At 30.3% G+C, this 116,111-nt stretch overlaps 3 protein-coding genes across 5 annotated transcripts; 2 read left to right on the forward strand and 1 right to left on the reverse strand.

Moving 5' to 3' along the window:
- Window positions 1-5,313: 5,313 nt before the first annotated feature.
- LOC136988703 (AP-3 complex subunit sigma-2-like) lies at window positions 5,314-45,738 on the forward strand. Of its 3 annotated transcripts, XM_067286643.1 has the most exons (7): window positions 5,314-5,514; window positions 13,963-14,054; window positions 15,828-15,939; window positions 23,520-23,591; window positions 27,206-27,313; window positions 39,892-40,020; window positions 45,596-45,728. In XM_067286643.1, the coding sequence occupies exons 1-6, from the start codon at window positions 5,446-5,448 to the stop codon at window positions 40,009-40,011; spliced, it is 573 nt and encodes a 190-aa protein (XP_067142744.1). In that variant the 5' UTR covers window positions 5,314-5,445; the 3' UTR covers window positions 40,012-40,020; window positions 45,596-45,728. The 3 variants fall into 3 exon arrangements, with proteins under 3 accessions (XP_067142744.1, XP_067142745.1, XP_067142742.1); XM_067286644.1 differs by lacking the exon at window positions 39,892-40,020 and having other exon boundaries at window positions 45,596-45,738; XM_067286641.1 differs by lacking the exon at window positions 45,596-45,728 and having other exon boundaries at window positions 39,892-40,205.
- A 15,325-nt stretch (window positions 45,739-61,063) lies between these two features.
- On the forward strand, window positions 61,064-86,904 carry LOC136988766 (cytochrome P450 3A41-like). Its single transcript, XM_067286730.1, has 14 exons — window positions 61,064-61,172; window positions 65,737-65,833; window positions 66,380-66,432; window positions 69,588-69,681; window positions 69,889-70,005; window positions 70,111-70,199; window positions 73,226-73,371; window positions 73,487-73,605; window positions 79,737-79,860; window positions 79,951-80,105; window positions 81,995-82,083; window positions 83,431-83,574; window positions 83,670-83,832; window positions 86,719-86,904. The coding sequence occupies exons 1-14, from the start codon at window positions 61,099-61,101 to the stop codon at window positions 86,800-86,802; spliced, it is 1,548 nt and encodes a 515-aa protein (XP_067142831.1). The 5' UTR covers window positions 61,064-61,098; the 3' UTR covers window positions 86,803-86,904.
- Window positions 86,905-89,715: 2,811 nt separating this feature from the next.
- LOC136988893 (cytochrome P450 3A8-like) lies at window positions 89,716-113,127 on the reverse strand. The gene is made up of 14 exons (XM_067286902.1): window positions 113,018-113,127; window positions 111,765-111,861; window positions 111,307-111,359; window positions 108,187-108,280; window positions 106,864-106,980; window positions 106,651-106,739; window positions 103,544-103,689; window positions 100,522-100,640; window positions 100,164-100,287; window positions 99,923-100,083; window positions 99,402-99,490; window positions 99,163-99,306; window positions 98,905-99,067; window positions 89,716-89,818 (listed from the first exon to the last, which is right to left on the reverse strand). The coding sequence occupies exons 1-14, from the start codon at window positions 113,089-113,091 to the stop codon at window positions 89,735-89,737; spliced, it is 1,554 nt and encodes a 517-aa protein (XP_067143003.1). The 5' UTR covers window positions 113,092-113,127; the 3' UTR covers window positions 89,716-89,734.
- Between the last annotated feature and the right edge of the window lie 2,984 nt (window positions 113,128-116,111).

Raw genomic sequence — 116,111 nt, forward strand, 5'->3', positions numbered from 1 at the left:
CGTGTATTTGTGTACATTTTCATAATAGAGAAATAGATCGAACGGCGTGTCAACCTGATTATTTATATATTCAAAATCAGAAATAATCTATCAACGTAATGTATAAACATTAAAATTAAAGTAATATGAATTTTTTATACATAAAAATTTGATCGACCTCACTGTCAACTGCTAATTCGCACATCCTTTTTCGTCAGTTGTGACGACCGTTAAGAAAACTTTCACATAGAATTATTTAATAATATTTAATATACATTTTTGAATTTTTGAAGTTTATTAAATATGCTTGTTAGATATATAAACTGAAATCACAATTTCACAAACTGAAAAAGTTTTTAATTGTTATCAGTAGACCTATTGCTAAACATAGTTCTTTGGAGAATATCTTTTATAGTTTGGATGTCTAGAAAATTTCGACCAAATGAAGAGAGGATTTACTTTGACTCATTATAAATGCTGGAGTTACAACGTGTTACGTATAACGCAATTTTCCTGTTTTAATAGTGTGTTGTTAATTTTTCACTATTTAGAACTACCTCAGAATAAAATTACCAGTACTATATAAACTGCATAAACATAAAGTAAAATTATTTTTAAATAATTTAATATTTATCAACTAAAACTAAGTATATTTATTTATTTTGCGTAAAAATAATTAAAGCTTAAATTTTTCAAAAATGGGGCTACTATGCACAAGTTTGTTTTTAAAAATTATCAAATGATATTTAAAAACTTTCATTATTCATTATTTTTTTTATCGGTGGATTATCAAGTTTGTTTATCAATTCAAATAAATTTTAAACATTTAAAAAAGTATTTTCTAAAATGCAAACACATACAATGATTATATAATCACATCACATATTCTCTCATTTACAGCTATATCTGGACTATGATAAAAGATAGTTGACTCTGCCAGCTAAATACTAATCTGTGTTTATTTTAATGTATTTATTGTCTGTGCTGGACTTAGATTTGTATGGCTAATTGCTTTCACCAAGTAATGATATATTTAAATATAAGAGAATCTGTTGTAGATTCTTAACGAGATTGTAGAAGAAGAATCTGTTGATATAAGAGAATCTGTTGTAGATTCTTAAGCTGTAGCTTATTGAGTTTATTTACAAATACGACTTCGTTTATTATCATAATACTTTTTGCTCATTGCTGAGTGAGTTCTTTATCATAATATACATATAGGCACCCTATGTTAGTAATCGTTCTTGAAAATCAGACGTTCTGCGTGAAAACGTTAAAGGGAAGCCTGTTTCTAGAGCGTCAGATGGGCATCAGGGTGTACACAGCACGCCAATATCTTTTGTCAAGGGGCGCTAAAGGATATTCCTAATTAAGTGCCTAATTTGAATTATAAAATGACAAAGATAGAACAAAGCATTACGTTGAAACAGCAAAATTGCGAGTTCCAACGGTCCAAGTGTAAAGTAATGTTATGGGTCCACTGGACCCATGTCACATTTTTGATTTCTTTTAATGCATCTTAATGGCACATATGCCTCAGTAGCTTCATCAAATCTAATGATAAACGCTATGATAGGCAGGCGTGTTTCGCATGTAAGTACAAGGTAGGTTCATGACACTCACATGGGTCCACTGAACTCACAACAGTGGTTACGTGACTTTTCGTCTGAACAAGATATCATGTTTTACTTTCTATTTTTAGATTTTTTTTTTCTTTTTTCAAAATGGACAATAAACATGGCAAGAGAGCTAACACAGTTCAATTTGTTCCAAGTTTAAGGTCCTTGAATTTCTCAAATAGTTCTTTATACTTTTTAATTTATGGAATTAACTTTGGCAGAAACCATAGTGACAGATATTATAAGAAATAATAGAAAAGCCATGAATATACCAGGTCAGCTGGATTCAAGCGCATAGTTTTCATTCAGAAATAGGTCCGCTAATTCTTTCTTTTTTGTCAATATCTTTCTTTAAATCAAAACCTGGATGCATACAGTAGCATTGGAATGATGGCAATAAATTATCTTATTGCCATTATAGGAAAAAAGTTTTTTTTTCTGGAAATACTTACTGGATTATTACTATTATTTGACACCAGAATCGAGGGAATGCATGAACATTGTATTCAGATCCTCCAACCGATACGTAAGCTACTATATTAAGGTAGCATAGAAAAAAAAAATCTATTTCATATCCTGCTCTCGGTAGAAGTTAAACTTTGGTCTTCACATAATTGACAATAATTTCGACATCGTTTTTCCACACATTTGTCCTGGAATGTTGTATGAGGTTTTCTAAATTTAGATTACTTTTATAGCTTGTTTTATGGAATTCTTCCAATCTTTCTCTTGATTGTGAAAGCTTTTTCTTTGTAGTTCTTCAGTAAGCAGCGGCTGTTTTAGCTTTTTCTGAGACGACTGAAGGTTCTACGAAACACAGAGGTTTCCAGAATATGCGATATGAAGACGAAGAAGAAGACGATATGGAAATATCTCCAAATGAGACATCAGCGCTCTTGCCCTTGTAACATTGCTTATTTAAAAGATTGATTTCAGTGAAATTCTCATTACTTCTGATGAGTGAGTAGTGAGTACCGATAACGCATAGCTTCTAAGTAGTCATGCTTCTACGAGTTCCAGGAGCCCTTAGTTGTTTTGGGCCTTGTACAGTTTCACAGGTTGTACAAATAGTCGTTACAACATTTCTTACCAATTAGCCCCTGTAAAATTTTTTTTTTACATTATTTGTAGCAGCATTTAGTTTATTCGCTTGTCCCAGTAAATATAGGTGGCGTATGAGTCGACCAAAATGGCTGCCACAAAGGGTATAACGTGCTTGACAACGTACGAGAGTTACTTGTGTGTTGTCTTTTTAATAACTTTTCTCTCTGTAGTCAAAACGTTTTATTTGCATTTGTATCCGACATTAATCCTAGTTGATTTCGTAGTTGTTTAAGTCACGATGATTATTACACTTTGTGACATTTTAGAATATGTGGCTGATCGATAAAGATGTCTTACAGAAGGAGAGGAAATACTAAAACTGATAACTTCACATCTATCCAGCTCTTTCTCAGCAAACAATTCACTTCAGTTTCACCACAGCTAATTTTGCTGAGCTTAAAATTCTTTTATACAAATGTTTTCACTATCTAATATAGGCCATCGTCAGGTTTAATATTATAAATGTTCCAAAATGGAACGTACCATTTTCGAATATTTTACATATTTAAAATTCAAAAAATAATTTAACTTTAAAATAAATTGAAAGAAGTGTGTATATTAAATAAATAAATAAATAAAACACAGAAAACAAAGCTAAGTAAAAAGAAATGATTTAAGGGTTTTTAAATGCCATTCTTTTTTCTATTATATATTTCCACGCTGTTGAAAGCGCATTAGCATCCATAGCATTTAGTTACTTTTATAAATTTCCACCTTTTCCATCTCCAACTCAATGGATGGAGAATGCACCGTTTAAATGACTTTAGCCTCTTCCCATTTTGCAATCGCTCCTTCAGTCTGTGCCATAATTGCTAATAGTGTTGTGTCCTTTGTCAAAATTGTATGTATGTTCTCGCAGACGTACCGCCAGGTTTCTTCTAGTCACACCACATAATCTTTTTCGATTCCTAACTGTTGATTTTCAAATGGAATTTTATATACCCCAGCTTTACCTTCCTTTTTTACGCTGTCTTTATCGTTCCGTAGCAAGCTGCAGATATTAGGTGCTCTTTTATAGATCATTCTCGATTTTTATAAAAAAAACAGAGCATTTGATACAACGATGACAAACGACACAATACAATATTATCAATTATAGCACAGACTGAAGGAGCGATTGCAAAATGGGAAGAGGCTAAAGTCATTTAAACGGTGCATTCTCCATCCATTGAGTTGGAGATGGAAAAGGTGGAAATTTATAAAAGTAAAATGAAAACCGTTGCCAAATGCTATGGATGCTAATGCGCTTCCAACAGCGTGGAAATATATAATAGAAAAAAAAATGGCACTTAAAAACCCTTAAATCATTTCTTTCTACTTAGCTTTGTTTTCTATGTTTTATTTGTTTATTTATTTATTTAATATACACACTTCTTTCAATTTATTTTAAAGTTAAATTATTTTTTGAATTTTAAATATGTAAAATATTCGAAAACGGTACGTTCCATTTTGGAACATTTATAATATTAAACCTGACGATGGCCTATATTAGATAGGGTGAACACTTTCTATTCTAACAAACTATCAATACTTTATACCCATAGCAGCCGCCATTATGTAGTTCGCGCTAATACCGCTAGGTGTCAGATCTATCGTTGGCACAAGCGAATTCTATTTCGGTCAAATTTTTATTGTATTTATTCTATATAACATCATAGCAATTCATATAATATTGTTAATACAATTATATAAATATATTAATATCTGAAATCGTGCTTCGTTTTTTATTTTCTTTTCTAAATTATTTTTTTTTTTTACCACAGGGACCTTTCTTTATTTAATTCTTTTTTGTAGTTAATACATTAATGAAGACACGTATATCAGTGATAATGCATTATTTTCATTCATTCAAAACATTGCATAAATACATAATCTTTACTAGAAGACAGACGGATGGTCGAGCGGCTAAGATGGCAGCCTACGTTACACCGTTAATATCGCCTACGGAATCACATCCGGACAGGTCTAGCAATATTTCTGCGTGGTTCGTTCAGGTATGCCCCATCTCTCACCACCACCTCCCCATTGTAGGCTTGGCCGAACCGGTAATGAGCTTGCTGAAAGGAAGGCTTCTTTTTAGCAAGCGCATTATGGGTTTCCCCAGAACTACAATAAGGCAACCGGGTGGTGAGGGAGGGACCTGACATAGACGGCCGGATGGCCGAGCGGTAAAGGTGGCAGCCTACCGCTCTGGGGGACCCGGGATCGAATCCGAACGGGTCGAATAATCCCCAGGAATTTTTCGGGGGGTGGTCCGTTCGGATATGTCGGGCCCCGTCCCTCACCACCCGGTCGCCCCATTGTGGGCCTGGCCGAACCCATAATGGGCCTACTAAAAGAGGCCCTCTTAGTGCCCACAGGGCGGAAAGAGTTAAAAAAAAAAAAAAAAAAAAAGGGACCTGACATACTATAGAGATAATTAAAAAATTATAATTCAAACTTAAAAAAGTACACCGTTAAAACACTAATATAGTAAATTGCGAACTTATTTTTAATATAACAATAAAGTATATTTTTAAAAGCTTTTTCAATTTAGAAAAAAAAAAAAAACTTATAAATAAACTGACAATTTCAGGTGTCGCTGTTAATTCATTTTCCGGTTCAGTTTGAGGAACGTTTCCGGTTGATTCTGCAAAGAGCTTCGGTGTAGTTGGTCATGTGCTAGTTACGGAAAGATAAAGATAATGTTCGGTTGCATCAAACTAAATTTTATGTAATAATTAATTTTTATTAAACGTACATCATGATCAAGGCAATTCTAATATTCAACAACAGTGGAAAGCCTCGGCTCACTAAATTTTATCAACATTATGTGAGTATAAACAGTGATCAGCTGTTAAGTTATTTTCAATGTCGGAAAGATATTTATATATTAAAAATATATATAATATTATTGTTATAAAAACTGCAACCTAAAACCAATATTAATAGAGAGTTTGGAAATTTTTTTAGAGTCGATATTTTTTCATTTCTATAATTACTTGAAAATTTTTCCCAATATATTTAATGAACTTAAATATTTCTGGATTATATATAGTTTCTTGGAAATTTACAGCTGTTTGGAGTTAAATTAAATATATGTATATGCTGCATTGTTTTATATATTACTTTAGAAAAATGTTTCAAAAATATATGGAAACAACTGTCTGGTATTACCCCATGGGTTACTTACTCCATGTTATTATCTGTATTAAATGCTTAATTCAGGTAGCTAATTGTTCAAATTTTACCACAAAGGAATATGGTTTTTGTCTTGCTTTGAGAAAGCTTCAGCTTCCTCACAAATATAAGACCCTGTTCCAACCAAATATATATATACAGGAGGGTACAAAAGTAGGTATACGGTTGTTATTATGGGAAAAAAACATACAGGGAAAAAATAGGAGTATTTGTTAACATTTTTATATACAAATTAAATCACAAATAAGGAATATGAACCAATAAAAGATGATAAAAATAATAATAATGTACACCAATCATTTGTATTTCTCAGACTCTCAACTGTATACCTACTTTTTCACCCTCTTCCTGTATATATATACAGGGTGGACCAACGAAAACGAAACGACAGAGTGTTCGTGTTCGTCCAAGCAAATCGCTCGGACAGATCGATTTTATTCTTGAGGGGACATCTTATGCAATAAAGTTTTTGCGAATCTGAATATTTCTTGAGGGGACATCTTATGCAATAAAGTTATTGCGAATCTAATACAAAATAAATGAGATTTTAAAATTTTTTGTTGTCTGTTGTACTTAATAATATGTTGAGGAGCGATCATCTGACATGCACTAGTCAATCAGCACTTGCATCTGAGTTGTGCATATGAATTTGGCGGCAGTCATGACTGTTTGTGCACTCAACGGATTCCTCCCAGAGGGGAGCTGCCAGCTGGCCACCGATTGTTTAACGTCACTAGTTATTTATTTATGGTAGTTCTTGAACACACGTATCAATATCTAGTTAAATAATCGGCATCCAGTCTGCGGCTCCCCTCTGGAGGAATCCGTCAGGAGCACAAACAGTTGCAATCACCGCTTATAGGTAAAATTTTACCATTTAATTAATATAGTTAATAGTACTTAGTTTTAAAAGATTACATGTTCTTTTTAAAATACTTTGAAATAATTCACAAAAAATGAATATTTCTTAATGAAATAAGTGGAGTTTTTTAATCAAATTAAAATCTCACAGAATTTAAAATTTGGTACTAAACGCGATACACATGCACAACTCAAAGTGCCGATTGGCTAGATTATGTTGGATGATCACTCCTCAATGTATTATTATCACTTTGCCCGACTAGGTGATAGCAGTATTCATAATGACCGCTCAATTCGATAAATTAATCAATATTTATCACACAGCATGCCCTTTTTGGTCATTATTCATAATGACCAAATATGTTATGGACAAAGTGATTAATCGGGCATTATTCATAATGCCCGATTAATCACTTCGTCCATAACATATATATATACACTCATATATATGGAACATAACTAGTAAATATTTTTTTTATTAAAAATAATTTAAAAAAAAAATTTAATTTTCTTATTTCTTGATTTGTAAACCAAAAACTTTTGGTACAATATTCTGTTCCAAATTTCAATTGTCTGGACTCGCAGTAACTATATTAACTACGCAAGTATTTGTAACATTATTTATTCACACTGTAGTATGTATGCATTTCAAATCACTATATTTTAGTGATTATTAAGTAAGAGAATTGCTTATACTCTGAATCCCAGTAAAATGAAAAATATTTATTTTTCATATGTTTCATGAATTTATGTATGTTAATATTACTTAATTTCAAATAAGATGAAATTGACTTTATAGCAGAATAAAAAAAGGTAATTAAATTTAATTCATTATGTTAAAGAAAAATTATTACATCTCAGACTGCTAATTTTTCTTCTAGAGACAAAAGTATGAAAATGATATATTTATTAAAATGAATTTACAATAATTTCTTTGTATCTTTTGAATCATTTGATTTTTATTTTTAATAAGTCAACTAAAGCTATTTGTTAAATATCGAATATTTTACAATACATAACTGCACTACCCAGAATGAATATATAAAAAGGGAGCGACTCACAATAACCAATTAACCGTAGTGTAAAAGATCGATATTTGCTCTCCGGTTAATTGATTATTGTTAGTCACTCCTTTTTTATATATTTTAGAATAAAGGATATCAGCCATCCTGTATTTTATCAGAGATTCTAATATTTTAAAACTGACAGATTACGAAAATAATTATGTATTCAGATTGGATCAACACACGGTTTTTAGTAATTGGACATTCTTGTGGACTAGGACTTGTTACACTGAGGGAGGAACAAGTGGATAATTGCCCTGTGGGATGGTTGGTGCATTGGTAATTCATTTAATGAATAAAGGCTGTTTAAGTGAATGAAATTGCATTGTAATAAACAGGAAAACATTCAATAAATTTCATTGAAAGAATTTGAAAAATAGCAGTTTAAAAGTCTATTCCAGAAAGAAATATATGGGTATATTAAAGTAGAAAATTGTAATGTTTGCTGAAGAGGGGGGTTGGCATGAAATGCTGGGTTGTAGGGGCATATAGATTTATGTTACATTAATTATGTTTTAATCTGAAATTGTATGTTTTTCTTCCGTCAGTGTAACAAGTCCTAGTTCACAAGAATGTCCAAACTGACAAAGTATTATATAAGTAATTAAGGACGAGAAGCATGTATCAACAAGAGGGTTCTAACTATTGCTGCAAGTAGAACTATTGGATGAAGTTTTTCCTAATTGATGGATGGGGTAAGATGAACCAATTCAGTTTCCATCCTGCTCTCCTGACCTAAGCCTTTTGGATTTTTTATTGTGGAGTTATGTGAAAGATCTGATGTATTAAGAACATGTCACAGATACTGAAACATTAAAGGGTGGCCACCTAATAAACACAGTTGGAACTGTCACTATGTTACATAACACATTGAGAGAGATTGAATCTCTCTCCATATGTGTAAATCTCAATAAGTAATGCACCATAAGTGCATTACTTATTGAGATTTCTTAAGGATGAGAAATCTTTTTGCTTACCAATTAGGGAAAATTATGTGGTTGTATATATTTTCCTAAAATAAGAATGGGTTTCTCTCTCTGTCAGACAACCTGTAGTTTACTGACATCCAGTACTTGAAATTTTGATTCTAAAACTCAGAAATATTAAAGATATTCTCATATGAATATCTTTTTCACTTCAAGTAATGTTTTAAGCAATGGATTCAAATTTATGTGGAAATGTGTTCTGTCTCATTGAATTGAAATCTTAATTCATTTGGATCTTGAAACGTTACAATTTTGTAAATGTGATAAAAAATTAAAAGATTAACGTACTTTTTAACATATTAATTAAAAATATAACAACACATGGCTGATAGCTGACTGAAACAATTTATAATGGATTCCCAATTTTTGTTTTTTTTCTGGTTAATTTTTCTAAAATTAGATTTAATTTGCTGATTTTCTTTCTGTACTGATACAAAATAAGAATAAATCACAAATAGGATAAAATAAGTCAAAAGAAACTAATGTTTTTTTATTAAACAATCCAAAATTATGTTTTATTTTACTAAAATTTAAAGTTATTAATTATTATACATTATTAAAACCCATCTTAGGAAACGAAGCAATAACAAATATGTCAACTCTAATAACCTTAAATAGCTTCGCTGAGTATAGTTATCCACAAACGTTTTCGGCCCCTTAGGACCTTCTTCAGGTGGGATCTGAGTAGAGAGTGACCCTACGTTCTAAACTCCCGTTACGGATGCATTCCAACCCCCACTCCAGATGTGTATAGTAATCGGGGAGTTGGAATGCATCCGTAACGGGAGTTTAGAACGTAGGGTCACTCTCTACTCAGATCCCACCTGAAGAAGGTCCTAAGGGGCCGAAAACGTTTGTGGATAACTATACTCTGCAAAGCTATTTAAGGTTATTAGAGTTGACATATTTATTATACATTATTGTTTGTATTATATTTTTAAATGTAATAAAAATAAATTTGCCCATCAATTCCTTAACCTTTAGTAATTTATTAACTCTCAGATAACTGACTAATACTCTCAAACATTTCTACCAACAAAGTAAGGAATTCCTCTATTTGAATATTGGTATATTATTTCTTAAATATTGCATTTTCATGGCTGGATGACTGAGTCAGTTAAGGCATCAACTATCATTCAGGATCTGAGATCAAACCCAGCAACTCTAATTATTCCTGGATAGTCGTCACAACATGGTCATTTCCATTGTGGGCTTGGCTGATCCTGTGATGGGTATGGCGAAAAGGTGCTCTTAGTGTCCACAAGGCAAAAAGAATCAAATATAAAAATAAAATACATTTTGAATAAATTGTAAAATGAATTGAAAGATGAATTGTGAAGTTTTTCATTCAAGGCTCATAACAACAGTAAAGGGAAATGTCATAGTTGAGTTCATTGGCAGTATGCAAATTGAATTTATTTGTTTGCAGATTTATCTCTCATAATTTTAATATGTAAAGTAAATACAAATAAATAAATAAATATATATAACTCATTGCCATAAAAATTACACGCCAAGAAGTTGTCGTCATATCACTTCAAAACTTGGCACGCAGATAAGTCTCAAGCAGATATGGAAATGATTAGAGTTATAGCATGATGGCTCATTGCTTAATGTCAGAAGAGGGCATTAAAGTGTCTCTCTCTCTCTTGGCCTATAAAAAAAGCACATAAAAGCATCCTATCTGTAGTTTACCTGTTGCAGAGAGATGCTGTATCACTAGAGATGACCTTATGTCACAATTAAAGACCATATGAACAGCTAACAGAGTTTGAGAGGAGAAGGATCATCTGGCTGAGAATTGCTGAATAGCCCACCACCTAGGCTGTTCTGACAACACTGTGAGGAGGTGTAGGGACCTGTGGATGAGAGAGCTCATATATATGATGCTCAGGCTCAGGATGCCCTTGGCAGACCACTAGCTGAGAGGTCCATCTGGTCCTCCTACAAGCATACTCATGGCCAGCTGTATCATTGTCTGCTATCTGGACTTGGGTGGCACCATCATTACATGCCTCTGTGTCTGGCCATACCATTTTGAGGGACCCAGGTGAGAAACATTTGGTATTACAACTGCGATTACATGTGTTGTTATTGACAGCTACCTACCGTTGCCTCTGTTTGGAGTGGTGCTGTTCCTGATTGGATTGGATCACAATGGAATGGAAATGGCTTGTCTACAGCATTGAATCCAGATTCAGTTTGAGCACTGACGATGGCTGTGTTCATGTCTAGAGGCCTCATGGTGAACGCCTGAATCTTGCCTATGCTTTGGAGTGGCACAGCACCCCACAGATGGTATGATGGTCTGGGTGCCATCAATATAACAGCTGGTCACCTCTAGTAGTGATTCAATGGACCATAACAGCCCAGTGGTATGCTAGTGACATTTTGTAGCCACATGTGTTGCCTCTCATGGGAGGACTACCAAGAGTCATTTTCCAACAGGACAGTGCTCAACCATACACAGCAAGAGTGTCACAAGACAGCTTCTGTCACATTGCCACACTTCCCTGGCCTGCTTGGTTCCCTGATTTGTCACCAATAAAACATGTCTGGGATCATCTTGGATGCCAAGTTGGACAGCTTATGAGTTAGGCCAAACTAGAGGATCACTTGCAGCAACAATGGACTGACATTCTGAAGGATACCATATGGCACCTGTATGCCTCCATGCTCATTGTATTGCATAGAGTACACTATAAGTGGACCAACAGAGTACTAGAACCTCTTTTCATTTATAGTTTTTCTTGCAATAAATTATTCTTTTACTTTCATTTTGTAATCACTTACTTATATGAGCTGTTTTCTTTGAAAGTGGTGTAAGTCCATTTTTGACAAAAAGTTAGTTAATGATAACAATGAATGCAATCTGCTATGAGCTTTTTATCTACAAACAGTTCCCAAAAAAATCCTTCAAAATTTTCATCATTTTGTCAATATAAATTTACATAGTTAATGAAATTACAAATATAATTACTTTGAAAGCAGTGTAAGTCCACTTTCCGCAAAGTAGAAGGAAATGTATCAAAATAAGAGTTTATTTTATAAATACCTACCTGAATCACTGTCTGATTCTAAGGTGACATTATCCATTTCGAATATTATATAATATAAAATGCACACTTGTTATAAATTTAATAATTTATTAGTAATTTTAAAGGTAATTGTACTTATTTACTTCAAGTTAAGTGAACAAACAGAACACGCTACTAAGTTTAATACTCTACAAAAAATGCGGAAAGTACCAAAATTCCAGTGAATGAACAAAAATTTGAAAATATAATACTAGCACTTTTATAACATCATGCCAGGCCCATCACATTCGAAAAATTCAACGATATGTGATATAAGGTGCTAGTTTATTCTCTTAATAACGTTAATTCTCGTAAAAAGGCTGCCATGTAGTAGCTAATGTATCCAGCGTTATGGTTGATGCAACCAGTTCTCTTGTGAGCTTAATGTTAAGAGACATTGTTTTTTTTTAAATTTTATTATATTTTATTAAGTAACATTTTTGGCTTAATTTATGTTATTTTATTGACTACAGCTACATTTTTTGTTATTTATTTTTCATATTTACGTTCTATTTAGTGTTCTACTTTATGTTAACTGAAGAAGATCGTTAAAAAAACCAGTCAAAAATGTTTTTATATTATTAAAATAATTTATTTGCTGGATTGTTAAAGGTTCGTTTTATTCATATTATGGTTATCCAGTACGTACATTATATATAAGTATACTGATAGTTATGACAGTTTTAATAGAATGAATCATACAAATACTATTGAGTTAGTAACCTTTCTATTATTTAACAAGAAACATTAGTTTGAATATGCCAGTGCTTATATGAGAAGAAGAAACCATAAAATAATTTCAGCAACACTTTAGTTCTTTATACAAATATTTTCAGCTGTCTTTATAGACCTGCTTTAGTCTTGCATCTAACTAATCAATATATGCATATGGTTATATACTTTTTATAGTTGGTTGGGCATGTATATTGATCTCTGTTCCAGTTTATGAGAAGCATTTAAGTAATGCTAGTGCTTGTTAAATAATGACATATGTATAGTAAGACCCCGCTTAATGCAACGGATGCATTGCTAGATGACAAAGCGCTAAATGAAACAGCATTAAATGAGATCATTTTAATATAGAGTAAATAGGAAAAGAGGAACACACGACCAAAAATAAACAGATTGTACTTTAATTTTAAGTTATTTTTATATTAGTTTGCTTAAGAATATATGTTAAATAACACATAAACATATGCACACAGAAGTGTAAAGTTCATTATTTGTGATGAAAGTTTTGGCTAATCTGAAATTCTTGTTTTTTGGTGATAAAGTCGCGTAGTTTCATTTGTCACTTTTTTCCTTTTCTTAAGCAAATGTTGGTAGCAGAAGATAGCATCCAAAATGCCATGCCTCGTTTTGCTTTCACACTCCTTTCAAAATTTGGATCATTTGCTACAATTTGATCAACAATTTTGGTTATCATTACCAAACTTTTACTAAGGAAAACTGTAGAGAAATTCTTTGGGTTCTTTGTTTTCAGAATCACTCTTTTTCAGTTCTACATGAATTCCTTGTTCTTCCAGTTCTTGAAGGTCGTCATTGGTAAGGCTCTCACCAGAAACCTGCAGTAACTTCTCAATATCCTGCTTGTCTACATTTCATAGTCCTGCTGTATCAATTAGGTTGAGTTTGATCAACCTAACGATACAGCAATAAGCTCTTCTCGTTGAGAATTCTTGGATACTTTCAGTCATAACTTCTTCCACATTCCATTCATGCATTTATCAGTTAATTCTTGCCAAGCCAAGTCGATATTTCCTATAGCATCCATGATGTTAAATTTTTTCCAAAATTGCACCAAACAAACATAAATTTAGGGGAAGTACAGCACTACGATGAATTGTCACGTTTTGCTGATTGGTTCATGTTCGTAAATAATCATATTATATATGAATCAATGAAATGCGTGGTAATTTGAATCAGTGTAAATTTTGAGCCTGCCTTAAGGGTTCGAGCAGACCGCATTATATCAAATCAGCATGAATAGAGGCAGCGTTAAGCGGGGTCTTACTGTATATTGCAATAATAAAAGGAATATGATTACATGTAAAATTATTTAATTTAATTTTAAAATATTCATTTAATATAGCCAGAAGAAGCACAACAAAAAATTTTGATTGAAACATTCCAACTTGTATCACAGAGAGATGATGATGTTTGCAACTTTCTAGAAGGTGGAAGGTAAGAGATAAATATAAAGAATATAACTGTAGTTATCTGCATTGATTAAAAAATAAACTGTGGAAGTAAACAATATAATAATTTATGTTCTGTTGTTATAATTAAATTTTTTAAAATACTGTATTTGTTCAGAACAACTAAAAAAAAATTATAAATTTCTATTGCAGTATAAAAGAATGAAATTGTAATTATATTTTCTTTTTTGTTGCATTTTTAATTTTTGCATATAACATTTTATTATGTTAGACCATCTTGATTAACTAGTTTTAAAATTCTTCCATTATTAATTTTAATAAAAATATTTGAAAAATTTAATTTATAACTATACAATATATACACTATTGAAAATGTTGAGTAATTCAAACCTACTACTATTTTCATTAAAATTCACATTTAAATTGTTTAAAAAATAGCTAATTCAAACTTTTTTAATATAAATTTAGTTAAAGCTAGTATATATCATATTTCAAAAATAAAAGTCAGAAAATAATAATAATAATAGTAATAAAATATAATTACTTATGGAAAGCATGCTTTAGGGATTCTCCAAAATAAATATGTTCTGTAAAAATGCACAAGTTCTGTGGGCATTTGTCATTTGTTTTACATTTTTAGAGACTTTTGCTTCTAACTAATGGAGTTATTTAACTATGTTTTTATGATTAAGTGTGCATACATTAATGCATACAGATTTATTTTTTAGCTTAAAAAGTTGAAGTAATCTTTGACATAAATATAGAATTTTTTTTTTAATTTTTAGAAGAATAATGATTCCAACCAAATAAATTCTTCTATTTTCCAGTAATTTGGAAATAGTTTAATCACTTATGAATAATTTAACAAATATGAATATATGTAATGCCATCAGTAAAATTAGTTTCACATTTTTGTTTTTTCTTTTTTAATTAAAATACTGTAATATGCTAATTTTTAATTGAATTTTAAAAATGGAATAAGAATAAGGAGGAATAAGAATGTTTGCAATAACATTGTTATACCATACATTGTTGTACAGAAGTTAGAAAAATATTTACTAATAATAATATAATTCCACAATTCTAAGATACTATTGATTCTAAGATATACTGTACCATGAGTATAATAATGAATTTTAAGGTTTTTGATGAAAGTAAAAAAGTTTTAAAGAATAAATTTTATTAAATTTTGTTAGGTAACAAGTTAAAAAACAATATAAATGCTATTTGACAGTTTTATTTCCATGTTCTGATGCATGATGCACTCGCTACTCATTTTAATATCTTGAAGATTTTTTAACATTAAAATTTAAAATTAAAAAGTTTAAATTAAATACTTTTTACCAGCAAAGCTTATTTAAAGTGATTTAACCATAATTATACATATAAATATTATATCCAAAAACATCTATTATTGGTGTATAACACATCATGTGGTTCACTTGTGATTATTGTAAATGTAAGACTTTATGGATTCTAAGATGTACAGTACCTGTACATTGAAAATGTATAAAAAAAAAAAAGGTATAATTTAGTTAATTCAGTGTAAATTGGCTATTAATTAATATGTCTTAAACCAAAACTTATCATAACAACCACAAATGTCTTTGGATTATAAGTTTGGGTTTAAAGCATATTAATAGCCAATAGAAAATTAACATAGTCATCCAAGAAGCAAATTATGCTATAAAAAAGTGTGTCTTAGAATCAAGAAAATATGATATTTTTCTTAGCCAATTTGAAAAACAGAAAAATTTTATTTTTTTTATTTAAAACTTTGATAACTTTTAATTTTCAGTTTAATAGGAGGATCAGATTATAAGTTAATTTACAGACATTATGCCACTTTATACTTTGTATTTTGTGTTGATTCATCGGAAAGTGAATTGGGTATTCTAGATATTATTCAAGTAAGTATTTTATTATTAATAATTTTAATGTATAAAATTTATTTAAATTACATAAATTTACATAAATTAAATATTTTCTCTTTGTACTTAGTTATTAATAAAACATCATTTTTTTATTTTGTATGATGTTTTAAAAGTAAAAAGTTTAAATATAATAAGGAAATATTTTAATTTTAGTTCATTTTCAAACTATTAAATATTTTTGAAGTTGTGTGTTTTTTTATTTATTTATTTATTACGCATACTGGATTTTTATTCCTTGATGCGGGGAGCAAAACCATCTCCCAAAACAAAACACTTAAATACAATAAACATAATCAAACAAAATTGTACAATGATAAATAACAATTTAGTTGTAAAATAAATTATATAAAATTTACAAAATCAAATACAGTAATTAAATAAAGTTTAAAGTTCGGGAGCATCTGTCAATATAATACAAAATACCAAAAAAAAGAAACCAAAATGGCAAAATGCTTACCTATAAATAGAAAAAAATTAGTATCGAAGACACAGCACTGACAGATGCTCCCAAACAGCACCAGCAACAAGGCTAGATTTATAGTAGAGGAATCACGCCCCCTAAAACAAAATTTTAACAGATTTTCTTAGAAAACAAAATACATTAAATTTATAACAAGGTTTTGATAAAATTTTAAGAAAAAAAGACCTGGTAAGAACTTCGCAACCAAAAATTTCTTTACGTAACACTTTAAGATGCCCACATTTAGCCAGAATATGCCAGGCATCCACAATTTCTTTCTCAACACAAAAGTTACACAATTCTCTCGAGTAATTATTTAAAAAGTTTAACGAATTACACCTAGCCTGTATAAATAAACACAAAATATTAAGGGAAACATCTTGATTATATAAAGAATTATCAAAAAACGTAACATTCAAATTCTTATACCAACAATTATATACGCTTTTATTTATTTTTTCATTTATATTATATAAAAAATTATCAAAAATGTTTACAAGGAGAAGAGACCAGTCCATTAGATCCAAATCATCATTAATAAAATTAATACCATGATTATTGCATGTATCAATAAGATAACGTGTCCAATCTATAGACTTTTTGTTAAGAATAAATTTCAGACAAACCTTACTCAGACGATAATCATCGAGCTTAGAAATTCTATTAATCCAATTTCTTATCCTACTAAATATTATAAGTTTTATAGGGGTCAAAGCACATTCCATCATAATTAAATAACCTGGTGTACAACGAGGTAAATAAAATAAGTTTTTAATAAATTCAGTCTGTATACCATCACCATTAGTCAGATTAAAACCCCAAATCTCTGAAGCATATAACAAAGAGGGCAAAACCACAGTTTTCAATAAACGTAAATAATCTCTCAGATTACGTAATTTGGCAGATCTCCCCAACTGAATGATTTTATTCATCAATAATCTGGCATGAGTTCTCTTATTAGTGTAATGCGTATGGAATAAACCATTAGACGAAAATGTAACACCCAAATATTTGTAATTGGAGACAACTTGAATTGGAGAACCCTTAAACCACCATTTATCTGCCCTGGCACTCTTACCTCCTCTTCGAAAAACAACAATCTTGGACTTATTCAAATTCAATTTCAAACCATTTTCATCTAAATAAATTGCGAATTTATCAATCAATCTTTGAAGTCCAATCACAGAGTCAGATAAAATTACAATATCGTCTGCATAAGCTAGTATTTTAATTTGGAAACCATCTATTTCTATACCATCACCAGAAGAATTAATAAAACCAAAGAGATCGTTCAAAAAAATACCAAACAAGATTGGACTCAAAATACAGCCCTGCTTAACACCAGTCTTAGAAAACATTAATGGCGAACAGTTCCCTCCAACTCTTACCATAAACGAGGAATTTTCATACAAAGCAACAAGTAAAGATATAAATTTATAACTGAAACCATAACACAACATCTTAGACCACAGCAAGTTCCTACAAACTCTGTCAAACGCAGAAGATAAATCCACAAAAAAAGCATACACCTTTCTCCGTTTCCGTAAAAAAGTTTTCTGAATAACCGTGTACAAAACAAAAATATTATCCAATGTGGAATAACTAGCTCGGAATCCTGCCTGATTCTCATGCAATATATTATTAACTTCTAACCACCGAATCAGTCTTCTATACAAAATAATACAAAACAATTTCGAAACACAAGATGATAGCCATATACCTCTATAATTACCAGGAACAGTGTTTTTTTAAAACTTTATATTTAAAACTTACAAAAATTTTCTTTCTGTCTATGTATAATACAGTAGAACTTGAATAATTCAAACATTTTTAATTTGAATTTGTAGATAACTTGAATATTTTCTCTGGATCCTTGAATTTCTTATAACAGTAATGTAAAAAAAATTCCTTTTTAATTTGAATTTTTTTTGGTTAATTCAGTGTAAAATTGTAAGAAGAATAAAAAAAAAACCACCTGCAGTATTCAGATAAAATGTGTATTTAGACACTAATATTGGTAATGTTGATTAGGAAATTCCGGAGTACAGTATCCAGCACGTTTCTTAGCCTCAGCTTACTTAAAAGTTTGCCTTTTAGTTTTAAGGAGAAATAGATTGAGAATGATGGCAAACCATAGAACATAGGAAAACACAATATATCTGAAGTTTCTGATTATTTAATTAGTTTTTAATCTGAAATAGATGACTGGTAAGTACAGGTACAATGGTTTTAATGCTAATATCTTTATCATCAGGTAAACTTTCAGCATATTTGAATACTGTACTGTATATATGTTATGTATAAAAACATGATATAGTACTGTTCTTGGAGTGGTTAAATAAATTAGATAATTTTCACTAAAATTTTCTGCAATTTCAGTTCTTAAATAAAATACTAGCAACAATAATGGCATTTGTGATTATGGATGGATTTGTGAATTGGTTTTGTGTTAAACTGTGTTTGTGAGTGAATGATGTAATAATTTTCTACATATTCTTATGCCTAATATGTACAGTACATATACATACTGTATTTAATTCTATCCTATCATCATATCTCTGTCACAAATCTATTGTGAGATGTGGGCATGTGTTTTTTCATAAATTTTTAGCAAAAACCCAAGTTATAAGAAACTCATGTTGAAGGGGACCTTTGACACAACAAGTCCCTTCTCCCTCTCATCAACATGAGAAAGTTCGAAATAACGGTATAACAACTAATTTTTAATGTGTGAGAGGGATGACATTTAAACGAGTTCATGGGGAGAATTTACAAACAATTAAAGGGAAGAGTAAACTATTCACCTGAGGTAGACTAATTCTTACTACCCTAGCTGGCCCGGCAATGACACATTCAAAGTTTGCATCAATACAAACAAATGGTCACTTGATCAAATTTCCACACTTGATGGGGATATAACAGCTGAGCACCCGATCTTCAGTGCAATCAATACCTAAGGAGTAATTTTGACTAGTGCAAGTGACTACCAGACTGTCTTCCTGACTCCCCACGTATTCACCTCCTGAAGGGTCTCTCCCCTGATTATTGAAATTGAACCCTTATGTTGGAGTTCATTCTATAGTTTTCTGTGCTACTAAATAAGAGAATCTCAGTACAATTTGTCTTACAAATTTGTTGCCAATGTATTGGGCCATTCACATGAGTAGTTTTATCATTTCACATTAAGTTTTGAATAAATTATATTTCATAATGAACAAGGTGTTTTTCCCAAATACCTTAATACTGAACGAATTAGATATTAATTAATAATTTTATTTAGCAAATTTTGAGTTATACATTTTTAATGCCAGAATTTTCATTAATTGTACTCTTATTTATCTAGCCCATTTAAAGTTTATTTACACACTTCATTTAAAGTTAGTCAATTATCATTAGTTTAGACAAGTCCCAAAGTGATTTCTGATAAGTAGATTCAACTATACAAGTAAATTTATATACTAAAAATTGAACATATTTAAGTTAAAAAAATATAATGAGTACTTTAATATTCAGCTATTAAATGATTTTTTATTAGATAACTTATTACAAATTTATTACGTATAACTAACGTTTTCGGCCCACTTTATGGGCCATCCTCAGGTTACAGTTGTTCGACTCTAATACAAAATCGAACACGTTCAAAATTAAACTAAATTAGAACATACATTTTAAATTTAAACAAATAGAACAAGTATAACACCAAATAATAAATAAGAAAATCCAAATAAAACACAAATGTAAATGAAAATAAAATACGGTGACTGGCCGTAAACATTAAGGAAAAATTCTTTATCCTTTAACGCATATATCTATTGAGCCTCTGTATAAGCATTATTATGTGTGTTACTTTTTACCATGTACTTCCATGATGACGGTAACCCCGTCGCATCTTTATAATTTAAACATCTGCCAGACAAACCCGCTCTGTAAATTTCGCATTTCTCCGTTATGGATGACAACGTTGGCGAGTGTACTTTTGCAAGAATTTTGGCATCCTCCCATTGCACAACAGAACCATCGGCTTGCGCAATCCTGGATAACGCTGTTGAACACTTGTTTTTTGCGACATCATACTGGTGCTCTTTAATCCTCACTCTAAGATTTCTATTGGTGACCCCTACGTAGTCCTTATCAATTCCCAATTGCTCATTTTTGTATGGAATCGCATAAACTCCTGCCTGCTCTCTATCGCCAATTCTTTCTTTGTCATTTCTAATCAACCTATATACTGTGGGGGCCCTTTTACATAATATACTGGCGTTTTTGTGTCTCGATATTTGCTTCATAATAGGGAAGAGACATTTATTATAGGTAAACTTTGTGAAGTTACCCCCAGCTTCAGGTTTCTTCTTAGAGTTGCTCTTAGGCTTTACGTATGCTGTTATTAAACGCTCTATAGACCTTGTTTCAAACCCTAACTCCTTTGCCACCATTTTTATTCTACCCAGCTCATCCATCGTGTCCATTATATTCGAGCAATACAAAAATGCTCTTCTGATTAGGGCCCTAAATGCGGATAATTTATAAACGGTTGGGTCATTAGAATTTGCCGGAATATACATCGGATCATGTGTGGGTTTGATGTACACCTTCGTGTACAAAGTTCCATTCCTAAACTCAATGCCAACATCCAAGAAGTGTAGTTGCTTGCTACTAATTTGCTCAAGGTTAAGTTTTAAGCCATGCTGGTTAGAGTTCATTTGGTCTAAGAATCGTTGAATCATTGCATCATTATTCCAAATAATTAGAACGTCGTCTACATATCTTTTGTACATGATTATGTATTCATTATAGTTGAAAATCGTCATGCGTTCCATTCTTCTTACCACCAACTCACAGAGCAGGCCAGACATCGGGCTGCCCATAGGGACCCCTCTTAACTGCTTGTAAACTTTACCTTGGAAACTGAAAAATGACTGAAAGCATATCAGATCGACCATTGTCTCTAAATCTTTTTTGTGTTCGTATGCTTTTGGGTGCAACTCACATAACAGGTTCATTAACTCTTCAAAACATGAGGTAAGATTTATTGATGGAAACATACTCTCGAAATCCATAACAGTCCCAATTTCTTTGTCCATTAACGATATATCATGCAGGTTTTTAACTAAACTAAAAGCGTCTTTTGTGACGAATTGGTAGTCTTCAATTAATGGTGTTAAATGCCTATGCATACGTTTCTCCAGAATGTAGGTTGGTCCTTTACATTTCTCTACTACCGGTCTGACCTCTTTACCGCTTTTATGTATCTTTGCGAACCCAAACAACCTAGGTACGCCTGGGCAGGTGATGTGGGCCCCTTTTAGGAGTTCAAGAGTATGTTTCCATCAATAAATCTTACCTCATGTTTTGAAGAGTTAATGAACCTGTTATGTGAGTTGCACCCAAAAGCATACGAACACAAAAAAGATTTAGAGACAATGGTCGATCTGATATGCTTTCAGTCATTTTTCAGTTTCCAAGGTAAAGTTTACAAGCAGTTAAGAGGGGTCCCTATGGGCAGCCCGATGTCTGGCCTGCTCTGTGAGTTGGTGGTAAGAAGAATGGAACGCATGACGATTTTCAACTATAATGAATACATAATCATGTACAAAAGATATGTAGACGACGTTCTAATTATTTGGAATAATGATGCAATGATTCAACGATTCTTAGACCAAATGAACTCTAACCAGCATGGCTTAAAACTTAACCTTGAGCAAATTAGTAGCAAGCAACTACACTTCTTGGATGTTGGCATTGAGTTTAGGAATGGAACTTTGTACACGAAGGTGTACATCAAACCCACACATGATCCGATGTATATTCCGGCAAATTCTAATGACCCAACCGTTTATAAATTATCCGCATTTAGGGCCCTAATCAGAAGAGCATTTTTGTATTGCTCGAATATAATGGACACGATGGATGAGCTGGGTAGAATAAAAATGGTGGCAAAGGAGTTAGGGTTTGAAACAAGGTCTATAGAGCGTTTAATAACAGCATACGTAAAGCCTAAGAGCAACTCTAAGAAGAAACCTGAAGCTGGGGGTAACTTCACAAAGTTTACCTATAATAAATGTCTCTTCCCTATTATGAAGCAAATATCGAGACACAAAAACGCCAGTATATTATGTAAAAGGGCCCCCACAGTATATAGGTTGATTAGAAATGACAAAGAAAGAATTGGCGATAGAGAGCAGGCAGGAGTTTATGCGATTCCATACAAAAATGAGCAATTGGGAATTGATAAGGACTACGTAGGGGTCACCAATAGAAATCTTAGAGTGAGGATTAAAGAGCACCAGTATGATGTCGCAAAAAACAAGTGTTCAACAGCGTTATCCAGGATTGCGCAAGCCGATGGTTCTGTTGTGCAATGGGAGGATGCCAAAATTCTTGCAAAAGTACACTCGCCAACGTTGTCATCCATAACGGAGAAATGCGAAATTTACAGAGCGGGTTTGTCTGGCAGATGTTTAAATTATAAAGATGCGACGGGGTTACCGTCATCATGGAAGTACATGGTAAAAAGTAACACACATAATAATGCTTATACAGAGGCTCAATAGATATATGCGTTAAAGGATAAAGAATTTTTCCTTAATGTTTACGGCCAGTCACCGTATTTTATTTTCATTTACATTTGTGTTTTATTTGGATTTTCTTATTTATTATTTGGTGTTATACTTGTTCTATTTGTTTAAATTTAAAATGTATGTTCTAATTTAGTTTAATTTTGAACGTGTTCGATTTTGTATTAGAGTCGAACAACTGTAACCTGAGGATGGCCCATAAAGTGGGCCGAAAACGTTAGTTATACGTAATAAATGTATGTTCTCAGCAATACAAGTAAATTTATATACTAAAAATTGAACATATTTAAGTTAAAAAAATATAATGAGTACTTTAATATTCAGCTATTAAATGATTTTTTATTAAGATAACTTTATTAAAATTTATAACATATAAAAATAAAAACAATAAAATATTTACAGAAGTTACATTGTTCAATTAATTTAATTTTTTTTTAACTATTGTTTTTGATGTAATTAAATTATAAAATATCCTTATTTAATGTTGAATTTAAGATTTAATATAAAGTATAACTTTTTAGGTTTTTGTAGAAACCCTTGATAAGTGCTTTGAAAATGTTTGTGAATTGGATATTATATTCCATATAGATAAAGTAAGTAACTTTTTATAGATATTTACAATATTTTATAAGAAATAGGCTAAAGCATTTTAAACAATTTTACAATACACACTGAAATTTGGATCTTGCATTGTAATTTGACTTTTTCTGTGATCATTCTAGCTTTAATTCCATCTGCAAATATTGTTAATATTTGCAGTAAATATGTGAACAGTATTGTGAGTGACTTGTGATGACTAATTAGTGATAACATCCAGTGTTTTTTTTACAGGATTTCATGCATAAGACAATAATTTTCTGCAGAATTTTCATGCATAATCACACTGCATATAATTGTCATTCCCTAAATTCAATGATTCTAAAAAATTTTGTAATATATCTTCTCTGAATATGCCAAATTTCAACTTCATAGATGTTTAGTTTATGAGATTGTTCTGTACACAAAAGAATGTCCTTGACTGGGGTCCTGTAGGAAACTTTTCAACCTTTGCAATGGCACAGGCTAATGTAAAATAAGTTTACCTGGAAATAAATGATAGGAGGGTTGAGATGTTTCTCAGGAGGACCAGAAAGGATTTTTTTATATTTTTTGGGCCCAAAATAAAACCATAAAAGCATCTAAATTGTTGAAGGTCATATCAACCCAGGTTATCTTAGAGACAAGCATTTAAGTTCATAATGACTTGCAGACCACATGTCATGTGTAGCTGACAAACATTCATAACATCATGCTATCTCTTGTAGCAATCATGAGATTTCTATGACATCAGTTTTGATGAAATTAGTGTGGAAAATTGTCATATTAAGTATGTAATCGTATGACAATAAGGAAAAATTTTTTACAGTGATTTTTTTTTGAGAGACTGTGATAAATGGAAGAAATGTTTTTTCAACAAAAATTTTTATACACTCAGATGGATAACATGTTGTATGAAAATATCACGGAAGCACAGGTAAGTAACGAAATTTGGTGAAAAATGCACACAAACTAGTAGGTGTGGAAAATTGCTGCTACCAATGTAATCACAAGTTCTTAAGCACCATTGTGCATTATCTCCTTTCCATCTTTCCTAAAAACCTAATTATTCGCTTGCTCATTATAATCTTCCACACTGTAAATTTAAGAACTATGTGATTTTCCAAAAATCTCATGTGTTATTGAATCATTTAACTAAAATTCAGATGAAAAATTTTTCAAATAATTGAGCTGGCAAAAGTAGATGAATTCATTTCATTAACTTTTGCCACATATTCTTCATGAATATGTTGGGAACTTTGTGTGTTTTATATATATATATATATATATATATATATAAAACAGTGAAGCCAGTTTTTTCACTTTCTTCAGGTGAAGAAGCAGAACAGGTTACATATATATATATATATAGTCGAGTCCGCATAAGTCGACACTCGGATAACTCAACACCATCGGTTAAGTAGTCAGTTTTCTGTGGTCCCGGCCAACTTACATAGGCATTAATGTTAAAAAACTCCGGTTTACTCGACACTGTTTAACTCGTCACCACTGGATAAGTCGATATACTATTGCTGTCCCACACTCCGATAAGTAGTCACTTCCTCCTGAAAAAATGAATTCACTCCACACCTGTGGTGTGAACTCATTTTTTTTCAGGAGGGGACTCGATTTATTTATTAATATATAATTAATATATTTAATAATATAATAATATTATTAATATATATACATATTAATAAAAATGCCTTAACATTTTATGTATTTTTATGTATAAAATAATAACAGATAAACAAAAAGAAAATATACAATCTACATCAACGTCACACTAGAATCCAATTTTGCATTTTCTCATGCCAGAGGCATTAAGAATCCTTAGATGTTACTTGCCAACAATTGGCAATTGCGAAGATGATGTTTTAAAGGTGTTCATGATTGTTGAAAAAGAAAGTCGAGACAGTTAAGTGCTTAAAACAAACAACACTAAACGAATTTTTCAGTTTTTCATCTACAGAGTAATTGTAAATGGAGGACACAATGTATTGTAAGCCTATACTACTGTATTTTATTAATTGTAGTTTTGTGGTTTTTTTTCCAACTTTGCTTTAGTTGTCACATCGGATAACAACACATTTCCACTTCCCTTTGGGGTGTCGACTTATGCGGAGTTGACTGTACATATATATATATATATATATATATATACATATAACCTGTTCTGCTTCTTCACCTGGAAAAAGTGCCAAATTATCTGTCAAAGTAGTTATCAGGATGTAAACAGCTTACAAGCAATTATATTTTTCTTGCCACTTTTAAAATGTGAATTTTCTGATTACTTTTTATTATATTTTTAAGTATATATTATATCCTGTCTCTCTGTTGTTTAACACCTAAACACTTAACACCTTAAATTTGTTAGTATTGTTCCAGTTATTTGTGATATTTAATTATTACGCCTTTGTGTCCTTTTTATCTACATTTAAATTTAATTTGTATACTAGTACTTTTTATATATTAACAGGACTTATTATACTGGAAAATATGGATGCAGATCAACAGTCTTACAGATCAAAAATAATGTTTTTTATTTAGTTCACCTGAACTAAATGAAAAACATTATTTTTGATCTGTAAGACTAAATATCTGCATCCATATTTTCCAGTATAATAAGTCCTGTTAATATATAAAAAGTACTAGTATACAAATTAAATTTAAATTTGTGATATTTGTTTGTCTGACTTTCTGTTGTTGTATAGATGAAAACTTCCTGCTTTCTGTACTAATCTTATAAGTCTGAATTAATGCTGATTGACCCTCTTTGACAGCTTGAGCACAAGAACTAAATATTTTTAAAGTACTTAGTTCAAAAGAAAGTATTGAAGGACTAGATTCTAACAAAGTCAGAAAATTTTATCATTGTGTTTCTGTTAGCATATTATGTTTAACATGAAATTCGTTCATCTTCTTTGCCAAATTTATATCTTCTTCCATTAACTTTTGTATCTTATTTTCCAGGTGCAATACTGGATCAACTATTTTCAATATAACATCCTTTAACTCATTTATTTATGTAAATAAACAATCAAATTTACTTTCCTCTGTAAAATGTGCAAGCTGTATCTGATTCACTATTGTCATCTAGTTTTTGACAGGAAGAACATAAGTATCTTGAAATTTTCCCTTATATCTTCAATCAGCTCTTCAGTAATACTTAAACAACTTGCATGAAATCTTAATATACATTTTCCACTATGCTTTAAAATCTGCAGTTTTTCTTCAAATTCAAACAACAAATAGCACAAGCATTCATCAACTTCTTGAACTTGCAAATGAGCATTTTTGCTCATTTGCAAGATCATTGCCAATATGTTGCTCATATTTATATCTCTGTACAAATTTATAAAAGTCTTTAAAACTGAAATCCTTCACATTGCATTTAGCACAAAAAAACTGCTTTATATCCCTGGGGACAATGTATTCATCTCACTTTCCCTATAAATACATTATTATATTTTACACAGCATGATGTACTGGTTGGCATGGTATTATCTGCTAAGCATAATTACTTTAATGTGATATATATTTATTATTATTGATAAATAAAATATAATTGAATATATATTGTATAAATAGTTTTGTAAAATATACTTACCTGTAATTTTAATTAATTTAGGTTCATTACATACTTAATGAATTTGTAATGGGAGGCCTTGTGTTGGATACCAATATGAATGAAATAATAACTCATTATCAGGAACAAAAGAAATTGGAAGGGAAAGAAGTAAGAAATTTTATTATTGTCTTGTCATCACACATTAACAAAATGAAATTTTTAAAATAATAAAATATGCATTTATTTAATTTACATATTCCAAAAATTCTTTGAATAAACTTTAGAATCAATTTTGAGATTGAAAGCCTAACAATCCTAAATTGCAAAAGCTCTTGAAACTGAACTTAAAAAGCTTTATCTTTGAACACCTTTGGTTTGTTTTTAAGATTTAAAATGACTTTAAAAATTAGTCTTTAATACTGTTAAGTCTTTGAGAAAACATCAGTTTTCAAAGACTTAAATGGTATCAGATTTTCCCTCACAATAGAGAAAATCTGATACTGATTTATAAAACTTAAAGCAGCAAAATTTCCTATAACATTCCTTTGATTAAATTAGAAGCTGTACTCTCTTTCTAGGAACTTCATAAAAAACTTCAAAATTTCTTAAGTTAAGAGCTTGTTGATATTTAAAAGAAAATTTTAAAATTATTTATTTAATATCATTTAATAAATTATATTATTGTTTTAAAGAGCAGTGTAATTTAAAAATACACAATTATTAGATAGTGTAATTTTTAATATAAACTGGTTTGGCTCTTGCACAATCTTCTCAATACTTGAACAAGAGCTTAACAGGACCAGGAAGCTCAATGATTTTCAATTATAATTTATAAAAGTTAGTAAAAAAAGGCAAAAGCTTTATTTTTGGGATTAAGGCCAATTTTTAAAAATTGTAAATGCCAGTAATGAGTAAAAGTTTCAGTAAGTTTCTGACCCCACTTGAGATATAATTCTGCTAATTCTGCTCCTTTATCTCCCTGACTTATTATCTTCAAAATTTAATAGCAGCAATTCTCCTACATAGATGTATTCTTGCCAAATTTTAAAATTTTTGGTTCATGGGATCATGAGATATAAAATAAACTAGAGATGATTATATGTTGTAATGAAAATGGAACATTATAATGAAGTTTATGGAAGAGACAGTATGCCATAATATTGAGACAAAATGGGAAAACTATTTTAGAAAGACTAAGAGAAGAAAAAATGTAAAGAGAATGAGATTTTCATAAATCCAAGTGAAAACATTTGAATTTATGAAAATCAATGAAAAATATGCTCTGCAATAAAAAGATTGACACACTCAAACCTGTTTTTGTGCAATCTTTTTTTGTGCAATTTTATGTGAGGTATACCAATTTGATTGAAATTCATATACCGCACCAAAAAAAATCACACAAAACAAATCACACAAATAAAAAATCACACAAAAAAAGACCGCACAAAAACAGGCTTTAGTGTACTAAAAATCTTTATCATAAAAGCTATTTGAGCTAAGTTTGAGGAAATTTTGAGCTGTTATAATATTTTTCATATTAATTTATCAACATATTGTAATTATACATTGAGTTTCTATGACAGATATTTCCAAATCATTTGTTATGTATGTTTAGAATAAGAAGTTCTATAAGTCTTAAGTTTTTATGGTTTATTATTTCTTACGTTGCAATCAATTTGATATTGAAACTATCAAATAGAAATTGAATATCTTTAACTTAAAACTTCTTTCAAATATTATGATCTGGCTAATAAAATGTTCTATTTGGAAAACTTTCTTTGGATAATTAAAAAAACAATTCATTTCTTGGTAAATTTAAACTTTAAAATATTTTGTTTGTTATAAAGTTAGAAGTATTTTGAGGAATTGCAAAAAATTTGAGTAAATAATGTGAAAAATAATAAAATGCAATAGCTGACTACAGATTATTAATTTTGTTTCTTTGATAACTGATTAAGTATTTCAGACATTTGGTGTTATTTATTCCAGAATTATCAAAAGATGGGTATTTTAATAATGTTCTTTATTTATGTACAAGTATTCCTCATATAACACAGTAGTTATATTCTGAAAAAGTGCTATGTTATACAAATCCATGTTATACCAAACAAAGGACTAATGGGAAACATGGGTTAGGTTCCAAAAGTTAACAAAAATATGATATTATTATACTTGTGTTCACTCTGGACATTCCTGTGAACTAGGACTTGTTGTACTGACTTCTTAACCCTCAGTATAACAAGTCCTAGTTCACAGAACATGCAAAGTGGACACAAGTATAATATAAGTAATTAAGACAAGAAGCACATACCAAAAAGTATACTATTCTGTTAAGTATACTAAATACTTAGATTGGACATCATGCCAACAGTTGTATTAACACAATTAAAAACTTCAGATAAGGAGGCATTAAAGTAATTAAAAGAAATATTTTATTTGTGCAAACACTTTTGATGTAATTTATGCACATGGTCCTCAGGCAGTTTGAATAACAAAGAGAATAACAAACTCTGCTTCAATGGAAGAGTTTACCTGCAAAAGCAGGGGTGCCAATGGGTTCGCTGCTGTCAGCTGTATTAGCAGTACTTGTCATGAAACAGCTTGAACACAGTCTTTAAGTTCCCCCTCACCATGTCTTACCCCTTAATATATTTAAGGTACATGGATGACGTTTTTTTGGCATGGCAGGATACAGAGGACTCCTTCCAGATATTGGAACAATGCCTATTAAATGTGTATTCCTCCATAAACTTCACTTGGAAAAAGAAGTTGGGGGAAAAACTGCCTTTTTAGATCTGCACATCCACAAATTCCAGGAGGGTTTGGTGTTTTCCATCTACCACAAGTTTGACAATATACCCCCCATAGTACCAGCCACAGCAGTACGTTAACGCAGCCATAGCTCCCTTAATCAGACGCACATTCTTACTACCCTTGACACAACATTTTATCAACACCAAGCTAGAGGCCATCTGCACAGCGGTACATGCAGCAGGATATGGTCCTGCTAAGTACAACCATATCAAAAACAGCATTAAACAGTTCCTCTTCCCTGCTACCATCTTGCACAGACCAAGGGATTGGACGACACTTTGTCCCTCCCTCCCATACTGTGGCTGCCTCACAGCCCTGATTTGCCAGATTTTTTGGCAAAATGGCTTTTGCTTACCCATAGCCCCACACCCAAGCCTGAGATGACTCTTGTATAATGATAGGGGTGCTCTTTCCACCCTGGAAAAATCTGGTGTCTACTCCATTCTCCTGCAAAACCCAATATCAGGACTACACACCTATTATATAGGTGACTGCCAGAATGCTGGCCATTCGCATATCTGAACACCAACATTTGGTTGCACTAGGTAATTGCGATACTGAACTTTCCAAATTGGTGGTACACTTGATACAGCACATTGGAATCAGGTGACGATACTCAGATGTTGTGAGGAGGGGAGCTTGCTGTTTATTTGGGAGGCTCTCTTCACTAAGCTGCTCTCCCTGTGCAACTCCCCTACCCTCGAATTACTTGAAGTTTGGACTAATTTATACACGGTTAAAAAATCAACAATAATTCTACTTTCATTTCCCGCACCTTCAATGTAGATTAAGACGCATGCGCATTGATCTTTTAAGTGTATATATATATTACATGTATTTTACATGTGTTTTCAAATTATGTTACATGTTTTTATATTTATATTTCAACATAACATGCACTTATGGTGCTCTTTCAATTGGTTTTTACCTTTATGTACATTAAGGTGCATGCTCATCAGTTTTACATGTTTACAAAAATATTTACTTTAAAATTTATACTTGTTCTTAAAAGGTTTTGTTCCAAAATGGCTAATGTTGTTAATTTTTTTTAAATTTTAAATATTTTGTTCGAATTCTCTTTGTTATTCAAACTGCCTGAGGACGACATGCATAAATTACGTCGAAAGCGCTTGCACAAATAAAATACGTCTTTTAATTACTTTAATGCCTCCTTATCTGAAGTTTTTAATTGTGTTAGTATACTATTCTTTTTCATTAGTAAGAAAAATACACTAATCAATCGATAATTTATTTCCAGTCAATAATTAACTAAAAAGTCACCATTAAAAGTACTTTATTAGAGGTTAAGATTAATTTTAGTTAAATGAGAGCATTTTATTTTCACAAAGTATCATCATCTAAGAATTTTTGTTGATCTTGGTCTGAAATATCAGCAACGTCTCCATTTTTCTTATTTTTATCATAAAAAATTTTTATGAATGACAAAATAAAAATATGTTATTAAATGAAAATTTGTTCTAGGGCCTTCATTTGTTCAGTTGAGTACTGAGATACCACCTTATTTCATTCATCATTTTTATGAATGATTACTTACCTATATTTAAAAAAAGCTTATTCTTTGTATTCAGTAAAGTCTATTTAAACATTTTTAGATAAGTTTTGTTAATCTATAAAACCAAATCCAGTGAAAGTTTTAAATGCTAATGTGTGAAAACAACAACAACAATATTTGGTTAATAGGAAAGTTAGGACAAGGAAGAAAAAAATTTACTATCAGTTTTCAGTAAGCCTAATGAAAGGCACAAAATAAATTGAAAATCTTAATATCCTAAAATCCATGGGCAAATTCGAGATGACATGCATGCTTACTTGAATAAAAAAAATATCAAATAACAGAGTTTGCACTTAAAAATTGTGAAATTTGGTGTGAACAATTTCCTTACTTCTTGAACTGTGTTAGAGTAAAATCAGACCGTGTTGTATAGGGGATTTTCCCAATTTTCAAACCATATTGTAGAAGTATCGTGTTGTACAAGGGATACCTGTAATATATTTTTGCCTTTAGACTTTAAAACTTTCTTAAAGCTTTAAATTTTATTAACTTAAAATGTTTTCATTCATTTGAATAAATGAATATATCATGAGTAAATGAGTATATCATGTTGGTAGTTTTCATAAAAGTAAAATGTAACAAATGGAATATTTAGTGAAATATTCAAATGATACAGCCAGATTCTTATTGGGCTATAATATGGCTAATTAATTAATAGAATACTAAGTAATTTGGACTAGAGATAGGTGGCTTTTCATCTACTTTGAAGTTTTGCTAGTGCTGATGGTTTCTAGAGTCATCTGTATGTTAAATTTTTAGTAATATTTAAAGAATAATAATATTTTAAAATATATTAAATTACTGTTGAAATTTAAACTTTCTATTTTAGTATTTTATTTGTAGATTTTTTTTAATCTTGAAATATCTTTACTTACCATCATTCATTTTAACTTTTATTTGGTTGTTGGGCTGCAATTTGAAAAATATAAATTTTTCACTATCATCTATACATCTGTCTTTACTTAATCTTGAATACCGTAGTATCTTGCCCCTGTACATCATACTTTTCTGTTAACAATAGAGTCATGTCAGTCATCTATTTAACTTCTTTCACGGGAAAATTTTTGAATTGAAATAATGTGACTTCTAGTTTGCATCAGAAGTTCATGTTTAGTTAATCAAGCCTCTTACCCCTAAGCTTTCCATATCTGATCTGGAATTTCATATATCTAACACCATTCTTGAGATTAAGGTAAGACAGACAGACAGACAAATAATGGACAGAACAACAACAGTGGGAATTTATAGGTCTAGAATTTTTCAAATTGCAACCTAAAAATGAATATTGGCTAATTTTGTTATTGATATTTGATATTACTGGCATTGGGAATTAATATTAAAATTTACAAAGTTAATTAAGATAATTCAAGTACTCCATTCAAATTATTTTTTTATATTTGTAATTATTCTAAGAACTGGAGGGAATGCCAGAAATAAAATTTATACATTAAAATATATTTGTCACAATATTCCAGTTTAACCAGTTTTATATTAGTTGTGTTAATTTTACGTCACTTTTGGAATCATGTTTTTTCATTCTCACAACATCAAGATATTTTTTACTCCAATAATCACCCACCAAAAAAAATCACCCAGTGTGCAGTTACCACAAGAACAAGAAATACAATTTTTAAACATGAAGATAGTGTTAAACAGTCACTCTGACACTTGAATGCAAAGCATAATAATAGGATGATATGGAAAAAATAAACTAATTCTGGAAACATTGGGAAAATTTCTAGTGATCTACCTTATCAACTATTTTGAGAAGAACTGATTTAAGTGTTAAAGGCTACTGTTCACAGTTTACAAAATAATTTTCTGATAGAATAATTATTAACAAATTTGAAAGAAGGAAAATATTTAAATTTATTTTAGAAATCCACAGAAAGAAGTAATAGCTACTATATTTCTGTAAAAATGTAAAAGTCAGCATTTTAGACATGTTAAAACTTTATTAACAAATTAATTGCACCTATTTACAATAGCTTATGATAAGTTTTTACAAAATTCAACTGCTAAACTGACAAGTTAAGGAAAAAAATAGATTTATATTTGAAAAGAAATTTCAGACATATCTGAATTTTGCTTGAAGAGTTGATTAAAGACTTGGCTGGTCTTTCATGAGCTCTACAAACAGAATTTAGAAAATATGAAATTACAAAAATGTTCTAAACTCAACTGTCAATACAATTTGCATGTAACAAATCAATAAAATTTTTTAATATGAAACTTCAAGTATTTTCAACAAAAGTCAAATTAAAAAAAAATTGTACTCCTAGAACCTATATCCAGTGTGACCAAAAAAAAAAAAAAATGAAAGGAATCACCACAAACGTTTTTGAACTGCTGTGAGTTCTTGCTCAGTTCTTTCATTTACTGATCACTCCGTCCCATCAGAAACTTTGTTTTTCACCCGAGGAAGAACTCACAGCAGTTCGAAAATGTTTGTGGTAAACCGTTTTATTATTTTTGTCACGCCAGATATAGGTTCTAGGAGTACAATTTTTTAAAACACATTCTGGTGTTTTGTGTTGTTGTTGATTTAAAAGTCAAATTGTCATCATCAGGTGAAAACAAGTTGAAGTAGAAGAAAATGTCACATGTGAAGAAATGTGAAATTTAAAATCAATTACAAACACAATGAATACATAGAAATTAGATGTTGTAAAAAACCAACAGCATGCTTCAAATATCAAATGAACAACTAGATTTTTTTATTGGACTATTAAGGCTAAATAATTATTAAGTAATCTGGCAGAAGGCTGGCCACTAGCCCACCATCTCTTGTTAAATGTAATAATTACAATAATCTTGTTTAATATAATGATTACAAATTAAAATTAATTTGTAATCATTATATTAAACAAGAGATACTGGCCTAGTGGCTAGCCTTCTGCCAGATTGCTTAGTAATTATTTCCAACAAAGTAATCTGGTTATTCATTTGATATTTGGAATAATTATTGGATTGGTTGTATTGTAGGATCTATTTGGTATAAATTTACATTTATACTGTTTTTATTTAGTGTAAAAATTTTAGATAAACATTACACACAAATGAAGTATAGTACTGTACATTAAATTTAATGATTCAATTTATTTTAAAGATGGTTTTCCATGTTGATCATAACTTTCTTTTGAGAACAGGTTACGAAATTAGTCCAAGATTATTACTAAAAATTAAGTTTTAATTTTATGAACAAGTTTTAAAATAGAAACATTGAAACATATAACTGAAGAAACATAATTATAAGTTTATTATAGCATATACAGTTAATGTCACATTAAAAATTTACTTTTATTCTGCGAATCTACAAACATTTTAATTGTTATAGTCATCCCAATAAAAAGTACCAGAAAATATTTTATTGGTGTCTGTTGTTTTTTTAACAGGGATATATAACAATATATGAACATGTAATGAATAATGTAAAAAACAAATCTACAAGCATATAAGGAGAGAGATAAATAAAAGCAGTAATGGTAGTAATGCACCAACAGCAATATTTTACTAACTACAGAAAAGAAAATACAATGCCAAATGAGGAATGAAGTAATCATTCTCATATGTTACTGTATTTTCCTGCAGTTAACAAGATATCCCCTTACATGTTTGTTGATACCTTTTGTACATTATTCACCTATTTAGTAATAGGTATTATTTTTTACTACATTTTATGTCTATGTAGTTGTTGTGAAATTTGAAATTGATTTTGTATACATTATTCCGCATTTGAAATTCTTTTGTTCTTGTTACATTCACTTTGTCTGATGATGATGATGATCTCAATTTCATCAAAACATTCGAGGTTAATATTAAAGAATTTTATGTATTATTTGTAAGAATTTCATTTCTTAGCATCAAAAGATTGAGTTTTTCTTTTCAAAATTATTTTTATAGACCATTTTTATAAATTCTGTTCCATATTAAGTAGTTAACGTTTATGATATAATAACTACTATTTGTATTAAGAGATATTGAATAACAATAATAATTGTACATTAAGGATTGTAAGAAAATTAGATTAAGAGGTAAATCTTAATGTGATTTTTACTTCATGAAGTTGTCCAAATGAGGAGTAAGTGTACCTCTTGACATTTATTAATCACTGGCTGTTTTGATGTCATTATTAAGGACAATTCAGCTATTTTGAGTGGCAATAGTCTAAATTCTGGGTCTTTAACTTATGACCTATGGGCCAGATACGGCCCCAAAGTATATTTATCTAGTCTGAATAGCTTGTTTTCACTGGCATGTTTTATCTTCAAAATTGAAATTATTTCAAAGCATAAAAACTTTTGAAAAGTTAACTAGAATTAGCAGACCTTGCCTCAAATGATTTTTATAAAAACTTATTTACAGAAGGAAGTGTTAAATTTTTACAAATCTCTGCCAGATGAGAATTTTAAAAGAGCCTTAAGAAGTTTGCATGGGGGATATTTTTCATTTTTGCTTTGTGAACAAACCTTTTCAAGAATGAAATTATTAAAATAACCCTTCAAACCTTTTACCCGGTGTCGTTCTATTTTTAGAATCGCGTCATTCTATTTTCAGAATCACAAAGGTTTTCACAGCCCCTCCTGGGCTCTTCTTCAGGCTTCGTCGAAAATTCTTCAGGCTTCGTGAAATTATTTTGAAATATTGAAACATCACTGTCCAGTAAATATCTACAGATATTTTTAGATATTGAGTGTAATAAAATTTATCCCTAATTTTGATATTTTTTCAAAACAGCAGTTGTAATTTTTATATTGATTGATGTCTGTCTTGTTCAGAAATAAAGAAAACCCTAATCTTTGACTATCTTTCGTACCTGGCTCCTAAACCTGTTTTTTATGGCTTAATGGTTCTTCTCAGAAAAAAGTTGTATATTCTAGTCTAAATCCCAGCATGACAGACAGACACATTGAAATAAGATGTGGCTCCACCCCATCTTATTTCAATATGCTGTATGTATCTGTAGCCTGTCCTTGCTTACATTTATAAAATTATCTTTCAGACAGCTGAGAAACTTTTAACAGTAAGGGATAAACAGTTGCTGGTTAATAAACAGCGAAAAGAATATTTAGCTTAATAATATAAAAATGAATACTATAAACACCTAAGGTACCAGTGAGAAAATTAAAGACAACTTTCAATCGCTACATCCATCTATCTGCATTGAACCTTGTTTCTGCTCCCTTTGTGATTTCCTCCTTTTCCACATTAAGGATGCTGATAAACACCATAAACACATTTTGGAATTAACTGACTTGCTCTGCCATTCGTCCTTTTTCTCATTTGAAGGAGAAACTTTCCTACAAAGCAAGGGAGTCCCCATGGGCAGCCCTTTGGCTAGTTTGTTATGCAAACTAATAGTGCATCAGCTGGAGTCCACCATACTTCCTGCCTTCACCAGCCACATTCACCCATATACCAGATATGTTGACGATATCCTCATAATTTGGCGGGATAAATCCACCATTCTAGATTTCTTACAAATGATAAATCACAACCCATTCAGCCTAGTACTATGTCTTGAACAGGACAATGCCCCCTCCGTTAATTTCCTGGACCTCCAGATCATTACAAACCAGGACACCTCTCTACTTGGGTATACAGGAAACCTATTCCCCTCTCACCTTCATCCTAGCTGCATCCCATGATCCTTTCATGTTCAAATTGGCAGTGTTCAGATCATTAATAGAGAGAGCCTTTTCCCATTCTTCGAGCAAACAGGCAAGAGAGAAGGAGTTATGCATTATCACCCAGTAAGCCATCCAACTTGGCTACTCCCCCATATATTATTAAAAATCTGATCTGCAATCTCTCCAATGCCGCTTCCATCCACTTGAATAAACCCTCGCAAAAAGAAACCAAATTCAAGACCGTCATCTACATTAAGTCACTAGCCACACTTTACAAAGAAATAGCACGTGGATACAATTATTGTTTGGCTTTCTGCAGAAGTACGGGTATCTCCTCTCTACTCCGTAATGCTAAAGACCGTTCCAACAAGGACCATCTACCACATTCCCATCATCGGCCATCAATACAACCGCCACCTGCAATACATAGGTGCTACATCTCACCCATTACATGTCCGTCTCAAGGAACATCAAACATCTGTCAAAAAAGGATTAAACAATACAGCTTTGGCCACATATGCATCTGTTTCCAGCATCCAAGTGGACTTCCAAGAGAGACACCTCCTACACTACGAATCTAAACCACATGTGCTGAAACATCTAGAACAGGTGAAAATTTATAAGACCATCCGCCATAATGCAGCCATAAAATTTTGAGATGTTGACTCCTTCCCCTCTGCTTGGAAGTCTTTCTATGAACAGTAAACCTTCCTTCCCTCTCCTTATGTCACACACCCCACCCCTTCACATGGGTTTGGCAACCCCTAGTGTTTTTCACAGCAGTTTGCTTGCCTGACAATGTCCGTTTAACACAGGCAAAAACATTCCCACTTTGTGTTTAATTTTCTTGCTGGTATCTTAGGTGTTTGTAGTATTCATTTTATCTAATAATATAAATTTCAATGATTGCACAATGTAGTGTTAACATTAACAAGGGGAGGGCATGACCTGGGAAATTCACTTTGGGATGAGACTTGGTATATAAGTAGTAATCCTTTAGGATGTTCAATCCTCAAAACAAGAAAGCGCAATGGCCAGCCAATTTTAAGAAAAAGGCCTTTAAAAATTCGAGCTCAGCTTATGTACTAATAAGTTTCACTATGTCAGCAGCTACTGAGTAGCTCAGTTGACATCGTTCTTGGCTACCGCCAAGTCGTTCAGGGTTCAAATCTCGGTCTCGATTAGTATTTTTTTTTTTCTTTCTAAAAATTTTTTAAAATAAGTATTTTGAATATATATAAATATTAAAATTTTATTATAATAAATAATTTCATTTAAAAAAATGTTTAACACATATTACATGTCATTTTAATTATAATAATACAAAATAATTAATAAGTGTATTAATAATCATCATCATCAACTGTTGGTAATCTGATAGTATCTTCATTCACAGACATTTTACTGTAAAATATTGGAACTATTTGTATTATGGTGTGATATATTACAGAACACTATGATCTCTTCGAAATCCAAAAGTAAACTGACACTCCAAATATCAGGTCAGTCCATAAGTCCATGCCCATTTTTATGACCTTGAGAAAAATCTTGTTTTGCTGTTGAAAATGTCAGTCTAATGTGATACTTTTCACACTGAAGTGTTAAATTGGATCTCATTTATATAATACTGTTGGAATCAGAAACATTTTAGTTGTTTATTTTTGTTAAAATGGAAGTAAAGGATGAATATAAAAGAAATGTTTTATACTTTTTATTTTTAAGTGGTGAGAATTAATAAGAGTAGTAACCTTCGAAAAATTTGATACAATAGAATAATAAATGAAAACTGTTGTTCCATAACTAATTATTTATAAGTATTATTATTAATTATTTTGTATTATTATAATTAAAATGGCATGTAATATGTGTTAAACATTTTTTTAAATGAAATTATTTATTATAATAAAATTTTAATATTTATATATATTCAAAATACTTATTTTAAAAAATTTTTAGAAAGAAAAAAAAAAAATACTAATCGAGACCAAGATTTGAACCCTGAACGACTTGGCGGTAGCCAAGAACGATGTCAACTGAGCTACTCAGTAGCTGCTGACATAGTGAAACTTATTAGTACATAAGCTGAGCTCGAATTTTTAAAGGCCTTTTTCTTAAAATTGGCTGGCCATTGCACTTTCTTGTTTTGAGAATTGAACATCCTAAAGGAGTACTACTTATATACCAAGTCTCATCCCAAAGTGAATTTCCCAGGTCGTGCCTTCCCCTTGTAAGATTTGTTAAAAAAATATTATTTTCTACATCAAACAAAAGACTTCTGTATTTCTATTATTTGTGAAACTGATTTTGTGATCATCCAATTGAAAATTGAATTACTTTTGGGTTAGAATAGAACTAATTTAATTAATTGAAATTATTTTAATTTCTACCGAAAATAATTCATCTTTTAGATTTATGTTCAGCTATTAAATTAGTTATGATTTATTGTATATTTATATTATTCTGTTCAATGTTTTATTTTATTTTATTTATTAATAAAATTCCATTTAATTAAATTTATAATTTATACACATGTTAAATTCAAAATTTAACAGAAATGTAAATAATAATAATCTGTGTAATTTATGGTGTATTTGTAATAGTAAAAGAAACATGTTAAAGTTTTTAATTTGGATCTGTGTATTGGAAAAATAAATGATTTCCTTACAATTGTTTAAAAAAATTAAGTTAAAATAATATAAATTTAAAAAATTATCATCGTTTTTTAACAGAAAGGTCTTGCTGGTGTTCCTTCAAGAGCCCTTTCTGCTGTCAAACAAATCAACCTACCAGATCAAGTTAAGGATATAAAGTTGCCACATCTTCCACATTCTGGCTTACAGAAATTGTAGGCCTCAAATGTAATTATTATTTCACTAAATAACTTCAATGTAATTATTAAATGATATAAATATACAACGCTAAGCTATGTAGATATTGCTATAATGTATCCTGAATTGTATAAAAGAATCAAAAATTTGCTGATTGGGCATATCCTCTGCTAATTCAGTTGATTTTTTTAATGATAATTTAGAAATTTTTCAATTAGAAATTAACTGAATGTATTAGATAAATTTTCTTCAGAAATGTATTGTAGAAGTAAACATTAATCATTATAAAATAATTTAAATTCCTTATATTTTTATTAAAATTTTCAAATACCAAATTAAAAACAATTTTTCCTAGTGAAGATATTTATGCAGTTTACCAAGAGAATGAAAATTGAATATAAACTGAAATGTTTAGAAAATTTATGAATCTTAAATTTTTAGAAAATTACAATATAAATTTGAAAATTTTAGTAAAAAATAAATCTTTTTAATGTATTTTTTGTATTGATAATTTTATAATAATTAAATAATCTTAACACATATCTTTCTTGTGAATAATCTAAGTTGCACATATCAAAAATTACAGATTTTTGTAACTTTAGTAAATAAATATAATGTTAAAAGTACTGATAAATAAATATATATTTATAGATATCACTTTATATTTTGAAATGTTTTACTATAATTACCTTTGTTATAAAATATTGAAATTATTTACTTGCAAGAATTTAAAATTGCATTTTAGATAATAAAAATATTTAAAAAAAAACTTAATATTTAATATAAAATTGTTGTTGCTATATGGAATTTTTAAGTAATTAAATCTAAAAATTGTAACAAATGTAGATAATAGATATTGCAGTAAATTTCTTTGTCATTGTTTATTGGAATACAAATAAATAACTTTAAATTTCATAATTAAAATTGCATAGAATATAAAAGTAACAGTATCAATAATGAAACTTAATATACCAAGTCTATTATTAGTAATGGTTAGTACTTAAATCCTATATTTTTTTATTTGTTTAAAAGACTTAATATTAAAAATTATTGAACTATGAAATCCTATTTAAAGATATGGTATATAATTAGAATTTAAAGAGAATTTTAATTAAGTGGTAATTTGTAATAAACTCATGCTCTTCAACTTTTCTGTAATTATCCTAATGCTCAACAATCATCAGATAACTTTTAATATATTATTTATTTATATTATTTTTTGCAATTCCTTTAATAGTTAAATTATTAATGATATTATATGAAAATATTCTGTAAATGTAGTTTAAAAGTTTACACCAAAAAAGTATGAAATATTAGGCTTTGTAATTATTTAGAATATTTAGATTTAGTTTTCATTTTCTTGAAGCCTGAACATAATTTATTACTACAATAAAGAAATTATACAACCAAAAAAAAAATAATATAAAAGGTTTAATTTTTGTTTCTTTCTTCTAGATTTATTGCATTTTATAGTTTTTCATTTTTCTCATAAACCAAATTTTTAACAAACTGAATAAATTGATATTTAACAATAATTTACTTTTTGTATTTAAATAAGGTTTTATTTTGAATTTTAACATATTATTATTATTCTTTACAAGTTTTTAAATTAATGGAATTGTAACTAAATTGTATATTGCGATGCAATTTCAATACAGTTGTCCCTTGATAGTCCGACGTTTTGTAATCCAACATGCTCAGTAGTTCGATGCACCTCCCGTCAAGGTCGCTGTAGTCCCGTCTTCAAAGTGTGAGCACAGTATGTACTGTACATATTTACATATGTACATAATTGATCTACCTACGTTGTAGCATTTAGTTATACACTCAAACCTGTTTTTGTGTGGTCTTTTTTTTGTGCGATTTTTTTATTTGTGCAATTTGTTTTGTGTGATTTTTTTTGTGTGCGGTATATGAATTTCAATCAAATTGGTATACTGCACAAAAATAATTGCACAAAACACATTGCACATATAAAAAATCACACAAAAGAAGACTGCACAAAAACAGGTTTGAGTGTAATGCTTATAAATTATTGCACGTACTGTATTATTTATGCCTATACATACTGTATGTACATTTATTGGCTTCCATATATCTTTTAATAAACATGTTTTAGTTAACCGAAATGGGTGTTTCATTTCCATATTCACTTAGACAGCATTTTACTCATAACATTCAGGAATATTATAGGCTACTGCTAGCAAAACAATGCCAAATATGTAATCACTTTTGGTAATCTGACACCCCTCTGGTCCCATACCTGTCGGATTATCAAGGGACGACTGTAATGAAAAATGTTTCATTATTGAAATTGCATTTATTTATGGTATAGTAAATATATTTTAATCTTTATCAGCAAAAAGAGAGTTGTCCCTATTGCAGGGGGTTATACAAAATGGTATTATAAATTTTTATTATTTATACAATAAGAAGAATATTAGTAGTGAACAATTTAATAGTCATGTTAATGTATTATTATACAATAATAATCAAGTTATACAAAATACGTAATATTTAGTATACTGGCGTAGATTTACAACATCTTTATAATTTTAATGAAAAAGTTATACAGAGTGTAGAGATCGCTTTTATTCAGATTATTTAGAGTATTTCTATAATCTTGAGATGAGTTGTTTTGGATTATTCGAGTGATGTTGAAAGAATCACGTAAATTTGAGTCTGACATTTTTGAAATAAATGGATAATCGAAAAGTCATTCATTTTGCACCATGGGCACTGATTATTTGATAAGTCAATATAAATATTATTAATATATAGCTAGTATTTATTTAAACGTAATTGTGAAATTAACCTTTTTACATTGAAGTTAATTGGTTTTATTATGTAAGGTTGTGAAGAAGCTATTTGTAATAATTTTAAGTACCAAGGATGATAAGTATTTTGATTTAAACTATTTTGATCCATAATTATAGAGTGAGCGATAGCTGATTCCATTAACATAGTATAACCAAACTTCCAAACTTGAATATTATCTTTGAATAGTAACTCTGATATTCCAAAGGAATTTAGTATATTATTTAGTTTGGATTGCCAGAGGTGTATTGTGGTTGATTTTTTACTACATTTGATTAATTCCTGATGTAGAAAGATAATGTTACTGTCACATTTGAATTTTAAATCATAGTAAAATTTAATGATGCGTTTTAAAAACAAGGGATAAGAGTAAATACAGTGGGTTTCATGGCAAATTGCATAACCTGGGACAGTCCTTTCCAATTGGAGTAATTTGCAGAGAAAGTAGACATGGAAAGTTTCTAATTTATATAAATAGTTGAGACCCTAGATTGGTGATGCGTAATATATGATTGGATTAATAATTGAGTTATATAATTTCATATGAATAGATAAGTTGGAGTTAAGTTAGAATATAAGTTTAGTAAATTATCTATAGCAAGTTTTACTTTGTTATTTAAATACGAAATATGTGCTTTAAATGTATGATTCCAATCGAAAACAACACTCAGGAAATTGATTTCGTTTACCTCCTGTAGCAACTGCTTATCCAGATATATCATTGATTCGTTTTTAGTGATTATAGTAAATATATTTTTATAAAGTAATTGCCAAAAATTATACAATAATAATTTTTATATAAACACATAATAGAAAATTTGTCTAAAGAAACTATTCATTTTCATCTTATATTACAGTATTTTCTTTTCCAAAAAATCAATACAAGTAATAGATTACTTTATATATTATTATTCAAACAGATTTTTTCATTATATTAATTTTTTAGGTATTTTTTCACTTTTGATTTCATTCCATTTTTAAATAACCTGCAAGTGCCAATTAATCAAAGACTGAATCAAGTGTATTTAAGAAAACACAATAGTATTCACATTTTACAAGACTCATTCACTGCACATTGTAGTTAAAATATTGAGATATTTTAACACTTTGCATATTATTTTGTTACCTTCTGCTTACATGTTGTTGTTTTAAATGCACTTTTCCTTTTTATTTGTTGCTTGCAATTGTTATTAATAAATTTATTCAAACAAAATTTTCAACTTATATACTTTATTTTTATTTATTAAATAATTCATTTTTGTTGTCTCTTTAAATAAACTTTTAAATAAAAATGCAATAAAAAGGAAAAGTGTAAAATAAAATTTAAAATTTTTAAACAATAAACAATAAAAATATATACTTTTTAGTTATATACACTATACCTAAATGGTTATGAAAATTTGGTATTAAAATTTTTTCATGAATTATTGTCATAACATTGAAGAACTATGTATTAATCATTGATTTAAATAAAAAAGAAAATTCATTCCATTTTTTGTCATGTATTTCTAAAAGCATGATTTTACTTGCTTTCTGTTAGTTTATTAATAAAAACAAAATTATTTCAAAAAATTAAAATAATAATTGATAATTGGTGATAAGAGTTTTGTGTTTAATTAGATTTTCTATTTAGTTAAATTATTCATATCTTTATTAAAAAATAAATTTTTTCCCATGTATTGTGACATTGAATAATACTTCATAAATAATTACATTAGCTGATTTATACTATTGAAATTTTTTCTTCCAAAATAAAAATAATTTAATAAATATCAATATTTTGCAGCCTCAAAAAATTGATTTATCGCTTGTTTCTTTGTATTTTAATGTATTTTTGTATGTATTAAATAATCACTTTGATTTACAGTTGTTATAAATTAAATGTAGAAGTGCTAAGTTTTGTTTTTAAAATATGTTTTGCTTTAAATTAACCATCATTGCTGAAATTATTTGGATATTTTTATCACTGTTTTTCAGTTTGGAGAAGGTTTGTTTAAATTATTCAAAAATAAAGTTCTTCCAATTTGGATAAATAAACTTTCTAATTTATTTTACTAAATTGAAATCTGTGGAAAAAATGTTTTATTCATTAAAATAGTTTAAAAAATCTATTGTTGAAAAAACTTTTTTTTCAAGATTTGAAGTTTTGGAATTGAAAAACACTGATGTAATAAAGATTTGTTTTGTTACACTTATTCTTCATGAGTATATATTATTGTATTTTATTCTATTGTTTTTATAATTACATATTACTTTTTCCAAACATAATTCATATATTGTAATCACAACTTAAATATATTTTTATTGATTAATAATAAATAATAAATTGTTTTAGATTTATATAATAATTACATAAATCACTATTATTGAGGAAATATAAAATTAATTAATGAATACAAATTTGTTTAATATGCACTAATAAAATAGTATAAAAAATTATTTTGCTATTTAATAACTTAAAATTTGATTATTATTTACACAAATAGAAATAAATAGAATTTAACGTTTCAGAATAAAAGCTTTAAATATTTCTATTAAAACTTTCTCCGTCCAACCTACGTGCCATTTCTATTTTTAAAATTTTGAATTTTTAAACTTAGATGATTGTGTTTTGAAATAGAATATAATAGATGTCAAATTTTCTTAATATGAAAAATATTTTTGATAAGTTATTTTAAAATAGATAGACAAAAATTATTTTTGTTCTTAATAAATTAAATGCATCACAATTTATATAATAAACATTGAAAGTTACATTTTATTTATTTTATTTTTCTTTATTATACAGAAATTATTAAATGAAAATTGATTTTGATGTTTTAATTCTTTTTCCAAATTAACATTTCACTTTCTAACATTCCTTATACTACCAAAAGAGATGTACTACTGTAATAATTGCAAGTATTACATTCACTTTATTTATTTAATAATTTTTTATTATTTTTCTGAATAATTTTAAATTATTGTTTTTAATATGAAGAAAGAATTTAGATTAAAGTTTTATTTCAATATATATAATCTACATGTATTATTAATTAATAATGTATGTAATTTAATTAGTATTTACATTTTTAAAATGTTATTGAATTATTGATTTATACAATTAATAGAACTGAAAGTTTTAATTTTATAAGGTATTAAAAGCATAATAATTAGAATAATAGCTTAAGATACGAAAGATTTACTAAATTCTTAAATGCTTTAATTGATCGTTCTTATATGCTATTATCTAATTATAATAAAAATTAATGTATTTGAAATTTCTATGAAGAGCAGAAGTTTATTCTATGCCATCCTAATTCTAAATCATCAAATATAGTCTATAAGTAATACTTTGTACTATATTCACATTTTTCAATGAAATACCGAATGAATAACTGTTGCCAAAGAACAAATCAGATTAGATATTACTATGTTAGTATTTTCACTTTATATGTAATGGAGTTCATTTATTTTTAAGAAATGTATACTAAATTAAATAATTAAGTGCAATATTTTTTTTATTTTTTATTAAATTAAATGTCGGAGGATAATTCCAATAAAAAATATTTTTTAAGGTAGAAGATCAAACACTTGAAAAATAAAAAATAAACTTTATGTTTATGTGTTAACTCCAGTTTGGTAGAATGAATGTTCAATGAATTTTATTATTGGTAATCATTCTGTCAAAATATGTTTGAAAATAATGTTGTAAAGCTTAGTTTATAATTGCAAAAAAAATATTCTCTAGAATAATTTTTAGAAAAACCAGAAAGAGATTAATTTTTTCATATTCTAACTGTTAATATTTAAAGTAAAATATTATTTTTTGATATTTATTGATGTTAAATGTTTTACAATTGCTTTAAAATTAGGAAAAATTGAAATTTATGCATATTCACTGTTTGAATGTTAGAAATGTTAATATAAAGATATAATTATTTTAAATCGTGCTTATAAGAATATTTTATTATATAATGTAACTGTGATAAATTGCAATTTTGAACAATTTCTATGCAGAATTTTAATTTAGCTACTTGAAACTGTAAACATTAATGTGTATATTAATTATAATGTTATATATTTTATTATGTGGATTAAATTATAATGAGATTGTAGTTGTTGTTATAATTTTATAAACTAACAAGCACATATACTATTTTTATTATTCAAAATTATTGGAAAAGCAGTAAAATATATTGTCAAAAAAACATTCACATTTAATTATTATATATAAAAAAAGTAATGAATATTATTAAATTTTTTTTCTAAGAAATTTAATGGGAAATTCTGGTCATTCTTAAATTCAATATATTATTATACTGAATAAAACTGTTTCCGGAAGTAACTTTGCAAACTCACACCACAAGCTTTCTCAGTGTTTGAAGGGATAAAAATAGGGGTCGAAGCTAAAGTATGGGGTAGCTTTCGTGTCTGTGTCTGGCTGGAGTTGCACTTAATTGGCAAGTTTTTGAAAGTTTGTTTCGGTGGGTAACTGTACTCAAGTCAGAGATTCTTTCAGGAACATCTTAAGAGCAGAAAGAAAAAGAGAAAGCCGAAAAATGAAAAAGGTAAAAATAGAGTGGGCGCAAAAACAGACTGATTCGTGAAAAATGACCAGCAAGATTCGCGAGTTGATAGGCCTAATGATGGCGTTTTCTGTCCTGGCTGCGAAGAATCTTTCGATGATGACTGGGTGCAATGTGGACAACGTGCAGAGTGGTGGCTGGAGAAGTGTTCAGACAATGAAGGCATAGGAGGTTTCATTTGTGATTTCTATTAGTGCATACTCTTAAGCGGTAAGTTGGGTACTTTTAACCTCCGACGCAGGATAAGAGTACGCACTGGAATCTTCTCCTTTTTTTTTTTTTTTTTAAATTTCTTTTCAAAACTATACTTGTTGTTTCTTTCTAGCATAGCCAAATGGAAGACGTATAAATAGTATATATTCAGACAAAAATGTATTCTGATGAAACAACAAACACTTGAGAAATGCAAAAAATAACATAAGGTGGGTACTCTTTCCTTCCTCTTCTCCTTTTTATAACAAACTTCTTTTATTCTTTATAAGCACCTTTAACAAAATATCGGAGTCCTATCGTCCCTCTTCAGTTGTTTGACAGTTGTTAAAAAATTAAATTTCGGTTTACATTCCGGATTAGTAAATACACATTTAGTATCCAAATCTTCAAAAAATAACATTATGAAACTTAAAACACAAGATAAGAAGCACGTATTTAAAATTATATATAAAGCACGTAGTGAGGAACTTTATACCTCACTCTTACAGGATATTTAAAGATCATTGTAGGTCCCCTTGCCGGCTAAAAATTGATATCGAGAGGAGTGCAGTTGCACGCCTTCATTATTATTGATTTTAAGGAAATCGAAACCAGAAATTATCTCACAATGTTTATAGACGTTCCTTTTAAAAGTATTAGACTCTTTTTAAATTATTTATATTGTATTTCGCATCCTTATACATATCATACAAAAAATATTAAGTAGGACAACGCCAAAAGAAGATTAACAAAAAGAAATTGAAGTTCCTAATAAGAAAAGAAAAATTTATTTTATGAATTGTTGGATATGTATAGAATTTGATAAAAATTGCCAGGACCAATAAGTTATTTATAAAATTTAACAAAAATTCTTAAAAGTAGACAATACGTAGTGTCGTCTAAGAATTTTTCTTAAATTTTATAACTGTATAGAATTCTTTCTTAGTGCTTCATTCTGAATATAACTAACAATTAAGACAATTCATAAATGAAAAGTAAATTATTTATTTGAATTTAACTTACGGAAAGCTTTCATAAATAATTTTGGGTAATTTCTAAAATTGGGCCAAGACGATTTAATTACAGTAAAGAAATAAATTTCTTGTATAAACAATACATACAAAATGTGTCTTTGTATAAAGAATATTTTGTATGTATTGTTTATACAAGAAATTTATTTCTTTATTATAAGTTTGAGTAATATTCATGACATTGTGATGTGTGACTTCCATAAATTTCAATGTCTGTCAGGTTTAAACAGAGCATTTTATACTTGTATCTAAATACATAAAAGAATAACATCGAAAAATTCCGGAAACAACCACTTGTAATCAGAATTTCAACTGTGACACGTGATCTATATTTTGCAAATTATACACCACTAACGCACTTCAGCGAACCGGAAGTTCCGCCATTATTTGTCTATCGTTTTGAATATTTCATCGATAATTCGCGTACTTACAGTACATTTTGATTTAAAAGTATTCGAAATCTGTATATATTTTGATGATATATACAGATTACAAATATTTTTAAATCAAGTACAGGTTTAGGCTATATATTTTTAAAACACTTTCCTTGTTACTTTTCGTGTTTATATTGTCTGAGATGAAAATGATTCCTATTCCAGACGATGATGATAAACGACGCATCCGGTTCCCTTACAGTGCGGTTTTATTTTACGTTTTAAAATTACTTTCTGAATTTTTAATATAATTTTCTTTAATACTTGATTGCTTCTTGTTCTTTCTTTTGTTCTTTGGGAGTATGCACAAAATTTCTTTGTAGAACTTATAACACAAGAACACTATTTGATGAATAAAAAATAGACTTTATTTTGTATAATGGAAATGCGTTTCGGGCCATTTTTTCCACTCTTCACTCCTTATTGCACAAATTGATAAAACTAAACTGATATTTTAAAGTCACTGCTGGAGTAACAAAGAGTAAAAGCGGTGAAACTAGTAAAATTGTAAAACATGAAAGTTAAAACTTCCTATAAAGATAGAAAAACAATACCTTGCATTTCGATGTACAAAATAAAGTCTATTTCATTCATCAAATAGTTTCCATGTATGATAAGTTCTACATATCAATTTTATGCTTACTCCCAAAGAAAAAAATAATTTTCTGATTAAAATTTTTACATTGTATATTTTTTCCTAAACATTCGTCTAGCGCATGATTAGTCAAAACAATAAATTTGTTATAATTGCTCTATTAACTCAAAAGGACTCCTAAATCTACTCTATATATAATATAAAATATTTAATTGAAAATCGTTACGACAGTTTTCCATCATGAAAAAAATCTGACAGCACCGGGAATCAATGAACAGTCACGATAATATACGAATAATTAAGATAAACTAATTACACTCAACCTACTAAATATCTCAAAGGTGAAGATAATTTCACTTTAGAAATCGGAAATTAATAAGGCAAACAACTGTGTCAACTCTAAACGTATAGAATTGACACAGTCGCTCAGAAATTCTAAGAATTATGGATACGAAAAATGAAGTTTTCTACGTGATTATTAAAAACACATTGACTTTATCTTAAATTAAACTTTATTATTACGAAATATTAAATAAATAATGAATTAACTTTGTTATGTTATTACAAGTCTAAACATTCTTAGGTGATACAGAAATTCTAAACACGAAGAATTAAGTTTTCAATTTACTTTCATTTGTAAGAAAAGAAAGCCATTATAATGTTTAAAAAGAATCTCATCAAGTATAAATTCTCTTACAAATTAAAAGATGCTTTATTAAAAAAGTGATATTGCATTAAATCTACCGATTTTCTACAATAGTACTATATCTGTTACTCTATATAATCTATAGTTCTATTTTAGTTTTTTAAATTATTACAATTGTATTAGAAATATTTAAATTTAGAACTTAAATATTAAAGTACAGTTATATAATTTAATATTGGTTAATTCTATAAAATTCAGATGAGTTCTTCGCTATTGCGTTGAAATAGTTTTATTTATTCAAGTTATTAAATACTTTAGTAGCTTATCGAATAAATAATCTTTTATCTGAAATAAAAGATAATGTCCATAATTTTTAAAAACATATTATTACTATAATATGTAATTATAATAAGTTTAGTATAAAATATTGATAAATAAATTTAGGGTATTAATAATATTCATATCGCTAAACCAGAATTATTTTATATACATGTAATAGATTGAGTAAAATTTATTGGGCTGCAATTTGAAAAAATTGTAGACTTATAAATGCCCGCTGTCTGTCTCCTTAATCTCGAGAAAGAACTTCGACAGATGAATGTCGACACCAGATATGGAAAGCTTAGGAGAAGTCTAGATTAACTATAGGGGAAGATCCGATTTGGAACGGAAGACACGTTTTTTTTAATTCAAAATTTTTCCTGAACGGAGTGATATAGATAACTAGCGCGACTCAGTTGTTAACAAAAAAAAAAAAAGTATGATATACAGAGGCAAGACACTACTAAAACAATTGAGAACATTGTGACGAAAAATTACAGCCTGGCATTCCGACGATGCCACAATAAATAATCGCTCGTCTTATTTAAGTGACTCTAATAACTTTATATAATTAAATGTAACGATAAGAGGAATTTCTTGTCAGTAGATAATCAGTTTAAGAATAACGTTAAATAAATTTTATCTTATTCTTAAATTAGTACCCCGGGACCCCCCAGTTTGCGTTCTAGCATCATTACAAATTCCTATGAGGCACGTTTGATGCACTTAAAGAATTGTATACATTTATATATACAGTAGAGCATCGATTATCCGACTCAATTGGGGACTGAGGTTGGTCGGATAACCGAAAAGTATAAAAAATACATTATTAGTATAGTGTATTAATATATTAGTATATCCCATATCCCAGAGGTGGCGAACCTATGGCACGCGTGCCCAAAGTGGCACGTAAGGAGAAATCATCTGGCACGAAATATATCATACGATTTCTGTCTTTTTCAATCATCCTTTCGGTTTATCATCTGATCATCTTTTTTTCAATCAGCTTTGTTACAGTTATTCTAATTAAAGGGTATTCGTTTAATTTCTTTAAATATCGTTATTCGAAGTCTGAAACTTTGGCACTCATTAACATCTTTAAAGTTAAGTATGCTTACAATATGGCACGCGAACACAAAAAGGTTCGCCATCCCTGGTATATCCCATGTAATAAGCATATTAGTATATCGCTATTAACCTACTTCGCGTTGAATTTTCATCGATGTTAAGCCTAACAATTTTTTTTTAAATAATAATAATCATTAAATTATTTCTTTATTTTGCACAAAATAAATACAGAAATAAAGAAAAAATAGAAAATTAAGCCTGGTTTAAATGCTGGCCTCCCTTTCATGGTCGAGCCAGTGTTTCCAGCTAAAACACGCAAAAATTTAACAAAAATAATATTAAAGTACCCAAGACAAAGCCAAATATTGTAGCGCCACATCACGAGCGGACATTTGAATTTGCCGATTAGAACGCGGTCGATTAACCGATGTGACGGTTGATCGGGGGTCGGATAATCAATGCTCTACTGTATCATCTTAAAAAACTAAACTTAAAAAATCAACATACAAACCAAACAGTATTTCTGTATTAGAAAGTGAAGATATTCTTTATTCAAAAATATTACTTTCTGGGAGTCCACTATATAATTTTCAAAACTACCCGTTTTTTCATTAGCCCGTAGTGCACGTTACAGGCATTCCGTGACAATAATAAATTCCTATTACAAATATACTGAATTATTTATATTGTTATTGGCCAAATGAGTAATAATTTACATTGTTAATTTAAATGTTTGAAATATGACACACGATAGGGGCACCTCTAGTGCCCGTTTTTGGCATAACGTTAAACGGACGGACGGACGGACACGCGTTCAATGGTATATATGTTAGTCAAAACCCGTTTTTAGTTAGAACGTGTTTTAACTAGTTGAAACTAGTTTTTTACTGGATGTCTTTGTTAAAACCCGTTTTGACTAGTTTTAACTCAAATTCATTTTTGACTAGCAGTAAATTCTAGTTTTAGTTGTCTTTGTTAAAACCCGTTTTCTCTAGTTAAAACTAGAATTTACTGCTAGTCAAAAATGAATTTGAGTTAAAACTAGTTTTAACTAGACAAAACGGGTTTTAACAAAGACATCCAGTATAAAGTAGTTTCAACTAGTTAAAGCGCGTTCTAACTAAAAACGGGTTTTTACTGTAACATATATATAGGTAAAATAATAATGAGGTGCTATTAGAATATCATTTACTTATGTAATTTATCAAAACTTATTACATGGAGACTCAAAAATAATACATTATAATTATAGTAAAACCTCGCTGATTCGAAAATGCATTAATTCTAAGTTCCCGGGCACGGGGTATATAGAGTTTTCCACATACGGTCTCCTTAATTCGAAATTGTCGGTACTCGAATTTCTTTTTCTGTGTACCCTACGCCCTTTGATTGATCCGTGATCTTCACTTTCTCTTCCATTCCGTGTGATTACAGACATTTAAGATAAACAAACCGTACGGCTCTATGCCGAAAACAAAACACGCCATTATCACCTCGCTTGGAAACTTTTTACTGACAGTAAAGACACTTGCTGTGTAATTGGGACACAAGGAGGCAGCAGCCTTGACAATATTAAAAAACAGCCATAAACGATATACGATTTTGATTTATCCTGTAAACAGATTTTCGAGGAGCAACTTAATAACGGAAAATTTGCGGCTACAAAACATTTGAGAAAATCAATTATCAAACGAGTTAAATCACACTTTTTTATCCCTTAAACTTTTACTTAAGGTGGTTTTCTGTATCGATATACTTTCACGTATGAAATGGCAATTAAATTTATCAAAAAACAATATTACAGTAATACCTCGACTTACGCGAACCCGGAATTACGTGATTTTTAAATCTCGTCGATTCGTCTTTTGTTTGAGCGCCACGCAACTCTTGATTACTCACTTCCCCCACACTATTGTTCAGCTTACATGTTCGGACGTGTCGCGCGGAATCGATGCATAGCTACAATTTATTTTGTGTTATTTATTTCTGTTTGTTATATCTACAGAGACTTGAGAGACTCTACTATGTCATCCAAACGAAGCAGAATTGATTCTTTTGCATCAAACAAGAAAAGAAAAACTTTATCTTTGGAATGTAAAGTTAACATTATTAAAGACTTCGATACAAAAATGAAAAGGGGTTACAAATTTTAGAAAATAGACTCCAACGAAGAGCGCATTTCTTCTACAAAACGAGAAATAAAAAAATTATTAGCATGCTACGAGGAACTTTTGTGGGAGAAAAAAATCTTTGAGCCGTCAGACGAATTTGTTAGATTTTATGAAGCCTTCTACATCAAAATAACTTCGGTTTACGATTTTAATAATGTAATTTGTTATACATATGTATTATCTAAGATTTTATTAAACATTTTTTTAAATTATTGTTTTCTTTAGTCTTCGGCCTCGATTAAAAATAATTTGTATGTATTTATATGCGAAATTATACCTCGACTTATGCGAATTCGACTTACGCGGTTATCGCTCGGTCTCGCCTATCGCGTAAGTTCGGGGTATTACTGTACTCGTAATTATCGTGCAACTAAAGAATAAATAAAATATTAAATTTCTTAATTACAAAACACTGAGAACCACCAACACAAAGAATATAAACAACTTATAGTTACAAATTTCTAATAATTCCACGATGTTCGCGAGACAAGTGAATTCTTCAATCGATGTTAAAACAAGTAACGTAATATAAGGATATTTATTTTTAAATCCAATTTATTTTATTTCAATTTCAACTCTATAAATTGAAATTTTATTAATTTTTTTCAAAAGAAGCTAACCTATGTAAAAGTAAAATTATTATATTCATAAAATTGTCGAGTGAATTCAATTTTATTCTCATGACTAAATTTTTCAAGCAATTATCGCTAAAGATAATTTTAATCATCAACTACAGTCCACGGACAAAATAAATTGTCGTGTTTCTATCTAAATAAAAGTAATTCTTAAAATAATATTTATATTAAAACTTATTTAAATGCTCTTTTCAATGGAAATTAAAAATAATAGTCACAACATTCTCTCTTGGTATAGACTGCAAATCCCTATAACAAACCCAAAATTCCTCTATGGCTAAACGGCAATTTAAAAATGAACAAGTTGTTTGAGAAAACAAACGTTGTTTTGAACTAATCAGTATTTATAGGAAATTCAGTGAAATAAAATGTACAAAATTAATCTGCATCAAAGCAAAGAGAAACAAACACATGTTTGACTGCAGAAAAAGGAAGTTTAGGAAGAAATTTTAACTGATTTCGATCCTATCCAATCTGAATGAGTGTGTGGGGAGCTCATTCTTATAAAATTCCAACCGTTTCGATACAATCCGATGACGAGGAAGCAGATTTAAATCGTCATTGTAGAGGAAATTTCATTTTAATAATTATAACGTGTTATATGTAAGTTTTCATTGTCCATATGATAATTTATAAAATAATAGTTCTAGTGAACGTCACGCAACGAAAGAGAAAATAATAATAATATAAAATTATAATTTCCTATTTGCAAAACATTCAGAAGAGGCACCAACACAAAGAATATAAAGCATTTATAGTTGCAAATTTTTAATGATTTAATTATGTTCGCGAGACAAATGAATTGTCAATCACGAGAGGAATTACGTAAGGCTTTGTTTATGCAGACGCGAGAAGAAGGAAAAACAGGAGAAAGAACTTTTAGAATGAGAATTCGCATTGGCGATGCATTTTATGCAGAAGGGAAACAGTTTTGACGTGTTACGTGCGAGAAATGCACCAGATTTTCTCGTCCTAGAAAATTAATCTGTTGAACTTCCTTATTTTTCTTTCCTATTTCGACTTGGTACACGTGTAATAGTTCGACAATCTTGCTTCTGAGCAACGACGACAATAAGATGGCGACGATCGACCACGCCGGAAATCGTTAGAACGTGATGTAAATGGCCAGAGAAGCGAAATAAAAACACAGGGAGACCCCAAATAAAATGAAGGAAATATTAATAGTTTTGTGTATTTTTCCGTTTGTGTTTTCTTAAACTTTATTTCGTTGTAAAATTTATCGGACATTTTCTTCCTTACTTTTTCCTGAATGGAACTAGAGAGAAAACAAGCCCCTGTAGCGTTTGACCTTGGTTCGCTTCCCTCCTGTTTTTCTCTCTCCTCTTATATTTGTCGCTTCTGCGTAAACGCAGATAACAGTCTGTTTTATAACGTCACTTCAGACATCCTGCATAATTAGACTTTTTCTGTCATCGTAAGTACTGCCATTCAAGAAACATTTTAATCTAATGTACTGTACAATAATTAATTATATATATTTCTATGCAAACGATGGCACAAATAAGTGTTTTGGTACTTGTTTTTATATTTGTAGACGCTTTTGTTTACATATCAAGTTATAAAGAAAAGCATCTAGATATAACAATTAAAATATTACTATGCAAAATTATTCATTCAGTATTACAATTTCGAAGGTTTAAATTCATTAAATTTGACTCGAATGTAAGCCTATACAGTCAAACCAGTTTTTATGCGGTGGATAGGGACCGCATAAAAAAAAACGCATAATCGCACGAAACTTCACGAGTGGCCATAAAAAATAGTTTTCGCAACACAATTTAAAAAACATTTTTTTATGCGGTCAATAGGGACCGCATAAAAAAAGTCTCACGTAGAAAATAACTCAAAACCGTACGAAATAACTAGGAATTGCTTTTTTAAACGAAATCATGAGGCTTGTAAGCTACTTGGAATCTCGCCAAACCTTTTGGGATCTGATTTAGAATATACGTAAATAATACAGTATATTTACCTTCAGTTTACGCTTTGAAATGAATCTTATCTTAATAGTCCAGGAATGTGAAAGCACTTTGAAGGTTTAATTAACGTAATTAAAACAGACGTAGAATTTATTGACAACAGATGTCAGCACTTGACTGCATCGTCTTGTCTATCGTCTGTTTTACATATTGTTGTCCAGGTGGTGTTTTGTTGACTTAAAAAATAAATTACAGTAGAGCATCGATTATCCGACCCCCGATCAACAGTCACATCGGTTATCCGACCACGTTTTAGTCGGCAAATTCAAATGTCGGCTAGTGATGTGGTGCTACAATATTTAGCTATGTCTTGGCTACTTTAATATTATTTTTGTTAAATTTTTGCGTGTTTTAGCTGGTAACACTGGCTCCACTCTGAAAGGGAAGCCAGTATTTATTTTTGTGCAAAATAAAAAAATAATTATCAACGATACAATAGCGACGATTATTATTATTATTTTTTAATTGTTAAGCTTAAGATCGATGATAATTCAACGCGAAGTAGGCTAATAGCAATATACTTATATACTAATTACATGGGATATACTAATATACTAATATATTATATAATGATGTATTTTTTCATACTTTTCGGTTATCCGTTTTTTCAGTTATCTGACCAACTCCAGTCCCCAATTGAGTCGGATAATCGATGCTATACTGTATTTCATTTTTCTCATATTCATGAAATAATATTGTTATAATAAGTTCATTTATGCTATAATAAGTTTTTTTAGCTATAATAAGTCAACGTGAGACATGACAAAACGCATGAGACTAGTCGCCGACTATACCGCACAAATAAAAAAATCGCACAAAAAACCGCACAAATAAAAAATCGCATAAAAAATCGCACAAATAAAAAATCGCACGAAAAAAGACCGCATAAAAACTGGTTTGACTGTATAAAAGTTCTGCTTATTATAATACTCTGACGTCCATTAATTTTACAATTTATGCGATCTTCATTTTTAAGTTGTAATTTTCTAAACATTTTTTACACAGAATGTTTAAAAAACGTTCAATATTTATCTGGTAGTTAGTAGACATCGTACTGACTAAAAACACCATGTAAATTAAGTGAAAAACTCAACCGTTTTGAGATACAGTAGAGAGTCGAAAATCGGAATCAATTGGGGACTGGGGTGGTTCAGATTAGTCATTTGTTCCGATTACCAATTATGTACGAAAAAATATATTAACCTGTCCGATGTTCAAATTTTTCTCCGTTGCGTGTCGCTTCGTGTTGAATTTTTCTCCGTTGCGTGTCGCTTCGTGTTGAATTTTCGTCGATTTTAAGTCTAACGAAAATTTTTATAATAATAATCGAGGCTATCGTATCGTTAAAAATTATTTCTGCATTTTGTACAAACAAAATAAATATATTGAAGAATATAAAACATGAAAATTATACTTTAGAAGTAAATTTAGTATCAAAAACGTTCGATTCAGCATGACACAGTCCGACTGAAAATCGTGCCGATTACCGGCGTTCCGATTAACGACTCTCTACTGTATTAACAATTTCTTATATTGATATTATTACTGATTTCTTGGATTCTATCGTGTCATACGAGACGTAAAAAGAGAGAGTAATATAGCCAGATCTTTATTTCAATATTTATCTTCTGGACCTATCTAAACTTGTGTGTTACTGCCACGCTTTACAAAGCTAATCAACTGTTACATAAAAATAACCAATAAATAGCAAATTACTGTTTCCTGTTTGTGTCCTTGGACGAAATGGAAATATCTGTATGGAAACACAAAGCATGAAATTCGTTTCCACTTCACTAAAATTCGTTGTCATATAAATTGTCAGATAGGTTATTTCTTAAATAATTTTGCGTTTACAGACGAATCTAATTTTGTTTGTTATATTTTTATTTGTGGTTTTCATTTTTAACAAAAATTGTTAATATATATATATAAATGGTTTGCTGTATATGTAGATAATATGACGAATTAAGCCTCTGTAATCCAAATTATTATTGGTAGACCAATCCCACAGCAATCTCATTGGCAAATTGATTTTATTTTATAAAGACTACATCATATGCATTTCGGGCTGGTCTAATGAAGAGGGGCTGGAAAACATTAGACCAGCCCGAAATGCATATGATGTAGTCTTTATAAAATAAAATCAATTTGCCAATGAGATTGCTGTGGGATTGGTCTACCAATAATAATTTGGATTACAGAGGCTTAATTCGTCATATTAAAAATTGTTAAAATAAAGATGATTGCATGAGATATAAAAAGAATAAAGAAACATTCGAAAAACTCCATAAAAATATTAGAAATAAATCGTCTGAAAAAGAACAAAAACCCAATCTATTTGAATTTCTTCTGCTAAATAGGTCTTTTTTTTTTAACTCTTTCCGCCCTGTGGGCACTAAGAGGGCCTCTTTTAGTAGGCCCATTATGGGTTCGGCCAGGCCCACAATGGGGCGACCGGGTGGTGAGGGACGGGGCCCGACATATCCGAACGGACCACCCCCGAAAAATTCCTGGGGATTACTCGACGCCGTTCGGATTCGATCCCGGGTCCCCCAGAGCGGCAGGCTGCCACCTTTACCGCTCGGCCATCCGGCCGTCTGCTAAATAGGTCTAGGAAGGATTGACGTAAACGACTCATTATCTTAATTTATTAAACTAAAACTAATCTTAAGCATGCTTTTTATATTTGTTACATTTATTTTATATAATTGAATCACGTATTTTGCTCACAAACAAACAATGTCAAAATGTAAAGCCCTCAGACAGAGAATGAATGCATTGAAAAATACGAATTTTTGTCTCCGTGTCAGTGCAACGAGAGATAATTTTTATATCTTAAGCTAACTTGATAAACTAATTTCATGTTTCTTCAAATTCTGATATATATTCTGCGAAATATATTTAAAATCAAACCTGTCTTGTACATTCCTAATATTCATCTTCGTGTTTCTAGTATTTTAACTTTAATCAATGTTTTCATAAATTGCATAATATTTTGAATACTGAATATAAACATATATGCTTTATTATATATTATAATAACGGTATATTTAATTATATATACTATTATTATGTATAACGATTACTGGATAACACTTGCAAACTATTTCATTCTACTTAAATTAAATCTTAATTCTACATACATTGATTTTCAATAATATTAATTAGACTAAATTTTCGAAATGATAATGGTTCTTCTTTAACGAGCTGCAATTTTTAATCATATTCATAATTTATTTAATTTAAAATATACGTTCTCGATCTCGAATTAGTGGTGTCTTGCCCCTGTACTTTATACTTTTGCTGGTAACATGTGATGCTATTCATCTATATAAGTTCGTTCAGAGGAAAAGATTTGACTTTAAATCACGTTATTTCTTGTCTGTATAGGAAGTTCGTATATAGGTAGGTAATCGTGGTCTTCTGTGACTATCCTTTTCAAACCTCGGTTTGATTTTCTTCTGTTTAATACACTTCTCAAGATTTAGGAAGGTCAGACAGTTAGCCAGACGGACGACACTGGGAATTTACGTCTACAATTTTTTTTTAAATTACAGCCCAATATAGTCAACTTACACAGAAAAAATGAAGATCGCAGCAGATATGATAATACAGTTAAATGTATATAAACTGAACTCCACTTTCATGTTAATGGAAACGTCTTCAAATCAATTTTAAATCGATCACCTCCTATCCAATGCAAAATTATTAACAAATGAGGCCTGTGTTCAATTTATAGGCCGCATATTGCATCGCAAAAATTCCGTAACGTGTCGCAACGCAGTAACTAAAGGAACATGTAGGAAAGAAGATAATAAATGTAAGATAATTAATTCTACGTGCATTCTTACCGATAGGTGACATTATTAAACTGTTGTCATGTAAATGGAAGCGTAAGCTTATTTTGCAGATACAAAAGTATAAAAATAGTGCAAAATTTTAATACAAATATATGTTATAAATTCTTCCCTACGGGACTAATTTTATGGAGACTGACAGAGAAAAGGTTTCAAAATGATATCGATTAATTTTTCAGCTTCGGAAAAATTGTCGTTTAAATATTTTTATTAAAATATCATGGTTACTTCGATACTTTTCATTTTAAAATACTTCGTTCAAGATTAAAATATTTTTATTTTTAATGAAAAATTCTTCTTGTCAAATATTTATTAATTGCTTTATAAATATTAAACACATATTTCACTAAACATATTTCAATAAAAATTTTGCAATTAAAAAATAAAAATGTATTTTAATCATATTGCCTACTTTTCTACTAGAGTTATTAATTTTAAAAATAAAATTACGTAACTAAATTATTGTAACACATGTACAGTACTTATTTAATAAATATCTGCGAGATGAATTATCTGGATCGAAATATATATTTTTTATTTCATAAAGTTTATATTTTTGACGAATTCATAATAATAGTATTAATAATAATAACAAATAATATAATACTTTAGATTAAACTATAATATATTATAAAACATGTTCTGAACTTGTAAAACGAGAAATACTTTTTCAGCTTGCCAACCATGACGCAACTGTGATGCGATATTAAACTAATGACGTACTTAATAAGAATGACTTTGATAAAGTTTTACAGTCAACTCCAACAGCCAACATGGATGTCGGATTTGGGTTTTGTCTACCAAATTGGCTTATTCTAGTTTCTATGGTTGTCATTCTTTTTTATATGTAAGTGTACGAGTCAATGTTTCTTTATAGTGTATAGTAAGATCTACAATATTATTTATATAGTTACCAATAAATTAAATTAGCAAATTATTAAATAATAAGTGTATTGTATATAATTTGTGTTAGTTTCAGTACTACTAGAAATCGGAATTATCTACAAGTCAAAGATACAATAATACGTATTTGTCGTTACTTCAATGCAATTAAGTAACGATTAAAATATTTTTAAATTTTAATATAAAATATTCAGTTTCTGAAAATGAAAATATTTGACTGTGTTACTTTATATTTACTTTTATTCTGTTCGCAAGGCTTTTAAATATTTTAAATTTTAAAAACTATAAACGAATATTTGTTTCATTGTATTCGATATGAATTATGACGATTGTTAATAATCTATTTTAGCGATAACAGAAATTTAAAAGGTAAATATCTGTTTTAATTGTGAAAAAGGCTGTTTAACATTATTCACTGAATATAATTGGATATCTGATAACGAGATGACGCAATTCAGATTGTAAAAAAACAGTTTGAAGGTCTTTTCTAATCATGGAACTTCGATATAATAATCAATCACGAAAATGCTAGATACGCGCATGCAAAGTTCTATTTTCTTAAATATTTTATTAAATCAGAACTTAGTTTATTAATTAATTTTTATTTATAATTAATGTATACTGCCTATATATAGCTTTTATTACGTTTATGTAATTATTATGCGTTTGTGAGATTTAGAACAATGTTTGATATTATTTCTTGTTTTTCCCATGTTTATATAGAGCCAGCATTCTCATCTTTAATCTGTCTTCTCTCCTTCTCTACTCCATCCCTTCTCTCCCAAATCCTCTGCCACTTTGTCAGCTTCGGTCTTTCCAGCTTTCTCCTCCTATCACTTCCAACGTGCTAATCATAAATTCTCGTGCGCGGCAACAATTTGAAAAGTGCGCGGCCGCGCAGCTGCGCAGCTTAGAGGGAACATTGATCCTCAGCCTTTTTCATTGCATCAAGTCCACTAATTCTCTGCTCTTTCCAGTCATTGTCCCAATGTTTAACGTTCCCACTCTAACATTAAATACCATCCTGTTTTCCTTTCGTTGGACTAACTTCTTTAGCTAATCCTGTCATTGAATCGGTAGTACAAGTTTATTTATCGCAGTTTTCGGACGACGTGACCAAGTCGCTTGCGAGGTACGCACAAACTGTCGACTATTCTCTCTTAAACGTTATTCTTTTTTGTTTCGGCATGTAAGTTTTACATCCGTTTGCCTTCCTCTCCCTTTTCAAGTGCCATCAGCGCTGAAAAGTTTCACTTCTGACTTCGAGATGAGATCGACACCAACCTTAACTATTTACCGATTAGATGGCTGGAATTTAAAATAATTTATTTCATTAAAATTACAGAAGAAGGTTTTATAAAGAGAATTAAGTAACCGTAAAAAATACTTGGTTAAACATTTAAAATCATCCGACACAAGCGACAATTGGAGAAATTGAAAAAGTTGTTATAAAATGTTTTATATATTTACTAAGTTTTTGGGCTACAGTTTGAAAAAAAATTCTAAACCTAAATTACCATTGCCTTTTGTCCGTTTGCTGTCTTTCTTTACCCTCTAGAACAAAATTAAACAGATGAAATACGCGACCAGACGAGGAAATCTTAGAGGCAGGAGGCACCGATCAACTATATGCGAACCTCTGGTTTAAACCGGAAGTAACATTATTTCAATTCAAAAATTTTTCCCGGAAAGAGTTAGATAGATGATCGGCACGACTTTATTGTTAAAGGAAAACTATGGTGTACAGAAGCAAGACACTACAGTACTAATTTGAGGTGGAGAGCATAGCATATATTTTATATTAAATATATTAAAAATATGATTAAAAATTGCAGCCCTGCATTGTGAGGATGTCACATGTATAAATTTTAAATTACTTTCATTGTTTTTCATTACATTAAACAGGAGAATTTTTTAATTTTTATTTTTCATGAAAGATTTTTAAAAAGGACATAAAAATAGTTATAGAATTAATTCTTGTAACGAGGAGAAACTGATGGACAGAATGTTTAAATTATTCTATTTAAACAGCTGACAGCATTTTCTGTTTAAATTGGACAGTTCAAATATTCGAATATAAAAATCTTTTCACAATAAAACATTTGTGAAAATTCGATCAGGAGAGGGTAAATTGCTATTTATTGTACGTTTTAATTTAATTAAGTTTTAAACTATGGCACATACATAATATGTAAAAAATTAAAATTAAAAGATTCAAATGTACTGTACATATCTATTTAAAATAGCACAAAATTTCATGAAGTTTGAAGATATGAGAAGGAAAAAGTAAATTTTTTTACAGTAACTCTTTTAAAATATATAATATCTCTTCATGCGTTATAAGGAAGGTACGAAAGTAATAGCAAAACGATACCGTAATGCATCGGGCAGTTTTTCGGCTACATTAATAATTAAATTTTAAGTAATTTGTTACTAGAGGTAGACGTTAGGCGCCATCTCTTACTAAATTTAATAATTACAATAATTTAATATTGAATAAATAATGTAAATTATTATAATTATTAACATTAACTAGTAACGTCGGGTTTGAGACAATTACAGTACATATGTAACGGCTGAACTCCTTTTATGTTTCTCAGAATTAACCCAATAATATTCACTTAAAAATTTTAAATATTTTATTTATTCAGCACCACCTTCTTACACGTTCTTCAGTAATTCAGTTTTTTTTTCTTGTTATAAGTGTGTTAATTTAATAATTGAATTGAAACAGAAATGAATTGTAAGTACTAAAAGACTAATTTTTAGGAAATAGAATCGGAAACGGATTAAAATTGCAAAATTAATAAACATAGTTATCTAGTACATAAAAAATATTTAATTTATATAAGGTTAAATAAGACTTCTAATTGTTAACTCGTTGAGAACAGATTTAAATATAGTAGAATATCTCTCTTCTTTAAAAATATCCTACTATTTAGTAATTATATTTTAGGAATGATTTTAAAAGGAATTGTGTAATTTTAAAAAGGCGTTACAATTATCAACAATATGAAACAACAATAAACAACAATATCAACAATAAAGAAAGCGACGGATGATGTGAGACCGCGGATTTTAGAGGGAAATTTTTAAATGAAAGGAAACATTCCTTTTTTTCGTTGTTCGAGATTGTTGAAAACACCCCCCTTAGAAAAACACCTCGCGGAGTATCGGGGCAGAGATCTCCTCCAACTATCAACAGTTAGGTAGGAAAGTTGACACGTAGTTGTCAAGAATTGCAAGTCATTGTCAATAACGGATCGCTTTCCCACACTAATACTATAAAAGCGCGAGCTACCGGAAGCTCAGCGCGCGTCCGCACACGGAAGTTATTTCTGTACTTGTGCCAGTCAATCTCTATGCAAAGGACTTGATCCCGTCGGAGAAGACATTCAACGGCTGCAGCCTCTTCCATATCGTCGGCATCCGCCATACTCCGGTGTATACCGTCCATTCTCGCATAGAGGTATTGTTTGTTAGCAGTCTGTGAACTCTCTCTCTCCCCAGAAACGGGATTACATGTAGCTAACAGCTGCCCTTTGTATAATTCGCATTTAACTTGCATTTAACCGCATTTAATCGATAGTCTTGTAAACGATTTTGTATGTTAACCTTAGCTAACCAATAAATGTTTTATTTGCTAACCTGTCGACCTTCGATCTCTTTTTCCGGAAAGACTCCTGTCCACGTACCGATGTCACTCCCCCCACTTACTTTTTGCCCTCCCAAGCCATCCAACATACACAGAGATCGGGGTTTACCAGCCCGTGCAGAATAAATGGTCAGAAGAGATTAACCCCTGGTTCCCTTGCTTTTTTAGTCATTAAGTAAAGTAATGATGATTATTAAAAAGAATGCAAAAGCATATCTCTCTGAAAAATATTTTTATTTACTGTACTGAAAATGTACTGTTTCTAACAATTAAATGATGTCGAATCCTCCATTCTCTTATCTTAAATATTAATTTTGTCAAATTACATGAAAATTCATTGAAATCTAAAGTTTTGCTTCGTTAATTCCACAAATGTTTCAACATAATTGCTTTTCACTTTAATATGAAAAAGTGCTGTAGAATAAAAATAATAAATCTCTTATTTCAGAAAATAATACGGTTCATTAAATCTTTTAAGATTATTATAATTACGTAAATGACTTAAATATTTAATTTGGATTACAGTTTAGAAATTAAATAAAGCTAAGAATATTTTATTTCTTTTAAAATAAAATGTATCGTATATCTATTAGTGTTTTCTAAGCTACAAAATTTACTGTATAATTTCATTACATTATTATCAGTTAAATTATTAATTTAATTAATCAAAAATAATTTAATACTTTCGTATATTTTATTTTTCAAAAGAGATATTTTTAATAGAATGTAAATAAACTGCATATTTCCTTATTTAAAATTATGCATATTGCATAATAACATATGTAATTTGTCTTATTTAGATTTACATATAATTTTATGTAATGATCTATCTTATTTATATTATTTATTATAGTTACGTGGAAAAAAAATTTAGTTACTGGAAAGAACAAGGAGTTGAATCACAGACAAAGCTTCAATTTTTAACAGGAACGATAACAGCTTTGAGAAAGGTAAATACTTTAATATATATATATATTAATTTAAAAGCAAAATGTTCTGTAAACGCAAACCGAAACGGATACATTCGAAATTATAGCACTTTTCAAAGAAGTGCTATAAATAGAGAATCAATTCTGCTGGATGAAATATAACCAAATCAATCAAGACAGACAAGTACTTTATCCACACACATCCACGAAATATGTTTCTATTGATTTGGTTTTAATTTTATATTAATTAATTTTGATTCTATTTTTAAATTTAGTTTTAGTTTCAGTTTTGGTGTGAAGGCCAGACTTTTAGCCTAATCATTATTTTATTATTTTTAAATTTAATTACTACTTTTAGTTTTTAATAACTTGCTACCTACTGTTAAATTAAACAGAATTATCCCAACATATTGATTTATCATTCTCCTTATGAATTTCTGTGATGAACAATTTTAAGTATTCGCTAAAAATAAGTACCTGCATAGTAATTACTTTTTTGTATGTAAAACAAATATATTTTCTATTGTTTAATATTATTTTATAAGCTCATGCATAAATCTTTTTCAGCCGCTTCACGAGGTTGTTCTTGCTAATTATAAAAATTACGGTAAAATATTTGGGTGAGTCAATTTTTTAATTCATTTATTTTTATAATCATTAAAAAAACATTAATTATTCAATTGAAATTATTTGGATTTTTATATTATTAATTAATGTAAAATTAAATGTTTTTAAAAACAATTATTCTTTTGTCACCTTTCTAAACTAATTTATTTTAAAAATTTTCAACGTGTTATACAGTATTTATTTCAGCAAGTGTTTAGATCAGGGATGTCCAACCCGCGGACCACTTAATATTTTTATGCGGCCCACTGCACCCTAAATATTTTTAGATGTAAAAGAATTACTTATTCTATTTACAATAAAAAATAAAAATGTAAACATAAATTTTTTATTCAGAAAATCAAAAATAATGATGTTACAAAAATATAAGGCCAGTTGCATTTTGAACAATTTATCAACAAATTTACTATCACCTGTAATTTGATAATTATAAAGAGATGGCAACACTCCACAATTGCAAATAAAGACATAATTGAATTTATATTACTATTAATTATTGTGATACCTGTACCCATTGTTAAAATTATTTACGTCCTAAACTGCCTTTGAATGTGGCCAAATCAGGGCACTACGTCAAGCTAAATGTTCTGCTAAAGCTATTGTAAAGCAGCTGAAGAGATCTTTTTCTGTTGTAATTATATTAAACTTAGTGTATAAAATGGAAAGAAAAAACAAATAAAATGGCCTTCCAAGTTGACAAGAAAACAAAAATCAGCAATTATTCAGGAAATATCAACAGCAGGAACGTCATTACGTGAAATAGCAGAAAGGTTTGACGTTAATGTTCCGAAATCTACACTATTCCAGATGATAAAATCAGCAAAACATCTAGTGTATAAAAATAGAAAAGCACCACCATATGTAAAACACTACCAACAACAGAAAAGACTGATATGGGTCAAAGATAAAATGTCACATGCTTCAAAATGATGTGAAGTTATTTGGACTGGTAAAAGAGTTCAATTTGGATGGTCCCGACGGTTGACAATTTTATTGGTACAGTCTTAGGAGAGAGGAGTTTTTGTTTACCAAGGGTCAGCAAGAAAAGTGATTAGTTATGATCTGGGAAGGTTTAGTATGGTCCGGAAAAATGAATTTAACATTTATAAAAGGCTGAAGAAAAGCAGTTGGGTATCAAAACATTAAGAATGTATATCTTCTGCCATTTGGAGACAAAGTTGGTGGCCCATTCTAGCAATTGCGACAAGATAAGTGAAGTTTGCATTGAATGGTTGACGGAAGGCAGTTGGGTATCAAAACATTAAGAATGTATATCTTCTGCCATTTGGAGACCTTCATATTCCCATAATTTGGATCCCGTAGAAAATCTATGGAATCTAATAACTAGGGACATGTATGCAGGAGAAAATAACACAGTATTGAACAACTCAAAGCTGTAATTGTAGTTGTATTGAAAAAAATAAATTTAAATGTGTTGCAACATCTTGTTAACTGTGAAATTTAGAGTTTACAAGGTTATTGTGTTAAAAATGGGGTTTCACTCACTATTAAATTTCACTGGCCTTATATTTTTGCAACACCATTATTTTTTATCTTTTGAATAAAAATTTTTATATTTTTAATTTTTAATAACTAATGACAGAAATAAATGTAAATGTAAAAGAATTACATTTTTGTTTAAATATGATAAAAATTTATTATTCCGAAAAGTCGCGGTGGCTTTATATATTTGCAATGCACCTTATTAATCCATTTTTTATTTTTATTTTTTGACCCTTTCGGCTTGAGGGTATTAAGAGAACTTATTATATGCCGATCGTGGATTTGACCAGATTTCTGGAGAGATGCTCAATGGATTCGATCCAGATTCCTAAGAGTTTGGCCGTGCGGTTGAGACGTCAGCATTTCTGGGCTATTTTTCATATTATAAAAATTCCTGAAGAAATTAAGAAACATTAAAATAAAAGTACTGTAAAGAGTTGGATTGAATTTTGACATGAGACCTTACCACATATTGAGCTAAGTACAATTTTTTGTGTAATTTTCATCTACTATAAATGAACCTGATCCATTATGGAATGGTAAGCAACGACGAAGAACGAAAAGTACGAAGATTCATAAGATACCAATGAGCCATATTTTAATCATTATTTATATAATCCATGTACTCAAACAAGCACTTACTATCTCAATTTTAAAATTTAATTGTAAATTTTTAGTAAAGAAGTTAATACTCCAGTATATGAGTCTGCAACAGTTTTATCGAAACAACGTTAAATTTTTTATTATACCATAGTTACACTCTTCATCTTATTTTTCCTAACATATTTGGGTAAAAAAAATTAATATCTTTACTGTTTACTTTTTTGTTTCAATGTTGTCTATTTGGACATTGTTTATTAATAGGACTTATACTGGTGTAGTTTCCGATTACAAGGAGGAATTCTTAGTCAAAATCAAAATATCTTTATTTTCACCTGTACAATTTTTTTTTGGGTGTTTCGGAACTGGAGGCCTTCAGCAGGTTTAGAACATTCTATAACAATTGTATAAAAACTTTTTAGAACAATTCGCGATTTTTACGTGGATTTTTTCTCTCTTTACCACATGCAGTTTTCGACATTCTCAATGTGCTTAGAAAAAAAAAACGCTTACATCGGACGATAAGAAATTCTAAATGTAAGCTGTAAAACATTTTTACAACATCTACGTTATTAGAAATGCAATTTTCTGTATACAGTAACTCCAGCCAGACAATTGTTTATAATTTGAGATAATAAAAGAGCACTGATTACCACCCTTAACAAATAACAAAATTGTACAGTACATTAATACGTTAACTAACAATAATTATTGTTAGTTAACAACAACAAATTATATAAATTTATATATAACTTAAGTAAGTGTTCCGCTAAAGAAAATTGTCCACAAAAGTGTTCTGCATCCTAGAAAAGGTTGGGAACCACTGATGTAGATGATATACATATTTTCCGAAGTTCAGTAAGATAATATATTAACAAAAATTTTTAAACTAATTAAATAAATTAACTTAAACTCGGCATTATTTTCGTCTAATATACGATAATTTCGAAAAACACTATGATGTAATTAACTGTTTATTGTTCTATTAATTATATAACATTATATGAATTTTTATAAATTATTTCTCACATCAAAATCCTGATTCTAGAACATGCGTGCCAACACACGACTTATGGATATCTAAACCAGAACTGATTAAACATATCCTTGTAAAAGACTTTCCAACTTTTCGTAATAGACTGGTAAGATGTCTCGATAATTATAAAATAATTTGTATGTTTATAATTATTGAAGATTTATTTTTAAAATTCGTGAATAACTTAACATTTTTACTAAAATTTTTAGAAATAGTATAGTGTGATAAGTATTTATAAGGCGACTTTGAATACATATCGTTATGCATTCAATAGATTTATTAGAAATAATTAAAACTTTTTTACATTTTATAGAAGTTTGATTTTGGAGATCGAATTTTTAACAATCTGGTTAGTTTACTTATTGATGAAGATTGGAAAAGAGTAAGAAATTTGATGAGTCCGACATTTACCAGTAGCAGAATGAGAAAAGTAAAAGCAATTTTTATTAATATGATGTAAACTGTGATAATTAATTCATTTATTTAAACATAAAAAATTATTTCTAAAAATTTGAAGTGAAGTTTTTGTTTTCAGATGGCAAATTTAGTTAAACAATGTGCAGAACCATTTGCCGCACGTTTCATTGAAAACGCTGAAAAAGGAGACAACTTTAATTGCAAAGAGTATGAATTTATTTTATTCACCTTGCTTTAATAATCCTAAATATATTATTAATTTTAACAGTTAACGAATTCATTAAATAATTGAAGACATGACTAGATTAAGTCTCTAGCATCGCTAGCTACACATCAATCGAGTTTACGTTTGCTGTCGTTTACATTGATCTGTACGACAACATTTTATTTTGATCGTTACGACGAACATTTAACATGCACGATGTCGTTACGAAACTAACTTTTCAAAAACCGCCACTATGTGTCCCGCGGCTGCATATGTCTTAACCGGTCAGTGCAATTGATAGGATGCTGGCTGCACGTATAGGTGTATGGGTGTTTCAAATGTTTATTGACGTTTTCCTCGGTTTTAAACTGTTGTAGACAAAATGTTAAAAGCATATCATCACATTTGTGTTTTATGTCAAGCCGAAACAGAAAAATCTACGCTGCTGAGCTCAGTTTTCCTTTTCATAGAAAATACCTAGTTTATGTCGAACCATTTTTGTTTTCATATAGTAGACTATCCTAGCAGAACTGATTATCCGAAGCTGTTACTTTTAACCATAGTGTTTTTGTTAGTTATTATTTACTTTCATTTTTTAGAATTCCGTGTTGTTTTAATTGTATGTGTTGAATATCTTTAACCAGAAATTATCGCTTCTTCGCCGAAGACGGCTAAAAACGACAACGCCGTCAACTATGTGGCTTCTTCATCTGTTTCTTCTATGGTTAGGAAGGGATTAGCTTCCCTGATTGAGGCGAAGCGTTTGTGAAGCCTCTTCTATGTGATTTAGAGAATTGTATCCATTCTGAAAATCTGTTCGATCGATTCTAATTAAACATCACCATTTCCCATTAATTGCGATGAAGAATCCAGAAATGTAATAAAAAATGGGGATCTATGACATCGTTTTCGGGATATAAGGACGAAGCCCGAGCGCGCGACAAAGCGATATTGCACGAATCGCACGACAAAGTCGGCGATGTTCCTCTGTCGCTAGCTGTCTTCCATGGGCTTATGGAATTGAGTTCGTTCTCAAAATTTAATGGGCCCATTTTGATAAAACATTGCCATTTTCCATTAATTACCACGAGCAATTAAAAATGTAATGAGGGTTCATGACTTCGTTTTCGATATACAGAGGACGATATTTGTGTTCTGAGCGACTAAGCACACCTAACGGAATTTAGACCTAGAACCTAGAACCAAAGAAAAGAACCTTGAGTGTGCATAACGTGAAATAGGCACCAAAAACGAACAAAACATAAGAACAAAGCAATCGATGGCGATTGCTTTGTTCCTCGTCCCATTATACTTAAGGAAAACAGCGGAAACTGCTTTCTTGCGTGAAATAGCAGAGTGAAACCTTTTAGTCGACTGCATCTTCTCCGAACGAGAAGGAAAATCTTTTTCTTAATTTCGGGCCCCGAGGAAGTCGTGAATAAACACTTCGGGGAAAGTCGGACTCAGGACGCGGTGTTGGAAGTGACCCAAATTCAGCCACTAACAACAGAACAGGAACCAATCGGGAGAAGAGAGAGGGGAAGATCGTAACCAATGAGAATACAAATTTCGGAAAGAAATTATATAAAAACTCATGTTCAAAGGACACAGGGTTCTTTACTGCGGTTCAACACTGCCGAAAATGACCGCTTTACCGAGAGATTGACCACAGGACACGAGTCTTTTTCCACTAAAAAGATGAACAGTCTTTTCACAGCAAGAAAACCCAATAGGGCTGTATTCACCAAAAGCTCTACTGTCTTCGAGAAGGGCCGACGAAGCAACCCGACTTCCTCGCTCATCCACATCTCTCCTTCAGCGGTGCCATAGAAGATGCAGACATCCTTTCTGAGAGATCATGCTGATCTCTCAGAAAGGTCTGAAGTTCCACCGTCTTCTAATACCCATTTTCTAAGGCCGAGTCGGAGTTCGGACTCTTTTCATCCAGAACTGTATTAAAGGGATTGTCGGATGTAAGCATATTTTATTACAATAAACGCGACTGTAATTTGTAAACGGTGTAAGTCTCTGTCTGCCATCACTAACCGCATGCGGCTCCATCCTCTCGTATCCTCCTGACAAAACATGAGATCGGAGAGTGAGCCTACTCTTTAACGTTGAGATGTTTTCCCAACAATGCGTACATTTTCTCACTGTTCGGGACGTTCGGGAATTTGCTTCGTTTGACTTCAATTGTCTACCGTTTGTGATTAGTTTTAGAATAGTAACGAAAAATCTACCGAAGATGGCGGCACGTTCGCACTGTCAATCGCCATTTTCCAAAACATGTTTGCGCCGTGTATGTTAAGAATCAATTTTCATGTAGAGTAACAAACAATATGGCAAACGCTACTCGGAAAATGTAATGAAAATTCGAATGGTGGTTTGGCACTATATTCTACTGCGGACACAAACTGTTTTTAGACAGCTACACACAGACATTTTTCTTTATCCTGCTTAAAGTACTCGACTTCGTTTAAAGTAAAAGTTTTTGATAACGGTGCGAATAAAATTGAAAAATTTATTATCATGTAGAAACGGATACCGCAGAGAAATTCTTCGACTTTTTTACTGTCCTGCCGTCCACCTCGTAGATTATAAAACTTTCTTGCATTCTTTCTCTTAAATTGTATTTAGAAGCCATGGCGTATTAGAATCGATAAAAATATTAGATTTGTATTTATAATTTATTAAAATATTTTTAAGTCATTCCATAAATTTTTAACTAAAAAGAAATCAGTGCAATAATAAATACAAACTACTTCGCTTTTATGACATTAAACAAACCAAACAATATGTGTAAGAAATATACGCTGTGTTACAAATTGAGATTCGTTTCTAGAAATGCAGTTTGTAATAATATATAATATCAAACGCATGTACCTAAGAAACGCCACGGAAAAATACGGAAATTTCATAAATAATAATAAAAAAATAATATCACAAAAAAAGTTTATTGTATTATACCCGTATAATCAATATTTTATAGAATTCACTAATTGCATGGTAATTATAAAATCTTTTAAAGGTTAATAAGTGCATTTACTATCGATGTCATTGCATCAACTGCATTTGCTACGAAAGTGAATGCACAGAAAAATCAGAACAGCGAATTTGTGAAGAATGCTCGAATGGTTGCAAATAGAAATTTATCAAAACTAACGCTTTTTGCGTGTGAGTATTTATTTTACTGTTATAAATAAAACTTCGATTATGCAATTACGTATTTATATTTTACTCTGTTAAAAATAATCAAGTTTTTCTCATAAATATAATTTTTATATAATAGTTTTCGTTGCACCGAAACTTATTCGCTACTTAAAATTGGAATTTTTCCCGAGGAAAGTATTACAATACTTCAGGAACGTCGTTTTGAAAATCTTGGAAGAGAGAAAACAAAAGAAAGTTGTAAGAACAATTAACATGTGTTTTAAAATATTTAAACGTACATTTTATAAGAAACGTTTATCCTTTTGTTTTATAATGAAAACATAATTTATTGGTTTAAAAATTTCGAATCGTTTTTCCCTACATATTTTAAAATGCCCTTTGTTAAATGTGCACCTGATTTTAGAATACTTTCTAAAACAGTCTAATTAACAAGAAATTTTTAATTGAAGATATTGATTCTGCTGATTTTCCACGATAAGACCTTATATCTCCTTAAAATACATAATATATGCAAACTGCGAATTAATTTTTATTCTTCTACTGCTTTAATATTTGAAATTAGTAGAAACTTTGCTGTAATTTTACGTTAATTTTATTAGAATAAACATGTTTAAAATTGATATTTATCCCAACATACGCTAATATTAAACTAATTGTCTTAATCTATATATGTGCTGCTCACTTGCCAAATCGATTAACTCCATAAAACAAAAAGTGGAAAAAAGTGACAAAGTAATATGCTTTTTTTTTAAAAAAAATTCTTGTAAAATATAAATTCAAATATAACATTGTAGAATGTATTATTGTAGATGTAGCTTTTATTTAACGACATATAAAATGTATAAGATATTACAGATATGCTATAATCGTTATTATTATTACGATTTTAGTGTGATTGAGGGAGTTAATCAATTTGGCAAGTGAAAAAACGTAATAACATCAAATCCAGTCTTCACATTAGCGCACATTTTTTATTCAAGATTTTTTGCAAAAATGAATAATAACTATTCTATTCTAAAATGAATATAACTATTCTATTATATCTAAATATATCAACTAAATAAAGGTGGAGTCAAAAGCCAAGTGTTTGAGTTAATAACACGATCTTGTGTTTATCAATTAGAATAAATAACTATTCTGTTACTGTTACAATGGTTTACAGTAACAGAATAGTTAATTTAAACAAAATAATAATAATCATTTTGTTTAAATTGATTATTCAGCAACATAAACGATGTCTTCTTCGTCAGCTGTATTTGAGTCACATCATGTCGATTTCTTCGTAAATTTTTATAAGAATCATATTTAATAGGAGGAATGAAAAAAATTATTTTTAGTTTTATCCATCTTGATATAACGGGTATAACTTTTCTTTTTTCTAAAAACAATTGTCACCAAAATTATAACAATCTTTCTATATTCCACAAGTGTACTTATTTCTGCAGCAGTTGGACTGTACCTAACTAATTTTTTTTACTTGCGTTTTGTGATGAGATAACATTAAATAATTCATCTACAAAGCACTGGTCAGCGCACACTGCAGCATTTCAATCGCAGTGTGCGGCTGGCGGATTAACATTATAGTATGGAGTTAATTAGATTGGCTTCTGAAATAAAAAAAAATTTTTTTTTGATGGCCAATAAAATTTTGTCATTAAGTGGTATTGATCCTTATTATTAGGAAAACTTATTGAATATAAAAAGTTGAGTATATCAAGTGCTTTCACACTAATATTTAAAAAAATTCGAAATATGGAGTTAATCGATTTGGCTTGTGAATGGTTCATATATAAATGAGGATGTTTGTTTGTTTGTTTCTTTACTATACACTCCTAGGCCGTTCGACCAATTGCTACGAAAGTCGGCAGTTACGTTTCACGTACTTCTTAGTCAGATAGTGCCAAACATGCCACACCAAAATATCGATTCGATTTCTATAAATTAATTAATATCTATCTAAATTCCATTTTCTGGCTTTACACGTAGTGCTATCTATTGGCAAAAATTTAACAAAATAATAAACTAAATATAATTTTTACAAAACAGGATATAATTTTAAAAAATATATATATTCACTTAATTATTGCACAATTATATAGCGCGAAATAGACAAGCCATTATGTCATTACTTGACAACACATACTGGTAGTAGTGTTTTTCCCTGTATATCATACTATTCCTGTTAGCAATAGAGTCGTGCTGGTTATGTATTTAACTCTGTTCAGAGGAACATTTTTGAATTCAAATAACTTGACTTGAGTTGCAAACCGGAAACTTTTTATATAGATAATCTGGTCTGCCTGCTCTTGTCCTTTCCAAATCTAATCTTGCCGTTCATATATCTTAGACCGTTCTAGAGATTAAAAACGGACAGGTAGACATATATGATATGATATGATTAATTAATTAAAAGTGTTAGAAGGCCGAACCCTACGGCATAGCATTTGAAAAGAAAGGATGAAGAAATTTGGAGGAAGTGAGAAGAAAGAAGAAAAGTAAAGAATGATAGGAAAGTGTGAAATGGGAACCATAGCACTGTCACGTTCCATTTATCGAGTGTACTTTAATTATAACACATGGGGCGTAGCCCACAGAAAACAGTATGGTCAAAATATATACAAAGAATAAGTCCGCACATGGTACTGCCTCTAGGGAGACAGGGAATGCGAGCAATTGACAGCCATGCACGACTCGATGCCCAAGAAGCTGCTGAAAATACCAACCCGGAATGGGTTGGAGTACAAAAGCACAAAATGAATAAAACAAATAACAAAGTAAACACGAAAAGTCCCCTGACAGCCAACTCTGCCAGGTTACAGTGGGGAGCAACAACGCGAAGAATCTCCAGATGGCCAACTCGGCCAGAATGCTGTGGGAATACAACAAAACACAAAAGAGTCCCCCGATGGCCAACACGGACCAGGACCTAGTGGTGGTGATAACAAGACTGGAATCTCCAAATGGCCAGCTCAGCCAGGTTACAATGGGTGTTTCGAGTGAAGCCAACAGCTGGGACGCCTGGAATAGCCTAGAACGAAGGAGCCATGACCCCGATGCCCATTATGAAGTTCTTTAAAGCATTTAATGTCTGTTTATTCATGAAGTCTTTTGGAGCACAGGGCCAATGGAGGCTACACCTGTACAATGTCTCGGTGAGGGTCTTTCTTTGTGTCCTAAACTTGGGACACCTGAAGATTATGTGAGGGGATTTTTGTCTTTGCCTGAACCACAGCAAACTTTGCCTGACATATTCCGTCACCTTTGTGGAGAAATCTTAGATAGGCACAAAAGTTCCCGTGTCCCGTAAGGATTTGGGATAGGTGAAAATCAGGAGTGAAGTAGTCCATCCTTTGCCTACTTGCAATGTCCGGCAGGAAATCATGGGTAGTTCTTCACGTAGATTTGCTGTTCCATCTGGCTTGGCAGTCCGAGATGGTAAGTTCCTCATGAAGCCAACAGCTGGGGAGCTCTCCGAACACTGGTTCCGTTGATGAACGTGCTGAACCTCTACGCATGTGTCCCAACCATTAAAATGCATGGGAAGTCTGTCAAGGTGGTAAAACATATCACTTACCAAGGCGTTACTCTCGACCCCACTCTAACCTGGACCCAGCATATTAAACACATAGCTGCTCGCACGGGCCTCATCTTTCATACCTTTGCCAAGTATGCCAAAAATAAATGGGGCCTCAACTCAGAGGCCATGGGGACCATTTACGACCACATATTTATTCCTTACCATCACTTACGCATGTGGCACTTGGGGTCAAGCAGCTCAAAAAGTTCATCCTAGACGTGCACTCACCTCTGCCTAACGTAAAGCCCTACTACTCATAACGAAGGCCTACCGCACCGCCCCAAACATAAGCCTTCAGGTGATGGCCTGCAAACCGCCAATTGAAAAGGTTATTGACTTATACTACAAGCAGTGGAACATCAAGTGGGGACAAAACATTAGCATCAACCCTTCCTGCACCATTAATGCCAATGATTTGGAGAAGCCCACTTCCTTTCACCTCACCCATTACCCTGGAGAATGATGATCGTTGCTGTTTTGAACTTGTAAGAAGGTCGGTCCTCTCATTTCCCCCAATGCCAGAGTGGTCCCTAACCCACGTAAATGAGACCTTGAGGCCTTTCACAGATAAGCACTGGAGAAGGGTTACTGTTCGTGCAATGATGTTCAGTTTTGTGTTTAATTTGTGGACTTGTAGTAAGGCTGTCTTGCTGTCACTAAGAATTTCCACAAGTTTTATTTTTCTTGTTAAAGTGAGTGTCTACGTACTGGAGAGCCTTGAGTATTGCAAGGCTCTTGGCTTGGTTGACTGATAATGCCCTTCCAGCTTTGCACCCAATCTGCTAAATGTTTCGTTCATTTCTCCAATGATAACCACCCTACGCCCTCTGGGGTCTTTGACCCATCCGTAAAGATTTTGAACCGTGGCTGATTTTCTTGGATAGCAGATCGCTCACATGTCGCGTTGCCATAACCAAATAAATCAAATCACTTTTAATACTTTATCCATAAATGCGATATTTAGGAGGACATGCTTAACTACCAAGAACCCTGGACATCCCGGGATGCCTCCTGCCCTGATTTCATTTCCCCTTATTAACTCAAATCCATTGCCCCAAACTTCCTACTGATACCGCAGAAAGATGTTCTAACGTTCAGTCAAATTAATGTACCGTACGTGCCATCATTTTAACGCACAAAATAGAGCTGGAAGTCTTTTTCTGCGTCATTGTTTATTTTTCCTATTTATTATCATGTTAACATTGCTTCCAAAACTTCCTGTAGTTGTAGTCTGTATAATGTGCACTTTATTGATATGTCGAATCTTACTGTCAAATTTGTTTCAGTATTATGACGCAATTTTCCAAGCTTTTCTTTACTTACAAGTTTTTACTGAGCTTTATTTTTCCAACCTAGTTTCACCAGTTTTATATGGGATCACATAAAACCAATTATTTTCGCATTTTTATAAGATTTTTTTTATATAAACAAGTCTTATATGAAGTCTTTCGGACGTTAAGGTTAGCAACTTCAATCACTTGCAGGACCATGTTAACCTATTCAACACAGAGCACTTTTCAAATATTAATAGTGGATAAATATTAATTAGTAGTCGTTGATTATCCTCTCTTGTGAGAGAAAGTCAACTACTACTTTTGATCGAATTAACTTCAACTTCCTTCCGTAACAGTCCCTTCCTCTATCGGACTTACCAGTATGGGTGTCATTCGAATAGGAAAATTACATAATACAAGGTTCCTGGCTAGTACAAAATATGTTTTAAGTAGTTTTCGAGGATGCCGAGTTTAAATATTTGGTCCGTTTTTTTCCGAAATTTTATTCATTGGCAGATTACCGTTTTCTATTCGGCTGTGAATGATACAGTTGTAGACAGTTAGAATGTTAGTTAATGTTAGAAACAATTCTGTCTACTTGACGAAAGAAATTGTGTCATTTTGTACTATTTGAGTATGACGATAAAAGTAACAGTAGTAGGCTAAAATAACCAAACTTTTTATGTGGTTTTCGTTTTAATATTTGTTATATAATAGTATTTGATTTATATAACTATAAAGGTTATCTTACGTAAGGGTTTATCACACCAAGTGATCAGTGTAACACATTTGAAAAATCCTTTCTTCTTGTACTGTATACAATTTAAAGAATTTTTAAAATGAGTTAGATTGGTCACTTGGTGTTATAAACCGTATGTGTATCAAATTCTATAATAAGTTGCAATGTAATAGAAGGATTAGAAGTACGAAATAATCTAATAATTTTAATGTTTGTACTTATTCTTTGCCCGGTCAACGTCGGGCTTATTTACTAGTTGATATAATAATTTATCTAATAACGAAATGTATGTCATATTCTCGCGTTATGCTTTCTTCTGCAAAAATTTCCCTGCAATTGCTCATAAATTTTTGTATTCTGTCTACTACTAATTTTACAATTTCTGACCTATTAAACATTTTCTGATAACTTTGCAACGCGTGTATGCCGAGACGGCAGTAATTTACTTCGCTGTAAGAGCTTATTGCACAATCTTCTTTATTAACATATAAACATGATATATGTACTGTACAGTGCATTGGCATTTGCCAAGCATTCTGAATTTTGTTTTCTATATAGTTAATTTAATTTTTTGCACATACTATTTGTTGTTCTGCAAAATTATTAATTTATATAAAGTTAGGTAACGTATAAATTCGTTTATCTGCTCATGACATTTGCACAGCAGAATTATTCATTTCTTTAGTGAATATTTTGTCCTGTAAGTGAAAGAATTATTTATATTTATTTGTTTGATATTGATTAGATAAGAAATTGAGATATTTAATATATTTTATAGAGAGGAAACGATTTTCTTCAGTTAATGATGGACGCTCAAGAAGGAGTACTTGAAAACACCGCCGAAGACTTGAAAGAAGTAGAGAATGAAATAAATAATTACAAAGTTCAACCTAAACACAAAAGTATTGATTTTTCTTTACTTTATCTTACATTAATTCTTGTTGGTGATTTAATTTATTAATATTTTTAATGTATTATGTTTTAGCAATGAGCACTCGACGAAATTGTTGCTCAGAGTGTTCTTTTTATTATCGCTGGGCACGACCAAACAACAGTAACCTTGTCATTCTTCTGCTATGAAATGGCATTAAATCCAGAATGCCAAGAAAAATTGTTGAGGGAAATTGATGAAACATGGGAAAAACATGTAAACATACTTTTTCTCATTCTTTTTAACTTCATAGATTTTAAATATATTCTTTATGTTTCATTTATTTAATTCTAAATTAAAACTACATATTTAACTGACTCGACTATAAAAGCGTTCCTTCAAATGAATTTAGAACTTCAAATTTAAGTTTTTTAGGAATAGATAGGAAAAATAATTGATTATTTAAAAGATACGCATTATTCATTGATTAGGTCAAGTTATTTGTAATTTAAATCAATTAAATGGATGAAACATGTAGTTTCGCAACACGAAAATTAAAGGATATTTATAATATGACAAATTTCGTCATATTATAAATATCTTTAATTTTAAATTTATTAAATTATTTTATTTCTTTTAATAAAACTGATAGAATGTCGTTTAGCCTACTTTGCCCATACTCACAGATAACCGACACATAGATATACTCTATGGTAGTTGGTCTTAGGATGATAGTGTCGGCATTGGTAACAGGTGGAAACAGGTGGTACTCTATTAAAAGCGTTCACCCCTTCAAAATTTCGATTCTATTAATTTTTTAAACATTAATATTGAACTAGTTTTTAAATTTAATAATATTAATAGTTAAACTTTGAGCATTTTAAAAATCTGATAATTAATCATATTTTGCTAAATAATTCACAATTTTGCTGTTTTTTATCCTGTATAATGTAATAACTTTGATTTTGTAATGGTCAACAGTAACACAATCAAAACAGTATTATTAATTAATTTAAAAATAAGGGCGGTACATATTATTTTCTGTTAATAGGCTATAAATAAAAGATATTGTTAATAATAATGACATTGACTTTAACTTTTATAAAACTAAGCATCTGTGATTTGTCCGTTTCTGTTATTATATAAATTATCAGAATGTCAACTACAATTATGTAGTTTAATTTTACCAACTCTTGAAATCCTAAACATATGTTTTAATTATGAATAATAAAAATTTATTATAATTTTATGAAGAGTAATTTTAAAATCAAGAAGGCAGATTTTACTAGTCAATTACGTGAATTAAACCCTATTATAAAATCATCTAATGTGATTAATATCAGATTTTATATGTTTAAATGCCGAAAGTTCTCTAGGATATAAGTTTTAATGAGTTTTATTTAGTAATTTAAATTTGAAACGGATAATTGTTTACGGTTTGTTAAGGAACTTTAAACACTTCTAAAGTGCTATAAAAGCTAAAGTCAATGTCATTCGTATTAATTAACAATATCTTCTACTTTCAGCATATTATTAATAGCAAAAAATATGTACGTACCTACTTTATACACTTGAATATTTATTTATTTATTTATTTATTAGAAGACAAAGGATTACATATATCTAGTCAAATGTAATCGTCTATGATCTTCACTGAATGAACTCTCCAAAGAAATGCATTGTTCTGTCTGTTACCAGTAAGATTGCTACGTACAGTTCTAAACGATCGGCTATCGACTATCCTTAATCTGCAGCTATACTGTACAGTACCTGTTCTTTTACGATATTCGATCATTTAAATAAAGTAAACTCTCTTTAAATCTTTCCGCCCTATGGGCACTAAGAGGGCCTTTTATCAACTCCAACCTGGGTTCGGCCAGGTGCACAATGAGGCCGCTAGGGATGATGGAAGGGATCCAAATTACCCGGAAAAGATATCAATCTATGAAATTCGGGCAAGTTTATAGACGGGACCGGATTTTATCCTGATGTCCAGAGCAGCACAGTAACTGATCCTTAACCTCTTCGCCTATCCGGCGGGTGAAGAGAAAATAGTTAATATAATGTATAGAAAAAAAACAATAATAATATCTACCAATATAACATTTCTTACTGGTCTTTTATTTTATTTTTTTATGAAAAATTAATTAAATTATAAATTTCAGGGTGACGTGGATTTCGATATTGTCGCTAAAATGACTTATCTTGATGCAGTATTAAATGAAATCTTGCGAAAACACAATTCAGGTGTAATGTAAGAATAATATTTTTATTTCATAATTAGCTTATACAGTCAAACCTCTGGTTTCGAACATCTCGGTTTTCGAATAGTTCGGTTCACGAACAAAATTTTGAACCTGTATTTGTCCGGGTTGCATACGATAACGCGATTGCCGAACAAACTACTAAGCAACAGCATGCCACAGATTAGAGAGACACAGGCGCTCAACTCCCTATACTTCCTATGTTGATCGGAACTCGCACCACTTGAATTTAAATCAAATTAATTAATAAAAACCGTGTTAATTAACATTCATTTAATATATATGACATCCACGAATCCGTGTTTAAAGGTGTTAACCCAAATTAAATAACAAAAATTTATTAATATACAGTATAATAGTAATATTATAATATTAATATTTAATATTTATCAATACTAGGTAATCAGTTAATTAAAACTAAAAATAACGAGCAATTATTTATTGTGACATTGCCACAATGCTTGGCTGCAATTTTTAATCCTATTTTTAATTTATTTGATTTAAAATATGTGCTCTCCACCTCAAATTTGTAGTGGCTTGCTTGCTCCTGTACATCATATGTTTTCTTTAATAATAGAGTCGTGCTGGTCATCTATCTAACAGCTTCCAGGGGAAATTTTTTGAATTGAAATAACGTGATTTTCGGTTTGCATATATCAGGGCCCTATATCCGTAGGGTTTCCAAATCTGGTGTCGGCTTACACCTATCTAACCGTTCTCGAAATTAAGGATAGAAAGACTGACAGACAACAGTAGGAATTTATAGGTCTACAATTCTTTCAAATTGCAGCCCAAAAAAAAATAATAATAATTCAAACTCTGGTCTTTACACCGAAACTAAAACTAAAATTAGAAATAAAATTAATTAATTAATTAATTTAACTTAAAATTGAAATCAAATGAATTGAAACATATTTCGGAAAGTGTGGATAAAATACTTGTCATCCACCTTGATTGATTTGATTTATTTTACCCAAGCAGTCAGACTTTAGTCTAAATCTATTGCACTTTTTTGTAAAATGTTCGTTTCGGTTTTGGTTGACTGAACGTTTTGCTTTTAATATATATTATTATTATTATTATTATATACTATTATCTTGCATTTGTAAGCATTTCTATGCATGAAATACAGCGGAAAAGGTAAAAAAAAAGGTTTTGTTTTGGAGGTAGGGAACGTATTAACCCATTCTATATTGTTTCTTATGGGAAAATTTGTTTTGATTTTAGAACAAATTGGTTTTCGAACAATTTTTAGGAACAAATTAATTTCGGAAACCGAGGTCTGACTGTAGTCCATATAATTTACTGTAGTAAAGAATAAATTCGTTTAAAATTAGGTTACAAAGAATGGCTTCTGAGGATTATAAATTACCTGAAACGGGTATAACAATAAAAAAAGGATCAAACGTCATAATTCCGACTTACGGCATGCATCACGATCCCGAATATTTTCCAGAACCAGAAAGATTTAAACCCGAAAGGTAAACATTATTGTAAAATCTTCAAATTTAGTTTAAATTTCAAGCAAAACGTTTCAATTATAAACTATGGATTTTTTACCCGATCTCATTTACAGATTTTTACCCGAAAATAGAGAATCCATTAAACCATATACATTTTTGCCCTTTGGTGACGGTCCTCGTAATTGTATTGGGATGAGATTTGTGATTATGGTAATGAAAATTTGCATAGTTTACATGCTACGTGATGTCAAACTAGTTGCCACGGAAGAAACACGGGTAAATATATTTTTTTAAATATGTAATAAGTAATTAAAAAGTTAATAATTTTAATAGGTTTATATAATTTACTGGAACAAACATGTTGATGTGAAAAATTTCGTACGAACCTATTGAATTTCAATAGAGAAAAGACAACAAAATAATAAAGTTTCTAAATATAATATAAAATAGAAAAATACAAATACAGTCAAACCTGTTTTTATGCGCTCTTTTTATGTGCGTTTTTTATTTGTGCGATTTTTTTAATGCAAATTTTTAATTTGTGCGGTTTTTTTGTGCGATTTTTTATTTGTGCGGTATAGTTGGCGACTAGTCTCGTGCGATTCGTCATGTCTCACGTTGACTTATTATAGCTAAATAAACTTATATGCATAAATGAACTTATTATAGTAAATATTATTGCATGAATATGCGAAAAATGAAATATATTTACTTTTTAAGTCAACAAAACACCACCTGGACAAAAATATGTAAAACAGATGATAGACCAGACGATGCAGTCAAGTGCTGACATCTGTTGTCAATAAATTCTATTTCGTACGGTTTTGAGTTATTTTCTATGTGAGACTTCTTTTATGCGGTCCCTATTGACCGCATAAAAAAATATTTTTTTAATTGTGTTGCGAAAACTATTTTTTATAGCCCCTCGTGAAGTTTCGTGCGATTTTTTTATGCGTTTTTTTTAATGCGGTCCCTATCCCCCGCATAAAAACAGGTTTGACTGTATTGATTAATTCATTTGTAAATCAATCCTTATGAAAATTATTGTAGTTTACACGCCCGACTAATATAAAGTTTTAAAAAAATTAAAGTAAACGATGATCATTTTCATTTCTTTGAAAAATGAAAAAATATTTCATGTAATTACATTGTTTTACTGCGTATCTTCAATCGAACTTACAGTCAAATTCTGTTCAAAATACTAATATTTATCCGAATACTAAACTAAAATTAAAGAATCTGCTGTAATGTAATGTGAATACGCATTCAGCTCAATAAATATCAATAATTTATCAATGAAGAATGTAAACTTTCTTATGATTTCAAATTCACAAACATAAAAGTAAAAAAATCTATCAACTATTTGCAACTTTCTCTATTGTTATCAGAGATTTTATTTAAAAAATAATTTTTATATTATTAATCATAATAAATAAATAAAACTGTGCGTGGCGCTATCTGCTATAAAATTTTGTTATAAAAATATATTATATTTTTTAATTGTTATAAAATGGAATAAGGCTTAATCTTTAAGTCTAACCCACCCAAAATATGACATGTGACCATTATACAACCAACATATACACACAAGTGATTTAGTCGCCGTGTTTTGAGTTGAGAGAGTGTCAAAACGCGTAGATTTACAAAAAACTCTTAGAGTCAAATTTGATGCGATTTCAATACTTCAATTATTATGTATACATATCATTCTGCAAAGTAGGCCTACAAGACAAAACGCTATTGTTAAACATTTTTCATTATTTGATGTAAATGAAAAAATGAATATAGAAACTTGAATTTTTTTAAAAGTTAATATTGTAATATTCTTATAATGAATATGATAATATTAAAATATACAAAAGCCGGCAACAGTTGTGTAAGATTCAAAGCTGCTATTAGTTTTAGTTTTTATTTAAAAAATAACTGATATTATTAAGCAAAATAATTAAAATTGTGTGTGGATCCATCTGTTATGAAATTTTGTTATAAAAAAAACGTTTTTATAAACGTTTTTAACAATTTGAAAAAATTATTTATTGTAAAATGGCAAAAAGCTTAATTTTGAGTGTAGGAGTGAGTTTCATGAAAAAGTGTAAATGTTAATAACGAATAAAATCTGCGTTAAGTCCTACCCTTCTGAACATATGACACACGATTCCATTTATTTCCACATCCCGTCGACTTATAACTAAATTTAATAGCATCAATGCCTCTCATATACAAGTTATCTTGCTAAATTTAGTTTTTTAATCTTTAGTCTGAAAATATTAAATTAAGCGAAATAGACGCCAACACGCAAACATATCCATAGAATTTTTTGTTGGTTTTTTGACTTTTTTAGATTTAGGAGTCTCAAAATGTGGCGATATGGAAAAATTTGGAGGGTCAAATTTGATTCTAATACTTTTCCTTGTTATGTATGCATATATGTATATATATCGTATTTTACGGACTATAAGACGCACTTTTTTCTTCGAAAAATTGCCTCCAAAATTCAGATGCGTCTTATAGTCTGTAGCGTCTTAAGCAATTTTTTTTAAAAAAAAATACCTATAAAATTTAAGGTGCGTCTTATAGTCTGTAGCGCCTTATAGTCCGTAAAATACGGTATATATAAGCCTATATATATAACAGCCGGGAAAATAAAAATTAAAACAGTAGCAATAAAAGTTAAATAATAAAATGCATTTGCAATTTTTTGTAATATAATTGAATGTTGATTTTAAGTCATGGCTGTTTTCACATTTTGTATTCTGGCCCCTCAGTTGCTAAGTGAATAAAAAGACTAAAACATTAAACGTTTAGTGCAAATTTTGTAGTTGATACGTGGGTTCGCGACTCTCCGATAAGCTGGCAGCATCCGTGCTTTCTGCACGTTTCTAAATCGAGGCAAGTTTCCCGATAAAAATTTCGATACGATATAAATCGTAAACATTTTTTGAAATATTAGTGGGCAAAATTCAAAGTGATATCATCCCTTTTGAAGATTACCAATTTATTAGGAAACAATATTCTTAGCTATTATATGTATCTCCAAAGAAGACAAATTGTTACACTCAATAACAAATAGAAAAATTAATGAACCTTTATAAATTTTCTTCTCAACTATTTTTATTTAGTGTTTTATTAACGTAATTTATATATTTTTTCGTTTTTTTACAGAAACCGTTTAAGTATTATTATGGAATGAGTCTACAAGTGAAGGAAGTAATTTTGAAAGCTGAAAAGAGAACTCGGTTACATTAATTTGTTTGACAAAATTCCTACAGTTACAGAACAACTATTTTTGTCATTTAAAAAAAAGACAATAATTGTACCTAATTTTCCTAATAAACAAATTGACAATAATAGTCTATACATTTAAGATTTTATATATTGATATATCAATATATATATAAAATATATTAAATATATAATTATTGTAATTCTTATGCGGGAAAGATATTCCGTTGTTCGCAACTCGCCACAGTTGAATTTAAATAAAATAAATTAATAAAAACTGCGTTAATTGACATTTACGTAATATAAATGGCAATAAAAAATTCGTGTTTAAAGGTAAATTTAATGACAAAAATTTATTAATATAATATTATATATATTATAACATTAAAAAAACATTAAATATTAATATTAATAGTAGATAGCCTTTAATTAAAACTAAAAATAATAGTTAAATTTAAAAATAATAAAATAATAATTAAAACCTTTGCAATAAAACCGAAACAATGATTAAAAATAAAATCAAAACTAATTAAAATCAAATCAATTGAAAATTAAAACATTTTTCAAAACTGTGTAAAGTAGTTTTGAAATTTTTAAATTGTAAATCAAATTAATTTTTAAATTTACATTATTTGTGTGTGGCGAAGATAATAGAAAAACTATAACTAAATGCGTATATACAGTCGACTCCGCTTAAGTTGACACCCCAACGGGAAGTGGAAATATGTCGAGTTATCCGATGTGTCGACTAAAGCGAAGTTGGAAAAAAACCGCAAAACTACAATTAATAAAATACAGTAGTGCTTTATACAGTAACATAGACTTACAAAACATTGTGTTCTCCATTTACAATTACTCTGTAGATGAAAAACTGAAAAATTCGTTTAGCGATGTTTGTTTTGAGCACTTAACTGTCTCGACTTTCTTTTTCAACAAACATGAATGCCTTGAAAACATCACCTTCGCAATTGTCACTTGTTGGCAAGTAACGTCTAAGGATTCTTAAAATGCAAAATTGGATTCTGGTGTGACGTTGATTGTATATTTTCTTTTTGTTAATCTGTTATTATTTTATACATAAAAATACATAAAATGTTAAGGTATTTTTATTAATATGTATATATGTTAATAAAAATAATGTATTATTATATTATTAAATATATTAATTATATATTAATAAATAAATCGACTCCCCCTCCTGAAAAAAAACGAGTTCACACCACACGTGCGGAGTGAATTCATTTTTTCAGGAAGGAGTGTCGACTTATCGGAGTGTGGGACGGCAAAAGTATGTCGACTTATCTAGTGGTGGAGTCGAGTAAAACGATGTCGAGTAAACCGGAGTTTTTTAACATTAATACCTATGTATGTCGGCCGGGACCACAGAAAACTGACTACTTAACCGAGGGTGTCGACTTATCGCGATTCGACTGTATATGTATTCTGTATATAACCAAAGGTTATTATTCAAAATCAAACTTAAAGAATAGTTGTTAGGTGGAGCAAACGAATTGCCGTTTCTTCAACTCCAAGTCTGGGTCAAAAGTGAAATCTTTGTATTTTTATCCCTACACAAAGATCTTCCTGCCCGTTTGTTAAAAAAAACTTTTCCTTGAATTCATACCGAGTCCACTGAGAGTGATCCTTTCGAGGAAGGAAATTGTTGACCCCACAGGCGACCTAGTGTGACATATCTAGTACTGAAACCAACACTTTACTTCTTCGTAAAGTATTGGTTTTAGTTTCGGTGGGGATGGAACAGTTTGCTTTTAATATATATACAGTTACACAGATTATGCAACAAATAATCTAATAACAATTTATATTTTTAAATAAGTAATCACTGGTCTAGACCCTGAAGGATCATCAGTTCTAAATTATGTTGTCGCTACGGCGAACAGTGCCAATAACAGGAACTCGATTTATGGTATTTTCTGATCATAGTTAAAAATTATGAATACTTCATTCGTAATGAAAATAAATTAAATTTTTAGATTAGCCCTACTTATAAATAAATGATTTTTTTCCACACGCGAGGTCAGCTTTTTCGCCCGATCCGAGAAGTAAAATTGCACGTTTATCATTTGTTTATCGTACTGCTCAACGTTGTTGAACTAGTTACACGTTATGTAGTGAGTATGGTTTAAATTATACCGGTACAATACTTGTGTTTTCTGTTCATAATTATAAATTATAAATGCTTTATTCGAAATTATTAGTTAAAAGTGAAATTAAATTAAATTTATGGATAGACATCTTGCTAAAAAATGAATTTTTCCATAAAAAATCAATACTGTAAGATTATGAAATTAATTATGAATAAAATAAAACATAGGGACTTAAAATTTGACATTATCCCACTGACAGAAGTTCTATTATTATTAGTAATTAAACATTTTGTAATATTCATAAGTAAATAGCCTAAACAACATTATTGTTTGCATTAATTATAAATTCATTACTCAGATGACAAACGCAATCATAATATTGTCTGGGTAACATTATTTCGGAAAAAACAGAATAGTTATAGAGAAAAGATAGGGTCAAGACTAAAACCTTCTCTCACTTATAGCTAATTATAGGTGGAGGCGATGTAATGCTTGCTAGGGGAACTATTTCGTGTTTTTTTTTTTTTTTTTTTTTGTTTCCTTAATCACTGCGACTTTAAAATTCAGTACATACTTCCGGTAAATATTTATAACAAAATTTTTTTATTATTTATTTTGTATTATTAAAATAAATCAATATCAAAATATTTATAAAATACAATTCAAAATAATTTACATTTTTATTGAATATTATATGTAAATTCTTTCAAATCATTATCTTAGCAAGAGTTTTTTTACTGATGCATTGACTTCCCTTTTTGTACCAGAAAGTTGGCAATAAATTTAATTTTCAATTTATATAATTTATTAAAATATATTTAATTAAATGAAATTATTTTAAATTTAATTTAGTTGAATTGGGTCCTTTTTTTAACTTTCAAAATTACTTCCTTAACCTGCAATCCTTGTCCAAATACGTATTTTAGAGGCTTCTGTAAAAGAATTTTTAAACTGAGTTTTAATATATTAGTAAAAATGTAGATTTATTTATTAAAATTAAAATTATAAAACAATTATATTTCATAAATTCTAATAAATTTTTATAATTTTCTTAATATATTTAAATATAATGTGTCTTGCAATGTATTATTATTATATATATTGGGTTAAGTGAGATATACTCGGTTAACACCGGTGGCTGTGTACTATGCCGGACCAAAGTCAAGGCATAGTAACCAAAACAGAAATTAAAGAAGTGTATCAGTGTGTGTGTCTGTATTCAGGAATTTTCTCACAATATCACATGTATTCAATATAGTGGCCTTCTGTAGTGTGATGTATGTGTTTCTATTCAATTCTAATGTGCCCAGGCTTTTGTGTAGTGTGTGTGGTATGACACCTGTAGAGGAGAGAACAACAGGTACAGTTAGCACCCTATCCATCCTCCACAGATACCTTATTTCCTGGGCGAGTTCTATGTACTTGCTAATTTTTTCAGTGCATGCGTTTTGTATATTGTGAGTGTTTGGAATGGATATGTCTATAATGTATGTGATTTTATTGTGTTTGTCAATGAGTGTGATGTCTGGTCTGTTGTGATAAATTGTTTTATCTGTGATTATGGCTCTGTCGTAGTAAATTTTGTGCGTGTTGTTTTCCAATACTGTCTGCGGAATGTATTTGTAGTATGGTTTGTGGATGTCTACTAATTTGTGTTTCTTTGCAAGCTCTTGGTGTATTATATTTGCTACTTGATTATGTCTGTGTAAATAATCTGTCTGTGCCAAGAGCTTGCAACCAGAGGTGATGTGTTGTATAGTTTCTGGCATGATGTGACATTTTCTGCACGTGTCATTTGTGAGTGTTGCATCTTTGAGTATGTGTTTTCTGTAGTTTTTAGTATTTATGACCTGATCCTGTATGGCAATCATGAATCCTTCCGTCTCCCCAAAGAGGCATCCCCGAGCTAACCAGCTGTTTGACGCAGTTTTGTCAACAAAATCCTGGGCCAGATCATAAGGATGCCTGCCATGGAGTGCCTTTCGAGCCCACGATTGCTTAATGGTGTCTATGCTTTTTATATGTTGCGTTGTGTCCATATGATGTGAGTGTAAGTTTAATGGTGTGTTATTTGAGTCTGCTATAGTTACTGCTTTATGTAATTGTGATGTTTCTTGTTTTTTGTAGAAAAACTCTCGCAGTGACTGTATTTGTTTGTAGTGAAGGTTAACTATGTCAATCAGGCCACGTCCGCCATCTTTACGTGGAAGGGTTAATCTTTCTGTGGCAGATTTAGGATGATGTTGTTTATGCTTAGTAAGTGTTGTTCTTGTTTTCCTTTGGAGTTGCTCAAGATCAGTGTGAGTCCAATGTATAACTCCAAAAGAATATGTGAGTACTGGGATGACATATGTGTTTATTGCTTTAACTGTGTGTTTTGCATTTAACTGTGTTCTGAGAATAGCATTTAACCTACTTTGGTATTCTTTAATTAATCTTTGTTGTTATTATTATTATTATGTTGGGTTAAGTGAGATATACTCGGTTAACACCGGTGGCTGTGTACTAAGCCGGACCAGAGTCAAGGCATAGTAACCAAAACAGAAATTAAAGAAATGTATCAGTGTGTGTGTCTGTATTCAGGAATTTTCTCACAATATGACATGTATTCAATATAGTGGCTTTCTGCAGTGTGATGTATGTGTTTCTATTCAATTCCAATGTGCCCAGGCTTTTGTGTAGCATGTGTGGTATGACACCTGTAGAGGAGAGAACAACAGGTACAATAAGCACCCTATCCATCCTCCACAGATGTATTATTTCCTGGGCAAGTTCTGTGTACTTGCTAATTTTTTCAGTGCATGCGTTTTGTATATTGTGAGTGTTTGGAATGGATATGTCTATAATGTATGCGATTTTATTGTGTTTGTCAATGAGTGTGATGTCTGGTCTGTTGTGGTAAATTGTTTTATCTGTGATTATGGCTCTGTCGTAGTACATTTTGTGCGTGTTGTTTTCCAATACTGTCTGTGGAATGTATTTGTAGTATGGTTCGTGGATGTCTACTAATTTGTGTTTCTTTGCAAGCTCTTGGTGTATTATATTTGCTACTTGATTATGTCTGTGTAAATAATCTGTCTGTGCCAAGAGCTTGCAACCAGAGGTGATATGTTGTATAGTTTCTGGCATGATGTGACATTTTCTGCATGTGTCATTTGTGAGTGTTGCATCTTTGAGTATGTGTTTTCTGTAGTTTTTAGTATTTATGACCTGATCCTGTATGGCAATCATGAATCCTTCCGTCTCCCCAAAGAGGCATCCCCGAGCTAACCAGCTGTTTGACGCAGTTTTGTCAACAAAATCCTGGGCCAGATCATAAGGATGCCTGCCATGGAGTGCCTTTCGAGCCCACGATTGCTTAATGGTGTCTATGCTTTTTATATGTTGTGTTGTGTCCATATGATGTGAGTGTAAGTTTAATGGTGTGTTATTCGAGTCTGCTAGAGTTACTGCTTTATGTAATTGTGATGTTTCTTGTTTTTTGTAGAAAAACTCTCGCAGTGACTGTATTTGTTTGTAGTGAAGGTTAACTATGTCAATCAGGCCACGTCCGCCATCTTTACGTGGAAGGGTTAATCTTTCTGTGGCAGATTTAGGATGATGTTGTTTATGCTTAGTAAGTGTTGTTCTTGTTTTCCTTTGGAGTTGCTCAAGATCTGTGTGAGTCCAATGTATAACTCCAAAAGAATATGTGAGTACTGGGATGACATATGTGTTTATTGCTTTAACTGTGTGTTTTGCATTTAACTGTCTTCTGAGAATAGCATTTAGCCTACTTTGGTATTCTTTAATTAATCTTTGCTTTATTTGTGTATGTTCTGTTAGTTTGGCCTGTTGGAATCCTAAATACTTGTAGAACTCGCCCTCTTCCATGGATTCAATAATGTCTCCATTATCAAGCGCAAAATCTTCTTTCTTCAGGATTCCTTTTTCTATGTGAACTGTTTTGCATTTATCTAGGCCAAATTCCATTTGTATGTCCTTGGTGTATGAATGTGTGATTTGTAGGAGTTGATGAAGTTGTTTTTGTGTGGATGCATAAAGTTTTATGTCATCCATGTACATGAGATGTGACAGTGTAAACTGTGTTGTTTTTTCGTGTCTGATATTGTAACCATATTGCGTGTTGTTTAACATGTTGGATAATGGGTTCAGGGCTAAGCAGAACCAGAGAGGACTCAAGGAATCTCCTTGAAATATTCCTCGCCTAATAAAAATTTGGTTTGTTTGTATGGAAGTGTTACTAACCCTGAGATGTAGTGTTGTTCTCCAGTGCTGCATAGTGTTTTGAAAGAATGCAATGAGTGATGGATGTATTTTGTACATGTGTAGAATATGTAGCAGCCAACTGTGTGGAACACTGTCGAATGCTTTTCTGTAGTCTATATATGCCATGTGTATGTTTCTGTGTTGTTTGTGTGCTTGCCGTAGAATGACTGAATCTATGAGTAACTGTTCTTTGCATCCCCTGTGGTTTCTACGGCAACCTTTTTGCTGTTCTGTTAGAATGTCGTGTTCTTCAACGTGTTTGTATATTTTGTTTGCGATACAGGATGTCAATAATTTGTAGAGTGTTGGAAGACATGTAATTGGTCTGTATTGTGTGGGGTCTGTGGTATTGTTGTTTTTAGGTTTCATGTAGGTGATGCCCTGGGTAAGAAAATTTGGCATGTCTTGTGGATTGATGATGATGTGTGTTAGATGTTTAGCTAGTTCCTGGTGCAGTGATGTAAACTTTTTGTACCAGAAATTGTGAATGTTGTCTACACCAGGTGTCTTCCAGTTGTGTGTTCTGTTAACAGTGTATTGGAAATCATGTATGTTTATTTCAACACAGGGCATAGTTGGTATGTTGTGCAAGTTTCTGTTCTCCTCCTCGATCCAGCCTGCTTCAGCATTGTGCGTGACAGCACTGGACCAAAGAGAAGACCAATATGTTGTGAGTTCTTCTTCTGTTGGTGTGCCACTGTGCTGTGTATCAGTGTTTGCTTTGTTATTAATTTGTCTGTAAAAGAGTTTTTCATTGTTTGTAAATAATTTATTTTGTTGTTTTCGTAGTGTACATGTTTTGTATCGTTTGAGTCTACATGCTTTGGCAGCAAGTTTTTGTTTTAGTGTATCAATGTATTCTGTAATGCGTGTGTTGTGATGTTCATGTTTTGTGTGTGTTTTTATTTTCTTGAAAATGTTTTTGAGCTGTTTCCTTAATTTGGGTGTTATGTTGTTTTTAGTGTATTGTATTAGCCTGCCTAATTGCTGTCTAATGTCATTTATTTGTGTTTCTATTCTTCTCTGCCAGGCAGGCTTGTGATAGAATTGTGTTTTCTGTGTATTTGTCTGTGATTGTACTTTCAGTCCATGGTGTGTCACTACTGTGACTGCCCCAGCATAAACTAATGTATGAATGTCTGCGAGTGTAGAAATTGAATGAATGTAGTGTGATAGTAAGTGAGTGTTTACATAATTTAGTGTTTTTCCTACTTCCTTCGACGTGTTGATTTTTGGTATTCGTGGTCTTTGTGTGGGATCTGTGCCTGTATATTTAGTGAGTGTTTCCTCAAATATATGTGAGAGTGTATTAACTAAATCCATGTCTATGTTATCAGTGATGGATGAGGAAGTGTCTGTAGTATCATTAGTGGTAATTGTTGTATGTGTGTTATTATCAATGCTTGTTGCTGGATTATCCTGACAGGTTACATGATCTTCATTAATGTTAGATGTTTCTGTCTGTTGATGTATTTGATCAGTAACCTGTTGTTTGATAAGTTCAAGTGTTGTTTGTGGAATAAGGTTGTTGTGTATAATTGTTCTTTTTTGATCAACAACCCTTTGTTCGGTGACAGTGAGATGAGGATACTGTTGTGTGAATCTATGGTGTAGTTGTTGTCTGTATGCTGTCATGTTTGTTTCGAGTTTTGTGATGGTGTAATAAGTACGGATGATAAACTCGTTCATTTCTACTGTCCATTTCATCCGTTGGCGTGGTTTTCCAGCCTTTGTGGTCTGTGGATGCATTGCCACAGAAACACCAAGGCTGGGTTGGTTCCTCACATCTGTTGAGGGCATTGCAGTAGCCATGCTTGGGCCGGTGCTGCTTTCGCCACCGGTAACCAAGGGAGACTGTGGCCTATTTTTCGAACGTGAGCCTCTGCCTAACCCACGAACGCGGACCTTGTTAACCCGGGCGACGTCCGAGCCGGTATCACACTTTGATCTAGTTATTACCATGATGAATATCTCCACAGAATGTGGGTGTGGTCACTCTTAGCTTCATTTCTCCCCATAGACCTTACTGGCATGGGTGTCCCTACCAGGAGCTTATGCTCCAGCCTGCATTGCCCTATGGATCAGTAAAATTACTGGGCTCTCCCACCACGACCAGGTGGTGACCACGGGAGAGTTATTATTATTTTTTTGGGTTAAGTGAGATATACTCGGTTAACACCGGTGGCTGTGTACTATGCCGGACCAAAGTCAAGGCATAGTAACCAAAACAGAAATTAAAGAAGTGTATCAGTGTGTGTGTCTGTATTCAGGAATTTTCTCACAATATGACATGTATTCAATATAGTGGCCTTCTGTAGTGTGATGTATGTGTTTCTATTCAATTCTAATGTGCCCAGGCTTTTGTGTAGTGTGTGTGGTATGATTATTATTATTATTATTATTATTATTATTACTATTATTATTTTTATTATAAATTATTTATTTGATATAACTGTTGTTATTACAAACGGGGTTAAAAGAACATTATTGTTTTAAGTTAGCTACACAAACAAAAAAAATTGTATAATCGCTTCTCGGCCTCTGGCTAAGATTGTTTGTAATTATTATTATTATCATCATTACTCTTTATTATCAAAAAGAGAAGTTTATTATCTTGTTACTCATGGGCAAGGCAACTAGATATATTACAATAAATAATCTGTCATACAAACTTTAGTAACCAATGAACACTGGTAGTCAGTTGTTCACGGTTTTGCACATCGTCACTATGCTGGTCACGCGGAGTTTTCAGTGTTTTTTTTCACACTTTTAAGCACGGTAGAGAAAAATTTTTCTTCGGCTTCTTTAGCTCTTAATCATTCAACTAAACTGTATTAAACTAAACAACTAAAAGTGTTATACTGTATCAATGGCTCATTCGATATCTACGAAAGCATTGAATAGTTTTATATGCTTTTGTCAAACGAAGTTGAACGAATGCGAAGATCCGGAATAATTTGGTCCAGATCCCATTCGGATTGTCAAAAACACGCGTAAATTAACATTTTAATTCTGTAAACTCAAAACACACGATTATTCAAATTTAGGTGTTTTAAGTTCAAGCCAGTATTTTACAAGAAATGTAGGAATACATTTACAAACATTCAAAATATAATTTAAAGAATGACTACATTTAAACAAAAGTACGCTGATTCATCAACAAGGAAGTTATCATTTTGACGCTTCACTGTAATAATAACAGAAATGTAGCCGATTCTGCATCACTATTTCTAACATAAGAATATAGGAATTTGAATTCTATATTCACTTCTTTAGTCCATTGTTGAGACTTTTCAGTTAAAATTGCTGTGAAACATTTTCTTGCAGTTGAAATTTTTGCAATTATTATTGTTCTTATTGTATTTTTGAATAATAATTAAAACAAAGTTTAAATAAATTAATTTATTATGTAATAAGCAATGGTACATAATAATTTCATTAAATTCATATAAATCTAAACCAAGATTTACTCCTTCATAAACACTTCTGGCATAAAGATGTCAATATTAATTAAATTAATTTTAAGCTTATTAAACAACTAAATATTTTTGTTTCTGTTATTTAAACTATTGATTCTGTTTTTCTCTATATAAATATTTATCATTTTTAATAAGATTTTGCTGAATGCTACGGACCGTTCATTAATTACGTGTACGGTTTAAGGGATGAAGAGGAGCATTGGCGTAGCCAAGATTTTGTTATGGGAGGGGCCTAGTAGAAGCTGTAATTTTCTGGGAGGGGCACCAGGTTAACTGCGTGGGGCCGGGCTATACTTTTCTGGGGAGGGGCACCAGGTTAACTGGGGGGCCGTGCCCACCCATGTCCCTTCCTGGCTACGCCCATGAAGAGGAGTCGCGAAAAGTACATCATTGTACACAATGGGGAGAGTAGAGGTCGTGACATTGTTCATATGAATATTTTAGTGTGATACAATTTTTTTCTTATAAGCCCTTTTACTAGTCATGTGAATAAACATTAAGAAAATATTTATAGAAAATATTAAGTACTGTAAATATTTTAAAGTTACTTCTTAATTTAAGGCGGTTCATGAAATTTTGTACACCTAATTAAAGAAAAAAAAATTTATCAAAACTATATCATTGTACACAAATATTTCATATTGTATACAAAAGGATCAAAATTGTTAATTTTTACCACACAACTAGGTGCATTATGTAGACACTAGGATTTTTTATCTCGTTTTTTTATCAATATTGGCGTCTAAGATATTGCAGAATAAAGAGCGATGTAAAAAAAGCCCAGTGTCTATCTGTGCACCTAGTTGTGTAGTAAAAATTAACAAGTAAAAGAAGACACGGCTTTGAAAAAAGACAATAAGGATCAAAATTGGCTTAAAAAACTATAGAGTAACGAGCAATTATTTATTGTTACATAGTCACAATGCCGGGCTACAATTTTTAATCATATTTTTAATTTATTTAATATAAAATATGCGTTCTCCATCCGAAATTGGTATTGTCTTGCCGCTGTGTATCGTACTTTTCCTATTAGCAATAGTTAAAGTTTGTATATACTTAATCGGGACCTCCTGCTCCTACGATTTCTATATCTGTTCTCTACTTTCATCTGTCTAATTTCGTTCTTGAGATTAAGAGAAGACAGACAGACAAACGACAGTGGTAACTAATAGGTCTACAGTTTTTTCAAATTGTAGCCCAATTAATGCTCAGCGTGTTATGCATTTCAATACAGAAGAAATCGGGCAGAAGAGACTTTCTATAGTTTTTGGCCATAGGGTGGTACAAACTAACAAGAACTGCAAAAACTTGATAACAGACTCTACAGCGCATGTCTGCTCTTTCGAGATTATTGAGTTGACAACGTGCTGCAACAGAGTTAATCTCTTTCTCCAGCAAGATATTGCAATTTTACTAATTCTTATTCTTATGATAAGCCAAACAAATTAATATTAAATGTTATACGCACTCCTGTTTCTTTAAATTGCACTTGGAACTGTAGATTTATATACATATATGGTAACTCTTCTAAAGTAATATAATATTGTAAACTGTAGATTAACATAATTTAAATATAATATCTACGTTTGGTCAGATCTGTTAAAGGGCGTTATTCCAGCGTTTTTTTTTTTTTTTTTGAACTGCCTCAAATGAGTCCATATTCACGTGCTGGAGTGGACAGTGACGAGAAAGATACTATTTTCATTTGGGAATTTTCCCTTAATTGAAAGAGTGTATATTTGTTGTGTCTGTATTCAGGAATTTTCTCACAATATGACATGTATTCAATATAGTGGCCTTCTGTAAAAATTAGTTGTATTGCACAAGGATAAATTGTATTTTATAATTACATAGGGATAAAATATAGAACAATGTAATTTTATCGTTGGTTATTTTTAAGTAATGAAAGTAACAGTGTTCCGGGATAGAACGGACCAAAGTGCATGTTTCTTTATATCATAACAATTGACGTCTTTAATTTTTTGGTAGTTTTGAAAGAAATACTGTGTTTTCAAGTATTTAAAAGATAAACTTGTTAATTTTCAAGTGTGTATGTGTATCCTTCATTATTTTACAACGCTTAAATCACAGGTATTCTGTCCCGCCCAGGTTTTTTCTATAGAATAATTAATATACGTTACTATATATATTATTCTTTCTTTACTACTACTAATATTCATTATATTTACAATCATTATATGTATACAATAAAAATATGAGATTATTAGGTTGTAAATCTATATAAACACAATTTAACATTAATTATTTACCATTGTTTCATCGGTAGCGACTAATTTCATATTGCGCAAGAGGTAAATTATACCCAACTTCATAACCATATTGATATACCTCATTCCAATACAATGTCGAGGACCATCTCCAAAAGGTAAAAATGAAAATGGACGGATTAAATTTCTGTTTTCTGGTAAAAATCTAAACACAACGATTAAAATTATAATTATAGAGTGTACTTACCGTAAAAACGCAAAAAATTAGTATGAACGACGTAAACATTTTATATGAAATACCTTTCGGGATTAAATTTTTCTGGTTCTGGAAACCATTCAGGATCATGATGCATACCGTAAACAGGTATTAAAACAGATATTCCTTTTTTAATTTTTATTCCAGTATTAGGTAGAATATAATCCTCAGCGGCTACTCTCGTCAATCTATAACATTAAATAAAAATTAATAAACGTCTTTTAAAGTTATATTTTTTTCAACTATTGATTATGAAGTTTTAAATAAGTTAAATGGTACTTACATTACTGCCGGGTTCTGTATTCTTAATGTTTCATTTAAAACAGCATCAAGGTAAGGCATTTTGGAAAGAGTATCAAAATTTATATCACCCTGAAATAGTCAAATCATATATGAATAATAATTATATATGTTGTATATGAATTTCGTTTAATAATTTTGATTGTTTTCTGAATAAAAATTGAAAATTAACTGTTGTAGGTAAGTGGTTCAGTTAAGACCTTCGAATTGAACGAAGAAAAGCAATTATTTTCTCTCGTATTACGTATATTATTATGTAATTTAATTTTTTTGTAAATGTAAATTAAAATTAAAATATTTTGTATTATTTTAATTTGAATAAATTTACAGGACTTCACATCTTTCAAAAAAGGATAAAACAATATAAATTTTATATATTTTTTTAATTTGAAAAGATTTTTGTCTTCTGCGTAAAATTCAGAAGGTACAATGTTTTAGGAACAAAAAGTAATCGTAAAATAATATTATTATTAATGCAATTAATAAAGACTAGATTTAGGTTACATATTGCTGCCACGTTTCATCTATTTCTGTTAGCAGTTTCTCTTGACATTTTGGATTTAATGCCATTTGGTAACAAAAATATGTTAACACTGTAGTTGTCGTATCGTGCCCAGCAATAAAGAATAAAATACTTTGAGCTACAATTTCATCAATCGTCATGGCTGTAATTTAAATTATTATGATTATTAAACAGGTTATTAATTTAAATAAAACATATGACGTAATAAAAATAATTTCATACTTTTGTGTTTATGTTGCACCTGATAATTATTTATTTCGTTTGAAACTTCTTTTAAATCTTCAGTACTATTTTCGAGAATCCCTTCTTGGGCGTCCATCATTAATTGAAGAAAATCATTACCTCTCTATACAAAGTGAAGATCATATTTATTGTACAGTACACATCAAATATGAAGTGAATAAAACTTCTTTATTTTAGAAAAAAAATAGACTAATTCAAATTTGATGTCGAAACGATACTGTTTATTTTAATATTATGTCTACATATTTTATACCATATCAAGTAATCGTAAAAATTATTAGAAATCGGTTATATTCAGTAAATTAATATTGTATATAAGGTAATAATAAGTAATTACTATTTTCTTTTCTTTTCTTTCTTCTAAAATTTTCAAAATTACATTCCTGAAGTAATCCAATACCTTACGGGGAAAAATTTCTATCTTGAAGTAACGAACTAACTTGGGCGCAATCAAAACTAAAAATTAATAGTAAAATATGTATATAATCTTATGTTGAAAATATTATTATAATTTTACTTGGAAATGAATATTTGTTTGTTTACAGTGCATTTTTATCACACTATTCTTTTCCACTGTAAATATCGGCACAAATTTTGGAAAATTTTAACGACCGTGGGCACTAAGGATTTTTTCGATTTTCTACATTAGATGTTCAGAACGGGCGGTTTTTTTTATTTCTAACAGAACGCAGGAAATGCCACTTAGTGTTACATGTCTATGCACAGAAGGCTCGGGGTACGACAGAGAAAAAGGTTGAGAACCGCCGGTCTAGATTACCAATTGGACGGCTAGGTAGAGATGTCGCGAGAGTAGGAGAGTTGGAGAATTTTTCTCGAGGCAAGAAAAAACTTAGCCTATAGGAATAACTGCGACTCCCTACCTATAAATTTTCACTAACAAAAAATGTTTAAATTGCTTTTAATTAATAAGAAATATTTTATGTATTTCATTTGTTTAAAAAATTGAAAAAAGGCCCGCTTTATCCCGTGTCTTCGTAAAAGCTCTCGATAGCCCTGGCTAAGTAGACTTTAATATAATTAAATGGCTGTTATTGTTATTACGAAGAAATGTTTAAGGAATCGCGTTGCAGAAAGTATCTTAATCGCGCTTCGAACGTGTATCTCCTTAATCGAAACACATTCGTTTCTATGCTGTCATTCAGGCGGCATCACCATAGTACACATTTAAAAATATAAAAATAAATATATGATTTATAACTAACAAATAAGTCCGGCGTTGCCCAGGCAAAAAATAGGTACAGACATTAAGATTATTAGATTATTTCGTACTGCTAACCCTTATATTATATTATATTATAGAATTTGATACACATACGTACAAAGATTATCTTACCTAATGGATTATCAGTCCAAGTGACCAATGTAAGACGACATTTAAAAAGTTTTTAAAATTGTATACAGTACAAGAATAAATAATTTTAAAATGTGTTAGATTGGTGTGATAAACCCTTACGTAAGATAACCTTTGTAGTTATATAAATCAAATACTATTATATAACAAATATTAAAACGAAAACCGTAAAAACAGTTTGGTTATTTTAGCATACCATTATCATGTTTATTGCAACACTCGGACGGTATGAAATGGCACAATTTCATTAGTCAATTAGATAGCAATTCAAAATATGACATTTAAAATTTTTATTAAGATATCATATTTTCTCCTATTGTTAACTCTAAAAATTTGTGCCATTCACAGCCGAATAACAAATGGTAATCTGCCAACCAATCAAATTTCGCGAAAAAGGGACCAAATATTTAAACTCGACACCCTCGAAAACTGCTCAAAGCATATTCTGTGCAGGCTAGTAACCTCGTATTATGTCATTTTCCTATTCGAATGTCACCACACGGTGAATACGAAAGGAAGGAGGAACTGTTGCAGATGGAGGTTGAAGTAAATTCGATCAAAAGTAGTCGTTGTTCTCCGCCTGGTGAGACGATGGTCAATGACTACTAATTAATACTGCTCTACTATTAATATTTGAAAACTGATTCGTGTTGAATAGGTTGTGATGGTCTCTCATGTTATCAAAGTTGCTAACCTTAACGTCCGAAATACTTCATGTAAGACTTACTTAAATAAAGATATCTTATAAAATTGCGGAAATAATTGCTTTTGTGTAATCCAGTAAAAAAAAGTGAAACACGGTTGAAAAAGTAAATCTCAGCAAAAACATCTAATTAAAGAAAAGGCATAAGAATACCGGAAGCAGATTTGACAGTAAGACTCAACATGTGAATAAAGTGCACATTACACAGGCTACAACTACAGGAAATTTTGAATGAAGCAATGTCACCTTGTAGAAAAATAGAAAAAAATAAACATCGGCACAGAAAAAGACTTTCAGCTCTACTTTGTGCCTTAAAACCACTACCGTAATTTGGCTGAACGTTAGAATATCTTAAGCAGTATCAGTGAAAAAAGTTTGAGGAAATGAGTTTGAGTTACTATTGAAAGATGAAATTAAGGGAGGGCGCGAGGTGTCCAGGTTTCCTGGTAGTTAAATAATAACGGAAAGAAAAACTAGAAATGGCCGTGGCCATGTGATCCGTTGGCCATGCGCGAATCCACGACAGACTATCGGTGTTCGGTGATTTTATAGACTCGGTTACTGGAAGGTACTTATTAGACTGCAATTTGAAAAAATTGCAGACCTATTTATTCACACTGTCATCCGTCCGTCTCTGTCCTTCCTTAATCTCGAGAGCGAAGTTAGATAGATAAAAGTCGAGACAAGATATAGAAATCGTAAGAGAATGAGGACCAGATTAACTATATTTGAACAATTTCTACCACAAATCACGCTATATCAATTCAAAAATGTTCCCCTGAACGGAGTTAGGTACAAAACCGGCATAACTATATTGGTAACAGGAAAAGTACGATGTACTGTACAGGGGCAAAACACTACTACACTTCACGCAGGCAAATGCTATGCGCCATCTGTCACAGTAATGACGTAATGGGACATCTATTTCGCGCTCTATAATTGCCGCAGTAATTCAGTGAATATAATATATATATATATATATATAATATAATTTATATAATATAATTTATTATATTATTAAATTATATTTTTTTTTGTAAAAATTATATTTAGTTTATTATTTTGTTAAATTGTTTTCCAATATATGGCGCTACATGTAAAGCCAGCAATCAAATGTAGACAGAAAGCAATTAATATATAGAAATCTAATCAATAATGTGGGATGGTTCTGAACGTAAATGCCGAGTTTCGTAGCAATTGTTCAAACGGCCTAAGCGTGAATAGAAACAAACAAACACATCCTTATTCATGTATATAGATTGTGATAAAATAAATTTAACTAACATGCCAAAAGTTTTAACTTTGGAAAATCCCTGTTTGAAACCATTCGTGCATATTTCACAAATTCGCTATTTTCATTTTCCTGTGCGTTCAATTTGGTGGCAAAAGCTGTGGATGCTATGACATCGATAATGAATGCACTCATATATCTATAAAAAATAACAAATTCAATATAAATTATAATTATTAAAGCATTTTGAAAGTAAGGTTTTTAAAAAAATGTTAAAAATAAGAAAACAATTAGCGAGATGCAATTAAGATTTTAATATTACATGATATAGGTAATAAAAATTGGTGCTAATAAATGAAAAGTAACCTCTAGAAATTTGTTAGAAATTACTTGTCATTATACAATTTAAAAGAAAATTTAATTAATAATTTAAATTAGTTCGGAAAGTTTCTTTGGGTTTTATCGTGATTCCATGATAAGTAGCATGAATCGGGACGTTTTTGATTGGTATTCATCATTGAAATACGCATTATTTATTAAGACCTTTTTGAAAGAAAGACTTAAAGTAAGAAAATAAATACAGTATTGAAATTAAAAGCTAAATAAAATCAAACCTTATTATTACGTTATCGGTTAATGCTAAGTAGATTTGCGGTCGCATGGACGAGGAAAGATAGGCATTTCAAAGTTAACGAGTTTGATTAATGCAAATTTAATACAGATGCCAATTTTTAAGTCCCTTCGATTTTGTTCAACGGAGTATACATACAGAATATATGAATTTAATTTCAAAATAATTTTGATATGTTTATTTGCAATTCCTTTAAATATCTTTGCAATTTAAGGAACAATGACAAAACAATAAATCAATAAACTCATATCAAATAAAAATGAACTGATGGAAAAGCACAACAAAGGCTTGATATATTGTATGTCCTCTCGCGTTATATCTTAATTAAATATGAAATTTTTGAAATTTTTGTAATATTAATTACATATTTAAAAACATCTAACTTATTGATCGTAAATTCAATATGTTTTTCTGTATGTTAAGTGCAATTTTGTGTTTCTTTTACAAGTACAGACAAAACTGTAGTATTTCAAAATATTTCTAGAAAATTAGCAAGTTCGATGTACACTGGTTTAAAATTAAGAGAATTTTCGCATTCTATCGATTTGAACAAAAAGTAATGAACCGAAAGTACAAATTATGCCACCGAATATGAATGCAAATTTTTAGTGTTGAATGCTTACACGTGTGTGTGTGGGCACAGCTTTGACAGCGGAGCGGAACTAATCGCGGACAAAGCACACGTGGCTTTGTCTGCGATTAGTTCGCTCCTACTTGTTTTTCTTGCAAGAGTTGGTTCAATTTCATAAGAAATCAGATAAAATGAATACCACGAAAGTCTTGATGACGGATGCGGTAGAGAATCGTGGGAAGATTGAATGCGGGGCAACCACAAGTGTAGGTTGCTACAGAGTTCAATGTAACGTTCAATGTCGTCTGAAACTTTTGGAAACAGTTTAAGGACACCGAATGCATATCGAGAAGACCTGGGCAAGGTAATCCAAGAATCATGACGGCCAATGAAGATTGTTATTTGGAACTTTTTGCGAGGCGTCACAGGACTGCTTCAGCTTCACGGCTATCTCGTGAGCTGCATGCTGCCACTGGAACTCGAGTTTCAAGGGTTACTGTTTTCCGAAGTCTTCATAAGAGAGGGTGTTTTGCCACAAGAGCCGCTATTTGCATCCCGCTCACTTAAGCACACAAGACAGCGAATTTGAAGACAACATCAGCCTTGGAACAGACTTCAGTGGGGTACAGTTCTCTTCACAGACGAGTCGCGATTCAGCCTGGACACGGATTCTCGACACACCCTCACCTGATGAGAACCTGGGACCCGATACTTTTCCTCCAACATTCGAGAAGGAACAGCTATGGCAGAGGCGTGTCATCCAAGAATCATGTCAGTAGGTATCATGTTGGACGGCCAGGAGTCTGGGCAGGTACCATGTTGAAAGGCCGCACATCTCTCCGAATTTGACAGAGGCAGAGAAGTATGGGAATTAGATCTTATAGCCTTATGTTCAATTTTTCACGGACGCAGTTGGCCCTCGGTTCATTTTTATAGACGACAACATCGTCCACACAGAGATCACCTGGTGGACAATTATCTTGAAAGTGAGGATATACGCCGAATGGATTGGCCAGACAGTCGCTAGACCTAAACCTTATTGAACATGTCTGGTACACTTTTGGGTTGACAATTGCAGCTCGAAATCCCCTCTGAGAACCACCCAGGAACTGAAAACTGTGTTGCTGCAGGAGCGGTATCGACTGCAACAGGAACTCATCAGCTACCTCGTTTCCAGTATTACGTCGCAATGTGAGAGTTGTATGACTGTGAGAGGAGACTTTAACCCATATTAGGGTTATTTTATGTTTGATCTTGCAAAGTATGTTTTGGACATTCCTGCGCTGATGAGCCTTATTGATGATCATGAGTGCATACCATGACTGTATAGTACACTTTTTCTCTTAAATAACTGTATCCACTTCAAATTTCATTCAAATGTGTCCATTAGTTTTTCATAAATTCGAAAAAATGTGCAAATTCTCTTAATTTTAAACTCCAGCGTATTTCTTTTTTCCTATTACATTTATTTAAAACGTGATGCGATTTGAAGAGAAGCTTTACTAGCAGGATGAAATCATGAAAGTTAATTTATAACTGAAACATTACGCGTCTAATGTAATTCGTTAAAAATAAACATTTTTAAAATTTTAACCTAACCTTATTTACGTCTAAAATGCTTTCCAAATAAATATAAATCTTGTAAATTTATTAGGTGAAAGAAACGATCATTTACGTTTCTGAAACGTTATAAAATTTATGCTCGTAAATGCTATATTCAATTAACGATTGATCAATTTAACAATGATTTGCCTAAAATTAATTTAAACATCACATAATTATTTAGTTAAGACATGAAATTTATTATCTTTTTAAAATTAATGAGATTAAATGTAAAAATTTAAATACTTTATACAGTAATTTAAATCAGCGTATGAAATATTTTGCATGCGGTGTTTGAACGCTTTATTAATTTTTAACTTAATGTTGAAAATTTATCTTATCTTATTATAATATACTTTTTGCAGTCAAATTCTTCTCCTTTCCCAGCCATTTCTTCGAAACGCTTGGATAAAGTTTCTGCACATTGTTTAACTAGATTCGTCATCTACGAACAGAAAAGAATGTTGTCAGAAAAATGTAACAAAAATTATTAATTGAATTTTCTGTTTAGTTAATACGATATTTGAATTTATATTATATATATAAATGTATAATTTAACATAAATTACTTTTCTTATCTTGCTACTGGTAAACGCGGGACTCATCAAATTTCGAATTCTTTTCCAATCTTCGTTAGTAAGTACAGATAACATTTTATCAAGCATTGGATCACCAAACTGAAATTTCTATAAAATAATTTATGTAGTTTTATTTTAAAATGTTTTTTTAGAATTTTATGTAATGAAGAGAATCAAAAAATATAGCGCAAGCTAAACTAAATCGTTTCACCTTTCGAAAATAAGTAAAATATATAAGAAGCACTTTCTTTTGATAGCCCCTCTTGAAATAAAGGTATCAAAACTTTTTCATATCGTATACTTTAATTACCCTAATGCAATGCTGTTTAATGACATTTAGGGGGTATTCTCACTACGAACTCTATAAACATAACCAAATGTCGAATTTAATCGTGAATTAGGTGTGTGTAAATGCACTACATACAGTATGTCGTATCATTCCTCATCCCAATCTCACACATTGACCAATGAAAACGTTATTTTTTAATTTTTAAAAATATACTAAAATGATTTTTCAATTTGTTTCATTGTATTTTAGACCATATTATTATACAAAAAAAATCAATTTCTGTATAATAATATGAGTGAAAAACCTTATATCATTCTTCAGTAATGAAATTACACATTAGTTTGTCAACATTAATATATAAATAAACTTCTTTTTTCTTTTTTTTTTTTTTTTTTGTTTTCTGGACTAAATTGTCTAACATTTTCTTTAAGAATTCCAACTTGTATACTTCTGTTTTTATTTTTTGGGGTGGATATCATTTGTCTTTCGGGACTTTTCCTATATTTTGTAACAACAAATAAATAATTAACTAGGGATTTGCAACGAGATTAATTGTTCCGTTGAAATAATAGATTTTTTTACATCGCGAGCATTGGACACCCGACACTATTAAGCCAATTGTCTTCTAAAAAATCATATCAATACATTTGAAAATGAACATTATAGATGTTAATGGAATTAACTAGAGCGTAAAAACTTTTCATGGCATTGTTTAATTACAATATTTGAAGATAACGCTATATTTGTTCCGCCGATAGCTTTGCTCCATATTTGAATAACTTTAATCAAAGTTTTATGTAATCAGCATTTTCGGAAATTATATTTAATATTACTTATTTCGCCTTTAGATAATTAGCAGAACAAATACAATGTTATTTCCAAAGAGATCTATTTGAGAACATCATAAATTTCATTAGTATAAGTTGTTGAGTTGATATTAATTTTATAATAAGCGGTATTAAAAATATATTTAAATTTTTCTAAAAGCTAATATAAATAAGCGAATAATTATTTCAATTTCTTACTATTCTGTTTCGAAATATATGAAAATCCTTTACTAAGATGTATTTCAAGAGCTCTGGTTCACTAATCCATAAGCTAGGGTCTGGATATCCTGTTCTGAAATATAATTTCGGCATTCATTTCAATAACCAAGAATTAATTCTTCACGTTTTAAAAACAAAGTGTTAAATGGATTAAAATATAACGTTTAATAACCAAAATTTCCTTTATGTTAATCAAGAATTTTGCTTTAAAGAATTTTATCTAAACAAAAAGTAATACTATTGAACAATGAAAATATAGATAAAATACAGGTACTCCTCACTTTACGACAGAGTTCCGTTCCGACGACTACGTCGTTAAGCGAATTGGTCGATAAGCGAGGAGCTCGCGCCGGGAATATAGGATCGTTGTAAAATTATACAAATTATGCAACAAACTTCAAATTTATTCATAAAAAGACTATTATAGTACGCTACTAGCCTATTATAGTACGCTTAGTGCGCATGTCACCATTCGCCACTGATCCACACTCAAGCTGAGAAAGGGGATTCCCCGAATTGCAGGTCGAAACTCGATCGGTCGTAAGTGCGAGTGGTCGTTAAGCAGATAGGTCGTAAAGTGAGGAGTACCTGTACAAGGATAATTTAAAATATACAATGAAAATTATTTTATTTAATTTTTAACGTAAGATTATGAATTACATCTATAATTCAATTTTTCGAATATGTTTAACGTTTAGAGTAAATAAATTGGGGATGTAAAATATACTCTGAAATAGAAATTATTTAATTAAAAATTACATGAAATATGTTTTTTCCCTTTCTTTCGATCAGTTAATACTATTTTCTGAATTGGATCTGTGACATGTCAAATTATATTGACAAAGAAATATGTGATAAATGTCACTTCGAACTTTCTAATATTGAAACTCTCCTTTCTCATGTCAATCCAGTGCGTTCTAAATTTTTCCCCAAATAGCATATTATTTTATGCGGAATTTCCTAAGATTGGCAAGTACTAATACCAATTTTTTAAATATATATTTTTGAAAACAAGATAATTATAATATAGAAAATTTAATTTTCTTTTTATTATTAAAAACCTACAGAAATTTTGTTCTTACTCTTACGTCAACAATAATTATTATTTTTTATATTAGAAATTTGACAATATTTTAAAATTGTTTTTAAAAATATGTTTTATATATCGATGGATTGAAAATATACTTGATTGATAAATTTCAAAACATGATGATTACCTGATGGGATAAATATTTCCCATTGTCCATCAAATATCACTTACCCTAGCACAATTTTTAAACATAAATGTTGTTTTTTGTAAGTATAAATTTTTACTTTTATATCATACCATATATCAATTTCGTTGAAGTGTTCTGACGTTTCGGATATGATTGTATAGGCCTATATAAAGCATATATATGAAATTCTTATTTTTCTGTTTTTATGGATACAATACTATTACTATTTACTAGTTATTATCTAATAATTCACTTGCAACAGTTATTAGCTAATACAATTATTTATTCTTATTCTATAACTAAGTTTAACAACTATCTGTATGTATTCAACTAATCATTTGTATTCTTGGCATAAGTTTATTTTAATTATTATTTGAATGAAAAGTGTAATTTTTAATTTCGTCAAGTTTTTTCAATTTATTTGAACAATTTTATTACAAACTTTAAAATTTTTCACACCGTTCATAACTATATAAATTCCATGTAAATAAATGCCGTACATTAATAGTTTTATAGGAATAAGTTTAACATATTAGATAACACTACCAAACATGATTTTTACCTCCAAAGAAATAAAAGTAGTTTTTTTTTTATCAATTCCAATGCCTACGTTTTGAAAATCAGCAAGAAAATGCCATTATTTTTAGATATTAAAATCTTGTACATCAGTTATCTGTGAATTTACCAACGTAAAGTAGGTGATGTAGCACCATCAATATTAGGAATTAATACCACAGAAAGCACTTTCAGTGAAGTAAAACAAGAATCCGAAATATGAAACTGATATTCCGTGTTCTTAAACTAAACATATTGTTTAAAGCGCTTTAAACCAGAACTGAGTTTCGTTGCTAGGTTTTGGTTGAGACTCTTCCGAAAATAAATTTTCATTTATGATCAACAAGATAAAACTTCAGAATTAATAAAACTCTATAGTAACTGTAATAGATTATAGTAACTTTTTGCTATTAGAAACATCAGGTATGGCCGACTATACATTGGCCGATTATACCGACTATACCAGTCGGTATAGTCGGCCAATGTAAAAATCCGCCTTCAATTGTTTGTTAATAGTCGATCTTTTAACTTATTCTTTTATTTAATTTTATTATCATTTACCGTGAGTTATAAAACATAGATCCAGATAAAAATATTAATATGAATAGAAGATATATTGTACTTATAGATCAGCTGCTTTTGGTGCAAAGTTTTGGAAATATTGAGAGTCAAAAGATTATTTCTATCCTGATATATCTGCCAATATTCAAAATGATATAAAACAAAAATAAATAGAATAAATACACTGATTTGTGAATCATTCTGGTCTTCTAAACTTTATGAAAAATAAAATAAAATATAAGTAGGGAAACATAACCATATTAAAATGATTTTCATAGATACTGTACTGTACAATATATGTGCTATATTCATATGCCATTCTGTATGCGTACCATTATACAAAGATGTTCTATTCTTTTGATCTTGCTTGTTAGGAAAATCTGAAAGTAATTTTTGAAATCGAGGGTTTTTCTTCTATGAATATCTCCTGTTTTAATGCCAGACGTATAGAACAATTATCTTTTGTAAATTTTCTAGTGTAATTTAAGTATAATTGCTGATAAAAGATATTCTAGTCAATAATACCATTTATCATAAACTGTCATTCTTAATTAATAAGTAAATATATATTAATAATAATTTATATAAAATATGGATTGATATAACATTAATTTTTATTTTTATTATAAAAATGGCCTGTAGGCCTTGTTAACAATTTCAATTTGTAATTAATCTATTACATTACAACGTTTATATAAAATCGGTAATATTGAAAAGTACATTTAAAAATAAAAATATTTATAAATTAAATAATGAAATAACTTACCCGAATATTCTTCCATTTCTTTTATATAGATCAATCATATTATCATGAAAATTCTAGAAGAAATTAGATTGAGTTTAAAACTAAACATTGTATAATTCAAGTCATAATTAAAAATTTAGAAATGAATAATTAAGAAAAAGAAAAGAAATATGATAACTGCATTATGTTTATTTTTCCTTTTTCTTCTGTGTAAATAAATAGTCAGTCAGTGACATTTTTGCTTGGCGGGGGAGTCACTGCCGTGACTTTTGATGCAAAATAGAATCTCGCGTTACATTCCGCTTAATGACGAGTCCCAAAAATTAAATCGTAACAGCCGAGTCATTATTTGTAAAAAATAAATCATTATAATTTACTATTTGTGAATAATAAATTATTTAATGTGTATATTCGGTATAATAATCAAATTAAATAATATAAATTTATTTTATAAGGGAAAAAATGTATTTAATAATTACCTGTCGAAATCCTTGTATAGTTGATTTTAAAAATTCAAATTTTGTTTGAGAGTTAACTCCTTGATTTTTCCAGTATCTGAATTTTCTATCAATATATCTATAATCATAAATGTATATTAAAAAACTGTTTACAGTATTTAAAAATTAAAATTAATTATAATTATATTTAAAGTAACACGACATTCCTAGTTATATTCGTATGTATTTAATTCCAAAGAAATGAAATTTAATCCATTCAAAATACAACAAAAGGTAGAGATTGATTCAAAAATATAAATATTTTAAAATTGTTTCTTTTATTAGGATCAAATTTAGATAATTAATTAATTTAATAACAAACTAATTAATTAAATTTAATATTTGTGTAATCTATATTGTTTCTTTTTTACGTTATTAATTTCAAACTGGATCTATAACTTCCTAACACGTTATCAATAAAATCATGTGATAGCCAGTCATAATATTCTTCATATACAGGGTGGACAGAAAGTAATGCGGCATTGAGAAATTGCTATAATTTCTAAATTTCTAAATCAAAGTTGATGAAAATTATTTATCTTATACGTTATTAAATGGAAATATGTATACATGTCTTAGAATTTAATGTAATCACCGGCTTCACTCATCAACGACACATTTTTCTCAGATTGTTATATGGATGGATGGCTATTTCTGCGTCTCTATAACCGAACCTGTCATTTTATCTTAGAATGATAATTCTTAATTATTTCCGGACGGATTGTGTCATTACGTCCCTTCACCGTGCATTACCATCTCGGTACATAAACCACTTATTTTCACACCTGATAGCGTGCAGCTGCGCTAGTTCCTGACTGACAATCGGTCGGCCATCTTTTTTGCCATTGCGCGTGCAGCCTCTCTCGACTACTCTTCCCACCGGATGCATTAATTATAGAATTGCATTAATTGTTGAATGTACGTGTACATTGTTGAGTGTACTGTACATGCACGCATAAATTTCGTTATGATTATATTATTATTACAAAAATTATAGCAATTTATCAATGTCTAGTTACTTTCCACCCACTTTGTATATTATTACTCCGACATACAAATAAGTTCGAAATATATTTTATCAAATTCCAATTTTAAGATAAATTATTGATACCGTTTTTCATATAATCGAAAATAAAGGTAGACAAACGTTAGAAGTTTCGAAAAATTTCGATTTAAAACTGTAAATAATTTTAAATTTTGATTAACAAGCGTACAAAGTAATAAACAAGACCTACATATAATAGAAAATGAATGTTGTGCAGATCAGAATGAGCCAAGTGGGAATATCAATACCAAATCCGACTTCCATGTTGCCTCTACTCCTTCGTAAATCTGTATAAACAATGTTGAGGTAGCATAGAGGCTACGTCATCGGATTTCATCAGCTGTTGCTGTTATAGTAATTATCTTTCGAATCGTAACAAATGATTGAATATCAAGCGATATTTCTCGTTAAGACGAAAATGCAAAGTATATTTTTTTTTTTACTGAAAGTTATTATAATACTATAATTCCAGATAGGAAATATACTTAAATAAATTTTGAATTAAAACTCTGTTTATTTTTACATTATAGTCTCGAAGTATATTTAAAATATTATTTTCTCATAACATGCAACTTTATACGTGGAAAATGAAGATTTAATGAGAAAATCGAATTAGGTGTTTGAATAATTGTAGGCCTAATTAATATTATAATAATTCAAATTAATAGGCCTAATTTTGAGAGTGACATTTATGCTTCTGTTCGAATATTCCCTGATCAAAATTATTTAATATTGATAAATTGCTTCTATTTAGTTAAAAGGGAAGTTTTAATTTATAGATTGAAATGTCGTTTCATGTTCACTCAACCTACAAATAATGGTTAGTTTCTATATAAATATATATATAGAAACTAATCATTATTAACCACACACACGTATATATAGGCCTATGTATTCCAGGAAGTCTTTATAATAAAGAAAATTAACATTACATATTTATGATTATAAGATTTCGTCGGATGGTTAAAAATTTTTTTGTAAAACAAATTCCGACGAAATCTTATAATCAAAAACTTTTTGCAATAATTCGTCACCAGAGGGAATACCGAAAAATCTACATTTAACAGCGCATTCTCCTAGTGGATATAAGCGGCTGACATTCTCGAGTGGAACAGGATGGAAAGCCAGAAGACGTGTAAGATCCACCAATTCCAATTTTTTAAATTTATATTTTTAATTGGATAATATTTTTGTGTTTGTAAGACTAGACGGCTAGTAACCTATAAAGGAAGGCCAAGTCATCTGAAAGTTTTATTTCCGAACACGTAATAAAATGGTGGTTTCCAAAAAGAATTTTTGAATCGACTGTCTTTGTTTTACAAAAAAAAAAAAAAATTTACATATATGTGTGTGTGTGTGTGTGTGTGTGTGTGTGTGTAATATTAATTTTGATATTATTTTAAAGATTTTATTCTTTGAATACTTCCCGATTTTTTTTAAATAAATGTAATCATTTCTTTATTTATTATTATAATATATATATATATATATATATATTTTAAACTCACTTTTCAAAGTGCATAATAAAAAGTATTTTGCCTCTTTTCTGGCTATTTCAAATGCTTAAAACAATCAGGTAATATTTATCATTATTTTTTATATATTTTATTTAAATACACTTTGGCCTCTCGGCTTTTTTCAAAGTGCATAATAAAAATAATCAAAAAGAAAATCTAAAAATGCATTCTTAATCTTTTAAAAAGTTCATAATTGCTTGACATTTTTTCTTCGCTGTGTAGACTATTCCAAAATTTTATCAATCGAAACAAGGGAGTTGTTTTGCCCACTGCTAATTTGACCTTTGGCAACAAATAATTATTTTTTATTCTAGAACTGTAGTTTATCGATCTTCGATATTTGTTGATAATATCGAAAAGAAAGCAGTCGGTTTTTGTTGTTTTAGTAACTTGAAGCCGTCCAAAAGTAATCATTTTTTGTATAGAATTGATATTTTATCTGTTTTATCTTCAATATAATAGCTAGATACAGAATCACAATAATACAAGTTCTGAATTAATCTGATAAATCTGTTTTGTTCTACTAGAAATTTATTTAAATTACAATGTGAAGAGGAACCCCAAACTGATATTCCGTATTTAAGTTTTATTTCAATACAAGTATGGTAAAGATATTTAATTTAATTAAAATTTAAAAATGGCTGTATCCTTTTCATTATTCCTGCAAATTTGGCCAACGCTAAAGTAAGACAATAAATGTGTAAATTCCATTGTAGTTTATCATATATATGGACGCCTAGATAGTGTAAGTTGTCGACACGACTGATTTTATTGTTATCCTTTTTATTTTTATAGCTAAGAAAAAAGGTTTATTTTTAGTATTTTATATTTTAAAAAAAATTGAATCCAGGAATGCCTATATAGGGTGTTTTCTTTAACATTTATGCAGGCACAAAAGAGATCTTTCCTGCATTGCATCGGTAGCCTGCAAACCTGAGATAACCAAACCTTGTCACGACGATATTCTGCGTCAGAAATGTGTGAAAGCCGCATATTAGAACAGTTTTTACATGTAATTTATATATTATATACTATATATAGAAATACAGTAGCACCAAAATCGCAATTTGGCCAATATGACTATAAGCATATGATTCATTACTTGCACTGCAATGCTTATAGTAAACTAAATATTCAAAAAAGATATGTGTAAATCACGCAGTGGTTTCGAAACAATACATAAATTTCCGAACATTTCTAATTAAACATACGAACTTGACAAATCATGTGGCATACCTTGTCTATATCGTTATAAAAGAGCTAACATAATGCAGTCTGCTAATCCGTAGAACAGTGCAACAATAGGCCTACTTTATACTCACGAATACTAGTATGAAATAATTATATTTTATGGAAAACGAGACGAAATAAATAAGAGCACCAAGCTTTACAACTGCACCGAAACTTACACATATATATGTGCAAACTTGTAGCACAGTCAAAGAGCACGATCCAAGTCGCTCTCGTCTTTACGATGTCGAAGTTTAGCGTACTTTCACGCATATCCACATACCGTCGAGAATACATGAAGCAACGAGGCAACGTAAACTGTAGCAGTCACAGAATTTTACATTGCCATTACGTACACTTACTCAACTGTTATTTGCAACTGGTACGACATGCAGATGACGGACAACGATTTGACTGGTGCAACGTGGTGTTAAATTAATGCGAGAACAAACTACAACTGTTTGAGTATTTTTTCTCGGAATGAAATGGGGCACAGCGTGCTTCACAATGTACTGTACGTGAAATAGATTTACAACA

The sequence above is a fragment of the Centruroides vittatus genome, unplaced genomic scaffold (assembly GCF_030686945.1).
Source record: "Centruroides vittatus isolate TY-2023 unplaced genomic scaffold, ASM3068694v2 scaffold_386, whole genome shotgun sequence".
In the NCBI taxonomy this organism is placed as follows: domain Eukaryota; kingdom Metazoa; phylum Arthropoda; class Arachnida; order Scorpiones; family Buthidae; genus Centruroides; species Centruroides vittatus.

Coding starts and splice junctions, on each gene's coding strand:
- LOC136988703 (XM_067286643.1), top strand. CDS start 5,446: ATGATCAAGGCAATTCTAATATTCAACAACAGTGGAAAGCCTCGGCTC. Junction 14,055..15,827: donor AACTTTCTAGAAGGTGGAAG/GTAAGAGATAAA, acceptor TTTAATTTTCAG/TTTAATAGGAGGATCAGATT. Junction 15,940..23,519: donor GTATTCTAGATATTATTCAA/GTAAGTATTTTA, acceptor ATAACTTTTTAG/GTTTTTGTAGAAACCCTTGA.
- LOC136988766 (XM_067286730.1), top strand. CDS start 61,099: ATGGATGTCGGATTTGGGTTTTGTCTACCAAATTGGCTTATTCTAGTT. Junction 65,834..66,379: donor CGATAACAGCTTTGAGAAAG/GTAAATACTTTA, acceptor AATCTTTTTCAG/CCGCTTCACGAGGTTGTTCT. Junction 82,084..83,430: donor AAACACAATTCAGGTGTAAT/GTAAGAATAATA, acceptor GTTTAAAATTAG/GTTACAAAGAATGGCTTCTG.
- LOC136988893 (XM_067286902.1), bottom strand. CDS start 113,091: ATGGAAGTCGGATTTGGTATTGATATTCCCACTTGGCTCATTCTGATC. Junction 100,288..100,521: donor AAAGAAAAGAAAAGAAAATA/GTAATTACTTAT, acceptor CACTTTGTATAG/AGAGGTAATGATTTTCTTCA. Junction 99,491..99,922: donor ATGAAACGTGGCAGCAATAT/GTAACCTAAATC, acceptor TGACTATTTCAG/GGTGATATAAATTTTGATAC.